The sequence below is a fragment of the Acomys russatus genome, chromosome 22 (genome assembly GCF_903995435.1).
Source record: "Acomys russatus chromosome 22, mAcoRus1.1, whole genome shotgun sequence".
NCBI lineage: Eukaryota > Metazoa > Chordata > Mammalia > Rodentia > Muridae > Acomys > Acomys russatus.
In genome coordinates this window covers 1799075-1943253 of record NC_067158.1, presented here as the reverse complement: position 1 = coordinate 1943253, position 144179 = coordinate 1799075, and the positions used below count along the sequence as shown (strand labels likewise).

The 144179-nt window shown below is 41.4% G+C and overlaps 1 protein-coding gene across 2 annotated transcripts; it reads left to right on the top strand.

Annotated features, from left to right (window-relative positions):
* Nucleotides 1–33294: 33294 nt before the first annotated feature.
* Efemp1 (EGF containing fibulin extracellular matrix protein 1) lies at nt 33295–94282 on the top strand. 2 transcript variants are annotated; one of them, XM_051164832.1, is made up of 11 exons: nt 33295–33454; nt 34617–34706; nt 42758–42806; nt 42945–43331; nt 78478–78600; nt 82619–82738; nt 83726–83845; nt 84889–85008; nt 89391–89514; nt 89601–89796; nt 93677–94282. In XM_051164832.1, exons 2-11 carry the CDS (start codon nt 34626–34628, stop codon nt 93836–93838), a joined length of 1482 nt encoding a protein of 493 aa, XP_051020789.1. In that variant the 5' UTR covers nt 33295–33454; nt 34617–34625; the 3' UTR covers nt 93839–94282. The 2 variants fall into 2 exon arrangements, with proteins under 2 accessions (XP_051020789.1, XP_051020791.1); XM_051164834.1 differs by having other exon boundaries at nt 33313–33454; nt 34577–34706.
* The last annotated feature ends 49897 nt before the right edge of the window (nt 94283–144179 follow it).

Genomic DNA, 144179 nt, shown 5'->3' with positions numbered 1-144179 from the left:
TTGAAAGAGCAACCATTAGCTTCATATGCAAAATAGAAGACATCAGATAGGTAATAGAATGCTGAACAATGAAAGAACTTCTGAAGGTACCACCATTCCTGATTTCAAGTTGTATTACAAAGCAATAATAATTTTAAAAACACATGGTATTCACATAGAAACTGACAGATTGATCAATGAAATCAAATTGAAGACCCAAAAGGACACCCACACACCTATGGACACCTGGCTTTTGACAATGAAACCAAAACCATACAATGGAAAAAAGACAGCATCTTCAACAAATGGTGCTGGTCTAATTGGATGTCTGCATGTAGAAGAATGCAAATAGATCCATATTTATTGCCCTGCACAAAAAATCCAAGTGGATCAAATACTTCAACATAAAACCTGATACACTAAGTCTATTAGAAGAGAAAGTAGGAAAGAGCCTTGAACTCATTGGCACAGGAGCCAACTTTCTTAACAGAACAACTCCAGCACTAAGATCAATTAATAAATAGGACCTCGTGAAACTGAAAAGCTTCCATAAGGCAAAGAACACTGTCAGTAAAACAAAATGGCAGCCTACAGATTGGGAAAATATCTTCCAACCCTATATTCGACAGAAGGCTAATATCCAAAATATACAAAGAATTCAAGAAATTAAGTACAAGTAAGCCAAATAGCTTAATTTAAAAATAGGGTACAGAGCTAAATAGAATTCTCAACAGTGGAATCTCAAATGGCTGAGAAGCACTTAAAGAAATGATCAATGTCCTTAGTCATCAGGGAAATACAAATCAAAATGACCCTGAGATTCCATCTTACACTCATCAGAATGGCTAAGACCAAAAATTCAAATGACAGCACATGTCAGAGAGTATGTGGGGAAAGGGGAATAATCCTCCATGCCTGATGGGAGTGAAAATTTGTATAACCACTTTGGAAATCATTGTCGTGCTTTCTCAGAACACTGGGAATAATTCTACCCCAAGAACCAGACATACAATCCTGGTAATATACCCAAAAGGTGCTCCAGCATACAACAAGGGCATTTTCTCAACTATGTTCATAGCAGGTTTATTCATAATATCCAGAAACTGCAAACAACCTGTGTGTTCCTCAACCAAAGAATGGATATAAAAAATGTGGTACATTTACATAGCGGAATTCTACTCACATAGTAAAAACAGGGACATCATGCAATTTGAAGGCAAATGGACAGAATTAGGACAGATCATCTTCAGTGGGATAACTGAGACCCAGAAAGACAGGCATGGTATGTACTCATTTATAAGTGGACATTAGTTATAATGGCCAGGATCACCATGCTACAAATCCACAGATCTGAAGAAGCTAAGGAAGGCCCAAGGGAGGATCCCAGAATCTTACTCAAAAGAGAAAATGAAATAGATATCTGAAGTAGATGAAGGAAAGGAGCTGTGAGGAAGAAGTGATAGGGAGGGTAAACATAGGTAGAGAAAGATGGGGTGGAGGGGGGAAGGGATGGGAGGACAGAAAGAGAAAGAGGGAGAGAGAGAGAGAGAGAGAGAGAGAGAGAGAGAGAGAGAGAGAGAGAGAGAGAGAGAGAGAAATAGGTAGAGGAGCATGTCTGGGACAGAAGAGACTCCTAACAGTGGGGTATATAGAGCCTAAAGTTGCCACCTCCTGAAACCAGGCAAGAGTTCCAGTGAAGGGATGGGGACACCAACCCACCCATAAAACCTTCGACCCAAACTTTGTCATGCCTACAAGAAATGTAGGGATAAAAAAATATAGGGATAAAGATGAGCGGACAGCAACCAATGACTGGCATAACTCGAGACCCTCCCCCCCCCCCCCCACAGGAGAGAGCCAACCACTTACTCTATTAATGACACTCTGCTCTGCTTGAAGACAGGAGCCTACTATAATTGTCCTCTGAGAGGCTTCATCCAGCAGCTGATAGAAATAGATGCAGAGTCCCACAGCCAAACAATTGGCTGAGCTTAAGGAGTTTTGTGGAAGAGCAGGAGGGAGGATTAAAGGATTCAGAGGGGTCAAGGTCACCACAAGAAGAGATACAGAGTAAACTAATCTGGGCCCATGGGGCCTCACAGAGACTGAACCACCAACCAAAGAGCTTGTGTAGACCCCCCTATACAGAAGTATCAGATATGCAGCATGATCATCTTGTTGGTCCCTTAATAATGGGAGTAGGGGCTGGCTCTGACTCTATTTCCTGAGTTTGGATCCCTTTCCCCTAGCTGGGCTGCCTAATCTGACCTCAGTGGGAGAGGATGCCTTAGTACTGCTGTGATTTGAGGTGCCAGGGTTGGTTGCTACCCCTTAGGAGGCCCCTTCTCTGAGAGGAATGAAAGAGGAGCGTGGAGGGAGGGTGGTGAAAGGAGGAGGGGGCTGATATCAGGCTGTAAAGTGATGAATTTTTTTAATGTAAAAAAAAAAAAAAAAGGAAATCTTGTGAGTTATCAATAAAGTGTCTTTTTAAGAGGGAAGGAGTCAAGCGTAAGTTTGTTTGTTTTTGTTTTGTTTCCTGACAAAATAAGAGAAAAGGGATGGATTTAAATTAACTGTGGCCACAGGGAAAAAAGAAACTCAAGATACTCTTTAGACCCCTTGAACAGTTTTTATTTAATGTGATCCAGAAACCTGAGGGCATATGCACATTTAAGATATACTTGGCCACTTAGCTCCCCAGTGTGGGTAAGGCTCATGGCTCATGTAGCTCAAGTAGAGAACTTTATTTCACTAGTCGCTGAATAATTCATTTTCTAACATCTTGATGGTGAAAGCATTTACCCGAAGAAACCATGTTATGCTGTAGAACGTACAGTGTCTTTAATCGAATCCTTCTGTGCTGACTTCTTTTTAGAAGCCTGCAGAGGGCTTAGTTGTTTATTATAGGCTTTTCCCCAGACTATTAATGACCCCCTCAGATCCCCCTGCAATATTTTATTTTTAAAGAGCACCTGGTACTCTATGCTTAGTTTATTTTCATATTTCAAGTCAGAACTCTGACTGAGAAAAAAGTAGGAACCCACAACCTGGGGTGAGGCATAGAAGGCCTCTTTCTGGGACATCTTTCCTTAGAGTGTTATTACTGCTTTTCTTCTTTTCTGGTCACACAGTGTTTTCTGAGGAGTTCAATTGGAAGAGAGTTGCAACAAGTGAAATTTCAAGGGCCCTTGTCACTCTGTGTTACTCCACTGATGCTTTTTTAGACTTCTGCATTTCATAAACCACACACACACACACAAATAATCCCTGCTAGAAATTTATCAAATCATCACTGAAAATTCTGCTTCTGGATGTAGCATTTACCCAAATGGCTGACAGATGTATCTTTCTAGTAACCACTCATCCTGCCCCTAGTCTCCTACATATTAATTTTGCCTTATTTGGTCAGGAATAAATACCGGTTAGTGATGGGCCTTGGGAGTGGAATTTACATATCTACAAGCAGTCTTCTCAGCTTATCAGGTTTTGGAACCCTCAACATGTACACTTAGCATTTATTCAGTCACCTTTCAAAGTGCTATCTCTAGGAAGAACAGGTCTTGTGACATAAATTTTGTCTTGGAATGAGCTGAAGCTCATTGGGTCTTCACCATGAAGAACTATAAGGAACTCTAGTGGGTGTTTGTTAGCAAATTGTATCATTATAGTCCGCCATCTTCTAATACAACCTTTAATGCAAGCAGGAAAATGCTTTGCTGTGAAGATATAAAATGTTATGAGAAGGCTGTGCTGACTGGGGGCTACTCTTGGGGGGCTAAGCTATTCTTTAGGCTGAATAGAATGCTTGGACTTTCTTCAGTAGTGCATCACATTTAAAACGGCGCTTGAGGCTGAACTACTCAAGTTTTCATTCTAATGATAGCATGGTTTGCTATATTTAATGAAAACACACGTGCACTCGTGTGAAAGCTTGGAGCTGAGTGACAGGGTGGATACCGGAATTCTGCATTCTCCCTCCTCTGTTTCTTCTTTTCGTACATGCACAGTTGCTTAGAGCATGGGAAAAGTGACGCTCGGCTTTCATTTCTGTGGTGCTGAGGGCTGTCGTACAAGTGCCACCTTAGCAGTCAGTTCTTTGGATTGAATGCTTTTCTCCAGGCAAAGGGATCTGGCAACTCGGGGAGTGAAGTGTAGGTTATGATTCTTAGTCATTGTTGATCTAGGCTAAGTTCCAAACAATGAAGGAGTGCTGAGCGCCCCTGGGTTCTATTACTAATTGCCCTGGCCTCTTGGGCTCCTTTCTTCTCATTACATTATTAACTGCATTGTCAGGGGATAGTTCAAATACCCACCGTGGAAGCACAGTGTATAAACAACTTATAGTTTCAAAGTTTCTCACAGAGGCAGGATGTTCATATTTAAGGATGCTGTCACTGAACTCTTAACAACCTTTTCTTAACTTGTTAGTTCGCCCGCCCTCCGATTTTCTCCTGTTATTAAGATTTTGTTTTTATTGCTTTGTGAGTCTTTTATATTAAATCTATGGCCACATTTAAATAAGGTGTTTTTTTTGGTTGGTTTTGGTTTTTTTTAAGGGGGGTTGTTTTTTCATTTTTCATTTTTTTTTTCAAGACAGAATTTTCTGCATAGTCTTGGCTGTCCTGGACTCACTTTGCGGACCAGCTTGGCCTCAAAATCAGTGATCTGCCTGCCTCAGCATCCCTGAGTGGTGGTTGTACAGGCTTGTACTGGCACATCTGGCTTCAGTAAGGTATTTTAAAACGGTTTCACTGGTGACCTTCCTTATCCGCTGTGACTTAAAGCTCTTGAGTTAGATTCCACACTCCACTGTCTTTGAGACTACAGGGCTTCTACAGGGCTTCCCATTCAAAAGTGCCAGGATTCCCACAAAAATAAAGTATAAGTTTTTTTAAAGCTATAGTATCTACTTTGGTTTTTATATAATGTTACTTTCTAAGTACTATATTTAAATATTTTTTCATTTAAAATTATTCATTATACACAATTAGTTTTAGAAAATGATGACAACCCAAAAGACAAAGTAAAATAGCTTCAAATCTATCTATCTCTAGATAACTAGTGCCAACATTTTGTTGTATATTCCTTATTATCTTTCTAGCTGTACATATGCTATAGTCACACTATGCATACTTGTATTCCAATTTATTTTCTTTTCCTTTTAACATTAACAACACATTTTCTTTACACAATTAGTTTCACATAGTGTGATACATAGTTCAATAACTTACTTTCCAGTCCTAAATTATTGATCATTTAAATGGCTTGTAACTTTATAGTGCTCTAGACTGTTTCTTTCTTTTTTTTAATTATTTTTTTATTAATTTATTCTTGTTACATTTCAATGGCTATCCCATCCCTTGTAGCCTCTCATTCTTCCCTCCCTCCCACTTTCCCCCTACTCCCCTCCCCTATGACTGTTCCTGAGGGGGTTACCTCCCCCTGTATATGCTCATAGGGTATCAAGTCTCTTCTTGGTAACCTGCTGTCCTTCCTCTGAGTGCCACCAGGCCTCCCCATCCAGGGAACGTGGTCAAGACCATTTCTTAAGTATAAGTATTTGTTTATTTTTATGTGTTTGGATATTTCGTCTGCATATAGTATGTGTACCATGTGCGTGCAGTGCCCATGTAGGCCAGAAGAGGGCATCAGAACTTGAGTTACAGACAGTTGGGAGATGCTGTCTGGGTGCTTTCAATAGAGCTGAGGTCCTTTGAAGAACAGCTAATGCTTTATGACCATCCCTTATAAACCACCTTCATATTAGTGTCTTCATACACAAACAAATTAGGATCAATGTCTATAAATGTAAATTCTAGGTACCAAAACTGACTAGGGCTTCAGATATCTGCTGCCAAATGGTTCAAGAGAAAAATCGCATTAACAAATAATTCTGATTGGCTATGTCACTTGGGTATATACCCAGAGAATTCAAAATATCACATAGATGTACACATCTATTTTTTTTACTGCATTGTTCACACTGCCAAAAAATGGAAACATCTTTCAATTTTGAGTACATATACTCAAAGGAATTTTATGCAACATTAAAAAAATTAAAATTATAATATTTGCAGGAAAATGGATAAAACTGGATAGAAATAAAACAGATATAAATCATTATATTAAGTGAAATATGCTATTCTCAGAAAGACAAATAGTACATGCGTTCTCTCATATATATATATATATATATATATATATATATATATATATATATATCTAGATTAAAATTATATATACATGAGTATATATGTAAACGCGTATATTTTTAAAAGATAACTCATCCTGCTGAGTATGAAAGATCTTTCTTTCGATAGGCATTTGAATTGTCAATATGCTTACAATTGAAATGGTGTCACATGGTGTTCTGATTTATACTATCTTCACAGCTAATGAGGTTGAAAGCCATTTCATATTTTCACTTCAACATCTATAATTTTAAATAAATTGTTGTATTTTTAGTTTTTGGCATACTTTTCTATTAAATCTATCTGTAGATTTTTTAAACATTAATTTCTTATCTAATAGATATAACATATTTTACTTTGAAATTACCCTTTTATGTTTGAAATATATTTTTAAAAGATTTATTTTATACATATACAGCGTTCTGTCTACATGCCAGAAAAGGGAACCAGATCTCATTATAGATGTTTATGATCCACCATGTGGTTGCTGGGAATTGAACTCAGGACCTCTGGGAGAGCAGTCAGTGCTCTTAACCTCTGAGCCATCTCTCCAGACCCAAATGTTTGTAATGTTTTAGATACACAGTTTAAGTGCTTAATGTTTACAGTCATGCATCTAGAACATTCTGATCAGGTTTAGTGAGAGACCGTCTAAAAAAAAAAAACAAGGTGGAGAACATTTGAAGAGGAAACCCAAGGACAACCTCTGGTTTCCATATCCCCACACCCTACTCCCTAGTGCCACTTAACCACAGGGCTATCTTCCTAAAAGTGTATGTTACCCAATCCTGCCATTGTACAGAATACATGTCCACAAACCTAGATGGCACAGCCTGTTTACTGCATCTGTATAGTGTGTTCCTGTTTGAAGACAACTGTAACACAGTGGCATTGTAGAAAAGGCACAGGAAAGATACTAAGTAACAGGAATATTCTAGTCCCATTAAAATATTTTGGCACTGCTTCTGTGGTCTATATTATCTGTTATTGATTTCTTCATTTCAGCTGCCATGGTTTCTCACAATGTCTGGCAGTGGATTTGCTTTTAATTATCATTCTTGACATTGTTACAATTAGAATCAGATGATTTATTGCCTTCTCTAAGTCTAGCAACTTTGTTTCATCTTTTCACTCCCTGTTTTTAGCTCAGTTCTTAGATGTATTTGTGTGCTCACACTCTCTACCTCTTGACCACTCTTGTACTTGCCAGTCTTTGGTCACTGCTGCTTCCATGAGAGCAGACCTACACTTGGTTGGTTTCACTGGTTCTAGCTTTAGTTCTGACTCTGTCCTTGATGTTGGCAAACGTGTTTCTAATCTTAACTGTGATAGTTTGTATTCTAAAAGTAATATTTTTTATCATTTTAAAGGAATGCCCAATTTTATAAATTTATTTCTTCATCATCTGCATCGTTTTTCTTTTAAAAGTAGTGAACTTACATGCTCTAGCTTAACATCTGATTATCCCAGCTACAGTAATTTCTGGGTCTATGTGAGTTGCTTGGTCATTTTTGTGACTCTTATTCACTACAATTTACTTCTTGTGAGAACACAGATATTGAAGCTCTGAGGTAAGAGTCTACAGGGCCTGAGGTAAAAGTGCCTTGTACAGAAAAGACCCCATTCGATTCCCAGGAAACGGATGCAGCCTTACAAAGTCAAGAGCAACTCTGAGAGTCTGGTTATGTGCTTTTTGGGCATATGGTAGTCACAGTTCTGTTATCAAACTCCAATGAATATCACTCTGTGATATTTTCTCTCCTTTATATAATCTAGTGTCTTTGTGGATTAGAGGCCTGTTTTTTTAAACTTACCTTGGTCAATCTCCTTTCAAGATTTCATCTTTATAGACATATATGTCAGCCTTAATATATGTTGATCTTTTCCACATAGAAACATCTGAAGTTCTAGAAAATAATGCATTAAAATATGTAGTGTTTTAGCAACTGGAGTCTAGCTTTTAAGTGAATTTCACTTCTGAAGGATCCCCTTATTTCCTTGCTATCTAGGCTATTTTCTAAAGTTTGTTTAAGAATTTATTGTGAATTTTTTTGGTATTATGAATGGAAAAAGTTTTTGAAATATGCCATATTACTAGGATTAAAAAACTAGAAACTTAAGTATTTGTTTTTAAGCATTTTCTCTTATGCACTTAATTTTGGTGTTAAGATCAGGACGTCCATTCCCCTCCTCATTAAGGACATCCAAATGTTTACACATATGTCCTTTTGCAATGTTATAGTCTCAAGTTTTAAATATGTAAGCATTTAGTTCAATTGGAATTTATTTTGATGAAACATAAGAAGTAGAAATCTAGTATTTTTTTTTTACAGTTAACTTATTGCTTCAGTAGCTGGGTAATTTTTTAAAAATAAAAAAACATGACCTGGAGATCCAAGATGGCGGCGAGCAGTGTGGACCATGTTTGGAAGCTCCAGTGAACAATTCAGGTAATTGCACTGATTTCTGAGCCAGGAACACCGAGGTCCCCACACCACGGCAGCAGGAGTGCTCCACAGTTCAGAAGGACCAGGGTGCGGAGGACCTGCGTGCCCCTGCACATGGAAGGAGAGCGGATTTCTCGGATAGGAGCAGCAGCAGCAGAGGCAGCAGCAGCAGCGGCAGCACCAGTGTCAGCAGCGGCGGTGGCTGAAGTTTGCAGCTCAGAGCCTTCTGGTGGAGGCAATTGGTGCGGTGGACGGTGGGAGTTCCTGCAGGAGAGGGGACTCTGGGCAGGATTTGGGTTGCATGGTGCCTTGAGACCCAAACTGGACTCAGTGGACAGTTCAGCCCCAGGGTCCCGGGTTCAGCTCAGTGCGCAGTGCCGTGGAGACACTGGCTCAGCTCAGCAAGCAAGCAATTCTACCCAAGGCACCAGCTCAGCTCAGCCCCAGCTCCCCTGCTGTGATGGAGGCTGGGCTGAGCACTCAGTTCCACCCGAGGCGCTAGCTCAGCTCAGTGTGCAGTTCTGGGGCACTGACACAGGCTGAGGTCAGCATGAAGATTCGGCCCAGAGTCCCTAGCCGGACTTGCCAGGAAGATTGGGTCCAGAGACTCTAGCTGAGCTTTGCGCACAGGATCGGCGACCCAAAGACTCTGGCTGGACTCTCCACACAGTTTAGGCCTGGAGTCCCGCGCTGAACTCAGCGCACAGTGTGGGTCCAGAGTTCTTGGCTGTGCTTGGTGCACAATTCCGCCCCAGAGACTCGGGTGGAGCTCAGTGTGCAGTTTGGGGTCAGAGTCCCTAACTGTGCTTGGCAGACAGATTGGGCCCAGAGACTCTAGCTGAGCTTTTGGCTCTAAGACTCTGGATGGACACAGCACACAGTTTGAATCCAGAATTCCTGGCTGAGCTTGGCGGAGAGTTTGGGCCCTGAGTCAATAACTGACCACAGAACACACTTTGGGCCAAAGCCCCTAGGTCAGCTTGGTGTGCAGTCCCAGCCCAAAAATTCTGGCTGGACCCTGTGTGTATTTTGGGCCCAGAATCCCTAGCTGAGCTCAGCAGACAGTTCAGGCCCTGAAAATCTAGCTGAGCTCCACATGTGGTTCTGGCCCAGTGTCCCTGGCTGGACTTGGCAGGGGACCCAGAAAGCTGTGGATCCCTTGGCCTGACCCAATGCTCATTCAGAGACCCAGAACTATTGCAAGACGCACAGCAGAGGGGAGCTGAGGATCACTGGCTTTGAGAGTCCAAAAAGACAGGACTAGCCTCTTGCCATCCACACCAGTGAGGCATCAGAGCTTCCAGCCTAGGGAAATCATGAGAAAACAAGTGAATCTATCATCAGACTCCCGCCATCCAATGCTGGAAGCTACCCAACAAAAACAGAGACGGCAAGATGTCGAAAGCACAGGGTAAAAGCATACGCAAAAAAAAACCCAAACAACATGGCTTCTCTAGTTCCAGCTATACCAAAGAAAACAACCCAGAGAACTCAAATATAATGGAAATACAATAAAATTACCTCAAATCCTTAGTAATGAGGATGATAATAAAGGAAACAAATAAAATTTGTAACCAAATGCAGGAAGACGCAGCCAAACAGGTGAGAGACAGAAAAGAAGCACATAGAGTGGAACTGGAAACATTTCAGGAAAATGCAAACAACCAGATGAAAGAAATAAATAAAACGGTTCAAGCTCTGAAGACCTATAAAGAGGCAATGGATGAAACTCAGGAATATACAATCAGATGAAAGAGATAAAAAAAATCAGCTCAAGATCTGAAAATGAAAATGGATTCAATGATAAACACACAGACAGAAGAAAAACGAAAATGTGAGTCCTCAGAGAAGAAGGCAAGCAACACAGAGGTGAGCTTTTCTAACAGAATCCAAGAGATGGAAGAACGAATCTCAGGTCTAGAAGATACAATCACAGATCTTGAAGCAACCATTAAAGAAAATGCCAAATCTGGAAAACTCCTGACACAAAACATCCAAGAAATCAAGGACACCACGAAAAGAAGAATTCTGAGGATAATAGGCACTGAAGAAAGAGAAGATATCAGATTCCAAGGCCCAGAAACTATTCTCAACAAAAATCATAGAAGAAAGAAGACAGTTCCCAATCAAAGAAAGAGAGGCCTATAAACATACAAGAGGCCTACAGAACACCAAATAGAATTGACCAGAAAAGAAAAACTGCCCGTCACATAATAATCAAAACACAAAACATACAGAACAGAGAAAAAATATTAAAAGCTGCAAGGGAAAAGGGCCAAATAACATTTAATGGCAAACCTATCAGAATTACACCCGACTTCTCAGCAGAGACCATAAAAGTAAGACGGGCATGGAAAGAGATCCTGGCAAACCTAAGGGACCACAGATGCCAGGCCATACTACTTTACTCAATGAACTATCAATAATCATTGATGGAGAAATACAAAAATATTCCATGACAAAAAAAAATTCAAAACCGTTACCTATCACAAATCCAGCTTTACAGAAGGTACTAGAAGGAAAACTTTATCCCAAAGGGTCAAGCTATAACAAAAACTACTCAGGAAATAGATAACTATACCATGGCAAAAACACAACTACACAAACACTCGACTGGAACCAACATCAAAATTAAGGCTCTTAACAGCCATTGGTCATTAATATCTCTCAACATCAATGGTCTCAATTCTCCAATAAAAAGACACAGACTAACTGAATGGGTGCATAAACAAGATCCAACATTCTTCTGCATTCAAGAAACACATCTCACCCATAACGATAGGCATTACCTCAGGGTAAAAGGTTGGAAAAAAATATTCCAAGCAAATGAAATGGTCACAAGAAGCAAGCAGACATAGCCATTTTAATATTGAACAAAATTGACTTTCAACCAAAATTAATCAAAAGGGATACAGAAGGACACTTCATACTCATCAAAGGTAAAGTCAACCAAGATGACATCACAATTCTGAACGTCTATGCTCCCAATGCAAGGGCACCCACATTTGTAAAAGATTTGCTAAAAAAAGCTTTAAACCACACATCGATCCCCACACAATAATAGTGGAAGACTTCAACCACCCCACTCTTACTGAAGGATACGTCATTGAAACTGAACTAAGCCGGGAAATAACATCATTAACCCAATGCCATGGGTCAAATGGATCTAACAGTATCCTATAGAATGTTTCACCCAAAACAAGAAAAGAATATACCTTCTTCTGTGCACCCCCATGGAACCTTCTCCAAAATTTGATCACATCGTAAGTCACCAAAGCAAGCCTCAACAGATAAAAGAGGATTGAAATAATACCTTGCATCCTGTCAGACTCACCATGCTCTTAGGCTGCCAATTCAACAACAAACAGAAGTATAACAAAAAGCTACACACATACGTGAAACTAAACAACTCTTGCTAAATGACCTGGGTCAGGGAAAGAAATAAAGAAAGAATCAAGGAGTTTATGAAATTCAATGAAAATGAGAGACAACATACCCAAATTTGTGGGATACATTGAAAGCAGTGCTAAGAGAAAAATTCATAGCACTAAGTGCCTTTAAAAAGAAATTGGAAACATCACACATAAGCATCTTAACGCCACAACTGGAAGCCCTAGAAAAAAAAAAGAAAATAGAAACACCCAAAAGCAGTAGACGTCTGGAAATTGTGAAACTCAGGGCTGAAATTAACAAATTAGAAACTAAGAAAACAGTCCAAAGAATCAACAAAACCAAGAGCTGGTTCTCTGAGAAAATCAACAAGATAGACAGACCGTTAGCCAAACTAACTAAAAGGCTGAGAGACAGTATTGAAATCAACAAAATCAGAAATGAAAAAGGAGACATAATAACAGACACTGAAGAAATACAAAGAATCATAAGATCGTACTTTGAAGGCATATATGCCACAAAATTTGAAAATCTAAGGGAAATGGATGATTTCTTGATCAATTTCAATTGCCAAAGTTGAGTGAAGAACAGATAAACAAGCTAAATAATTCCATTTCCACTACAGAAATAGAAGCAATCATTGATAGTCTCCCAACCAAAAAAAAAAAAAAAAAAAAAAAAAACCAGGGCCAGATGGTTTCAGTGCAGAATTCTACCAGACCTTCAAGGGTGAGCTAATACCGATATTCTTCAAGCTACTCCAAAAGATAGAAATGGATGGAAAGTTACCAAATTCATTCTATGAGGCCATAGTCTCATTGATACCTAAACCTCACAAAGACCCAACAAAGAAAGAGAATTTCAGACAAATTTCTCTTATGAACATCGATGCAAAAATACTAAATAAAATCCTTGCAAAACGAATACAAGAACACATCAAAGATATCATTCATCATGACCAAGTAGGCTCCATTCCAGGCATGCAGGGATGGTTTAATATACGGAAATCTATCAATGTAATCCACCATATAAACAAACTGAAAATAAAAAACCACATGATCTTCTCTTTAGATGCAGAGAAAGCATTTGATAAAATCCAACACCCATTCATGTTTAAAGTTTTTAGAGAGATCGGGGATACAAGGCACTTCCTCAACATAGTAAAGGCTATATACAGCAAGCCAATAGCCAAAATCAAAGTAAATGGTGAGATACTCAAGGAAATTCCTCTAAAATCGGGAACAAGGCAAGGCTGCCCACTCTCTCCATATCTCTTCAACATAGTGCTGGAAGTTCTAGCCAGAGCAATAAGACAACAAGAGAAAATCAAGGGTATCCAAATGGGAAAGGAGGAAGTCAAATTATCCCTATTTGCAGATGATATGATAGTGTATATAAGTGACCCTCAAAATTCCACCAGAGGACTCCTACAGCTGATAAACACCTTCAGCAAATTGGCTAGATTCAAAATTAACTCAAAAAAGTCTGTAGCCTTCCTATACACAAATGACAAGCTTGCAGAGGAAGAAATTAGGAAAACCACACCATTCACATTAGCCACAAGCAATATAAAATATTTAGGAGTTACTCTAACTAAGCACTGAAGGACTTGTTTGAAAAAAATTTCAACACTCTGAAGAAAGAGATTGAAGATGACCTGAGAAGATGGAATGATCTGCCTTGCTCATGGATAGCAAGAATTAACATAGTAAAAATGGCCATCCTACCAAAAGCAATCTACAGATTCAGTGCAATCCCTATCAAACACCTACATAATTTTTTAAAGACATTGAAAGTTCAATTCTGCACTTCATATGGAAAAACAAAATACCCAGAATAGCTAAAACAATCTTGTACAATAAAAGGTGCTCTGGAGGAATCTCCATACCTGATCTCAAACTGTACTATAAAGCAATAGTAATTAAAACAGCATGGTACTGGCACAGCAACAGGCTGGTTGATCAGTAGAATCTAATCGAAGACCCAGATATGAATCCACACACATATGGTCTCTTGATTTTTGACAAAGAAGCCAAATCCATTCAATGGAAAAAGGATAGCATCTTCAGCAAATGGTGCTGGTCTAACTGGAGGTCTATGTGTAAAAAAATGCAACTGAACCCATATTTGTCACCTTGCACAAAACTCAAATCCAAGTGGATTAAAGACCTCAACATAAAACCAGTGACACTAAGTCACTTAGAAGAAAAAGTGGGGAAGACCCTGGAACATATTGGCACAGGAAACAACTTCCTGAACAGACACCAACGCCGAGGCCTTAATGTCAACCACTTCTTGAACAGAACACCAACGCCCAGGCCTAATGTCAACCATTAATAAATGGACCTCATGAGGCTGAGAAGCTTCTGTAAGGCAGGAGACACTGTCAACAGAATAAAGCGACAGCCTACAGACTGGGAAAAGATCTTCACCAACCCTACATCTGACAAAGGTCTAATATCCAAAATATATAAAGAACTCAAGAAATTAAACACCACCATACCAAATAACCCAATTGAGAAATGGGGCTTGGAACCAAACAGAATTCTCAACAGAGGAATATCAAATGGCTGAGAAACACTTAAAGAAATGTTCAACCTCCTTAATCATCAGGGAAATGCAAATCAAAACAACTCAGAAATTCCATCTTATACTCATCAGAATTGCTAAGATCAAAAATTCAAGGGACACCACATGCTGGCGAGGATGTGGGGAGAGAGGAACACTCCTTCATTGCTGGTGGGAATGCAAACTAGTACAGCCACTTTGGAAATCTATCTGGTGCTATCTCAGAAAACTGGGAATAGGGCTTCCTCAAGACCCAGCTATTCCACTCCTTGGAATATACCCAGAAGATGCTCCAGCACACAACAAGAAAATTTGCTCAACCATGTTCATAGCAGCCTTATTCATAATACTCAGAACATGGAAACAGCCTAAGTGTCCTTCAGTAGAAGAACGGATAAAGAAACTGTGGCACATATACACTATGGAATACTACTCAGCTATTAAAAACAAGGAATTCCCAAAATTTGTGGACAAATGGATTGAGCTAGAAATGATCATAATGAGTAAGTTAACCCAGAAGCAGAAAGACTCAAATGGTATATATTCACTTATATCTGCATACTAGCCCAAGGGGCATGTCCCACGAAAGCCTTCACTTACCAGGAAACTGGGACAGAGGGGAGGACATCCTATTGGGACTCTAGATGAGAGAAGCATGGGAGAATAGCAAAGTAGAAGGATCCAGAGGGTCCTAGAAACATACAAGTGGAACATTATGATAGGCAGATTTGGGCCCAGGGGTCCCGCTCAAACTAAGACACCAGCCAAGGACAATACAGGCGGTTAACTTTAAACCCCTACCCAGATCTAGGCAATGGGCAGAACATTCTTCACAGTTGAGTGGAGAGTGGGATATGCCTTTCTCATGTACTCTGGTGCCTCACATTTGACCATGTCCCCTGGAGGGGGAGACCTGGTGGCACTCAGAGGAAGGACAGCAGGTTGCCAAGAAGAGACTTGATACCCCATGAGCATATACAGGGGGAGGTAATCCCCCTCCAGAACAATCATAGGGGAGGGGAATAAGGGGAAAAGGGGAGGGAGGGAAGAATGGGAGGGCACAAGGGATGGGATAACCATTGAGATGTAACAAGAATAAATTAATAATAAAAAAATTTTTAAAAAAAGAAGTCATCCTTAGCACATGCCAATATTTTCTTCCAAAAATAAAAATAAAACAAACAAACAGCATAGACTGACAGCTTTGGATAAACCATGACCTGTGATACTGCCCATGACCTGAGCCATTTAACTTTGTGCCTGTTTTTCTGTGGAGAGTTAAATTGGCTCAGGTATGCAAGAGGTTCTATCACAATCATTGCTGGCCATCTATCTGAACAGTGCACAACAAGTTAAAACCCTCCTCAGATAGGCAGGTTCAGATTCATCTCAGTTATAAAGGTCCAGGCTTCCTCATCAGTATGAACATAGACAGCACTGGGTCCGTTCTGCCACAGCACTTGGCCCTGATGAATGGCAGCCTAGCTTAGAGTTCACCTGAAAGGGTATGCAGGCTCTTGCCAAGTAAAACCACAACTGTGGCAAAACACCTTGTTTGTAGAGATATCTTGCTTTCTGGTTTCTAAGAATATTCTCTACTGATTGGCACCTGTTTAAAATTTTAGGATGTTCTTCATTCTGTAGTTAACTTTGGCTTCCTTAAAATTCCAAAGCACACAATTTTTAAAATAATCACACACTGAAATTCTTTAGCGATTATCTGCTATAGAGAAACTAAAGGTAACCTCACATTTTGTGAGTTTGAAATTTTGAAAAACCCTCTTTAAAAAGAAAAGAATATGTCTTTGTGAAGGTAAAATTAAGAATAGGATCTTAGAAATTCAAAATACAAAATGAGGTAGAAGTCAGCAAGTGCCTGAAGTTTAATTGACTTCACAATAACTCCATCCCTGACAGCAATTTTAACATCACAAATATGGTCAGTTTCGTTTTAACATTTATGAACTAAAACACAAATAATTTACAACAAAAAGTAGACAACACTATCTGTAGCCAATGTTTTGCTCAGTGTTATCCAAAACAACACTATGATATTTGCAGAACTCTGTTAACTTAATAATTTTCATGTATGAAAAAGCTAAAAGGAATCTTGTAGAGAATAGTGTTAAGTCAATAATTCTTGTGTGAATTTAGTAATTTATTTTTGAAAATTCTACACTGCTGTCTTGCTTTGGTTGTAACCATAACCATATTCTACTTTCCAAGTTCTTCCAATTAGTCATTATAAGACCAAAGTTCACAGGAACATACTGTATTTCACATGAACCGTGATTTTTGAGAAAAGAATTTACTATGAAGTTAATTAGATTTCAGGCCCTTACTGACTCTACCTCATTTTGTATCTTATCATAATAAGACCCTTCTTAATAGAGGAAACATTTCTATTTCCTAAATAGTCAGTGTGTTCACAATACTCCTGGAAAACAGCAGTAGCCTGTGTTGAGACAGGGATTTTCACCAGCTTCTGCAGCAGGTCATAAAACCCAAATATACTGACTCTAGGATGTTATCCTCCTTTGCATGTAATTATGAAAAAAAGTCAAAATTAGCACATAATAAAATTAACCAAAACCATGGCATATCATGGCAAACCTATCCTTTGCTATTGCAGTAAGTCTCTGATTCCACACTAACTCTGTATGATGACTGCATTTGAATTTGGAGACTTTTATAGACAAATACTTTCCTGCCAACAAGCACTGTCTCTAGCCCAATGATTCCCTTCTTAATTATGTCTTTCATTTAAATATTATAATACATCACTTACCTCTTCCCTTTCCTCTGGCCAAAATCCCATATACCTCTCCGTACTGTTTTAAATTCAGGGCTTCTTTTTATATTAATTGTTATCACATACATACACACACACACACACACACACACACACACACACACACACACACACCCTAAATATATAAATACAACTTGCTCAGCATGTATAATATTACTGGTATGTTTTCAGGGCTGACCATTTGGTACTGTATAACCAAATTGGTTTGCTCTTCCTAGAGGAAAACTATTTGTCTCAGTCATAGCATTTCTTAGTTGCCGATAATTCTTTGTATATGGCTGAGGCTTCTTGGGCTCCCCCACCCACCCATCCATATCCACATTGCCATGCTCAGCTCATGCTTAAGCAGTCACGTTGGTGAGAATTTATGGGTGTAGCTTCTGACATTATCTGGCTCTTGAAGTTTTTCCAACCCCTCTTCTGCAGTGGTCCTGAGGATTAGGTGAAGGGGTCTTTTGTAGATGTGCCTGTTGGGACTAGGGTCCACAGCTCTTCATTTTGATTGGTTGTGGTTTTCTGTAATGATTTCTATTTATTGCAAAATTTTCTTCTTTGACAGGAGGTGAGAATTACACTTCTCTGTGGGTATAAGCAAATATTTAGAGTGCAGTTAGAGTTGATGCTGGCCTAATAAAGTAGCTGTTGTAGATTCCTCTCCAAGATCCATTATTGCACTAGCCATGTGTTTCCAGTACCAGATATGAGTTCCCTCTTGCTGAGTAGGTCTTATGTCCAATTGGAGAGCTACTGTCAGGGTATTTGTGCCACTACCAGGTCCTTGTGGATACCGCACATGGTGTCGGTTTTGTGGTTCATACACACTGTGGCTGGGTAAGCTTTGTGGCTGCTTCCCTCCTTTGAAAGCTTTCGTGGCGCTTCCAGAAACCATAGCCAGAAGGTGGCTTGAAAGTTAATCTTCAAGGAGGAGGCTTTCAGATCAGTTGTCTAGGCCCTGCATCTGAAGCGCAGGCATCTTCATCAATAAGAGTCTCCTTACCTTCCACCTCTAGGGGGTAGGGGCAACCAAGGGAAAGGTCAGTGGCCTGTAGTGTTTTGGGAGTCTTTTGACCAATCACAAACAACAACTCAAAACAGGGCTTCTCATGCCTCATGCTGGGGTTTTTGTTGGATGGTCTTTTGGTCTTGGAGAGAGCATTGTCAGCCCAGTTGGGAAAACTTCATTTAAAGTATATATGTGTTTATAATTATATTGTAAGTATATAGGTATATTATATGTAATTGCGTATTGTGGTCTGTTTAGGTAGTTAATATTATGATTCTTTATGGCTCTTTCAAACATTCTTATTTTACCCTTCTGTCACCTTCTGTATTTATCTCCATTTCCCTCCCTAATTAGAGCCCTACAACCACCATCATTTTTTAGGGCTAGTCCATTGTTTTTTTATTAGCTTTTGACCTGTGCCTGTCAGATTTCCAAACCCACACACGAACATTTCTCTTCAAAGAGAAAAATTACCTTTATTTCTAATCCAAGTCTATATATTTCAATTAAAATGAGTCTATTTAATTCCTACAGGGCCCGTGTTGCCTAGTTTGATAAACAAAGATTTTCATAATCTATCTCTGGCTTATTTTTCCAGTCTTACTTCCTTTTTTTTTCTCCTAAATATCTTGATTCTCTTTGTAGTGAACTGTATGTGGCTGTCCTGAAGCTTCTCTGAGTCTGTGCCCAACCATTTCCTCCATTTCCATGGCTCTCTCTTCACAGCTGAAGCAGGTACCCACAATATCCCCGGGCTGAGTTGACTGCCTCTTCCTACATCTTTCTGATACATGACATCAAGTTAGAACTAAATGCTTAAATAGATATATGAGCCTCAGGGCTGCAATATTCTTAAAATGTTTAATCCAGTGCCATCTGTAGAAGAGATGAGGAGCCAGATGAAATGCTTTAAAAAAAATGAATAATTTGTAAATGTAAATAACATATTCATATGCTAGTAGAGAGGACTTCCTCTCTGATACAAAGAAATGACAATATTTGAGGTGATGGGTAGATATGCCCATTTCTGGATCTAGTCATCACACATTGAATGCCTATACTGAAACATCACACTGTATCCATAAGTGTATGCCACATTAACTAGAACTTTTCAACAATGGAATAAAAACACACCCACAAACGTAGGTCATTGATAACTTTGTATGGACACTTGTCTTATTTTCTATTAATGAAGTGCAATTGCAATATTCAAATGTACCTAGTATTTTCAAATAAAATGCATTAACAGTTACCCAGATCCTAATCACCATATTAAATCTAATTACTCAATTAAACACTGGTAAATCTGTACAATAGTAAAATCAGTAATTTAGTCTACATTACCACCCATAGATAATTTGGTTATTAGGTTTTATTTTTCGCAGAATTTACTGACTTAATGAACTATACAAAGACCAGACAGCAACAAAATTTGTAATGATTTTGTAATTTAGGAACACTCTAATAATCAGTTCAAATATATAACCAAGATGTTTCTCCTATAAATATTATTTTCACGAATTGAGTGCTAGTCCAATTTAGTACATTATTATAAACAAATAATATTCCAACACAAGTTCACTGTGATTTGTAAAGACCTTTAGAGTTTGACCATATCTTAAGCATTTTACGTGTTTGCAATTTTCACCATTTTCCAAATCAACTAGAGCCTCAAAATAATAAGACATATTTAAAATTGTTCAGTTTCAGAAGTGTACTTGGAAAGCAAAAACATAGGCAGAAGGGACTTACAAAAGGAAGTAGAAAAGCATTTGTTGCTAACTATTTTTGACAAGGGGCTAGGGAAGAGGGCAGTTTTCTTGACAGGACTCTCCGTAGTGTGTGCTCTGAGATTCTTCAGCCAGGCCACAGCTTCCAAGACAAACATAACTATCCAGTTATCCATCCAACACATGTTCGTCAAAATCACTTTCCATGGCAGTCACTGACACAGAAGCAAGCACCCCTTCTTGGGGGATAAGAGTCAGATGGAATGAATGTTTGACAATAGCTTATCATTACAAACAGACAGGCTGGATTTCCTGATTTGCCTCAATGATATGTCCCTTCACTTAATTTTATAAACTATTTTTCAGGCCTAGATAATTATGATATTTTATATTATGTGTCTCAAAAGATAAATAGCCAGTATTTTAGATCCAATTATATTTGAGGAAATTGATGTCATTAACACTTAAGAAACTTTATCAATGTCTTGCTCCCCTTCCATTCCCCACTCTCAGCCCTTACTCTTTTCCTCCTGTGTTTCCTCCAGTTCCTGTCAGCTAATTATACCAACATCCAGCTGGTCCCCCAAGGAAGAACTCTAAGAATTATCTGCGCTTTCTTCTGCCCACCATAGCCATGTCTTGAATACCCTCCCTTAAAACCTAACCTTAGCTCTGAAATGTTCACTCTTGTCACAACACAAAAACCTCCTGCTGCTTTCCAACTACCTGAAATGTCACACCTCTCTCAGTATTCACCCAGCATCCTTTTGAGGCAGCCAAGCATGGGGAATAATCTAGAAACCTAGGACTTAACTGCCAGGCATTCTTCCTAAGATGTTCTATTCTGACAAAACTACACTGCATAGCTGTGAGCAAAGAGAAGTCTTGCTCTGCTTGCTATTTTCCCTATTGTTACTGAAGGAAGTCTCCATCATGCCTGTACCTTTAACACTTATCTCTCTCTCCATCATGGCTGTGCCTTTAACACTGATCTCTCTCTCCATAATGCCTGTGCCTTTAACACTGATTTCTCTCTCCATAGTGCCTGTGCCTTTAACACTTATCTCTCTTCAGACTCAACCTAGGCCACCTGAAGTCTACCTCACTCTTCAGAACATCCTCCTTTGCACCTTCTATGAGTCCCACACCAAGAACAATACAAGCACACCTGGTACACACTAGTTGGCCATATATAAACCTGTTGGCTAACTTGACTTTTTCTACTGCCTTCGTGGGGCTTTCAAAAAAGAAAACTCACTGCCATATAATGCAACACTCTCTTTTATTCCTGCTGTTGTCCTTAACGAGTAAATTTGTCTTCATTCCAAACCTACTGCCCTCTATTTTTTTTCTTCTCATTGCTAATTTTTCTATTCATTGTTTAGATGGCTGTGGTCATAGTTGGCCCCTTTTACCAGCAAACAGGACTCCTTATTTTGTTCTACAGTTTTGGTCCTGCCTCATTCTATAACTACTCAGTTTTGCATTTCCAAAAATTAAATAGATTCAGCTTCAAACTGTCACAAAAATATATCAATGGGGATGTGGGTGGAGATGAGAACTCACTCAAAACCTGACTACATAGGCTAAAATAACTTCTACTAGGTGCCTTCCCATCTTCTTTTTTAAGCCCCTTTTGGAGGACTTATGCCCAACACGCTTCTCAATATTACAATATCCCGCAGTTCAGCGTTTGCCACCTGGTCATGTTTATTGCAGCAATGACCTCACTATCAATTTCTTATATTAGTTACTTTTCTCATCACTGTGACAATATACCTGACCAAACCAAATAAAGGAAAAAAACATTTATTTTGGTTCAAACTGTGGTTTGAGATTACAGTCCATCACAGCACAGAAAACAGCTGAAAGGGAGTGAAGGAGTCACTCACATTGTGCCTCCAGTCAGGAAGCCCCAAGCCAGGAGGCTGGCTGCTCTCCTTCCTAATGTTTACTCAGCTCAGGACTGAGGGGCAGCAAGTGTAAAGCCGGTCTTTGGGTTAAACCTTTCTGCAGACATTTTCAGACATTTCTCACTAAAGAAACACTTTAAGAGGCACATCATATCTGTGGTGATTCAAAGTCCTATCAGTTGATGACCACGGTTAAACACCTTTTAAATGACACTAAGAAGTAGAACTCTTGATGTGTTAGTATTTCTTGGGTTTACCCTTGCAGTTGGTACAGGCATTGACGGTTATCTTATCAAATCCATTTTCCTGTCCCAAGGACTGTCCTTAGTAACTACGATAGCCCAGGAACAATAATAATCCGGGCACAATTAAGTTCACTTACAGTGGCTGTGCTTCAAAACCACCGCCTCCTCTATTCACTGCTTACTGCTGAGTGCATTAGACTAAGGGAAGAATGCTGCTGTTGTGCAGAACAAAACTGGACAGGTTTTTAAAATGATCAAATGCATTGGCGATTCAGGGAGGCAAACAACAAAAGGGGATTTAGCTGATGGGATTTAAACAAATGTCTGATCATAGTTGTCCTGATTGCTTCCTTTCTGGAACCATTCATTGCCACCTGTTTGAGTTTTATATTTGGCCTCCATATTTTTAAACTATTTGCCATTTTGTAAGCTTATTTATTTATTTATTTCTTCACTTTACATCCTGGTCATAGCTCCGTCTGTCCTCAATACCCAGTCCTACCCTCCCCCATTCTCCCTCATCCTCTTCCCCTATTCCTCCGAAAAAGGGAGTCCCTCTTCTGATCCATCCCAGCGCATCAACTCATATCAGGACTGAGTGTGTCCTCTTCCTCTGTGGTCTGGCAAGGCAGTCCCACCAGGGAGAAGTAATTAAAAAGCTAGCAAGAGAATCCATGTCAGAGAGAGCTCTGACTCTCCTTACCTGAAGGGGAGCTGCCTTTACCCTTCAGGACTTACCTGAAGCCTGAGCCGCCCATTGGCTACTTCTGTGTAGGGGGTCTAGGTCTAGTGTATGAAAGGTCCTTGGTTGGTGCAACAATCTCAGCAGACCTATGTGGTCCCTGGTTAGTTGGCTCTGTTGGTCTCCTGTAAAGTGCCTGTCACTGCCAGGTGCTTTCCTCCTTCCTCCAACTATTGGTCAATTTCATTTATTCTAAAGGATTAATGGATGCCATCTCCAGATGATTCCTGTGTAAGGCTTTCAACCCTGTACTTACAAGCCCCATTTTCCTTAAGCCCCAGACCAGATAATGCAGACCTCCTATCCAAAGTGCCCTTAACTATGGTTCTCCTCCACCCATGGAGCTCCACAGAGCCCCCACCACCCTAAAAAAATTCAATTGGCAAGGCCCACCTATTGCTCCTGCTCAGTTCTAAGAAACATCTACTAACAAAGAGACTTGCACCAACTTCACAAGACAAGTTCTTGCTGTAAAGAATATGGCCCTGGCTTGAGAAACCAGAAAAAGCCAGGCCAAATTCCCTGCCCACCAACAGCCAACCAGGACTGTTACCATTTGTATGGTGAGAACTGCACTCTCGGAGCCCTGTCAAAAGGAGGGTGGGTCCCAAGTGCAAACTACCACAGCCCGTTGCTTTGAAAAGGACATTCTTTCTGTTACTGTCCTCTGTGGCTGCTACTTTCTTGTGCTTTATCCAATAATGTTTACCTTTCCACAAAGGATGAAAGAAAGGAAAGAGGAAGGGAAAGGTGGAGGAATGAGAGAGGAAGGAGGGCGAAAGAGAAGAGGTGAGGGAAGAGAAGAGGACAGGTCTACAGAGCATATTATTGTGTAAAATTAATGCAAAACGTGATCATGAGGGGTGGGGGATGTGGAAGACAAGCTGAGTGAATTGTTCATCCAAAGGGATTGAAGTTGAGATGAAGATCCCTAGTAAGAAGCAATGGGGCAGAAACCAAAGCAGATACCAGAATCTACAATAAAGAGAAAGAAAAATAATGCTGAGGCAAAAAACATTCTGCACAAAACTACGTGGTGAGAGTACATTTTCCACTTGAGCTGCTAGAAAGATGAAAACAGCCCTTGCTTCATGGAGACCCAATGAAGGAGATACTATCCATCTCATTCCTTCCACAGACAGGAGTTTCAGTGTCCCGCCCCCCAACATTTCTGTACAGGCCAGAAATACCTCAAATGCTTACTGTAAGTTTGAGTAGATAGATTAGCCAATGAATTCTAACTTTGTCAAAGAGATGGAAAAGGCTGGAAATGATGAGGAGGACAGGTTGAGCAGGGCAGCACACACCTGTGACACCTGAACTCAGAGGGTGGCAGGGTAGCACACATCTGCGACACCTGAACTCAGAGGCTGAGCAGGGCAGCACACACCTGCCACACCTGAACTCAGAGGCTGAGCAGGGCAGCACACACCTGTAACACCTGAACTCAGAGGCTGAGCAGGGAAGCACACAGCTTTGACACCTGAACTCAGAGGCTGAGCAGGGTAGCACACATCTGTGACACCTGAACTCAGAGGCTGAGCAGGGCAGCACACACCTGCCATACCTGAACTCAGAGGCTGAGCAGGGCAGCACACACCTGGGACACCTGAACTCAGAGGCTGAGCAGGGCAGCACACACCTGGGACACCTGAACTCAGAGGATGGCAGGGTAGCACACACCTGCAACACCTGAACTCAGAGGCTGAGCAGGGCAGCACACACCTGCCACACCTGAACTCAGAGGCTGAGCAGGGCAGCACACACCTGTAGCACCTGAACTCAGAGGCTGAGCAGGGTAGCACACATCTGTGACACCTGAACTCAGAGGCTGAGCAGGGCAGCACACACCTGGGACACCTGAACTCAGAGGCTGAGCAGGGCAGCACACACCTGTGACACCTGAACTCAGAGGCTGAGCAGGGCAGCACACACCTGTGACACCTGAACTCAGAGGTTGAGCAGGGTAGCACACACCTGTGACACCTGAACTCAGAGGCTGAGCAGGGCAGCACACACCTGTAACACCTGAACTCAGAGGGTGGTAGGGCAGCACACACCTGTAACACCTGAACTCAGAGGGTGGCAGGGCAGCACACACCTGTGATACCTGAACTCAGAGGCTGAGCAGGGTAGCACACACCTGTGACACCTGAACTCAGAGGGTGGCAGGGCAGCACACACCTGTCACACCTGAACTCAGAGGGTGGCATGGCAGTACACACCTGTGACACCTGAACTCAGAGGCTGAGCAGGGTAGCACACATGTGACACCTCAACACAGAGGGTGGCAGGGCAGCACACACCTGTGACACCTGAACTCAGAGGGTGGCATGGCAGCACACACCTGTGACACCTGAACTCAGAGGGTGACAGGGCAGCACACACCTGTGACACCTGAACTCAGAGGATGGCAGGGCAGTACACACCTGTGACACCTGAACTCCGAGGGTGCCAGTAAAGGCATCTGGAGTCCACAGCTGGCCTGGGTGCTACACAGCAAGACCCTCTTTCAAAATAAATAAGTGTGAAATGAGAGAAAAGGGGTGGGAAGGAAAGAGATGGGGGGGCAGGGGTAGACCATCTCTCCTAGTCTTTTGCTCTACCATTAACAGGTGTGAAGTTGAGCAAGACATCTACCCCATAAGCCTCATGAGGGAGTAGGGGCAAATGGACCCCTATTTCTTCTCACTCCTTTTTACCATAAAGTGAATTAGTTCATCTGTTCCTATGCCTTGAAAGTCCTTTCTGTGCCTGTCATTCTTCCAACTGAACTGCACAAATTCAATACTGTTTTATAATTCTTGACCCTTTTAAAAATTAAATATGATGGAAGCATCTGCTTGAACAGAGTTCTTAAAGAAAGAAAAAGACTGAAATCCAAGCAATATCCATGCAAAGTGTCTCTTGTGGATTTGTAAACTTTTAACCTCTTACCTCAAATGAATGAATTTCCTTACTTGCCCTGTTTAATCATCAGTAAAAGTCAGACATGTCATTCCTTAGATTTTTGTCTGTTAGAAGTATACTATCAACTCTAAATGGCAAGTATTTTCTTTGGTCTTTCCATGTTCTGCAATAAGAAAGAAGTTAATGCTAGTTTATAAAAATAACTTATACTTTAAATTTCTTAAAGAGGAAGGAGAAAATAGTAGTGCCCATTCCATTGTAGGCTTTTGTCTCAGGAGTTGCATTGATATAGGTTATGACATATTCCAGGGGGTGGGGGTCATAAATCATTCTTACTGATGTCATTTCACATTTTTTACAATAATGGATGTCAACACACATAAAGCCTCTCTGGTTTTCTTTGGACCATTATTTTCTGAAGAGTAGTTTAAGTATTTTCAAAGAGGTTTTAAGACCGGATTTAACTACGATCAAGATAAGATTGAGTAGTCACTGAAGGGCAGGTGAGAAACACGGCTGCTATAGTAGTAAAAGCCACAAAAATGAGGGATGGAATTCAGTCTTTAAAAAAGATGTCTTTAAAATTAAATTCAGTCTTTAAAAAAGATTGTTGTTGTGTGTGTGAGGGTGTGTATGGTATGGCCCTCATGTGGAAGTCAGAGGCAACTCTGTAAAGTTCTTTCTCCCACTTTTGTGTGACTTCTGGGAATGGAAGCCTGGCCGTCAGGCTTACCCACTGAGCATTTTACCAGTTCCCCCATAAATGATTTAGATGGCTTTATTTTAATGTTACAGGTAGAACATTGAAAGTTCTAAATCTTAACAAATTATTATGGAAAGGTTCCAAACTGACAAAGTGGAATAGCATTGATCCAATTTTTAAAATTGCATACTGAGGGGAAATTAGTCATTTAAGAGGGTTTTTATTTGCAATTTCATGCTCAGTAACAACAATCATCTCGAAACCTAGAGGAGCGTTCCAAAAACACTTAATCCTGAAAAGAGGGAGGGGGCACTTGTACCTGAAAACAGAAGAAAGTTTTCCACCTGTGTCCACCTCTGAGGTCGCCTCACATCTCAGCTGTGTCCACTCTGAGGCCGCTTCACAGGACCTGAGACCTTGCTAGAAAGCAAGCGTCCACAGGGCTTTGCATCATACGGTTTTATCTCTCCAAGGAAAGTCTAATTACTGCTTCCAATCATTTCTGATTGATTTGACTTTTATTTGTCCAAGAGATTCTTTGCTCTCTGATGAAATCAAGCCTCTAATAAAATTCCAAATATTTCAGAACAATTTACCAGGTCCAGATGACTGAAAGTTTTCTCATGTCCATCTGGCATTCGGGAAGAGAGCTTCATAGAACAGATTCCAAGGAATGCTACATCTGGCAGTCACTAAAACAAAGGAGTCACCAATGACATACTTGAAGTCAATTAAGCGTGCACAAATGCAAACTTGTCGATATTCTTTGAGACCCAAGCTTCAATACAAATCTTCTAACGCATGGGTTCATGTGTAAAGGATATTTTGGGAATCAATTTCATAACACACATTATCCTCAGTGGACACATTGATACACATGTATAGTGATGGGCAAGCCAGGCACAGTGGCATTACATTGGTAATTCCAGAGGTGAAGGCAGTAGAATCAAGAGCTCATGGCCATCCTTTGCTATACAGGAAGTTCAGGGCAAGCCTGAGGTGCATGAGACACGTGTCTCAAAAAATGCATGTTAGGTAAACAAAGTACATGTTTATGTTATGATATATATGGAGAGACAAAAATTCTGTGTGTGTGTGTGTGAGAGAGAGAGAGAGAGAGAGAGAGAGAGAGAGAGAGAGAGAGAGAGAGAGAGATCTATGTGGCTCAGCCTAGCCTACAAATCAGGACCCTCGCACCTCAGCCTTCTGAGTGCTAGCATTGAAGGAGTGTGCTACCACTTTGCTGTGTTCCATTTTTAGTCTATGGGAGCTTAGGCTATTTTTTTCCCTTAAGAAACTAATTAGATCTGCTAGATGTTCACTTAAATTATTCCTTTCATTTGGCTCTACACAGACTCCAATTCCATGGTAAAAGGTAGCGCAAAATGGGAGAATTTTAGCACTGAAAATGCTCACCATCACATTCAAGGGCTTGTTTGAATCATAGCAAATATATATAAAAAAAATGTGTGCTTATCAAGAGAATATTGTCCTGAACAATAATGTTCAATTTAGCTAATTCAAAAATACTCAATTTTTAAGCACCAATATGAAGAGCAACCAAGGAAAATAAATAATTTGATCAGCATTATCCTTGTATGTGATCAATTTTTATGAATCCACTAAGAATACTACTATATAACAATAAAGTCTTTCTATAACATAAATCAGATATATTAATTTGTCCAAATTCTGGCTACAATTGTTACTTCTCCTTCTGCACCCATGTAAAAGAACATACTCTTACCAATGAGAGGACAGCAACACTACCTGGTTTGGCTACATGGCCATAGCTGTCAGATGCTTTGATGACTCATGTCTTGGTGTATAAGAACCCAGAGAAAACCACTGTGGTTCCTTGTTGAACTCAATTAGCTTTCACCTCTAGGAACCTCTCTTAGAAATAAGCCATACAGACAGATCTGATCCAGACACATGCTTCAAAACTTAGTGTCACGGGCACACTGGAAGTACATGGTCCTCAACCCTCTATAAATCTCCTCTGAAACTGAGAGGTCTTCCCACCTAACAGAGCTTGAAGCCTTAAAGAAAATCTCCGCTTCCCCTAAACTCAGCAATTTATCAAGTCAGTTTTATTGCATTGTTCTTCCAGCTTTGAATCCCCGTAGCCATACAGCTGCATTCTCTGTAGTTGGCTCTCCTTTGTGCCCCTGTAGTTGGCGAGAAGCATGACAGTGACACTGCTGACACCAGACAGCCTCACAGTTGACCTGGGGCAAGGCACTTAGTCGTTACCTGCCTCAGCTTCCTTTATGCATAAGGAGGAATAATAATGCTAAGAAGCCATAAATCATAGTCTGATCATTAGCTCCTGGGACAATAGGCATGCTATATAATATTAGTTATTTCTACCTATTAATAGTAAGAGTTTAGTCTGTCATATGTTTAACTTTTGAAATTCAAAAAAAAAATTTTTTAATATTTCAGAGCCTCACAGTTTTAGAAAAGATTTACAGATGCTGCAAACTCTATTTCAAATATAGCTTCATCTTAAGATACTGCCTATTAGGAATCCACACATTCCCATGGCCTAGGTACCCACATTCTGCTGCTTCTAAACTATCCCAGAAAAGAAAGGGGGATACAAACAAAACATGAAAAATAGACACTAATTTATTCTGTCTACAGTGAATACGATTTCCTAAGCTCAAGGCGCAGATCATTAAGTGACAGGCCACCACGACTGACAACAATGATAGAAACAGTGACATAAAAGTCCTAAAGGCATTTTCTTTATGTGCACCTTTAATACTTGTAAAACAACTGCAATGCAAATAATATCACTTCCCTCCCCCTGAGGCTGCCCAGCTTTCAGCTTGCCTGTAGCTTCAGAGAAAGACCTGGAGACTAGAGGTCTTGGCATCACAGCAAGAATGGACTGTCCTCTAGATCAAAAAGGAAAAGGTGATCTGTGTCACTAGCACACACTAGTGCACCTAGCACGCAGAAGAAAGTGACTACCCAAGGCAGTGAGTAAGTCATGCCAACAAACACGACAGCTGATTTTTTATGTTTGTTGTGCTGGTACCAACCCATTTCCCCTTAACTACAGTGCTGAGCTTAGGGGCTTTGCTTTTGTGTGCATTCAAGGACAATGAACAGACCTCATCAAAGCCTCACCATGTACCTTGGTTGCCAAAGGAAAGCCAAGATGCTATTCACAGAAGACAGCTGAGGAGCAGGCAAACACAGTATGGTTAACAAGTACTGTGATGGCGACAGCAGAGCTTAGCACATGCAATACAGTGAATACAGACTGGCCTTCCATATGACTCTGGGCTATCAGTAGGTGGCAGAGTGATTGCCAAGCACTCATAAGGCCCTGGGGTCATTCCCAGCACCACAGGAAAAGAAGAAGAAGAAGAAGGAAAAAAACCAGGCCTTCCTTGCAATCCTTACTAGTCCTACATGGGATAATGGTCTACCATGAAACACACACATCAAACATCGTCACTGCTCACATCACCTCCACCACTCGTCAGCACACTGTTAGAACAGGAAGTAATACCTGAATAATATCCTGTTAGGGTGGAGCACCAGATGTTCTGATATCTAAAAACAATTATTCTAGTGTGTTTGATATTCTCCATGGGTTTCTTGTTCTAGCTGCAAAACAACCCCAAGGGGCCAGTAAGATGACTCAGCTGAGTCAGGGCCCTCGCTGCCAAGCTGACAATCTGAGTTCAGTCCCTTGGGCCGACGTGGTGAAAGAAGAGAAGTAACTCCCACAAGCTGTCCTCTGACCTCTGCACATGTGGCATGCGTGCATGTGTGTGCCTGCGTGAGCTAGAACTCTTAGAATTGCTAGAAATCTTAGGAAGTAGAAATTCTTATCCTTCCATCTGACAAAAACAGTAACTTTTTTTTAAATGGTTAAAAAAAAAACAAATAAATAAGTTTTCTCAAAACAGATTTTTAAGTGGAAAGTGGACAACATATTTAAAAGTCAGAAACTTCATCAAAACTGAAAACACTGGCTCTCAAAAGATAGAGGAAACACATTGAAAGGACAAAGAGAAAAATGTTAGGCTTGTGTCTGACAAAGGACTGGAAAAAAAGATGACTGAAAAGCACTTCCACAGCTAAGCAGGCAAAATCAATAAAGAAATTGTTAAAAATGGATAACATATTTAAAAGAAAGTTTTATCAACAGACAAATGAAAACTGCTGTGTTATAGACATGAAAGAAATGTAATATGAAATTTCACAGACACAATTTAGTCACCAGAAGAGAGAGTGTTACAAATGTCAAGTAACAAGTGTCAGTAAAGTTACAGAGCAAAGCAGGACTGGAAAATAAAATACATTGTATCCTTTGCTTATAACGGTAAACATACAATTCTACTCCTCAAGCATTTACCTAAAAGAAAATGTATATACCTACTCAAAAATTCTAAATGAATAGCCAAAACAGGTTTATTCATAAACAATCCTAATATTCATCAAAAAGCCAACAGAAAACTTAAGGTATAGCCACACAATGGAATGGCATGCTGTAATGAAAAAACAAACAAAAATCAAACAATGAGCTTCTGGGTCCTTAACAAGGGCCCGTCTCAAAAACTTGCTGAGTGAAGGAAACCAGACCCAAAGCAATTGTACACTGTAAGATTCTCTTCCCAGGGACTTCTGACAGGACAGCTGCAGGAGAACAAAGGTGCACACAGAGAGATCAGTCAGGGGGCTGTTGCAGTAATCCAGATGGAAAATTCTAAGTCAGGATGGCTGCAAAGATGATGAGAAATGGTCTAGTTCTGGATCTGCCTCAAAGGGGGCGTCAGCATAGTTTCCTGAAGAACTGAATGCACTATGGGTGAAGAAAAGGAATGGACCTGGCTAGATGTGAGGGCAAAGAGCGATGAAATTCCTGTTGATTGAGATGGGGGAGCTGATGGGTGGAGCAGGCTGGGGAAGATGATGAGGATGGACTGTGTTCAGTCTGAAATGCCCATCAGACGTCTAAATAAAGGCAGCAAACCAGCAACTGGGCGTACAGGATGATCTCTGGACTGCAGGTACATGATTGGGAGCATTTTACCTGATTGCTCCAAAGAAACAGCTGAAGAGAGTTTAAATAAGCAAACACATAGAGAGGTGTTTTTATTGTACAGAAACAAAGATTAAAATAAAGAAAGGCTATTTGGGGTCATTGATGACTAGTGGGGACAGGGGACTTCCTAGAAACTTAGTAGAAAACATCTATGCTACAATGACCAAAGCCTTCTGGCCATCTGTCCCTGTCCAGTATTGGGTAGCTTGTTATCACACTGGCAATGTCTCCTTAACCTACCCACCCCAAAGACAAAGAATTGGCAACCACCTGACAGCTGCCATCCTATAGTCTCTACCACCTTCCCACTTCCTCCAGGTCTGCGATCTGCCTCTGGACAGTTAAGTCCTTCCGGCCACCAAGTTAGCAGGTTCTACTGCTGCTGAAATTGCATGTGGTAATTTGGTTCTTAAAAGGCGCACCTTCTTGGTAGCCTGCTATCATTCTTCTGAGTGCCACCAGGCCTCCTCATCCAGGGGATGTGGTCAAATATGGGGCACCAGAGTTCATGTGAAAGTCAGTCTCCACTCTCCACTCAACTGTGGAGAATGTCTTGTCCATTGGCTAGATCTGGGTAGGTGTTCGAAGTTTACTGCACGTATTGTCCTTGGCTGGTGCCATAGTTTGAGCAGGACCCCTGGGCCCAAGAAGAGACTTGATACCCTATGAGCATATACAGGGGGAAGAGGACCCCTCAGTCACAGTCATAGGGGAGGGGAGTAAGGGGAAATCAGGAGGGAGGGAGGAATAAGAGGATACAAAGGATGGGATAGCAATTGAGATGTAATATGAATAAGTTAATAAAAAGATTTTTTTTAAAAGCCACACCTGCAGCCAAAGGAACTGCCTGACCTAGGATTGGAGACACTCTCAGAGATAGCTGCGATCTGTGCGGTATGACTTGATGAAGTAGAGAAAAAACTCTCTCTTCAGATTCCTGAAATTCCACCACTATTATGAAAGACGCAACCAAAATGCCTGACTTAACTTTGGATGAGCAGTATTCAGGAGAAATGAGAGACAGTATATGAGAAAGGAGAGGAGTTGAAAGACCAGCAACACTACACTACACCACACACATACACACACATACACACACACACAGACACACACACACACACACACACACACACACACACACCCAGGCAGGTTGGGCATGAACTCAAGCAGGCATGTGTTCCATTTGGCCCACTTCTACACCTAATAGGCCCAGAAATGAACACATTAATTCTCACCTTTCACCATTTGAGGAATCAGAATACACCCACCCCCTCAAAAACAAAAGCTAAAATGAAAAGTAAAGGACAAGCTCTGTGAATAGCCTTAATTTACTCTCTCAGGAATCACTTGCTGAGATTTAAAAAAAAAAAAAAAAAAGCCATTTTTGTAGAGCCTAAAAAAACTCCTTGAGAGTGATATTTAGACACTGTGTCTCAAATCCCTGTAAATCAAGGGACCAAGGGGCCTATTGCTGAGGACAACTACCCCCACTCCTACTCCCACCCCTACCTCACCCCACCCCCTACCCCAACGCCTAGAGGCGCGCTTTCCCGCGGGCTCGCAGCTTGGGCTGGGCTCTTGCCCCTCCCTCTCTCTCTCCTCCGCCCCCCTTCACCCAACTTCTCCTCCCTTTCTCCTCCTCCTGTGGCTGCTGCTGCTGCCAGACCTCGCCAGTTCAGACCCACCGGGCTACCCTCCCCTGAGCACTCCTTCGCTGCCGGGGCAGGAGAACTGAGCGGCGCCCCCGCAGGTAGGAGCCCCAAACCGAGGTCGCGGGTTGCTCACTGCAACCGCGGGGGCTGCACCGAGGAGAGTGGTGGGGTGACCCAAGACCTGTCCCCGACTATGCAGCCCGACACAGGAGAGGGAGATGGAGGTTCGGGTCTGGGAACACAATCTGTCAGCCCATGCCAGTACTTGGGTGACGTCTGTCTCTTGGGATGGGCAGAGTTTGCGCGCTGACTACCCACCCTGAGTGCTTTGCTGGTGGCCACGGTCTCTACGTTCAGTAACTGGTGTGAGAGATTTGAGAGGCACCTGGATTGCCCAGTGGCAGCGACTCCGCTGACTGGCGCCTTGTTGCTTACACCTAAGAAAGCAGAGCTCACTTCCCTGCAGGCACCAGTCCAGACACCCCCAAAACTAGTACCCAGTCCTGCAGTACGGTCTGATGTGCAGCCCTAAGAGACTAGACCCTGTGCACGGCACATTCTGAGACCTGAGAACGAAGGAACAAGGGATCAGTGACTTTGAGCTGCTGTTCTCCGAAGCCCTGAGCTTGGAAAACAAAGTTGGGCACCAAGAGAAGGGAAGGAAAAAGAGCTTTAAGAGTGGGGATCAGAGAAGTCGTCCTGAGGAGAGTGAAAAGCTCTACAGGGTCTTGTATCAGGAACTAAGAGATCATTCCTCAGGTTGTGTTTGGGTGTTTTGGACTTTTTTTTTTTTTTTAAGGGGAAAAAAAGTCTGAGGTCACATGATTGGTTCGCAGGTATTTTTGCAAAGCTGGGCAGGGAACTTCACCTTGGGGTGGATACTTTAAGATTCCTGAGAACAGACAGATGCTGGCCCATTTCTACCTCCTCAGGGCCAGGAGGGTGCATAGTGGTCCTTGGAACTGATAATATTCTACACCCTCTTTTTGATTCCCCCTTTCTGAGGCCTAATGCATGGGAGTGGTATAAATACACACTGAGCAACCTTGGTGCAGGATGGATGGAATGCAGGAAATATAATCTGCTGTAGCTCTCCTCTTGTCCTGTGTGTTTGGTGGCTGGAGTAGGGCTGAGAAATCGGATTGGAAATTGGGTATCTCTGGGCTCCCCATCCTCCCTTTCTTGCCAGTGTCCTCACTGATAAAGTTGTGGTTTTCCAGGCAGTGGACACTGAACATCTCTTTGTCCTGTCCTCCTTAGAGAATCAGGATGTTGCAAACGCTTTTCCTAACTATGCTGACTCTGGTGCTGGTCAAGTCACAGGACATGGAGGAAACCATCACATACACGGTAAGGGGAGATGGAATGTGAGATAAGTGTACTGAGTGCCAGTCTACAATACAAGCCTTTCCCTCTCTCTGCAAGTGAAAGCAGGCAGTACTCTGTGAAGCCAAGTGTATTAAACAACACTTTACTATGATTCCAATTTAGGATTTCTGATAGCCTGCCCTGGGTCCTTTCAAAGGTGCACTTAGATCTCCAGATGAGATGGGGCCAAAATAGAATGATTTATGCAAGGCCAAAAATGAACTTTTAAAATTCAAATCTGTGTAAGCTACATGTTTCTAAACCAGTCAATGAATTGATGGATCTGAGTGAGGACTCTGGGAGCTTGGGTACGTGAGATGAAAGCACTGCACACAGAGTGACACTCAAGTCATACGAGAGTGTATCACATAAGCACACATCTCATCTGTGCCTGTCTTGGGGGTGGTCTTTATTGGATTCATGGAGGCTGTCTGTCTGTAAGAACCCTGCAGATAGTGTAACTGCTACCAGGATACAGCATTTGCTAACGTGGATTTAAAATACCCTGGGTTCATCCTGGTCTTGCAACTTCTATTTGCATCTCTGGCATTTCTGAGTCATAGCTGATCTATTAGTTCCCTCAGGATAAACAGTTTTGATAAAATATTTAAAATACCATCTGGCCCCTCCCACTGCCCAAGAGAGACGCATGAGGAGAGAGGAGAACAGGGTGCACCTTGCTGTGATGAGGCCTTTGTTCCTTCCTCTGTGTTGTTTTCTAACTCTCAGCCAGTGTTGTGAGGTGAATGACATGCGTCCTGGGTGAGTGTATGAAAAACATATTTTTCTACTTCTTTCCAATTTTTAAAATTAAGTAATCCTACTCAAAAGAATGCAAATGCTTTTAGAATAAAACTCAGAAGTGAGCTAATATCAATTACTAATAATAAACATTATCTCACTTTTGCATCATGTTATCCCTGGAATATTATAACCCACTCAGCAGATGTTCCCTTCTGCTGTCCAGAGCAACTGTAAATAGAATCATTTAGTGAAAATAGTGTGTAAATTTGCATTAAAATAAATAAAGTGAAAGTGTGTGCTGTTTATCTTCACGTGAAAGTGTTTTGTTATTCAGGCTAAACTAATTACCTTCTCAGTGAGCCAGGATTAAACTATCTACATTTGTATTCATCTAATAAAAGAGTTAACTCCTTTTTTTTTTTTCAGAGACTCTGTCCTGGAACTCACTATGCAGCCCAGGCAAGCCTTGAATGCATGATCTTTCTGTCTCAGTCTTCTAGGAGGATATTATTGCTTTTAGAATTGCTTATCTCATACTGCCTCCTTTTTCCAATCACCTAAATCTTATTTGTTTTGAGTAGCATGTGTCCATGTGGGTTAAGCCCTACAGTTTCAGGATTGTTGCTATGAAGACCTTTTTTTTGTGTGTGCTAAGAGAGAATAGATTAAGTCTATTCTTTTTAAAAGCTGTGTATGCACATTAACTGTATTCTTAACCATCTCGGTGTGAACATACATATGTTTGCATCCTTGCAGCCAAGTGAGAGCTGAGTGACACTACCTTGGTAATGGTGGAATGGGAGAATAGAAAGGTTATCCACTTGACTTAAAGCTGTACAGCCTGCAAGTAGGGGAACTAACTTCAGTCTGGGCTTAATAGTAAAGCCAAATTAAAATGCAATAATGCAACAGGCTTAATATCTACAACAAACTGCAAGTCTTCCTTGCTTATCATGCAATTATTGAAATGAGCTGCCATCTTGGCACATTTTGAAAGACTGGTAGCTACAAAATAGACGATCTTATGTTGCCCTTTCATATTAGAGATAGGGTTCACTAGCCTAGTGGACAGATATCTACGTAAGCAACTCTTTCACTATCAAAAGACATTTGGGTTATTTGTTCACTGAGACAATTCAGCCTTCTATATCAGGGAAGATACTATTGAAAACTACAAAGCTTTTAAAAAACATTATCACAGAGTATACAAATCACTAAAGAAATAGAATAGGCAGAGGTGGTTAATGTTGGTGCTAGTATAAAGGAGAATAACAACGCTGGCTCTTGATAGAGGTTCTGAGCTCAGGTTGTTCTAGGAAGGCCTGGCATAGCCACCAAGACAATCCCGGGAGGTGATCAGGTGAGACAAGTAGAGTGAATGGGGAAGGGGGCTGTACATGTCTGAAGTCACTGTGACTCGTAGGTAGGGAAGCAAACCTGACTAGTGTGCCTGCTCTTCACAGAATGTGAGCATAAGGCATCTGGCCTCTTCCTGAGGCCAAGAAGGTTTGTGTCAATATGGTAACTATGCAAATGGAAGAGCGGTCAGAGTTTGAAAGAAAACAAGTGGAGACATCAAAGCTGATTCCACTGGCTCTTGCATAAGGCAATGGTGGCAGCTTAAATAGTGCTGGGAAAACCAAGACAAATTAGTGTAAGGGATAATATGAGTTGAGTTTTCAGCATGGTAGGTTTGGGGTGTCACTAAAACAGCTGACTTGACTTCAGTGCCTGCATCAGCCAGGTACTCCCCACGCATCTACTTGGATAATTAGTTGTCATTTGTAGTAAATGAATTTGCCTACTTTGCTTCTTCAATCTGTCTTGGAGCATCTTCTTCACTGTGACTTTCTCAGATGTCACTTGATCAAACTGTTTCCTGAGCTTAAACCTTCTGCAGCGTCTTCTCTCGGATGTTTCTCAGTATGTACTCTATAGGAAGCCGCATGTACATTGTGTTCCTATCTAGGATGGCAAAGTCAGATCCATGAGAGCTGAAGAGTCCCGTTCAGGCAGCAGCCCAGGTGATTCGCAGGCCCAATGAAACCTGGGGATCCTGACCTTCAGGATAGATTCTAGTTCCTTACTCTCAAGGGCGCAGTGAAAGTAGCTAGTATGGGTTCAGGGTATGAAGAAGATCCTGAGGCAGAAGGCCTTTCTGTGTAAGAAATGTAGACAGAAGAATAGCAGCATGGCAGAGGCTCTGAGAAAGTTTCAGGTACTGATGCCATAGACAGACAGATAGACAGACAGACAGACAAACAGACAGACAGACAGACAGACAACATGGTGGAAGCTCTGAGGAGTACTCAAGCTCATGTGGCAGAGCGGGCAAGGTCCTTTATATGGCAGGTCTCAGCAGGGAGGGGCTGCCATGCCATGTGGTTGATGAGTACTCCACAGTCCATACACAGTACATTGTAATGTAGTCAGCCTGACTCGGATTCATTTTACAGAAGGCATGCGAAATTGAGGGTAGACTCTTGAGAATGGGGCTAGATACACATTAAGTTTATGTGTACCCATCATACAGGGTGTGTTTCTTGTAACCCCTGTTTGCTTAGAATATTTTAGTCTAGGGCCTGTATACAAAATGAACTGTGAGGGTACAAGGATACACAGTTACAGAGGCAGCAGCTGCTCTGAGTTCTAATATCCCCAGCCTTTTTATTTATATAAAAGGAAATAGTGTAACTTTCTAAAGAGGGCTTTGAGATACTAGGCATCATGTCCAACCTGGCTATCTTATGATGATCAGTGAGGTGCCATGCATTAGAGAAGCTAAGATAGCCGAGGACATAGCTTTTGCCTTTGGTTTGTCCACACTCACTGTTGATGTGCTTGACAACACAAGTATTACTTGTTGAAGTTGTAGTGACACAGGTATAGCTTTTGAGAGAGATGAAAAATATTGTTCCTTGTGTCACATTGCCAGGAAGTTCATTCATAAAATCTGACGGAATCCAGGCAGGATAGTCAGGAACATGAGCCTTCAGGAGACAGAGGCAGTTACCAAAGCTAGGAAGGAAGAAATTCCTGGATCATGTTAACCAATTGGCCATCGTGATCTGTTCTGGTTTTTGTCCTGTCCTCAATACCTAAGGTAACAGAAGTACTGTGTCTCATATTAAAGTAATCAAAAACATAGTACATCGTGAAGTCCAGATACTAAATGAAGGAAACAGTTGCTCTAATGTATCCTAGAAAAGGTAATTTTAAATCTTCATTTATTCCCAACTGTAGTAAATTGAATCAAGACAGAAGAACAGTAATCTAAGTGGTCAGGCACAGTTAATATTTTTCTTCTTCTTTTTTAATTAGAAAAAAGGGTTTTTTAAGTTTTTTATTGTTTGTTTGTTTGTTTCTTTGTTTTGAGATAGGGTTTCTCTGTGTTATCCTAGGCTGTCCTGGACTCACTTTGCAGACCAGGCTGGCCTTGAGCTCACAATGATCCACCTGCTTCTGCTTCCCGAGTGCTGGGATTAAAGGCTTGCAGTACTATGCCCAGCTTAAAAAATTAGGACTTGGCTCTAAGACTCTGGATTAAATTATAGGTATCCCACAAACAGAGTTTCTTTAGGAAGATTTAAAATAAATTTTGGCCAACTTCAAATTACATGTCTTTTATCCTTCTCTCTCTCTCTCTCTCTCTCTCTCTCTCTCTCTCTCTCTCTCTCTCCTTTGTTTATTCACTTTACATCCTGGTTGTAGTCCCATCCCTCCTCTCCTCCCAGCACCACCCTCTCTCTCCCCCCTCCCCCTCCCTATTCCTCAGAAAAGGGGAGCTCCCCCTTTCCATCCACCACAGCTCATTAAGTTGCATCATGTCTGAACATGTCTTCTTCCCCTGTGGCCTGGCAAGACAATCCCGCCAGGGGGGGAGTGACAAAAATCTGGGAACAAAGTCCATGTCAGAGATAACACCTGCTCCCCTTACTAGGGGACCCACATCAGGCCTGAGCTGTCCATCAGCTACATCTGTGTAGGGGGCCTAGGTCCAGTCCATGCATGGTCCTTGGTTGATGCTTCAGTTTCAGCTGGGTCCTGGTTAGCTGGCTTTCTTAGTCGTCTTGTGGAGCTCCTGTCTCCTCCAGGTTGTTTTTTCCTCACCACCACTCTTCTGCAAGACTCCCTATGCATTACCTAATGTTTAGCCATGAGTCTGAGCATCTGTATCAAAGCACTGCTGGGTGGAGCAAAGGACAACTCTGCTAGGCTCCTGTCTGCAAGCAGAGCAGAGCATCATTAATAGTGTCAGGGGTTGGCTCTCCCCCATGGGGTGGGTGTTGGGTTGGGCCAGGTATTGGTTGGAGACTAAGTCAGGGTAGGCTCCTGGGAGAATATGGGGGGGTGACTCTAGCAGAGACTCCTAGTAGCAGGGGCCATAGACACTGATGAGGACTCCCTCTAACTAGACAAGACTCCTAGAAGAGGGAGGACAACACCAAACCACCCACAGAAACATGGACCCAAAATTTACGCTGCCTGCAAGATGTACAGGGAGAAAGATAGAGCAGACATTGAGAGAATATCCAACCAATATCTTTTCTCCTTTTCAAAGACAAGGATAACATTTAGGATTTTTAAAAGCTGTAAACTTGGTCCAAGTAAGGCAAGGGATCTGAGTAAGTAAACAGTTATATCAAAAACATGATTAAATTGAGGACACACTATGATTTTAATCTATAGCCTTAGTGTTCGGACTATACCAAGCTAAATTTTAAATATCTCCTACATAAAACAGTACTAAAAAGTATGGAAGTGAGAGTCTTTTCTCTAGGCTGTGGCTGCAGTGGAGGTGTGGGGTCCTTCTTGTGACTAACGAGATTGATTGTCCTTGCTTCCAATGCTTCCTGTGGGCTTACTGTGAAAACTCACATTTGCCGATGGTAGTGGTTGCTTACATTATGCATCTAGAGGACTGAGGGTCATATTTATAGTGAAATTTGTATAAGGGGCTCAACTTGTAAATAAATTTAACTATCTGTCTGCCAGAATAAGTCTTATAATACGTTTGTAACTTAGGAATATCTCAGTACAAATAACAGAATCTTTCCTAATGTTAAGATGGTAAGTATCCAGACAGTGAAGGCTTCACTCAATAAGAAAACAGGCTTAGTATCTGGAGAAATCTAAAAATCCTTTAGTGAGATGATAAAATAAAATCCTTGGGCAGTGAGGTTGCTCAGCGGATACAGGCACTTGCTACCATGCCTGACAACCTTAGTTCAGTCCCAGGCTCCACATGGTAGAAAGGGAAAACTGAGTCCCAAAGGCTGTCCTTCAGCCACGGCACACATGAGCCAAACACATACACATAACAGAATTAACTAAATAAATCCCTAACCTAGCTTTCATAAATATTATTAAGAAAAAAAATCAACACTTAAGGCAGTTGGAGGCTGGGGAGATGGCTCAGCACGTGCTATGCAAGTGTAAAGGCAAAAGTTTGCATCCCCAAAACCCACATAAGTGCTTGGCGAACATGGCAATCTCTCCGTAATTCCAGCCTTGGAAGGAGATGATGAGGGATTTCCCAGAGCAAGCTGGCTGGCGAGTGCGACTACCCATCTCAGGGAACTCTGCATTTGCCTCATTAAATAAGGTAGAAAATAACTGAGATAATCCCTGGCATCAGCCAGTGCACGCACACACACACACACACACACACACACACACACACACATACTGGCACATGTACAAACTTAAGACACATACATGCATACCACACACACGTGAAAAATAGCAAATGCCTAAGGAAAACTTGTGGCTATAATTAGAGAGAGAAAACTAGGCGTTAATTTTATTTCCATGCTTTGAATTTTGGGCATAGTACTTATAACTAAGTTTTAACTACATTATAACATTTTTTCAGAAATTTTCCATATAAAATCTATTTTATCTAAAGACATTTCCCATTTTTAGACTTCATTATCAACTACACATTTTATATACATAACTTTTGTGTATTTTAAATTATATATTATATATACATTTATATACATAATTTTATATTTAATGGCTTTTTATATTTAATTTTTAATAAAATCTTGCAAACAACTATCTCTCAAATGAAAACTTAACAAATAATGTTTGAGATACAAAAAACATGCACACTGTGGCCTGAATATCTAATGCACCTAAGTACAGACAACATGGTGACCACCCTCAGCATACTGTGAAGGAGAAGTCACATTTACCATGTGACCATGCATAGGGGTCATTGTAAATGTCCCTGTATGTCTTTGAGCAAAAGCCTTCTGGGTGCAGCAGATAGATGCCATAAAAGGTAAAAACAAAGTGGGCAATAAGGCTTTTTAAGCTTAGCTAGTTTAGGGCAGTAGAGTCCAGACTCAGGTCAGGGAATGTCTGGCCTAGAACCAGAGTTTTAGAAAAAAGTCAACAGACAGGGGGAGCTCCTGGAGAACCCCAAATCCTCACCAGAGGAGAACAGTGTTGGGATGGAGAAGTCCCCAAAGGACGATCTGTTTCAATGGTAACACCTTCTGAGTCACTGTAATGAATGTTCTAAGATGGGGGTTCAAGGAGAGATACTGAGACAATTAATAGAACAGCTATTATCAGGCATGGCTAAGGCTCTAAGATTCCAGGCCACAGTACCATAAGCAACACAGTGAGGGCTCTCAGGAGAGCTCAGGCCCACATGGAAGAGTAAGAGAAAGTTTCCAGGCCAAGCAGTTGATGAGTGGTCTACAGTACAGTCAAGCTGTCTCTGATTCCCACAGGGCAGTGGGAGTGAGAGGGGTTTCACATAGGCTTGGGGGAAAATGTGTGACCTAGAGTATACCGAGGGCATTTAGTTCATTTGTATCAAACTTATGGGGTGTGTCCTAGAAAGCCCTGATAGCTTGGACTCCTTTAGCCTGAGGATGGAGAGAAAGCTACAGGTGGGCAGAACCAGAGCTGGGCTGGGTTCCAAAACTCAAACACTCAGGAAGATTTAGAGATGCAAATACTTGAGATGGGAGAAAATGGGGAGCCCAGTTGGTCTTTTTTCAGTCTTTGTTTCATGAAAAATTTAAAATACAAAAGGGGCAAATTAAAAAAAAAAAAAGATCAATCAGAAATTTCAGGGAAAAGAACTACAAGAAGATGATGACGGACAACTGGTTTGAACACACTGAGGACTCAGGCCAGCTGATAAAAGAGATGGGAGGGTATAGAACTGAGCACTCCTCTCAATTCCCTAGGATTCCAACCACCACAATAAAGCTCTTAGGGAAGCCATGTTTTGTCATCTGGCTCCATATTTGATGTTTTCTTTTCAGCAATGCACGGATGGATATGAGTGGGACCCTGTAAGACAGCAGTGCAAAGGTAAGCTCACTTCTAAGACTTCTTACCCTTGACCAGCCCTCTGTCTCCGTCTCGTGTGTTGCTCTTCTTATCCCATGTGTGCTACCCAACACTCTACCCTCTGAGAAGACTGCTGACTTATTTTATCACTGACCACAGATATTGATGAATGTGACATTGTCCCAGACGCTTGCAAAGGTGGAATGAAATGTGTCAACCACTATGGAGGATACCTCTGCCTTCCTAAAACAGCCCAAATTATTGTCAATAATGAACATCCTCAGCAAGAAACACCAGCTGCGGAAGCATCGTCAGGTGCCTCCACCGGAAGTGTAGCTGCCAGGAGCATGGCAGCTAGTGGTGTGGTCCCTGGGGGTGGCGTCGTGGCCAGTGCCACTGCAGTAGCTGGCCCTGAAGTTCAGACTGGCCGAAATAACTTTGTCATCCGGAGGAACCCAGCTGACCCTCAGCGCATCCCTACCAACCCTTCCCACCGGATCCAGTGTGAAGCAGGCTACGAGCAGAGTGAGCATAATGTGTGCCAAGGTGAGCATGACTTATACTGACAAGAAATTTCTTGCCCAAGGGCACCTCCCAGCAAGAATGCAATAGCTTCCGACATGGGGCACAGTGCTAAGTGCTTTGTCTGCAGTAGCATAGCTCACCATTACAGTAATTCTAAAAGTACTTGCTCTCAAAGTCATTGCTGTTTTACACATGAGGAAGCTTATGCCTCAAAAACTTCATCAGTGGTTCCCAGCCTCAGCTGCTCTATTTATAGTCACCCAGGAGCCTTTTAAAGCTTCTCGGTGTCCAAGCCACACCCTTGCACAATTAAATAACATTCCCTGAGGATGAATTCCAGGCATCAATACTTTTTAAAGCTCCCAGTGTGGTTCCAGTATGCAGCCAAGTTTGAAAACTGGAGGTCACACAGGTGTTAAGCACAGAGCTGGCTTTTAAACCCAAGCCAGAGGTGCCAAAGTCACAGCTGTCAGTAGAGGGGTGGGGTCGTTTGTTTGGGACTTGAAATTGTGCTGTGGGCCCACTCCATAAGTGCCCCCTCTGGTCTCTCAAGATTCTTTGTTGTTGGGGTTGCCACTAACTTAATTTCCTCACTCGACAGTAAAGAAAAAAGAGGGGGTCCCACTTCTCTCCACCTTGAAGGATGGCTCCGTGTTCACATGGTTGTTTCTTTTAAAGATCTCCCTTCAGCACTTTTTGCTTCTATCTCTTGCACCAGGGCACTATCTGCCTGGGCTTTTCTGTTTCATTTTCACAGAGTACACATAACTGTGTATTCTAAAAACAGCTGCCAACTCCTGAGAGCAAAGTGATAAGAATCTTGGCCTCTGAAGGCATGTCAGGTATTAGCTAACTGGACTGTGCTAAAAGGGATTGTTTGTCTTTTCCTTCCTGGCAAATCCCCTCAGATCTGCTGGTGTGGAGATTCTTGAACTGAGAAAGGATCCTAGATTTCTCTCATATTGCAAGGGGCTGAGTAGGTAGCTCCATGGGATGGGCAGCCTGGCAAATACCAGACACACTGGGCAGTGGGCGGGGCCTAGAGCTCATGACTCCCTCAAGGGTTAGTGCCATCAGGCATTAGTAGGCCACACTCTCTCTCTAGTGCTTTGTCCTATTCTCACTATAAAGATCGGAACTTTTAAATGGCTTATAAGTGAAGTGAGGAAGCCAGCCATGTTCTGGTTTTTATTATTGATAGTCTGTGGGCAGATCTGAAGTCACCCCACATTAAGAGCTAACTCATGCGGTGACGGTGTCACCTTTCAGGGGATCATCAGCAGAGCATCTGTTTTGTGTTACTGTCATGAGTCAGGGTTCCAGGGCTGGTGATGAATGCTCCGTCATCGGCTTGATATTCTAGTATCTAATAAACTGATTAGGTTACATGAGAATATATGTATTTGAATGGATACTGGTGAAAGCTCCCTTCAGTTTATTTCAGATATACCATTTTTAGTTGCGTTATTTAAATAAATTAACTTAGAAGGTTTGGTTTTTTTTTTTTTCTGAAATAAAAAAATCTTTAACGAAGTAATTTAGATTTTTACATTGTGTTATTTTTAGCTCTTTAGATATTGGCTACTTTAATGTTACTTGAAAGAAAAAGAAAGAGATAAAGTATGGTTACTTAGCAAAGCAGTTCCTCATTGGCACATCTGGCTGAATTCAGGAACAATGCCTAAAACTGAATGTTCTCGAATAAAACATATTTAAGACACATATTGGGTATATTGGAAATACACCATGCATAGTGAAAATGAGATCCTATTTAATTTTCTTTTAAAATATTTAGACTAGTTGCCTAGACAGTGTCTAGGGATGGGACCCCATGGAATTTTCGCCCTTCCATATTAACATGCCCATTGGGATCACCATGGTTCCAGTCTTATTTATGCAGCCATTTCTTGGAGAGACTGTTTCCACAGCAGACAGCCTGGTGTTCTGGCTCTAACAATCTTTTTGCTGCGTCTTCTGCCATAGCTGTAGGAGCTGTGTTGTAGATGTGTGCTTTGGGCTGGGCTCACCACAATCGGTTGATCTCTGCACTTCGTTCATTTGTGGTTTTCTGTTATTGTCTCCATTTGCTGTAGAGAGGCTTTTTTAGTGAGAGGAGGAAGCCACACTCACCTCTGGGTGTAAGGATGATTTAGGATGTAGGAAGGACTCGTGCTGGCCTAACAGAGTGGTGCTAGTTGATTCTTCTCGAATACCCATGATCCCACTAGCTCTGGAAGGTCGGCTAGGCTTACAGTATTGCTGTGACTTTCCTCCTGTCCAATGGGCCTTAAGTCCAATTAGACAGCTGTTGCTTAGCACCAGGGTGTGTGCACCACATTCTGTGGCTGTATGGATATCTTCCTGAGCTAATCATTGTCATGGTTCGCAGGTGTTGTATCTGGTAGGACTGTTTAATTGCTTCCTTCTCTTGGCAGCTTGCACGATATTTTCTGGAACCATAGGCGCTAGACCAAGGAAAAAGGTTTTCAGGTCAGCTCCAGCTCAAATCATCCAGGTCATGTATCTTAAGTATGTGGAGTCTTCAGTGATAGGGGCCATCCTCAACCTCTGAGAGGCCACCAATGGCTACGTAAATCATCTACATGTTTGGGGAATCACTTGGACTACCCTGACCACCATTCAAAAGGAGGCTTTCCATGCCCTGTACTGAGAGGGTTTTTTAGCCTGTGATTCTTGTAAGAACAGAGAGAGAGGGGAGGGGAGGAGAGGGACGGAGGGAGGGAGGAAGGGAGGGAAGGAGGGAGGGAGAGAGGGAGCGCGCACCTATGGTCTCTGCAGCTACTCCAGGTCACGTACTCACATCTGAGGACTTGGAGCTAGGAATCCCAGATGAGAGAGAACATGCTACAGCATCTTTCTGGGTCAGGACTACCTTACTCAACATAAGTTTATGTGTGTAATACTCAATGTAATCTTTCCTAGGTCCATTCACCTGCCTGAAAACGTTATGACTTCGTTTTTCTTTACAGGTGAATAGTATTCCAGTGTGTTCAAGGAACCGCACTTTTATTATCTGTTCGTCTATTGAATGGCATTTAGGTTGTTTTCCTGCATACTAGTGATAAGCCTCCTTATTCATTGTCCAATTTGGACTTGGCAACTGTCAAATCATACATACACACCATCAACAAAAACAGACTGGGCAGGCTGTATTTATATATGTATATATACACATTACATATACATTCCCTACATATGTGATGATAATAATGAGAGAAAAATAAGCTTTCAGCTTGGAAGCAGCGGTTACATCCTGGAAGGGGTTAAATGGAGTGTGCCTGGCAGGGTGTGTGGGGGAAGAAAGGGGCACACAAGGGAGAGGGTGAAACGCTACTATTTCAATTTAAAATCTTTTTGTTAACCCACAGGAACGGACATAGCTAATTAAGAAAAAAAGGAAAAGGTTTAAAAGTCATTAGCCACATAGGTAGGACACAATCCCAGAGTAGTGTAACAAATATGCTGCACACTCTAATTGAAAGTCGTATCTTTAAGTAGTCATTTAACTGTTTTTCCAGGTCACTGCATGGAATCTTATGTTTATGAAAATTAATTCTAATACCAAGGCTACCTTACAAAGTTAGTTTTCACATATTAAAATATCATAATTCTCAATTTTCTATGGACTTCTCAAAATTACAAATTAGAGTTTTTTAGGCACCTTGCTTGTAGAAATTATGAATACATAGCTATTTAGTATGTATACATAGAATATTTTATATAAAAAGTTCTGAATAATTCAGCAGAACCTAAAGTTTGCTCTTGGTGTCTGAAGTATGGAAAACAGGGTTAAAAGATTTTTAAAGCTTAAGTTGGATTCCTTCCCAATTTTGCAAAGTGCCCATAAATGTGGATTTATTTAATGGTTGATAATATGGGTTATTTTGTATGATAACAGGAGAATAATCTGTCTAGGGATCTGTCAAATCACACTTGTGCCCGTTTATTACTGAGCTAATCAAGGGTACAGCTCCATACCTTCTAATTGCCTGCACATGGGTGACACTCTCCTGGCCAGCAGCACAAAGTAATGTTTTACAACCAGTGTGGAAGTGTGGGGACCTCCGCTTAAAGCAATTACATGCTCCAAGGACCTATATTCCTGACATCACTGTGCTGCTTGAGGAGCCCTCTGTTTTAATAAACTTCTCTACTCCTGTTTAAGTGTGTCCAGTAAGCCAAGCACATTAACCATGGCCGCTGCATTAAGATAAATGAAAGCTTACACATGAGTCATAGCTGTGCAAAATTATTTTCCTCATATATTTTTCAACAGGTATATTTCATCATTACATAATCCAAAACTGAGACCATTTGTACAAGTGCCGTGATTTCTACTTTACTTCTGTCTCAGCAATGCTTTCACCCACACCACGCCAGGAACAGACACTTTCTAACCACTTCAGAACCACTGAATTTTCTTTTTCGAAGTAGATTTTACTCCTTTCTATGTGTCTTTCCAGGGCTTTCAGTTTTGTTGGAAAACAAAAGTTTTCCAACTTGGAAATTTGGAAATTGTGATACAACATCCAAAGATCAAGCTTTGCACATTGATTTTTTTTAAAGCAGTTCTTGATAAAGGAGAGTTCACTAGGGGAGACATGCTGAGAGTTGTATGTGGCTGGCATCATCCTTAGCAGATGTACAATTACATGGCCATTGCAGTGGTCAGTGTCCAGAAGACCATGTGGTATTATCTACCTCGGAGACAACAAAAATTCATCTAGAAAAGCAAATTGGATGCATAAGAGGTGCATGAGAACCTATCAGTGGCTCATCTCTAGTTTTCTACATTGTTATACAGTTTCTGTGTGATCTTCCTCAAAGAAAATGGAATTACGAAACACTAGCTGGCCACGAATGAATTTTTCTACCATATAGAATTTTCTAAATTTCAGCTTTGTAGAGGAAACATCATTCTGAAACTGCAGAAAGAGAAAATATAAATTGCCCATTTTAAAGGAATTTGTTTATTTCAACTTTTTTAAAAAATGAAACATTTCACATGGTTTTTAATTAAGATATCATTAACTTGGCCACCTTTCACAGGGACAACTACTAATTGGTGAAAAGAAAAATGTCATCAAGAATGAAGGTTCAGTAGATAAAGGCACTTGTCACCAACTCAAACAATCTGAATTTGACCTCCCAGGTCCCTCATGGTGAAAGGAAAAAGAACTGGCTTCTGAAAGTTGTCCTCTGACCTCAACATGCAGGCCATGTCATGCACACACACAATCAAAAAATCATTGTGATAAAAAAAATTTTAAAGATGAAATAATGAACTTAGTAAAGTTAGCCAGTGAAGGTGATTATAGCATCAAGTCCAGAGGGCAGAACCTGGCTTGTATTATGGATAATATATGTACATACATATGTATGTATGCATAATATAAGGCACCAGAGAAAATGTAAAAATACTTTAGGGTCTTCAAGTGTCTTTGTCTGCCAAAGCTGTCCTGATGTTAAGACTGAAGATCTTGTTTCACTAGAATCACCTAATGCCAAAGCAAATAGGATGTGTGGCCATGCTAGCACAACTCTAGAGCCCGTGTGTCTCGCAGTAAGAGGCTGTCTAACATTAGAGCTAGTTGTTCAGGCAAAGGCAGTGTCAAACTAGTGACACTATTTGTTGTCTGTGGGGGGGGCGGTTGTATTCTTTTTCTTTAGTCAACTTCCAACTGTCTTCTTGGTGATTTCATTCTGCTTCTTTTATTATCTGACACAGAAGCAACTAAAACACTGAAGAAAACCTGTCCTCTTTACACACTCCAGCCTGTCACCCACTTAAGCTTACCAACCAGACTTCCACCATTTGGTGGACCTTGTGCTATGCCATGCACACTCACAGCTAAAATACTGTGTTGAAAAGGGAACAATTATGCATATACCTCTTTAAAACCTGTGAATTAACATGTTCAGCTTTGTACATGCTAGGGAAATACTCCTTTTATTTCTTTCATTTTAAATGGATGTGATGTCATATCTGAAAGAATATTTACAAATTACAGTGTAATCAAGTGGCTCAGCATACCTGGCATTGTTCTTAACAGGCAGCTTTTAAGTACTATCCTTTGTTGATGTGACTGATGTCTTTAGGGTCTCTGGATGCTTGGGTTAGTTTTGTGAGGAAATGCCTAGCTTTTGTTGCATATAATTACATAGCCCAGTAAAGAGCTTTGATATAAGAAAACAGATATTTTAAGAAAGGAAGACTATAATTGTGTAAATTATTATATTAACCTAAAAATGCTTTAAGCAGAAAGAAAAATGGGCATTTAAGCCTTTGAACATCTGAAATTTCTCTAAAGCCATCTTAATAGGTAGGACTGAAATGAAAACTTGACTAATTTTTAAATAAATGGATGTATTGTATAGAGATGATTGGTTTCCTAAAAATATAATACATTTTAAAACACTATAGACATTGAATTTCTAGTCACTGTCAGTGAATTTGTGAAAAATATATGTACATATCAGATTCACGTAAAGAAATGCCACTAAAATGTCTTCATAACAGCTGGAGTGAAAGGATGGAAGGGACCAATGTGATTATTCTCCTGCCTGAGAAAACTGTGCTATCAAACTCTGGACTCCACTGTTTTCAAAACCATGACCAGAAGCATAAAGCACACTTGGTCACCTCCCCAAAATGCAGATTTCTGGGTCCCACACCTATAGGATCAGAAAACTCTGGAAATAGGTCCCAAACCCAGGCTGTAATAGTCCTGTGTTTCTGAAAGCTGCCCAAACCTGAGAACTTATGCCCTAACTTAATCTTAGCTTTAGGACGCTTCACGGGCCATATAAACCAGAAGCCAGTGTCAGGATTCCCAATAGGCAGGAGTAAAGAGAAAGCATAAAAACCACATGCCTCTGTAGGTAGGATACCGCACTTCCCTTCTTTTTCTACTGCTGTCACTAGCACACAATTACACAGCCATAGCCCCTACACAGATTGTATCTCTAGACCAAGGAAATAATAAAGTACAAGCCCAAAGAAAGGGAGTGCACAGGAGAGCCTTGCATCTCTCCAGAAAACCTGAGGAGATGAAATCTCTTAGTTGCCAAAGTGAAACTGTAGTTATGCTTTCTGTGATGACTGGCCTTGCGTCTTCAGTATGGATCTCCCTTAAGCTCGTGACAAAGACTTGTGGTAGGTTCAGTTCACAGTGGGCAACAGAAGGGATAGAAGCTGGCTCTGGTGGTGGCCCCAAAGCATCTTTCAGCTACCAAAGCATTAGGGAATCTTCCCAGTACCAGATGTGCAGGTGGCCAGCACACACTGTTCATACTCTGTAAGTCATTAGATATTTGAAAAGTACATTTGTGTCTTCTTTTCAATATAAAGTATTCAAAGGTGTGCTTCCCACCACGGGAGGAGAGTCTTGTTAGGACTAGTTAACACTTAATCTGTGGAATGAATTTCCCTCTCCCCACAGAAGTACAAAGTAGCAGATTACAGTAGAATTGCAAGCCTCGGTAACTTCCGGAATGTACAAGAGTGCTGGCTCATGGTTCTTAGTCCAGCGGACAGCCCCCAGCTCTATCCTCTGAACTCAGTCAGTCCCCTTCTGTAGGACTCGCCTTTGCACTTGTTGAATTACTGGCATGGCTTTATTCTTTGAAGCCAAAGAGTAAACAAAATCTGTCCCAAATGTGTTTGATTTTGCACGAATGTACAAATAAGTTAGTCACAGCACATCTGAAATCCATTAGCACACTGCTTTTTCCAGGAGGCAACTGCAAATTGTACACTCAAAAGCAAAACTGACCAAGAAAACTGCATGCAAACATTTACAGAAGAAAACCCTGCCGTTACAAGAAGTTAAAACAATTGCAGGTTTGTAGTTCAGCCCTAATTGAGATGTAAACATGGAGTGAAAGCAGACTGAAACACACAGGAAAGCGAGGCCGAGTACCAAGAGATTTGCAACAGCGTGGAACTCTTCTTTCATCTGAATGGAGATGAAAGGATGAAAGGACAGTGGATCCATGTTGCATAACTGAGTGCTAAATAAAGGAGAGTGAGAGAGAGAGACAGAGAGACACAGAGACACAGAGACACAGAGAGAGAGAGAGAGAGGTCACTTAAATTCTAAAACTTTAGCTGCTCTTCAAGTAGTTGTACACCCATGCTAGTCTGGGCTAAGCAGACAGCACTCAATTATATATAATACAAAGCTATTTACCAATGTGTCCAACAAACTCAAGCCTGAGGGCTACCTTCTGTTGTTATTTGATAAAGCCAACATGATGAAAGGCATTTTGATAGAGTCAAAAGGGAAAAAGAATCATCATAGCAAAGTACTTAGAGAACTCAGCACAATGGAGCCACGATCTGCAAATAGCAATAAAGCAGGCAACAGTTTAGCTAAGTAATGCATGGGCAATCATAAGTACCTGATAAACTGTTAAAAGTCAAAATAAAGCTAATTTGTGACACAGGTAGTCTCACAGATTGCTACAACACGTATTCAGACAAAAAGAAAAAGAAAATATGCCCCAAAAAGCATGGTCAAAGAAAAAAGTTCCTCCTCAGAAAGGAACGTTTGAGAGAGAAGGTTGGAGGAAAGTTGGGAGATAACTTGGAAATTAAGATTGAAGCCACCAAGGAAATGATTATCCTATAACCAAGCATTGTGTCTGGGTACATTTTGCCTCAGAACACCCTCACAGGCAGTTAGTTGCTTCTGGTAGGAATGGGAGCAGTATTATGAGGGACAAGAGCCAGACCACAGGAGTCTGTGATAGCCCCATGCCTCTTCCTAACTTACTGAACACTGATAAACACCTTCCTGGGCCATTTTATTTAATATCAGAAGAACACCAAAATTCTTTGTTTACATAACTTGACAGGTTTTTTTTTTAATCACAGAATCTAAGACCACAACTGTCCTTGAGGATGAGCCATTGAGTATTTCATGTGTCAGGCATATGCCCCAGCAGGAAGTACTACAAACTCTCAGAGTAGCCCCAAAGTAGTTACTGAAAGATACCAGTCCATCTTTAGGGAAGGGGATCTTGGATACTCTGTTCTATCTAAGCTTTTTTACTGGAAAGAAGGGTCCATAAACCCTATTCTTTCCAGCCCTGAATTATTATGTTTTAGTAAACACTGGTAACTAAACAGGTTGGTTTTAGTCCTAAGGGAAAGGAAAATTGGAAATATTGAAGTTATTTGCTGACAAGCCTTTTGGGTGGTGACGTCAGAGAAAGCCTTGCTCAGAAATCTGGTGATAATGAAAACTTGAGTTGGTGAAACTTGAATGTTCAAGATATTTGAAATAAAATAATCATAAGGCTGGAATTTTTATTTACATTTTATTGCATCTACTTAATTAGTGTGTGGGCCCATGTGTACATCATAGCACGTGTGTGGAGATCCAAGACAACTTCCAAGACTCCGTTTTCCCCCCACTACCATGTGGGTCTTAGAGACTGAACTCAGGTTGTCAGGCTTGGAGGCAAGAGCCTTTACTCGCCGAATCATCTCTTTACACCTTCATTTGATTTTTTTAATTTTAAAAACATGTAGAGCTGAAGATGATGCACAGGGCCTTGCGTATGCTAGACAGGTGTGCTTCTACTGAGGTATACCCCAGAAGTGCTTTCATGGTTTTATTTTATTCATTTATTCCACGTGTATGAGTATTTTGACTGCATGTATATCTGTGTACCACATGCCTGCCTGGTGCTCTTGGAGGCCAGAGGAGAGGATTGGATCCTGTGGGACTGTATTAAAAGATACCTGTGAGCCATGATGTGGTGCTGAGAACTGAACCCAGGTCCTTTAGAAACGCATCAAGTGCTCTTCATGGCCAAGCCATCTCTCCAGCCCCTGTGTTTTAATGTTTTTATTGGAAAACAACAAATTATATATTTCGAGGGCACCGTATGTTTTTTGATAGATGTGTTCATTATAGAATGATCATATTAAGCTAAGTATTGTATCTACTACTTCACATACTTTTTTCCTATAAGTAGTTAAAATTCACTTTATTATACATTTTAAAATATACAATAAATTGTTAACTATAGTTATCAACATGTGAAACACATATCAAGAACAGTATCTTCCAGTCTAGCTGAAACTGTACCTTTTCCCTGGCATTTCCTCACTCTGCCCCCTCCCCATCTCCTGCTTCTGGTAATCACACTCTTTTTAAAGTTTGGATTTCTTCAGGCTCTACAATTGTGAGATTTTGTAGTCTTTCTGTGAGGCTCACAGATATTGCTAAGTTCTTCGATATTCTGAAGGAAAAAAAAAACCCTCAAATGATGAAGGATGAAGGGTGCTGAAATATAGTAAGAGAAGTAAGGCAGGCTGAACACAGGGCAAGCATGGTGAGCCGTATAGCTTGCCTGTGGAGGAATAGCAGGGTGGAGAGGAAAGAGAAGGAAGCAACTTGACTGTGGCTATCTTCATGCACAGATATGGTTTACCCAGTGTGGGCCTATTATGTAATCCATGAGGGCCAGTGCAAGAATACATAGAGCCCCTTGCTCAGAAAATCAGGGGGATGTCCATCCCATTTGGGAAGGTGGTGTAAAGCACACAGCTGTGTCCTTCTGCACCACCCCCCCAACTTGTCATGTTTTGCATTTGCTTATGGAAGGACAGTCTAAATAAAGAAAATTTTTATTCTAAAAAAAAAAAGTGGTGAAATAAAAGAAAGGAAGAAAGGATAGAGCAATTTATCTCATGTTGGACTTTCCTCTTACTACAGGCCAGAGGTTGTCCTCTACACTTAGCATCCAGGAAAATCACTCACTACGTGTAGCTACGTTAAGGAAGATCACTTCTGATCTAGTAGCAGGGACTAGGGAGGACTCAAATGCTGGGGAGACAAGAAAGAATGCCAGGGTCTCAGGATCCCCAGAAGAACCACACCTTTTGAGAGTTGAGACCTGGCTTATTGTTAAAAAGTTAGCAAAGTAAAAGTGACTAAGGAGTGGAATTGCAGGCTCCTATAATTTGTGCCACTTGCTTCATGCTTACAGAAGAATTGCAACACAAGTTGTATACAATTGAGTCTAAAAGGGCTCTGAGGGCTATAATGAGGTAAGTTCTCACTCTCTGCAGCTGAGCGTGCTGTTGGTAATCTAACCCAGCTCCCTGGAGGATAGCCATGAAACACAGCCCAAAATGAGAAATCTCTCCAGGAATCCTACTCAGTGTCCTCCTTGGAAACCAGGTCCTTTGCATCCTTGATTCAAGACCATTTTTCATAATCAGAGATCTAAAGAGATACTGGTGCCTAAAAATGGGTTTCTGTTCCATTTTCTATTTATTCCTGGTAACCTTGTGATAATAGAATAATCCAGAAGTTGTTGAAAGATGGCTAAGAAACTTCCTTCTGTGGGACAGATGTCCTCTTTCTTGTTTGGAGCTAGTATATTCCAGCAATCTGTGCCTACACACATGTACACATACACAGGCACCTACTCTGGCATGTCTGCATACATGTACTTGGCATTATTTGTTGTAGGGAAGTGCCCAGATGAACCTGATCAGAGACAGACTGCAATCCCATACCCACCATTCCTGTCAGGGAAACTTGAAGACTGTCTCTCACAAGAGAACATGGCACCTTGGACAGCTACTGTTCTATTTGTTCAACAAAGACTCTTTAAAACAGTTTATCTAGACAGGGTCAAACAAAGTAGAAATGAGGCTGATAAGCCATAACCCCTGGCTTTGTCATCACACATTTCTAAACCACTGGGATTGCTTCTTTAGTAGTGTCAGGAAAACTTTTCACAAAGAAAAAAAATGTTTGAGAAACCATGAAGCAGACTAGAAAACAATATCTTAACTGGGCATAGTATTAAGTCTCCAAACCCTGACATTCCTCAGACTTTGGTACATTACATAGTTGGAGGAACGTGCTCAGTGAAGCCCCACTCAACAAGCAAGGCCAGAAATGCCAGTCATTCATGATGAATTAAATTTCACAGAAAATCTCTGGGCCCTTTTTGTTAGAACAGTTCATGACCTGTTGGAGCACACCACGCCTAGTCCAGCAGGGAAGCCTCCTGAGAAAGAGTCCTCTATGGGCTCCTAACCGTGCAACCTTTGTGTTGCGTTCCAGTTATCCAATGCCTTACCTGCACATCCAGCCCGAGTTTTTTTTGGGAGGTGGGGGGAGCTAATGAGAAAAAGAAGCTAAATGAAACCTGGGAAATTAATTGTGGTGCAATTTAAGATGCTACTGGTAGTCCTGGAAGAAAAGAAAAGAAAAGAAAGATTATTTGGTGAATAGCTCATCCAGAAAAAAAAAGAGCTAAATAGAAAATCTTTGTAAAATAAAACTCAACTCTAAGTAAACTGAAAAATCTTCCCATTGGTTTTTCAGTTAAAGCATGCTAAAGAACTGTGTGAGCGTAGCAAGGCAGTCATTTCTGATAACCCAGCCTATCACAGGTGTCTAATATTTTAAAATGGTGACCAGAATGCTGCTCTATTAGAAAAACCCAGACTGTTTAGTTTACTACTACTATCATTTACAACCAACAGTAGAGTTCTAATAAATGGTTTGAAAAAATTATTGGAAAATCTGTTTGTGTATAAAACTGGAGATAGGCAGACACGCAGGCTACGAAAAGCATTGTGAATCCAGTACAAAATCACTGTAGTTATATATTGTCCTTAGCAAACTATAGTTTCTTCTCTTGGGCTTGTAGTATCCAGGTGTAGTTTACAGTGAGTAGAAATAAGGGGCATCTCCACAAAAGGAAACCTGAATGATGTGTGACCTTTTTTTTGCAAAGCTAAAACAAAAACCAGGTAACAATTATGAAAAAAAATGGGTAAAAGTAAGTCAAGCAATAGGCCTGCCTCCTCCTTAGTGCAAGCCTGGAGTTTGGGTTTCTTTTGCAATAAAACTGGGGAATCTAATTTTTTTTTAAATCTGAATAAATGATATATCACAGTTCTGTCAAAGCTATTATATTCAGCAGGAAGAAATTGCAACTCTCCTCCCTTAGAAGCCATGGCTTTTTTTCTGTGTGTTAGAGACTGAGTCAGAGCAGAGGAGAGAGACAGAGTTTTAGCCTGGGAATGCTCACATCATTAACAAAGGCAGAGAAGGACACAGGACACAGTCTACAAACTAAAGAACCATAAACCTTAGTGGTGTAAACTGCTTGTACCTGAAGACCTGAGAAACTGAGGTCCACTATATAAGTCACAAAGGTCAAAGGTCTGAGATCCATGAGCTCTGATGCCTAAAAGCAAGATAATGTTTCTAATCAAGGAAGTGAGAAGCTAGGTGCCTTTAATCCCAGCACTCAGAGAGGCAGAGGCAGGCAGATCGATGTGAGTTTGAGGCCAGCCTGAACTACAGAGTGAATCCAGAACAGTCAAGAATACACAGAGAAACCGTCTGAAAAATCAAAAAAGGATGGGGCAGGGGGGGGGGGGACAGGAGTGAGGCATGATTTACCCATCCTCCACCCTTTTGTGACCAGTGCACTATATTATCCACATTGGTAAGGATGCATCTGCCTAATGTAGGCTACCAATTCAAAGCCTCTCTCTTTTGGAAACACCCTTAAGAACACACACGAAAAATAACATTTCACCAGTAATCTGGGCAACTGTTCGACCAGTCAAACTAACATATAAATATAACCATCACACCCCGTAACTATAACCATTGCCCTTGGGAAAGTGTAGCTGTTGAGAATATACAAGTGACTAAAACAATTACCAGGTAGTATTTGGACGAGATGATAAAGCCAATCATGAGACTTCTTGGCTTTCTCTGCTGTGTGACTCAGATACCTAAGTAAATCAGTTGTGAAATTTTTATTAAAGATTACTTTTAAATTGTATCTAAAAAACATTTGCATTCCAAATTCAGTTTAATGTACTTTTTAAAAGTTCTATATGCTCTACCTGCAGGACCAAAGACTCTCAAATTTTAATGAAATTTACAAATTACCTGAGGACCCTATTAAAATAAAGAGTCTGACTACATCCCATCCTGACACCTGGCATTGCACATCTGTAACAAAACATCTCTATCTTGATTGTGGTAAAGAGCTTGTCTCCCACGGCTTGCCGTGTGCTCCCCACCAGGAAGCCGATATGGCGATTTACTCTTCCCAGTCTAATACAGCATCATCAGATCTGCCCTGTGCTGCTTTTTCTTCGGTCAGATGCTCTGTTTCTTCATTAGAAGTCAGCATGCAACAACTACAGCTGTGCTGCACAGGTATTTCCCTTGCGTGCTACTGAAGAGGACTTTCCTCTCTGGCGGAATGCTTGCATGCTTGCCCACTCAGGAGGAGTCCAGAGGGCAGCCTCTGGCAGCAATGAGTGCTAGAAACTCCCTGAAACTAAGCAAGACACAAAGAGTTCTATTCGGGTCCTCCCCTGAGAGATTCGATGACCTATTAATCTGGTCTCTCCGAGCTTCAGTTTTCTTAGCTCCTAAACTGAATTGTCATATCCCATTGTTATTGCAAACAGTACAGAGAAGAGAGACAGAGGCTTCATCTAAGTGACATGGTGGCAGCACCATGACTCTTAACTGATACCTATGCAGCTAACAGTTTAAACTGTTTGTATTTATGGGAGTTCTTCTTTGCCTCAGATAGTATTTTTATCAGGGGGGGAAAAAAGCAGCATACCAGGGCAAGTTAAAATCTGCCCTGAGAGGAATGCAGGTGCATCCTGTGATTATAAAAGTATTAATGACTCAGAAAGAGAAAACGAGACATTTCTAATGACCTGGAGGTTTATTGACAAAACAGTTCACACCTAGAACTGGCTGTCTACTGGATGTCTGGACCAAATCAGCGAAGCGTTAAAGTCAGATCACTGCTCTCTTGTCGGCAGGTCCCGGCATGGGGAATTACTGTGCTTTGTGGCACAGCCCAGGACACCATTTCCATACTGGCTCAGAAGAAAAAAATGTTTTAATTTTGATGCACATTAAATAACTGTTTGCATGTGTTAGCAGGAACTTCTTTATAAAGTGGAAGTACCCAAGTTAAGGATGACAAACCTCTGTTGCCCACATGATTCCAAGCTGAGATTTCTTACCTTCCTGGCCTAAGAGTGCTTCTCAGTAAGGAGCATTCACTTAAAGTCTAAAATTCTTTATATTGTGGGCTTTTTTCAGCTTTGCACAAAAATCAGGTTCACAACCAAATCGATATATCCTGCTTTGCTTCGTGTGTTATTTATGGCCCCATAAGGAGGGCCATATTTGAGTTATCTGTTGTAATACGTAGAAGCGGTAATCAGCAAACATGTATTACCATAGGGCATGAGACTTAGCAGCGTCGCTAGTGTGGGTTTCTCCACGTAGCAGCGGTTATCTCTAGGCTTGACTAGGAAAGACCCACCTCCTCCTTCACTTGTTTTGCTCCTGCCTCTGCCTGTCATGAGTTCTTCCTCTACAATTCCTTGCTACATAACATTTCCCCATGCAGCATTCTCCAGTGTGCAGCATCTTTCGTTAGAGGGCATAGAGACGGGAGCGAGGGAGAATGGTGGCTAAGCTAAACTCACAGCCCTTTGTAACATAATCAAAGTGGCAGCCTGGCTCTTCCTTCAGAATAAGTTGCTGGGTCCAGCCACACTCAGAGGAGGGAATGCTGAGAGATCGGCATCACAGGGACCCAGGTCAGAGGTGCCCACAACAGTCCAATTAAAACTCTTAAACTGGCTGGGCAGTGGTGGCACATGCCTTTAATCCCAGCACTTGGGAGGCAGAAGCAGGCAGATCACTGTGAGTTTGAGACCAGCGTGGTCTACAAAGTGAGGCGAGGACAGCCAAGGCTACACAGAGGAACCCTGTCTTGAAAAACCAAAATAAAATAAAATAAAAAGCAAGCAAACAAACAAAACAAAACCCTCCAGAACTGCACTGACCAAACTTTATGCTTAAATCTACATTTAAATGGTTTCATAAAACAAATATGAATTAAAACCAAAATGCATGCCCCTTCTCAGGCAATGTGACAAACGGGGCCCTTCTCTCAAACTCCCAATCCAAGGGCAGGCAGCGTAGGTGAGGAGGTCCTGCTTGTTTCTCTCAGTTCCTTTTGTGGGAGTCATTCTTTCTCCTTCACTGACTTAAACTGCACAAATACTATCCACTCCTGCAAATATTTCCTAAATAATTCTGTCTTCGTGGATTCTAAAATTTTCACTCCACTGTGCACATAAACAGTACCCATGTAAAAAAAAATGGGAAAGTACAACAATCCCCGTTAGTGTGTACTTGGTGCTTGTTATATAAAATAAATACAATACACACGATTTCTACTTTATCACAATTTTGTTTCCGGACACCGTGTTAGTTGTGTGTTTCTTTGAGACTCATAGATAATTGTCCTTCTCACCCATTGAAATAAATCTCTGTTCTGTTTTGGTCACAGTTTTCTTCTCACAGATTATTTAATAGCCTGCACCTAGAGTCATCATCTTAATGTTTAAATGCATTCACAGGCTTTTGTTTTGTTTGCAACAAAAGTTTGCTAGGAGACCTGTCCCAAATACAACCTAATCTTGAATAGATGTGTAAGTTACAAATTCAGAAGCAACAAAATACTACATGGAGTTTTTTGGGGTCCTGAGAATCAAGTTTCTTGATGAGAAACAGGATGGTGACTTAGTTATTAACAAGAGACAATGGATAAAACTGAATCACATCCTACAGAAAGGAAAAGATACATGACCCAAACCGGAAGTCATCGAAGAAACTGGACAATGTATGGAGACCTACAAATCAGGTGATGATGTGAAGGGAGGGCCACCAGCCATGCTGTCTCCCCAGTAGAATAGAGCCAGCTTATGAGTTAGCCAGAGCAAAAGAAAAAACAAGAGTTAATTCAGCTTTATTAACAATAACAAAAGTCCAAAGGAAGTTGATTTTAAAGAAGGTGAGGATAGCATCCCAGGGAGGCTAATGTGCCCTATGGGGCAGGCAGGATGAGCTGGCTTGGCTATCAGCTGGGATCCCATTGGACCTGGTTCCCCAGGAGCACTGTGCTCCTGTGGGTTCCTGCTTTCTGCTCTCCACTTGCTAGTAGGCCCTCCTGACAGAGGCAGCCTTACTGTGTTCCCTCTTCATTGCTAACTCTAAAATGACAGGCTAAGAATTATCTTTTCTGCTACTTACCATGAAACACAGCTCCAAACCAGTTTATTGTAGGTTTCTGAGCTTAACCACATAGCTCACAGCTGAGTGGATAATCAATCATTCTATGACTAAACCCATCTGGAACAAATTTGAAGAAGTGGCCATGTAGGTTTCTTTTTTGGGGGGAAAGAAAAAAAGAAAGAAAAGAAAGCTAAACTGAAACCAGAGTTGATCTTTTCAAAGTTTTAGAAGGAAAAAAAATTATAAAACACAGCAACAACTTTCCCCCAATAACTCATGCACACACTGCAACGTGTGTGTAGACTTGTCCCCACTTCACAGTGCATTTAATCATTGAAATACCCTCTGTATATTTCCAGAGAGTCCACTCCCCAGAGAATGAGATGTCAGTCTCTCCTAGGCCAAAAAAAAAAAAAAAGAAAAGGGGGTGGTGGTGGTGTCTCCATACCATCATAACCTCATGCTGCTCTTTAATCCCCCACATGCAGGCTTTACTGTGGAGTTATAAACCCAAAATAGCCTGTTTTCAGGCCTTTCTCCTCTCTCTCTCTCTCTCTCTCTGTCTCTGTCTCTGTCTCTGTCTCTGTCTCTGTCTGTCTCTGTCTCTGTCTCTGTCTCTGTCTCTGTCTCTCTCTCTCTCTCTCTCTGTCTCTCTGTCTTCTCTCTCTCTCCTCCTCTCTCTCTCTCTCTCTCATCTCTCTCTCTCTCCTCTCTCTCTCTCTCTCTCTCTCTCTCTCTCTCTCTCTCTCTCTTTCTCTTTCTCTCTCTCTCTCTCTCTCCACTGTAGGCACTAAAGGATAACTTAATATTATAAGGGCCTTAATTTGAAAATATCCTATTGGTTTTTGAGAATTTTGTATAATACGTTTCAATTATATTCAGCATTCCTGCCTCTTCCCAGATCCATTCCACTTTCCCTTCCCATCTAACTTTGTATCCTTTAAAAAAACCCATCAGAGGCCAAACAGCTCTAGCTGTGTGGCTTTGCACTGGAGTGTGGGTGACTTACCAGGACCTACAATCGTAGGGAGCTCCGACTCCCTCTTCCAGCAGCTAGCGATTGCCCCCATCTCCACGCTGAGATTCTTCCCGCTTGGGTTTGCACAGGTCTTGTGCTGCCACAAATACTGTGAGTTCATACATGCAACTGTCCTGATGTGTCCAGAAGCCAGGGTTTCCTTATAGGACAACATTATTCATTGTGTCATCCACTATCTGAGGCTCTTACTCTTTCCACCCTGTCTTCTGCAATGACTTCAGAGCCTTGGGCAGAAGAGAGTACAGTATATCTGTTCTGTGGAAGGCGAAGCAGTCTGGAGTCTCTTATTCAGTTGTATCTCGTCATTAGTCATCATCTACTGCAAATAGGAACTCCTCTAACGTGGGATGAGAGATTCATAATCTATGGGCATGACAATAAATCGTTAGGAATTGGTTTAATTCCATAGGACCCTGATTATTAAGAACTCTATCTTTCTCTGCTACAGTACAAACTGGGAGTAAAGTTTTAAAATATATTTCTTATGTGTGCCCCTAAGTCAGTACTATTCATGTGTTCATTTAGTCAGTGTATTCTTGTATTGATAGACTCACACTGAAGCATTCAGTTAATATGTGTTCAAGCAGTACCAACTTCATAGGCACATTGCCTTCCTTGAAAAGACTTTCCAGTCTAGCGGGAAAAGTATGAAATTGTCAAGTCATCATTTCTATTTTATTTCTTTATTACTTTGTTTTGTTTCAATTTTTTCAATTGGGTTTGCTGTGTAGTCCTGGCTGTCCTGGCTGTCCTAGAGCTCTGTAGACTAGGCTAGCCTCAAACTCAGAGACCTGTCTGCCTCTGCCTCCCAGGTGCTGAAATTAAAGGCATGCTCCACCATCACCCTGGCAAATTTGTAGATGTTAAGTGTTCCAAATGACTCACCTCAATAAGCCAAGTCAATAAGCCTTGCTGAGAAGCTCTTCCCAGGTCAGAGCAGCCCTGAGGGAGTCATAAAGGGCCGCTGCAATCAGGTGGCTAATGGCATTCTTAGACAATGGGTGTCATGAATGATGAACTTGATTAAACAATCTGAGTGAGTGGAGGGGGGTAAAACCAGGCAGGTTTTGCCAGGACAACGCTTGAGCTGCCTGCCACATGGTATGAGCCCTGTTACCACTGTCTGGGGTCAGAGAGAAGGCAACCTTTGTGAGCAGAGCAGGGGACGAGAATGGAAATGTTCCTGCGTGATAGTTTAGGTGGGACCCTGAATTTTTGGTTAAGCCATTTAGATACGGCCGTAACAAAAATTTTGATCAAAGAGTGACATAATGAAAATACTAGCTCCAGATAACTATATAATAAATGTGTTAAATTGTTCTAGTTTTCACTGTGGGATAGAGAATGTGTCAGTCTGGTTGATAGGCAAGTGGATTGCTCCAGAAAGAATGGCAGGGCATTCAAGTACTACCTATGAGGAGGTAGCAATGCTAGGAGGTGTAATATGGACAGGTTGTTTTCAGGATCATAGTGACTAGCTCAAAACTATTTTTAATACGTACCATTTGCTATTTTGCATATGAGTGCTTCTCTTGATCCAATGATTCCAAACAAGGTAACTGCAAGGAGGGTCAATGATTTATAATATACCTAAGCAATATCTGTATCCATATGTATTATAAAGATAAATAGCAATTGCACATCCATGCATGGTGTGATTTCTGTTTCCAAGCCTCATGAAATAATAAATTAAGAGGTAACTAATTCTTAAATGATCTTTTGGGCACCCAGCCTTTCTGCCTCATGCTCACATCATTAAACTATAAGGTGTTCATTAGTTGTAAAGTCTGACTAGAGGGCTACAGAGCAAGTTTCCAGCTATAAACTCTAAGCATAGGCTGCTCACAGCCATACTGTTATTTTAACATTAAGGCTGACCTCGTCTAAACCCAATGAACTCTAGGCTAGCGTGAGTGTAAGGCTCTTGTGATTATATGAAATTTTAGAAGAAGTCAATTGAGTCTCCATGTCCTTGGCCCTCCACCATTCCCTACCATTCTTCAGATAGGAACAGGGAAAGAATAACCATATTTTAAAAAGAGGAAAGCAGTAAGTTTCCATAGTGTCTAAGGGAAGTACATCTTTCAGTTAAACATTGTCATTATTAACAATAATAACTTTTAAATTATACAGGAAAAGAAGTATAGTTTAGGAGTCGGGGCAGGGCGGATACACTAAGCTAATAAAACATAATTTTGAGTTCATAAGTATCTATGGTTTGTGGAATAGTCAAAGAAACTAGCTGAATTTAGATCTCATTTCACTAAGTTGTTACTCCTTTGTCTCTGAAGACTAGTACAAACTTGTTTGCAAAGGTGGCAGCACTTGGTATGTCTGCTGACTGGCCTGTGTGAGCCAAGGTCATGAATGTGCTTTCACTCTGAGGGTGAGATCCTTCTGAGCTCCGGTCATGGTGGTCTGAGTTGCTTTTATGTTTCATATTGGATTTGGGAATGAAAAGAATGAGATGGATTCAGGCTTGCTTTGTCACAGTTGAGGAAATGTCACCAACCACAAATAAGGTATCCCTACACAGGTCTTTAAAATACAAGGTTATTCACCAAGCCTATTGAGCATGGACAAAGCATAATAGGTACTGAGAAAACAAAGATAAGAGCTTAGGGAGCCTGCCTACATAGAGCTCACACATGGGAAGAGGCAGAAATTTAGTATGGCACCACAGCTACTAAGTCCCATTTTAGGAACTTCCTGGGGAAAGTGACTCCTGGCCTTCATCTAAGGAAGTTGTAGGAGTCTGATTTCAGAGACTTGAGGTAATGAGAGAAGAGGAAAAAAGTGCCCCAGGCCTAGTGAGAAATGTTTGCCAAGGCTGTAAGTCTGGTGTGATTTCAGAGTATAGAGAAGACACAGGCATCAAATCGAAGTGCCTCACATGGCAAGTTAACAGTTTGGGTTTTATCCTGAAGCAAATATGTCATAATGAGTTTCCTTAGTAAACTGAGAGACACCCTCTATCCTCTTGGCTTGCATGAGTAAATGCCCCAACATAGTGTTAACTTTAAAGTAGTTGCTGAATTATAATTTACTAACAAGATCATATACTTTAAATAGTTAGAAATGATCTTATTTTCCATTTATAGTCATGCTATGTGGAAAATTCAGTATGGAGTTTCTTCCCCAAATAGCAGAAGTCTGTAAGTCTAACTTTTCATCAAACAATGCAGCAGAAACAAGGGCTCAGGAACACTTACAAAAGAGAAGGCAGAGTTCTACCCCCTTGGTAACGGGGAGTCATTTCCATCACTGCTAGTTTTTCTCCACACAGACCCTAGATGTAGTTCTTCATTGTTTGGTTGGTTGGTTTGGTTTGGTTTTGGTTTCTTCTATAAAGGATTTCTCTGTGTAACCCTGAGTGTCCTGGACTCACTTGATAGAACAGTCTTGCCCCAGACTCACAGAGCTCTGCCTGCCTCTACCTCCCCAGTGCTGGGATTACAGACATGTGCCACCACACCCGGCTCCAGCCATAGTTCTTGAAGGAGTTTTTACTATTTGAAGTATGTGCTATTTCACAGCTTGTATTAAAACTGAAACACTGATTTGAAAACAAAACTGAAATTTTTTGCAGGAAGAGAGTCCATATAACCACCTTACTTGGCACATTCTCTATAGTTTTGCAAAAAAAAAAAAAAAAGTATCATAGAAATGAGTTAACTGTAAAGTATGATGAAAATGTTAAGCATTGTTTGCCTTGAGTGCCTTGTTTGCTTATATTATAGAGTATTAGGGCATCACTAGGGATGTCTTATTGGTCAAAGGAATCTGGGAAAAGAAGCATAAAGAAGGTTGAGATGAGCTGGCCCTGAAGGGGAATCTATACTGATGAGGTAGAGAGCTGGAGGAAGGCACATTCAGAGGCAGTCAAGTGACAAGAGTGTGTTGCACGTGGATGTACCACGGTGGGATGGAGAGTTGTATAAGATACAGTGTTGACCAGAAGCCAAACTAAGGCCATTTTGTGTATGGAACCACCTAGAATGTCTCAGGGAAGGTTCAGAGAGATTGTCTAAATCTTATTACCATCGAAATACATAGTCAGAGCCAGGTGTTGGGATCCCTGAGAGCCTGGCAGCCTTAGCCTCTCTAGGAAGGTGAAGATGTCAGGAGCAGTGCCCTGGGCCAGAGGAAATGCAGCTCCTAACAGCTGTCCAGGAAGAGGACTCAAGGCCTGTGGCCCTCACTGAGGAAGCAGCTGTCAGAGCTTTCTAAGTAGAGCAATGGCCTCAAAAGTAATACAAAATTAAATATTAAGATAACAAAGGAAGTCCCTGTCAGTCCTCTTCCTTACACCTTTACTACAGGAACAAGAGATAAGTGACATGAATGTATATGACTCTTCTCACGTTTGGTATCCAAAAGCAAATGAAAGTTAACTTTCAACAAAGTACTTCTTAGTATGCCATGGTTTGTTACCTGTAAACATCTCAAAACCTGAAGGCAGCTGTCAATCAAAACACCCTCTGTGCTGTGGCCAAAGGGATGCATCATTGACACACAGGCCGGCATTGTGTTTTGAACTTCCGCATTGGAGAAAGCAGATAGCCTGTGACTCTAGCCCACTTGTTTTACTTTAACTCTGAGCCTTTTCCTTAGAAAAAAATGCAAAACCCTTGCCCTGCCCTTATAGAGATATTTTGGTGTTATTGGAATATATTCTCCATTTCTTCTCCAGTTCTGAGTTATAATTTCATGACTGCCTTGAAAGACAGTGACTATAACACCCTTAATGTAATTTAAATAAATCAAAGTTGTCACTTAAATTTGTATATTTATACCCGTTCAATAGCTAGAACTTACTTATGTAATATCACTGTCTTGGATTCATATTTCAGTCCCAACTGGAGCTCTGGTTAGTACTGTCTGCTAAGCCCTCTTTATAAACACCAATACTTCATTGCCATGAAGGGACACTATAGCTACGAGCAGTCCTTTCCTATCACAATACATTATAAAATACAAAAGATGCTAGATGCCTTTTTTGTTTGAAGGTTCCCAATCTCTTCAATGAGAAATAAGTATAAGCAAGTCTGACTTTTTTCATTCTCGTATCCAGTCACCTGGAACATGTCAAAAGGAGAGATGGCCGTACAGTGGTTGGTGACCCTCCTGATCTGGCTTCAGCTATAGCAGGCCATATCCAAAACATGAATAAGCAAATAAATGAAAATAGGATGTCTAAAATGAAAATTATGCTGACACCATGATGTGTGCAGCTTCCTTATTTCCTTCGATCCCACAGCAATATTAACATGGCCTTTTCATGCTGAGCACTCGCTATGGCCCAGGACCAGTTAGTTAACCATCACAATAACATTAAGAAATCGGTAATGTCTCCACCTGATAGATTGTGGCAGCAAGACTTGGAGAGGTCAAATAAGTTTCCTAGGACACAAAATACAACTGTAATTCTGTTTAGATTTGAGACCTATGTGGTTAGAAAATGTGTGATCTTGGTCTGGGGAGATGACACGATGACAAAAGTGCTTGCTACGTGAGTGTGAGCATCTGAGTTTGGACCCCAAGCACTCAGACGAAAACCAGGAGCAACAAGTCTGTGCCCCAGCACTCTGAAAAAAAGGAGACAGACCCTAAGGGGCCTTCCTGGCCAGCCAGTCTAGATGAAAGAGGGGAAGTCCAGGTTCAGTGAGAGACCATGTTTCAAAAAGTAAAGTGGAGACAGACAGAAATGTGGGGGCACGTAGCACACTGACCACCCTCCTCTTTAGGTACAGGCATAGGCAAGCACACCCACACACACACAGGTGTGTACACCTATATGAACACGTGTACACACATACAAGGCATGCATATACACCACACATACACACAGAGAACAGAAAGCCACAATCCCACTCATTCTTCTGGCTCAATCCTATTTCTGACAATGAGCTACGTGGGGGGGGGGGAACATATTCTGAAATTCTAAGCCTTTTTAGACAGATCAGTTGCTCCTTCAAACTTGTTTCATGGTATAAGCTATACATAAGCATTTTTGTTATAAGCAAATGTAATAAAAATGCCATCTCAAATAAAAGAGTTTAGAGCTTAAAATACTAGCAGTGAGAGACTAGCTTGCTTCCTCTACTTCGAACGATAAGGAGACCAGTGATGGGCAGCCACTGACAGGGACCTCCACATACCTTTTTGGCAGCCTCATCATCGTCTACATTAACCACATGTGGGCCTGAAGCCAACAGCCTTCATTTAAAGGTTTCCATAAATAAAATATTACATTCCTATGGAAAAATAATCCTAAGGTAATTTTTAAATTAACAATATGAGTTGCTCACATTTTCCATTTTCTTCCATATTTGTGTAATATGATATGTTCCATACATGTGCCACATACAGCAATCATTAAAGTAAATGTGAGAGAGCTAAAAAAAAAAAAAAAAAAACCGCACAGGCTCTTTTTCATCTGTGTTTACTCACGCCAAGAAATTCCCTTGAAGACTGGCTTATTTAGCATCCACCTTTAACACATCCACCATGCGGCTGGCACGGCGCCATCTGTCTTTGGAATTTTCCAACTGAGGAGCCCTGTATAGTGCATGTCTCCCCAGGAGGTTTTACAGTTTACTTTGCCAAACATGCATTAAGCTATTCTAAAGTCCTGGCAAGCAGGTAACCTCTCAGGTGACCTCTCAGGTACACAGAGGTGCATTTAAACACCAAGTGCTCCCTGTCTAACAATCCTTCCCTCCTTCCCAGAAAGACAAATCCACTTTCAGATTCTCCTTTGATCCAACTCATTAGAGAGAGAGAAGGAAAGTTTGATGAAAAATAAAAAGGGAGGGAAGAAGAAAAACAGACCAGAGACCCTGAGCTCAAGAAAACAAGGACAAATTTTTCAGATTTTTCCAGGATTCAACATTTGACTTTGGAGAGGGGAGATGAGATTGGAGCTGGGAACCAGACACTTTTGAAAACAGTACCCAAGAACTCACCAAAGAAACCCTCATTTCAGATTGGGAAGAGATCTCAGAGAATAATACATAGCTTTTAAAAAAAACTTATCTCTCTCAACAAGGAAATATAAGATAAAGGGCCCCAGGTTTATTTAAAACTTCAAAGACCATTCCATCTGTTGGTATGCAGAAATCTCTAGACTCAGAACTCCCACGGAGCCAGCAGCTATATGGAGCAGGATTTTCTTTTGTCCCATGTCATCTTTACACTCTTCCAACTGATACTTATGAGTTGCTCAAACTTTCACAACACAGAGAGAGGAGAGATCCCACCATCTACGTCAACACAATTTACTGGAAAATTAAATTTAACTTTGTAGGATGGTATCTTGGGGGAAAATGGCAATGGTTGAATGTTTCTTCGTGAAATATTAGTTAGTAGTTGCTCACATTTAATATTTTGATCACTGAGAAAGCTCATGCCTTGGCATAATAAAAAGGAAAGTGTCTTCATTCTAAGAAAGCCTGGTTACTGGGCAGACAGCAAGAACTCAAAGACACATGAACTGCTTTTTCTGCTCCAGGAAAAGGGAGAAAATAACAGGCCCTTGAGAAAAGAATGTCTCTCGGGATATTTTATCAGGTTTGTCGGATGTTGCAGGGTAAATGGCAAAGGGTAACTTCCCAACTGTACAAAGACACACATATGTGTGCACACGATGTACCAAATAAACAAATGTGCAGATGCATAGTCCTCCTGAGCCCTTATGCATTGCTATTAGAATAAATGTGGTGTTTATTTTCCCAATTGTTTTTAGTATTATAATTAAAGGAAAAGTTAATTCTATGACACAAAGACATCCACCAACAAGATTAAAAAGTCATTTTCAGTGCCACTTTTGCATGTAGCACCTTATTGCTGTTTTCAAACACAGACAAGAAGACAGGTCCTTTCCACCTGCTGAGATCCCTGGTGCAATGGTGGGCATTACTTCCACACACAGCAAAGCCTCTAATACCATCTTTTCTTGGCTGCTAAAGAAAACTCTAGCTACCTTGAATTTCTTCTCATTTCTTCTAGATCAGCCTTCTGGAAGTGGTATAGTTGAACGTTTCTTCTCTTCTATAAAAAGCCTTTCAAAAATGCTAAAAAGTGTTCTCTGAGCCAACTGTGATTCTTATGGGTTGAGCACAGGAGAAAAATCAAGACCGCCGTCATTGGGCAAAGGTGTGGAGGTTTGCACGTCATTCGGAAATGCAGTCTTCTCCATTTTCACTTTTACTACCTCTCTAAGCCATGGGCTTCCAAAACAAGAGCTTTTCTAGGTTTATTGCTGCCAGCATTGTCCTTCTGTTTCTCCTTCATCTCCATTGTAGTTTGAGGCCATAAGGTACAGTCGGTGCTCTACCACTTATCTCTACCCCTGGGAAACATGATCTCTTTCCCTCAACGTTCCTCTTTAGATAGATAGATAGATAGATAGATAGATAGATAGAATCTATATCTTTGGCTTGTCCTATGGCCAGCACATACTACTTCCTGTTAATGTCCTTCCATACACCAAAAGCTTCTGTAGTTAAAAGGTTTTACTCATGTTTTTATTTTCTCTTCATTTCTGAATAATTTATGTTGATTCTCTCAGTTCCTGGGAGAAATGCATTAAAATCTTACCATGATTGTGTTTTGTTCTTTTTACCTTTCTCTTTTACTTTATTTATGATTATATGCATTTAAATTAGAGTTTATATATCTCTCTAAAACTTCTGTTGTTAGTACTATTCTTGATTTATTCCTTATAATTTCCCCTTTGAAGTCAATTTTATTCAATATTAAAATTACAAAGCTCAACTTGTTCTGGTTAAAAAAATCTGTCTTTTTCTTTAATATCCATACACTTATAGTTATATTGTATTGCTTGAAATAGAATGTTCATGCCCTTTAATTAACTGACAACTTTTAAATTATTGTTAGTTATTACCACTACTATTATATGTGAACGATGGGAGCACTATGATGAACAGTGTAAGACCAATCCTCCTTTTTCACTCTCACATGGGTACCAGAAACTGAGCTCGTGTCATCAGCTTTCACAGGAAGCAGTTGTGATGGCTGAGCCTTCCATCTGTCCAATCATCTTTCTAGAGACAGCATGTAGTCCACTTCCGTTCACTGTACTTACCGATAGGTATAAAACCCAAGCAACCATTCTACTATCTGCCTCTCTTGCATATTTTAACTTATTTTTTTTTCTCCTTTCTGTCTTCAGTTTAAATTGACAAGGTAATTTTGTGATTCTGTTTTTGCTCAGTCAGATTTCTAGTTTTGTGTTATTACTATTCCTTACTGTTTTCCCCCATGGATAGCTCAAATGTGCATCCTGACTTATCAAAATCCAAAGTATGTTGGAATTTTAACCTTTCCTGAACACTATTTAAGCTCCACTTATCCTGCCAATCCACACACATTTTAAAAGTAGTTTTAATATATCTGGGATGTGTGTTGGTGTGCATTTATGTTCATATGTGTCTGTGCTCATATGTGTTAGTGTTCACATGTGTGAGTTTTCATATCTGAAAATGTAGGAGCCTCTGCAACCCAAGCCTGAAAGGCCTCAGGTGTCAGTTCTTGTCTTCCATTTTGTTTTGAGGGTTTCTTGTTGCTTACCACTGTGATTTTCAGGCTAGCTGGCCCTTGATCTTTCAGGAATTCTTCTGTCTCTGCACCCCAACTTGTCATAATCACCTTGAGAGAACAGATATAGATCCCAGATCATGGGTTCTGAGGATCCAAACTGGTGCTCACCCCTTCCTAGCAAGAGCTTTTCTCCCCTGAGCCACCTTCCAGTAATCCCCATGCACCTATTTTAAATATTTCATAAATCACGTGCATTCCTATATATTTTAATTTTATATATCTTGTGCCTCTGAAAAACTAATTGTTGTGTTTTCTACAGCCATTGTTCACTTCAATTTACCCACATATCTATCCTCTGCCACTCTTTATTCTGAAAAATTCTGAATCTAAAGCAGAAATACAAAGAAGCAATTGCATTAGTTTTGAGGCTAGCATCCCTAACCCTTCATCTGACCTCTTTGTTACATTTGGAAGTCAGAGAAAATATATAAGGAATGTTGTGTGTAAATATCACAGGATGTAATAAAGTGGGAAGGAAAATATAGTTAATAAGGTATAATGTTCCATCAACAAGAATCACAAACATATACTTTGAAAAAGATGAAGGCCCTTAATGAGTTGGAGAAATAATGCCAAGCTACATTCACCATTTGTTAGTGTGCTTAGATTTAGTGGGAACAAAATCTACCTAATGTCAAATGAACAGGAATGCAACTGGTGTCATATAATTAGGAGGTCACCAAGCCAAGCTTATTATAATTCGCATTGCCATATCCAGAGGCTGTGTGACTCCAGTGATGATTTGCCTGAAGGAATATGTGTGCCCTGGGTTTGGGGGAGACAGAGGAATCCAGCTGTAAGGCCTCCAGGAAGGAGACCAAACTCAGGTCACATTGTTCATGGCAGATCCGATAGGCTCGGGAAGTGGAGTTCATCTCCATTCAGCTTGTCACTCTCCAGAGGAAATGGCCAGTGGGAGGGAGACACCACAAAACACAACTAGATGCAAACACATCACGCCATAGGTAGGATCATAATTACTCCCAGGGTCATCTATTTGTAAACAGATAACCAGCCTGCATAGAGTAAATGAGTTGTCACACAGAAGGGCTTTCATTCCTACTACTGAGCCACCCAGAAGCAAAGACTGACAGTGTTGCTTCTTTCGAAATAGTCATACTCCCCAGGGCTGCAGCTGGATCATTGGCCATAGCAACCCCTATTCTAGGACATCTTCCCCCCAAACAGATTTGGTAAGTAGTTGTGTCTGAGAAAGAAAAAGAGTTCATCTGGGTATGATACATTCACACAGATGCCTGCAAATAGTTTGTCTGTAGAACATTGCTGTAGTGCTCCGAGTGCAATCAGCTGCATTTTGCCAGTACAGGAAGAGCTCGGCAGAAAGAGCACCTGAGCCTTTCTCTCCTTGCTGTTCTGCTTTGGCCTATGGCTTATGGGTACATTTCCTTTGTGAGTGGTACACGCATTCATGGGAACCATTTGGCTTCCCTCCCACATTTATGAGCGATATGTCAAACCACGTCTAGCCAGCTTGTACATGAAGTCGACTATTCCATCGTAGGAAGCTAGGTGAGCGACGGACCATCTTCAGTGCAACTCCATCTTTGCTGATACATGTGCCATGGCTTTTTTTCCCCATGTGGGAACAACATATGACAAAATTCTACTAGAACACGGGGCACAGTGCCAAGGATCTTCAGGTCACCTTCTTTTTTTTCTTAACACATTTTTATTGAAAAATAAAATAATTCATATTACATCTCATTTTCTATCCCATCCCATGCATCCTCCCATTCCTCCCTCCCTCTCACTTTCACCCCAATTCCCCTTCCCTATGACTGTGACTGAGGGGGACCTCCTCCCCATGAATATAGTGCTAGGGTATCAAGTCTCTTCTTGGTAGTCTGCTATCCTTCTAAAGCGAGGACTGAACGATCAAGAGGTGGAAAAGCTGAGTTTGGTGATGCTTTTGTTTACCACTGAAGGCACACCAAATCGTTATCGATGTTTTGCCAGAATTGATAAGAATCTAGCACTATAAATCTACTCTGGCCGTGACGATGACAGCTCTCTCCTGTTAGTAAATATCTCTTTTCTCCACCAGAACTGCTTAGCTTGGGTGAGCTCGAGCTGAGATTTCCAGAAGGGTGGAAAGCTAACTGGAACTGGGCATTTCGCCCAGATAAATCTGATCCCAGCTCTATAAAGGAAGCAAAAGGGAACTAGGAAATCTTTGACCAAAAAAAAAATGCTGATAATTGGCTAAAGACAGGGGAGGGAAACAGAAACACAGAAAGCTAGAAATCTAACTCTAAGCAAAAGGAAGACACAGGGCAGAATCCAGGTATGACACAGTCAACAATTCTCTCTAATGCTGAGAGAAAAATTAAAATAGCCACAAGTACAGCACACCCTGTGCTGTCCACAGCTCCGGGGAGAGAAGTCTCTGTGATGAACTAAATTACAGAAGGAGCAGAAGGGAACCCTTGGGTCTGAACCCCAGGTTCTAGTGCCTCCAGGCAGTGGCTCCATGGACTCACACTTAAGGATTGTCCCACCCACTTCTCTCCTGGAACTGCAGTCCATGGCATCTCTATTTCCTGAGGCTCCTTGGAGAAAGTCGGAGCTTCAGAAAGCCAACTTCTTAATTACTCTCTTTCCATGTAGCAAAGCGTGTCTCTACTTTACTTACCTATGCATTTCACACGTTTAAGACATGTCTACAGAAGGCTATCTTACTACTTTCTTCTATGTAGACTTCCATCAACAACCTTAATGGAATACCAAGATTGTAATTCCCAGTAGCTATGGCTAGATATGACAGAGACAGGACAACAACGTCCTCAGCTCTTATTAAGATGTTCCTACCTTCTAGGATAATTTGGGAAATAAAACCAATTCTTCACATTCCTAAGGCCCTTGTCCAGTTAACCTCTTCATTGGTGCCACAGCTCTAGATCACATAAGCCGTGGCTGACATAGCAGAAAGCCAATGAGCCCCAGTGGCAGTAAGAAGCACACACACTGCAGCTTACACTTGCCCGTAAGGCATATTGAAGTGACTCCATGCCGTGGTAAGTTATCACATTATGGGAAGAACATTGCAGAGATTAAAATGTTGCATAAGAGAGGGAACAGCATGAGTCAGGGATTTGGAAACTATGAGTCAGAACACAGGGAAGGAGCCAAAACCAGAGAACAAAGGCCCAAGCAGGAGACTAAGGGACACCAGGGGATGGACCATCCCTATATTAGCTGTGAGACATGTCATCTTCAGTGCCACTGGCTGGAGCCAGCCTGATAGAGAGCTCACCAAAGATTATTATACTGGATTATTTAAAGAAGCTGAGGATGCCAGCATCAATAAGAGGGAGACCTACAATTTTACAAATCACAGGGAAGGAAATGTGAACCTTTTATTTTTCTTTCTTTCTTTCTTTCTTTTTTTTTTTTTTTTTTTGTAATTAAGGAAATCACTAATTAATGCCCTTAAGCTATTCTCAGGATATTAGAGTGATTAAAAATATTGTGGGATTTTAGGAAGCATATTCTATATTTTTTTATTTTGGTAATATTAACATTAGTCCCTAGTTGCTTTATTAAGAGCCATTTGCTATCATATTCAATAAAAAAAAACCCTAATCTTACATTGACGTCTCTGAATTTCACTAGTGACTTGAGCAAGCATTTTATGGACACATTCTGCCAGTCACAGCACCTGGTTTCTCACACGCAGTCCCTCCAGCCATGCTGACTTCAGCACTCTGTCTTTCTCTGCGGTCACTTCTTCTGGTGGGACCTGCCTTCTAAGAGACAGCTTCCTCCCCCACCAGCTCCTATAGCTCATCACCTTCAAGTTGCAGCTCAGAACCCGCCTCTCCTGCAAAGCTTCTGTTCACACCGGGTGATGCAGTCTGTGAGACTCCTTGACTCAACTATCTTTGCTCTATCTTGTTCCCAGGGACAGGCAAATGCTGTTCATTCTGAGCAATGTAGTCTTGGCATCTCTCCTTCGCGCCACAGTTCTACCCTCTGCCCAGAGGGAAACTGTTGATTCCGCTGTGCTCCTCCAGCCTTGCCTATCACTCTGCCTTGTGAATTTTCCTTCCGTAATCTAAAGCACTGGTCTTGCTTTCTGTGAACTTTGAACACCAATTCCCAGGAAACAGTAATGATTCATTCATCCATTAATCGGGTAAACATTTACTGAAAACCCATCACATTTCTTGCTCTACAGTAAGCAGGAAAAAATGAGCTTAACTGTCAAGGACAAATGATAGATAATTAAAAATAAAAACAGAAAACATGCTTTCCCCAGAGTACTTGTTCCTAGATTCTCAGGAAAACATGGCTGACCTGAGTCATTTTCGGGTTAAATAAAGCAGGCCTTTGCCCATGCAGTTGGTCTCACAAACAGATGTAGGAAGTGAATTTTGCTTACAAACAACAGAGGTTCTTGCAAAAGGTGGTGACTGTGCTGTACTAGCTGAGTAAGCAGAGACTCGGACAGGGCTTTCTGATAGTAGAAGTGGGAGCCTACATACGGAGGAACGGAGCACAAAAACGCTCCAGATGTGTGATGGCTTAACGTGACTTTGTGTGGGTGTTTAAACAAGCAACAATGGGATCTTCAAAATAATAGCACTATGGTATTTAAGTAGATACTGTACTTAAAGGCAGTCCATAGAAGTTCAGTCTGCTGATCTTCTTCAGCATTAAATAACCTGCTAAATGTGGGGGCTTAGGAGAACAAACACTCTACACTGTGGTCAGAGCAGCTACAAACAGAAAAGCAGATGACTGGCTGCCTCCTGGCTGTAGAGGCTATGCTCCTGGCATTTATAATCCAGGAAAGTGCCATTTGCCAGTTAGTGGTCACTCACTTGTGGTAGAGGGAAGTCCTATCACAGAAGCTTTCCTCTGTTTTGGGTAAAGAACAGGAAACAATGCAGTTGAAGTGACAGTGGCAATATTTCAGGCTTTGCTTTTTTAAATTACTGTAACTCACCAAATGTTTTTATTAAATGATTCTTTTCAGATGCTAAATAGAACAGACTCTTAGAAAGGAGACATACAGGTTTGTATGTTTTAAACCTCTTTAATGATACATTGATCCCAGTGGAAGTGGGATTTATCAAAGACACTCCAAACAAGTGATGGGAAAATAAGGGAATTGCTGCATACCTGGAACATGGTTGGGTGGAGGCAGTTTGCACAGAGTGGTTGCAAAAAGAAAAGCCTCTGTCACTGGCAAGGCCTCCCTTAGCAGTGCTGAGCGGCCCAAGTCCTTGATCTCCAGCCAGCATGGACAGGGAGAACTCACAGCAGTGGAATTTAACAGGGCTCTCTCTCTCTCTCTCTCTCTCTCTCTCTCTCTCTCTCTCTCTCTCTCTCTCTCTCTCTCTCTCTCCTCTCTCTTTCTCAGGGCTGTTATCACCACAAATGTTGGCAAATGTTCCTGACATAAAACAATAGGAATTCTGCTGTCATTTCTGCATTAGCGAGTCATAAAGCTCCAAAGAATCCCCAGTAGAAAGGTTTTCATCAAGTGCATTTGAGAAAATAATGAGGCATGAAGAAAGCAGTCACTGCACACAGCAGGGGCCCTGGTGCTGCCTTGCACCTAGAAAGGGCACTTTGTGGTGGATTGCAAAATAGCATACAGTAATACTGTTAATACATTTCACAACAACAACAAAGGTTTAAAATCAGTTCCAAATGACGATGTGTCAAAGGGAGTCCTACTAGACTATTGTCTAATAAGCAGCCATACTCACTGGAGCATCCTCATTCTCTTCCCCTCTGTTTCCGGAAAGAATCTCTCTTCTTCTCACTTCCACACCCAGGAGTGGAGTGGTTACCTTAGAATGACCCTCCTATAAAATCAGCTGCTTACCTTAACGGCATCAACTTAGTGTGCGTGCGACAATCCGATTCTTGAAACCACAGCAAAACAAAAAGGAAAATAACATATAAAGCCACTCTCTGACTCAGATGGGAACAGAGAGCACAGTTACTTCTCATTGCTTGAGGCTCTTCTCCTAATTGGTCCCTGGCCCTTTTAGGCTCTCCCCTGGGTCTCCCAGAGTGACAACATCAGATGGTGCCTCTCCCTCCCCAGTAAGGTCACGCAGAATCGGTCATCTAGAAATTACATATTTCATAATAGTTTTAATAATTCTTAGTCTTCCGTTACTTGTTAGAGAATGCCAAAACAGTGTACCCTCCTCCTTTCTAATCTAACTCCCTCGTGGATATGTGAGTTTTGAATGACTTTGAAGGATATAGATAAGGCTAAATGAATTCCACCTACCAGGGGCTGTAAGTGGTCACACACATTCCCATCACACTTTGGCCAGGAACAACCTCTCCAAGTTGGCTTTCTTTGGAAACCTTCCACCCTTTTCGAGAACTGTGACTTGCCTCCTACTGAAGACACATGTAGCAACTATTCCCAGAAGTAATATGTGTTAGGAAAGTATATATTTTAACCTACACTAAGATACCTCTTCTAGAAAAATATAATCAACTCGATGCTTTTCATTTTGAGTTTCATAATAAAAATTTTATGCATATATATTATTACTTCCATTTTACTTCTAGTTTTGAGATAAGGTCTACGTTGCCACAACTACACTTGAACTTCCTATGTAGACCAAGCAAGACTTAAATTGGAGATCCTCTTGCCTCAGCCTCCCAAGGAGTTGTTTATTCTCATATGTATAGCTCTGCCTAATGAAAGTATAAAACTATCTTGTGGAAGAAGCCATACCTGCTCAGGAAGTCGTGGGTGAAAAATAGAAGGAAGAAGATAGAGTCAAGCATTTGCTGTAGCTGAAAGCAACTAAAGTGCTAAGATAGGCATGAGGATTGTACGTATATCTCAAACCTCAGGTGCACACACTGGAACATCTGAAATTATTTTATAAGCATTTGAAATAATTTTTCATGTTCAGTTTCTCCAACATAACATGTCATAATGCTTTTTTTAATTTTGTATTAATTTATTCTTGTTACATCTCAATGGTTATCCCATCCCTTGTATCCCCCCATTCTTCCCTCCCTCCCATTTTCCCCTTATTCCCCTCCCCTATGACTGTTCCTGAGGGGGATTTCCTCCTCCTGTATATGCTCATAGGGTATCAAGTCTCTTCTTGGCAACCTGCTATCCTTCCTCTGAGTGCCACCAGGTCTCCCCCCCCAGGGGGGCATGGTCAAATGTGAGGCACCAGAGCTCATGTGAAAGTCATACCCCACTCTCCACTCAACTGTGGAGAATGTTCTGTCCATTGGCTAGATCTTTTTAAGAATAAAGTAAAATTCGGTTTAAGAAAAACAAAGTGCAAATGAAGAGAACCACCTCTTCTGGAACTCTTTCTGTGTTGTATGTCTTTCCCAGACATCGATGAGTGCGCCTCGGGAACCCACAATTGCAGAACAGACCAAGTATGCTTCAATATACGTGGCTCTTTCACATGCCAGTGTCCTCCGGGGTATCAGAAGCGAGGCGAACAGTGTGTAGGTAAGTCCCTCGGTGCAGTATTAAGACAAGGTGCATCTGTTTAACTGTTTAACATATGAGTGATACCAAGCAACTGCTTCCTCTCCGAATAATTGTCAATATAGTTTCCTCCGAGCCAGAGGAACTTTAAGGCTGGACCTGTCCTGAACACTAAAGTGCTATAGATTAAGTGAAAGCAAAACTCTGGTCTGAATGGAGCCTTACGGGCCATTAAGAGCTACATTTTGAACTAGGGGCTGTGTCGCTACCACACTGATGTTAGGGCTTCCTTCGCCACCACATAGCAGAGCATGGTACGTGTGTTGAATGCTGAGGTCACATGACTCCTCTACTGCCAAGTTATCTGAGTCCATAGCTACTGAAATGCTCAGGGTATCAGCCTGTTCGTTTGTCCTGTGGAGACAGCACTAGTCCCAGGTCAGGAGCTAGCTCTTGGATGGCATTGCTGAGCACACCTGTGGTCTTGTGCCATGCAGCTGTCTGGGATCAGCAGGCAGGAAGTTAACAGTCTCTACAGCAATGGTTCTCAGCTGCCCTAATGCTGTGACCCTTTAATACACTTCTCCATGCTATAATGACCCCCAACCACAAAATCATTTTGTTTCTACTTCATAACTGTAATTTCACTACCGTTGTGGATTGTAAATATCTGATATGTAACCCCACACACAATGGTCACAACCCACAGGTTGAGAACCACTGATCTAAAGCCCCCTTACACTGCAAGTCTTTGCTGGTGTTTAAAGTGCACAATGAAGCACTGAGCCTGAGAGGAGTCCTCCCGGAGGTCTGTGGCCATGTCAGCTTGTGTCACTCCTGATACCACAGTCCCCACAGTGTGTCCAGTGCATGTGGTCTGATGCCACAGTGTCCACAGTGCATGTGGTGGGTGATCTGCATCTATTCTGAATGAATGGAAGAACACAGTTTGAGGAGCCCAGTTGGCACGCGCTGATGCAAAACAGCACTCTGGCTTAATCAACAGGCCCAGCAGAAGGCATGACACTCTGTGATTGGCTCCCTCTGCCCATCTGTTTACATACCTAACCTCTTACCACAGACCAGTGGAAAGGCCAGTTTTTCTCTTAGGAACAGAGAGTGAGGGTACAGGCAGCCAGCATCAACTTCCACCTAGAATGGGAGCTGTTGACATGAGTATTGTCAGCACTCAGATCCTTGTGAATGCTGGCTGGCTCTGCTTGCCACAGGTTGTGTCTAGGTGCTGGGAGTGGTTCCCAGACCAAAGGAAGAGCCAGGGTTTGTAATGCTGGAAGCTATGATGCAGAGCAAGAGTGCTGGAAAACTCCACAGATGCCAAGGCTACACTCTTTGGGTTAGTCAGGAAAATAAACACTGAGGGCCTGAAAGTACAGTAGTCACACACCCCACTGCGGGGTGAACTGAAGACAAAGGAACACAGAATGACAGGCTCTGTGGGAAAGTGGAAAGATGGATTTGTATCTGATCAGGTGTGTGCTGACATTGCCCGCACCCCCAAAAGGCAATTCTGCATTCCTCAGTAGAACATAAAGGGGCTTTCTCATCAATTCTATTACACCAGTGCCCTCCTTCCCAAAAACAGTTGCAGCCCAGCTTCTTCTCAAATGTGATTCTGGGCACATATCTATAAGTATTCTGTCTAGAACATGGAGACACTGCCCTATACACTTCTATTCCACTATCAGATCCCAGTTCAGAGTCACCTCCTGTAGAAGCCATGATCTATCCAAATATGATTAGTCACTCCTTCCTTACCCAGTTAAGAAGAAGCAGACCTTTTTTGGAAGTTTGCAACCTGTTGCAGTCTGATACATCTATAAAATATAATAAAAAGCTTGTGTTGGTTTCAGTTGCCATGGTTACACATGCAGCCGAGTTTTCATATTAGTTATGAACTGATCCAATACTCTATGGACCACCACAGTCAGCAGGCCACTTTGAGCAGACCAATGTTCTCTCCATCTCCTGTGCATGCTTCTATTATTGATCTTCTCACCCTGTAGAGTAATATGATTATGTCCGTACCCCATGCCAGGCAAATACACTTTCAGTTATGATCATACAACCTCAGTCCCAAGTACACTGCTATAAAATGAATGTCTGCTGGTTGAAGTGACAGGTGCCACTGAGTCATCATATATTCTTTGGGAGCTGACTGTGTGCCAGGTGCTGAGTCATCATATATTCGTTGAGAGCTGACTGTGTGCCAGGTGCTGAGTCATCATATATTCACTGAGAGCTTACTGTGTGCCAGGTGCCATTCTAGATGCTGAGATCCTAGACTGGGCAAACAAATTTCATAGAACGATTGCTCTGGAGGAGAATTAGAAAACACCATTCATACATATTGACTGACAATAATAGTACATGGCCATCATATACAGTGCCAGAAAGCACTGCAAACAATAGCTCTTAATTGATGTGCAGTTTCCATGTATCAAATAAAGCCATTGAGCAGCTACTATGCTAGCCCCTGTTCTGAGCATTAAGCCTAAGACAGTTAGTAGACAAATATCCTTCATCTCCACCTCAAAGGGAAGAGGCAGCTCTTATTCACCGCAGATAACAGTGAGAGAGCCAGATAAGCAAATAAGCGTGTGTCTCAATATTGAGCAATATCAGGGGCTATAAGGAAGTCTAAAGCAGGATAGGATATAGATGAGGCAGACTGATCTATAAGCATAAGAGGTGTCCTCCTTGAGGAAGTGCCATGGAGCAGATACAGAAGGTTATGTGGCTGTCTCTCGCTAGTTATTTAGGTGTGCTGACTAAATCGAAAGCGTTTTTTGCACCTTTCTAGTGATACCTCCCACTCTATTGCCTGGTATGCTCCAAGCACATTGCCTACTCTGTACCATGTAAATTTTCTAACTATTCTACCATATGGAGAATAAATGGAAGTTCCAGAAGCTAAGACAGTGAGGGGCCAGACCTGAGATTCAAATTCAGGTTAGCGCCAGGCCATTTGAGCACACTTTGCTAACACCAGCACAGTTTAGTTGTTCAGTTCAGTTGTTTAGGTTAGTTTTGTTTTGTTTTACCATGAGGTAGTTTCACTCTATAGTGATGTATTCTGTGTACAAAATTGTCCTATTAAAATACACTTGTTATGCTGGAGATGTCACAAAGTGTAGTCGTGATGAGAATCGCGTTTTATTATGCTTCTAAGAAGGCCTGTTCCTGCAAGTTCTCAGCTGAGCATTTTATGGGGAAATACTTATCAAAGGGCGCAGGATGGAACACTTCATCCGAATGTCAGGACATTTTCAAGAGGTCGCTTGTGTAGCGTCCCTTCCTTTCACAATGTTCTTTCATGTGATGCTCACAAATTTTCCTAAGCTACACATGGCAAGCCTTCCTACCAAACTCTGAACACCAAGATACAAATGTTTCAGGGCGAAGCCTCAGACACCAGCCGAGGACGGCCCACATCACTTCTCTCTTAGCCATGCGCTGTATATCTCCATTCTTTGTCACTTCTCTCCTCACTTTAACTGCTGTTTTGGTGCAGCAAGCTGACATCTTCACGTGTATGTGTGGAAAGGTCTTAATTATGTTTCTTCTTTACATCTCAACTCAACTTTATTTACTGCTGACAGGAGTGTTATATTGTTCCTTGTTCTTAGTGTATTACTTAACTGATGACCAAAATGTCTTTAAAAACACATATATCCTAATTTTAAGAGAGAGGATGAACAGGCAAGACTGAGGAAGGGAGGGAAGAAGAATATTTTCAACCCAAAATCTTCCCAAGATATGTTTTCTACATTATTTCCACTGAGAATTCAGTAAGTCAACAACTTGCTTCTGGTTTTAGGAGTTGGGAATTTTTGCTTGTTTAGTTTGGCTTGGTTCGTGGTTTTTTTTTTTCCAAGACAGAGTTTCACTATGTAGCTCTGGCTGTCATAGAACTGTAGACCAGGTTAGCCTCAAATTTATACCCTTACCAGTCACCAGTGCAGGGGTTAAAAGCATGCCCAGCTAACAACTTGGTTCTGTGTCTGTGCCATCTGCTTAGATATAGATGAATGCACCGTGCCTCCATATTGCCACCAAAGATGTGTGAACACCCCAGGGTCCTTTTACTGCCAGTGCAGTCCCGGGTTTCAGTTGGCTGCAAACAACTACACCTGTGTGGGTAAGTCCCGCGAGAGCTGCTTTTCTGACTTCTTCTGCCTCCAGGAAAAGAAAGCCTTTCGGTTTGGTGCACTGTTTCTGGTCCTGTGCTCCTTGGTGAACTGGTTTCCTCCATCCACTTCACACAGGGTCAGAAAGCTGAGGAGACAATAGCTAAGCTGTTTCTTAAAACACATCAGGATGGGAATGGAAAACATTTTTTTAACCTTAGTTCTAGTTCTCCTCTGTGGGTGTATAAAAAAAAAAAGTAACTATGATCAACAGATACACATCCCTCAATTAGTCGACAGTGCGTGATAGAATGCTAAAGAGGCCAAAGGGTTACTGCAACTTCAGACACCCAAACTTTCCACGAATGGTGCGTGTGACCCTCACATGCCTCTCCCTCCAACTCTCAGAGTGCAGTGTCATGCATGGCATAAGTTCCTAAGACTGGCAAAGCCTGGAAGAAAGCCAGTACAGGAAAGGGAAAATGCCTTTTCATGATATTTTCTGTGTGTTGGAACACAGCAAAACTCTGCATGGGTCTCAAAGGCTTATACTGTAATTGTCAAGGAATGCAACAGAAACCATTTAGAAAGTAATAAATAGCCCAGATAACTCTTTACACCGCATGCTGAAAGGCCATATCAGTTCAAACGTCTTTTAGCAATGATTTATGGGCGTGGCCTTTTGAATGTAAATAATATAAGAAAATGGATGCTGGAAAGTATGTGCATTGAGAGTACTGAATTCTATGGGGGTTGGTTTATCACACATCAAACTGTCATTCCTAGAAAAAAATATATTGTGATACTTCTAATTGTGTGACAAACCTTTAAAGTTGTTCCAACAGCTGTGAAACTGGGCGTATGTTCTCTGGTGAGAGTGTACACGAAGGGAACTACTTACCATCAGATGATCTCGGCACAAAAAAAGCAAGGCCGAGCTTAAGCTGTCCTGCTGCAGATGTGCAGAGGCACGTGCACATTAAAACCTTTCTTTGCAGACATAAATGAATGTGATGCCAGCAACCAGTGTGCTCAGCAATGCTACAACATTCTCGGCTCATTCATCTGCCAGTGTAACCAGGGATACGAGCTGAGCAGTGACAGGATCAACTGTGAAGGTAACGTCACAGCAGGGCAGCTTCTGCTGGGAGCTCATGAGAAACTGAGAATTGCAGACCCCAGCCAAAATTTCTCAAGATAGAATCTGCACAGTTAGGTTTACAAAGAGCTGGGGCTGTGATTAAAAAAAAAAAAATAGAGAGACCTGGCCCTTAGCTTTGCTTTCTCCATGGACTGTGTGGCTTGAACACATTTGTAAAGGAGTCTAGGTTGCAATTTCCAATGAGTAAAAAGACACTCGCTCAATGGAATGGGTAGCCTTCACAGCCCAGTGTATATGCTCATCCTGAATAATTCTAGGCATCCTGAAGGAGATGCCATCCACATTTAATCCCTCATGATTCTGTCCATGATTATTGGGCACCACATAAGTCATAATCCATCCAAAGAAACCTCAAACCATGCAACTGTGCTTAAAACCATAAGGGACCAGCTCAGGACTGCTGCCTCTGCCCCACTTAGCCAACTACAGGATGGTCCCTAACTCTGAAATGCAAGAGATTCTTCTCCAGGAGGCCACATCATGTAAAGATGTCACCTGTACAAAACTGCAAAGGGTTGGACTTGAAGTTCAAAGTGGAGGACAGTTGAGCTGCAGAGTCACACCACTATGAACAGGCGAACACAAATCTGCTACCTGAGTAGTTCTGCAAAAACAAAGTAAAGTGTGTCAGTCACGGGGCCACTCCCTTGTCTGCTTAGCTTCCGTGAAAACTTCTATTAGAAAATGTGCAGGCTGGGAGGCACAGAGGAGCAAGTCAGATAGAGCCTTGCTTTTATTATTATTATTATTATTATTATTATTATCATTATTATTATTATCATTATTTTATTTTTATTATTATTATTATTATTATCATTATCATTATCATTATTATCATTATCATTATTTTTATTTTTATTATTATTATTATTATTATTATTATTATTATTATTATTATTATTATTATTATTACAGAGTTTGTACTGCTTTGATGCTCTTTAGCTTATCTGGCAGGAAAGTTTCTCAGCTCTATGCCCGTGCTTTTGTCTGGTTCTACAGATATCGATGAGTGCAGAACCTCAAGCTACCTGTGTCAGTATCAATGTGTCAACGAACCTGGGAAGTTCTCGTGCATGTGCCCACAGGGATACCAAGTGGTGCGAAGCAGGACCTGTCAGGGTAAGCCCATCGCTCCTACACAGGTGAAGTGTTTGAAGTTAGCGGGGAAGGCTGTGAAGAAGGTTGCCGCATTCAGACTTTCATTTTCCTGCCTTGGTTGTACAATTTGAGCTCCTGATTCATAAGAGAATACCGTCCATTCTATGAAAGGGACATTTGTTGAAAACTCTGACTTTCTTCAAACTTTAAAGTAACTTCCTTCTAAAAGTGTGATTTTTTAAAAAAGAAAATTTTATATTGCTTACTATCTTACTATATATGGAATTATACCTTCCAATAATCTACCAAAAAAAGCAAAAAAGATTCAGTCACTAAAACATTTTACTCTGAGTTTTGAGCTCAGAGCTCAATCTTAGACATACCTTCAGCAAGCCTCCAAGTCTCTGAAAGAGCAACATTCTGATTTGTGCAACGTGGAGAGTGACAGAAAGAGGGTCTTGCTATATAACCCAGGCTGGCTTCACATTTGTAGCTGTTCAGCCTCTGCCTCCTAAGTGCCGGGATTACAGGCATCTGTTACCACTCTGAGACAAATAATGTAGGATTTTAGGTGTTGAGAAAAACAAAACTCCCCATGATAGATATTAATATGTGTTTCAACAACGTGAACAACTCCAGAAAAGCAAGTATTAATCCTAGCCCCAATTTCAAAATAAATGCTCAAATGTTCCTTGTGTCTTCACACAAAAAGACGAGACAGCTCTCAGCTAACACAAGATTCAGAGTCTGCCAGGAAGATGGGAAAATTCACCCTTCTCCCCTAACCTTCAATGCTGTTTAGTTTGAAATTTCATTAATGGGAGAAAAAGTGGCAAAGACAAAAGAATATAGACAATCTAGAAAATCTAATATAAAGACACTTACACAAAACAGTGGAAAACAAAAAAATCTAACTGAACCTAGTGACAACCTACTTGAATCTAACTCTATTGCACTCTATCTGTAAAACCAAAACAAATAAGCAGACCTCTCTAAACTTTGGCTTTCTCCTTTGAAAAGGGCAAGTGTGGGAATGAAAGAAGATAACACTTGAAATGATTTACACTACTCATGGTGTTTTGATGAAATTTACTTAACAATGTAAACGAGCAATACTAAATCTGTAGAGCCCTTTTTTCATGGCGTTAGAAAGACTACTAGAAGACAGGAAAGATCTTATTTTTAAAAGAACAAGACCAGTGGACTCTTAGACTAATACCACAATTGCAGACGGAACAGAGGGCATCCAAGACCTGAGAATTTGTAGTCTATAAGCAGACCCCAACCAGTAGCTGTGTGATGAGAATGACATATTTTTATTAATTTATTCATATTACATCTCAGTGGTTATCCCATCCCTTGTATCCTTCCATTCCTTCCTCCCTCCCATTTTCCCTTACTCCCCTCCCCTATGACTGTGACTGAGGGGGACCTCCTCCCCCTGTATATGCTCATAGGGTATCAAGTCTCTTCTTGGTAGCCTGCTATCCTTCCTCTGAGTGCCAACAGGTCTCCCCATCCAGGGGACGTGGTCAAATATTGGGTACCAGCGTTCCTGTGAAAGTCAGACCTCACTCTCCAGAGGGTCCTAGAAACCTACAAGAAGAACATTACAATGGGCAGATCTGGGCCCAGGGGTCCTGCTCAAACTATGGCATCAGCCAAGGACAATACGTGCAGTAAACTTCAAACCCCTACGCAGATCTAGCCAATGGACAGGACATTCTCCACAGTTGAATGAAGAGTGAGAATGACATCTTACAATGAACATCTTTATAGCCCTTCCCAGGTTACTGGAAACTCTGCAAATGTTAACTGTGGGAAAATATTGCATTGCAATGATTACACTGAACCCTAGTTGAGATAGGAATAGTACGTGTAGGAAAATATTGGCCATTTAAATATTTTGATCAATTCCCCTAGACTCATCCAAGCAACTATCTGTGTGTTTCTAATCACAAATGGGTTTGATATTCCGCAAAAATAGATTTATATTAATGCATAATAGGATCTTATTTGCCTGAGCTACATCTTCAGAAATATTTCCTATTCTAGTTAAGGGTTAAAATGTATTGAAATTGCAAGTGGGAGTTCATGAGTGTGGTCATGTTGAGGATACATAGCACCAAGATGCTTGGTTTTGCAAAATATCTTTTTGTCAGATTTACACTCTTCTATCATTTAAAGCAATTGCCTCCTTCCGAAACCTTGCTCTAGCATCACTTGTAAGAATAAAGTATAATCTAACATATTGGGATTCTTAACTTCTTTCAAAAAGTTCATAGAGTCTGATAAGAGTTCTCATGACTATAAGCTCACAAAAGTCAGCACACCATGCATGTGTGTGTCTAGAGAGGGTCAAAACAGAATGCAGCTGCTCACATATTGAATATTTTAATATTGTTTCTTCCTGAAGAAATTTCCAGAATGATATAGCTGTTGTAGATGCTGGGTTACTGGAAGTAATAAGTAAAGTTGTAGCCTCAAGTTTCATTTTGCCACTCTGTCTCCACGTTTCAAACCAATCTTAGTGTTCCTTCTAACTGAGCACCACCTTCATTTTACAAAATAAAAGATGAAAATATTTAAAGGATATGTCGATAGTGACTTCCTTTTTTTTTTTTTTTTTTTTTTTTTTTTCTTTAACTATAGTCAGGCCAAGAAGATACTTCCTGTAACTTACTCTTGGAAACTGTGTAGCTTTTCCAGTTTCCTCCTGGATTCCAGAAAAGTTTAGCCAACAAGGAATTAATTACTTTTCTCCAAAGTCAAGGCATAAAGTTATTCTCACAATAGACCTATCCCTGCCATTTTGTGAACTTGAGTTTATCCTCTGCTTTTCCTCCATTCCAACCAAGATCTCCTCCACCCCTACCTGCACACAGCTTGTAGAAGTCATAACTGAACTAACATAACATTCATCAAAGCCAAGTGATCGTGCCTTGCCACTAGCTCATGGAAAGATTTGGAAGTAGCAAGGAGTTCATACACTAGGAGGAGTCCAAACCACCACCACAGCAACAAAAAACAGACTTTCAAAAAGTGAAATAGAAAGCAACAAAGACCCTAAAAGGAGAATATCATGTATAAAAATTCACAAGAGTTCACATCCCAGCACCCAGCCCATAGCTGACCCGAAGCAGGATTAGGTAAGTCACTCAAGGAAGGATAAATTAAGGAATGAAAACACTCCCTTGTAGGGAGGGCATGATTCAGAAAGGGCTTCTGTGAGACAAAATATAAGCTACTATTCATATGAAAAGGAAGTGGGAATTACATAAGAATGTGGACATGAAGCATGTCTGTTAGCGTGCAATAATGCTTGCTAGTTAAAAAAAAAAAAAAAAAAAAAAAAAACTTTTCTTCAAATGTCCTCTGAGGATCCAACCAGCCAAATCTAAAATCAGTCCCCAAGGAGCCAAGAGCACTCTCATTCCCCAGACACCCTCCTCATCTCGCTGCACTGTATGCGCTGCCTTTTCCTTATCTGCCTCCCACCACAGAGCCGTAAAATACCTGTGCTCTATGAGTGGAGTACCTCATATCTCACTGTTTCTGTGCATCCTAAGGGGACTGCAACCCCCGCCCAGAGCACCGCCTGTCCCTCCTGTGCTGTTACTAACTCTCTTGCCTGCCTTCCCTCCTTTCTTCCCTTCTGCTCACTCTCTCTCTCCCTCCTTACCTCTTTCACAGACTCCTGGAACAGCTGCCCTCTCCTGGGCAGCTTTCCCCTCTTCACGTATGAGACTCATCTAAGCACCACCCTCGAAGGCCCACTTGTGATGTCCCTTTTTGATTCTGGCCCCTAATCCTCCACATGATCAGCTGTGTTCTTACCTGCGTCTTAGTTACATTTTACTCTGGAAGTAACTGTTGCCTTATCTATATTCTCAGCTAGGTTATCAGCTCCTCGGGACAGGAGATGAAATTTTTTTGTTGGTGTTTTGTTTACTCTCATATAAGCAAAGTCAGTAACCAGCAGCATTTGAGGTCAACAGATGGACAACTGGTGAAAGAGAAAATACCATGAAATGCCATGTACGATTTAACTCACAAGTGGCTCAGCTGTGTGTCTCCTGCTGTCAACGCAGTAAACTCAGGTCGCGCCCAGTCTTGTATCGAAGAGCAACTGAACTAGCCAGGCGTGGTGGTATATACACGTAACCTTAGATATTCGGAGGCTAAGGCAGAATTTTGAGCACAAGGCCAGCTTGCTTATACCCTGAGTTCCACACCAGCCTTCACTACATGGCAAAACCCTAACACCTGCCCCCAAACAAGTATAAATAAATGAAAGTAAACTGAACACAGTCCAGATTTCCTCCCTTGCGTTTCCTTACAAACCAGAGTCTGCCACTCCTACAATTTTCTTGTCAGTAAGCCCTTTAACCCTGTGACTGCAGACATAAATGAATGTGAGACCACCAATGAATGCCGAGAAGATGAAATGTGCTGGAATTATCACGGCGGCTTTCGTTGTTACCCACGAAACCCATGTCAAGATCCCTACGTTCTAACATCAGAAAAGTAAGAGGCCTTAGCATCTTTGAACATAATAGTTTTCTGGTCCTCCCAAGACAAAATGGTGACTGCTTCTGTGTCTGTCTCTGCAGCCGATGTGTTTGTCCGGTCTCCAACGCTATGTGCCGAGAACTGCCCCAGTCCATAGTCTACAAGTACATGAGCATCCGATCCGACAGGTCTGTGCCATCAGACATCTTCCAGATACAAGCCACAACTATTTATGCGAACACCATTAATACTTTTCGGATTAAATCTGGAAATGAAAACGGAGAGTTCTACCTGCGGGTAAGTAGGCTTAGGTAGCAGGGCTGCTGCCACAGTTGTGGTTCAGTATGCTTAGGTGGCACGGCTGCTGCCGAGGTTGCTGTGTGCATTCACATGGAAGTTAAGCTAAGGAGTTTGTGTGTATGCGTCGCGTCCAGCCCTCTGGGGTATATGTGCTAATTCTATCAGATATTAAAATATAGTTTTTATAAATGAGTGAGATTCTGGAAGGTTAAGATTTGAGAGGCCAAAAGCCACCCAAAACACAAACATACCCCAAACACATACTGCAAATGCATGCTGCTTAACTGTGCAGAGAAAACCACTCTGAAAGCTTTTCTTGTACTAAAGTTCATAAATTGCTTTGATGTTTACACATTTATCCTGTCCCTTAATATATTAACTTCCTTCTTGCTCCACAGTAACAGGATTCCATTTATTTGCCAGAAAATTAGAAGGGATTAATTTCTCAGGGCCAATTTCTGAAGAGAAAAACTCAACTCCAAATCTATTGCTTTTCTTTTTCCTAATAGAAAAGAATGTGTTTCATTAGCACAGGATGTTTTAAACTTGAGCTGCACTAGGTATTTATGGAAGTTGCCTCAATGTGAGTTTTACACAATTTAGACGCCTAATAATAGTCAGTAACTGCATGGTAGCACAGCAGGCTCATCTCAAAGCTTCTTTAAAAGTAACTTTCTATTTTAATCTTTTATCCACAACTTAAGAAGATTAAACTTCCCAGCCTAGCCATCATGCAGTTAGATGAAGTCCCAGCGTGTTTTTTCCTCTACAGTAAACACGGCATTTTGATATTCATTTTTATTTGTATCTGATTTTATTGACTTGATTTTTTTTCTTTTTTGAGACAGGCTTTCTCTGTGTACAATTGGCTGTCCTAGACTCACTTTGGGGAACACGCTAGCCTCAAACTCACAGTAATCCGCCTGCCTCTGCCTCCCTAGTGCTGGGATTAAAGGCCTGCACCACTACACCTGGCGTTGACTTGATTTTTAAAGCATAAATACTACTTTCTCCAGAAGTCATGTTCTCATGAATGATACAAAACATTACCAATTTGGTATGGTCTTAGGGAGTTTTAAATTATTTGCAATTAAGAAAAACATTTAAAGCTAGATGTGGATGCACGTGCCTGAGATCCCAGCATTTTGGCCACAGAGTCAGAAGGATTGCAAGATTAAGGCTAGCCTGGGCTATCCAGTACATCTGAGGCTAGTCTGAAATTCTGAAAAAGACCTCACCTCAAATTAAGAATATGAAAAATAATTTAAAATAATAAAAGTAAGCACTCTTAAGAGTATTGATTACACAATCAAAATGAAGTCCTACAAGATTTCTACACTGAAATCCCACCTATAGATAGCTTTCAGAGCATAAGGATCAGCCAGGGGCATGGGCTGAGTGCCTATGGTGTTCCCAGGCTTTTGCTGGCTGCTTTGAGGAACTAAGAAGACATTCAGCACACAGTTCCTTCTTTCAAAGACCTTTTTACTGTGTAATTTAGGCCAATTTACTGTTGACTTCTCTGGCCTAAACAGAGGCCAATGCTATGGATAAGATCCCTCAGAAAGAGTGTAGAAAAGTGTTAATGGCTCAGATTGCTCCGAAGAGGACCTAAAATAAAGAAGGGCTAAATCCAGAAGACTCCTCACCTGTAACCTGAGCTGAGACCAATGTCTCATCCACCAAGACCTCCCCTCCTACCCCCGGCATCTGCTGCCCCGCCTCAATTCCCCAAGCCCAGCCACGCCCTGCAATTTGTTGTCTTTGAGAACAGTGTCACATGAGAACCTTGGTCTTCAGTGACATATTCAATAACTTCTTTCTTCATGTACTCACTCCCACTCTTTAACCTATCATCAGCACCCCACTTCCCCAGCCAGCAACCCCAAGCAAATGCTATAACCCACATGTATTTCATATCAAGCTTGTAAGTACAGATTGGTAACACTATAAAAGTTTATCTCCACTTTCAGATAGGTCCTTAGTATTCTCGACGATGCTATTGATTTCCTTGTGTCTTTTTATAGTATTCTCTTCAGCCCTTGTTCTCAAATGTCCCTATATCTAATAAGTCTTTTTACCCTATGTTTTTAGTAGATGAGTCACTTTCTACTTTGAAATCACTGACACCAGGATTGACACGAACAGACACAAATTTCCTATTCTAAAGCCTGAAAGTGCACATCTGTGCTCTCCATCTGGTTCTCAAGACCAGCCAGCACCATACACTCCCCATACCATCTCCTCTGGAACCCTAGTCGATTATTTTCCCTCCGCCTCCTACGCTTGGGTCATGCTTTTCCCTCTAGATGTCACACCGTCTCTCTTCCTCCTTGGAAGTCTAGACTAGTTTGTGCTTCCTTGCTTCTTGGCCATTTCTTTGTCCTTTAGTCCAAATACTTTATTGAGGTTGCTGTAGGGGAAAAGCCACCAATGACGTGGATAATGTTAAGTCTGAGGACACATTCTCTTTTGCTCTGCTTGACACTGCTGTCCACTTACATGTTCTCCAATTAAGCATCTATTTCTTCTCTGCTTGGTTCTTTACCTAGTTTTAAAATCATTTATGTGTATCTGTGTGTTTTTATGAGTATATGGACACATGTGTGTCTAGGTGCCTGCAGAGGCCAGATGAAGGTATCTGGTCCCTTGGAGTTGGAGGTACAGGCAGCTGTAAGCTACCTAATGCAGTTCTGGGATCTGACCTCCATTCCTCACATTAGAGCAGAACCAAGCTTAACCACCAAGCCATCTCTCTAGCTTTTGCCTCATTCTTTGATTTCTCTCCTCTGTCTATTCCTTCAACGCCATCCTCTCCCAGCTCTTGTAGTGATCGCTAAGTCTCGATCCATGCTTCTATAATTTGTGTCTGGGCTCATTCGTTCACTCACTGATCCCTCCAGTGCATCTCTTCCCCCACCCGCCATGCCCACTCCATGTGCAGTGCTGAACATGTTACTCTACAGAACTTCTCTTACTCCCCAATGATGCAAAGGCAGAGATTCTTGGACCCTCTAATGCTGCCACTCATCCTTCATGTTGTGGTGACCCACCCCCAATTATAAAATTATTCCCATTACTACTTCATAACTGCAATTTTGCTACTGTTATGAGTCACGATGTAAATATATATGTTTTCCAATGCTCATAGGTAGGTAAGGCTTATGAAACGGTACCTCGGCCCACAGGTTGAGAATCTCTGCTCTAAGGCCTTCAAAGCCTTGCCTCAATATTTCAAGAGTATCTATGTATGTACATATTCCTTTGTGGTCATCCTATGTATATACAGATAACCTAAAATTTGTCATGTTCTATTTAAGTTGAATACTTACCTGACTTTGTTTGTTTGTTTGTTTGTTTGACACAGGGTCCCTCTATGTAGCCCTGAATGTCCTGGAACTTGTTTAGGTAGACCAGGCTGGTCTTGAACTCTGTCTGCCTCTGCCTCTGGGACTCAAGGCATATGCCACTGTGCCTGGCTATTTACCTAACTCCTTCTTCACTAGAATGTAAAAAAATGCACAATGTTAAGAAAATAACAAATGGCAGCTTTTCTTACCAGCTCCAGATTCTCACATGAGCGCTTTAGAAAGGCTGGAACTATTCAGTTCATGGGTAGAGAAATGTTAATAACAAAGAGAAATCGAAATGTTAACAGATGTTAAAAGAAATATTTGAAAATAAGATAATTTTAAGAGCAAGTCCTTGCGGTGAAGCTAGTGCAGCTGGGCAGGCTAGAGTTACGAATGAGGGTGCAAAGCAATGCTTCCTCGCCCTATTATTTCCTCTAATTATCACAGAAAGAATGCTAACAAAAAACGCCAACGCTAGCCCAAGAGAACTCACTCTCCTCACCTCTCTTCTCTTGTTATTTTAGCAAACGAGCCCCGTGAGTGCAATGCTTGTGCTTGTGAAGTCGCTGTCGGGACCCAGAGAGTATATCGTGGACCTGGAGATGCTGACCGTCAGCAGCATAGGGTCCTTCCGCACGAGCTCCGTGCTAAGGTTGACAATAATCGTGGGGCCATTTTCATTCTAGCCTTTTATAAGAGCCTATCACAGGCAATTAAACTAGCCAAAGAGTATTGTTGCCTTACAGCACTATTTTATTTATAGCTGTATCTAGTACACCTATACTCAGACAGCTATACACTATGGTAGGAAGTGGGCATTTAATCTGTAAGATTCCAAGGTTATCGTCATCACTGTGTAAATTAGACATTAGTCCAACATTCTTCATGAAGGGAGCTAAGCATATATTACCTGGTGAAGCTTGGCTTCTTTCCTATAAAAATGCGACCAAGCAATGACACTGTTCTGTGGTGTATAGAGAAGTGTGCACCTCCACAGACCATCTCGTGAGGATTGGCCATCTTAACATCAAGTGCAAGGAGGATGGGTATTTTAACTGCTTTGTAAGAAAATGGAAAAAGCCAATAAAGATATATTTCTTTAGAAAATGAGAATCTACCATGTTTGTGTTGGTCTATATTTTAATGATCAGTTTATTGCTTAGTGGCAAATTATTATTGTGCTACATGCTAATCTCTATAGGACATCTTAAACTTTGTCAGAAATTTCTCCCACAATTCCAAATAAATCAAATATCTCCTCAAAAATTATTCTATTGAGAAGCCTATGGGGAATTGAAAAAAAAATAGCTTTTATCAAAACCACTTTAGAAGTCTCCAAAGAAGCAAGTTAAGTGCATGTAATAGAAGCCCTGAAGCAAGGAATGCACTCACGGTTCAGAGTGAAATGGAGAAAGGGGTTTCCCCTGGAGACCTCCTGCCTCTAAGCCTAACTTCTAACAAGCCTCGAGTTTGCCAGCAAGAGTTTGACCCTAGTACCCGCACTCATAGAAGAAGAAGCACTGGCTCTTTACTCTTAGAATTCACATTATCCTTCCTGCCGATTCTCAGAAAAGGTCACGTCTTGTTTAAAAATAATTTTCTTCTTTGTATCATATTTCTTATTATTTGGTTTGATATATTCACTTTGCATCCCAATTGTAGCCCCCTCCCAGTCCCATCCTCCCTCTCTCTTTCTCCCAACACCTCTCCCTCAGAAAGTTCTCAGAAAGAGGAAGCCCTCCTCCCCTACCATCTGACCCCAGCCTATCGAGTCTCATCAGGACTGCCTGCATCCACTTCCTCTGTGGCCTGGCAAGGCTGACCCATCAGAGAGAAGTGATCAACAAGCAGGCAACAGAGTCTGTGTCAGAGAAAGCCCCTGCTCCCCATATTCAGGGACCCACATGGAGACTGAGCTGCCTATCGACTGCATCTGAGCAAAGGGTCTAGGTCCCCTCCATGCAGGGTTCTTGGTTGTGCATCAGTCTCTGCAGCCCCCTTGGGTTCAGATTTGTTGTCTAAGGAGCTCATGTCTCCCCCCAGGTTCTTCTATCCCCCTACTCTTCCATAGACACCCTGCACTCTGCCAATGTTTACCTAAAAATAAATATTCTAAATATTCTTTTATTTAGAAGATCATCCATTTTTCTGAAGTTTTTAATGTGACCAATAACAGCCAGTATATATTTTTATATATTGATAAAAATTACTTATAGCTGTCAGAACAAGAACAACTATATATATATATATATATATATAGAGAGAGAGAGAGAGAGAGAGAGAGAGAGAGAGAGATAAAGGCACACAAAGGCTATTAAAATAATGCCACAACCAATGTTTTTCTTAAACCTCACTTCAAAGCACAAATGAATTACCTTGTCACAAGTGACCTTGATGCTGATAACAATTGTCTTTTGGAGTTAACCAAATGAGTAATAATTGTTGAAAAGAAAGTGCACTAGGGAACAAAATACAAACTCGTTGAGCACAGAGTTGGGATGAGCTTTTTGAGCTTCAGGACAAACACAGAGGAGAGATATCCTGCTGAGCAGCCATGGGATGCTGACTGTGAACACACCCCTCTCACCTGCTCCCACAGAGCCTACAGTCCACAGGAATTAAAATTGACTTCACCTTCTCATTTAGTCAATCTCGAGATCACTGCCTGTACACAACACTTGAGAAAATTGGGACCGACCATATTCATGTTGGCCTTTAGTGTAATGATCAGTCTTAAGGCAAATATTTATGGAAAGCATTAAATCACTGTTGTACAACATGCTGGTTTTTACAGGCATTTTAAGCTTGTCAGAAAGTTTTGTTTCACCCAAATCCTAAGACATTTTCCAAGATTTCTCCATGATAAAAAGATAGTCATGTCTCTAGATCGCCAGAGCACTGCAGAAGTAACAGGACTCTATTGACTATCCATGCCTGAACACTGGCCCTCTAGTCTCACCTTCAAACTCCAAAAGCCATTAGCAGACAAAAAAAAAGAGAGATGATTTTCTTTTTAGTCCAAGCCTCAAATCACAGACATTGAAAGGCTGACATACTGCAATCCTGTGGGGTGACCCCTTTCATTACTTTGCGGTAAATGCACATGACGCACAATACACTGTGTTGGTGTGGGCAGCTCTGAGGTGCACACAGCACACTCACCACACTGTGCAAAGATTACCAGCTCTAGATCTGTAGCATTTTATTCCCTTACACAGTGAGCTTGTGGTCATTGTTCCCTGTCCCACTTGTCACAGGCCTTTGAGGAGATCCCACTGAGCCATCTCTACTTTGACTTATCGATTCTGGTATTTCCTCTGAATAAAAGCATGTATGTAGCATTTTGTGCCTGGCTTCATTCACTCAGAGTGTTTCAGAACTCGCAGCCAACCATGTATCTGTAATTCTCACAACACAGTTTATACCTGTAATTCATTCCTTTTTTGTCCATCTCATAGACAGACATTTTTCTCGTCCACTCACCAGCTCTTCGACATCGCCTTATATTTTGTTTCTGCCTATAATTCTTGTCATATGTTCTAACAAAAAAAAAACTGATTATTATACAACTGTTTCAGAGCCAAAGTTAGCCCATTTTCAGTTAAGTTTTGTCAAGAAAAGAATAGCAAGTAAATACATTTTTTTTAATTCACAGAATTAATGGCTTGCAAAGAACTTGGGCAGGTAACACATGAGTTCCTTATGGGCACAACAGTCTTCACTACACATAAAAATTGTATGCTCTCTTTGACTGTAGCTTGAACCTCAAAATCAGTGATGACCCAAAATAAGCCAGAACAGGAAGACAAAGGCCTGCTCTGTTCTCCAGATGTCCAGTTCCCTCCTCCTGTCCTTGAAAAGCGTTGATCTGAAGCAGTTCCCATGGCTGGACACAGCAGCACTGACTCACTGTCAAAGCTACAGTTAGGCTCTTTCTATTGGCAACATTCATTGAGGATTTCTGCTGTAACCTATGCAACAATGGTCAGTGGGATGCAGGAGAACCAGGAGTCCAGTCTCAATTAATTCTAATTGTACGCAGCTTAAGCAATCTGCATAGCTTTTTGGTGCCTCTGTTACTTTAACCATAAAATGTGAAGGTTGAAACAAGATGTTTTCTTAATTTAAAAAAATTTTTTCATGCCCATCCCCTGGGCTCATTGAGAGCACCTTCAAAGCAGCCAGTTGTTCTGTGAATGTGGCCAGTGGTGAGAAGTTCTGTATACCTGCGGGAGAAAATTGCTCCTATCCAAATATAGACCCTCATAGCAAGGGTTCATCCTCTGAGAAGAGGGAAATAAGCCAGTTCAGCTACAAACTGTCTTAAACTACATTTTAAAATCAATTTGTATATATTAAATAATGTTTTTTTAAAATATGGGGGTGGGTAAACCTCACAAAGACTCAACAAAGAAAGAGAATCTCAGACCAATTTCTCTTATGAACATAGATGCAAAAATACTAAATAAAATACTTGCAAAACGAATACAGGAACACATCAAAAATATCATCCATCATGACCAAGTAGGCTTCATTCCAGGCATGCAGGGATGGTTTAATATACGGAAATCCATCAATGTAATCCACCATATAAACAAACTGAAAATAAAAAACCACATGATCATCTCCTTGGATGCAGAGAAAGCATTTGATAAAATTCAACACCCATTCATGTTTAAAGTTTTAGACAGATCGGGGATACAAGGCACTTTCCTCAACATAATAAAGGCTATATACAGCAAGCCAATAGCCAAAATCAAAGTAAATGATGAGATACTCAAGGAAATTCCTCTAAAATCGGGAACAAGGCAAGGCTGCCCACTCTCTCCATATCTCTTCAATATAGTACTCGAAGTTCTAGCCACAGCAATAAGACAACAAAAGGAGATCAAGGGTATCCAAATGGGAAAGGAGGAAGTCAAATTATCCTTATTTGCAGATGATATGATAGTGTACATAAGTGACCCTCAAAATTCCACCAGAGAACTCCTAAAGCTGATAAACACCTTCAGCAAATTGGCTGGATACAAAATTAACTCAAAAAAGTCTGTAGCCTTCCTATACACAAATGACAAGCTTGCAGAGGAAGAAATTAGGAAAACCACACCCTTCACATTAGCCACAAGCAATATAAAATATTTAGGAGTTACTCTAACTAAGCAAGTGAAGGACTTGTTTGAAAAAAATTTCAACACTCTGAAGAAAGAGATTGAAGATGACCTGAGAAGATGGAATGATCTTCCTTGCTCATGGATCGGGAGAATTAATATAGTAAAAATGGCCATCCTACCAAAAGCAATCTACAGATTCAATGCAATCCCTATCAAAATACCTACACAATGTTTTAAAGACATTGAAAGTTCAATTCTGAACTTCATATGGAAGAACAAAAAACCCAGAATAGCTAAAACAATCTTGTACAATAAAAGGTGCTCTGGAGGAATCTCCATACCTGATCTCAAACTGTACTATAAAGCAATAGTAATTAAAACATCATGGTACTGGCACAGCAACAGGATGGTTGATCAGTGGAATCGAATCGAAGACCCAGATATGAATCCACACACATATGGTCACTTGATTTTTGACAAAGAAGCCAAATCCATTCAATGGAAAAAGGATAGCATCTTCAACAAATGGTGCTGGTCTAACTGGAGGTCTCTGTGTAAAAATATGCAACTGGACCCTTATTTGTCACCTTGCACAAAACTCAAATCCAAGTGGATTAAAGACCTCAACATAAAACCAGAGACACTAAGTCACTTAGAAGAAATAGTGAGGAAGAGCCTGGAACATATTGGCACAGGAGACAACTTCCTGAACAGAACACCAACGGCCCCGGCCTTAATGTCAACCATTAATAATTGGGACCTCATGAGGCTGAGAAGCTTTTCTGTAAGGCAGAAGACACTGTCAAGAGAACAAAGCAACAGCCTACAGACTAGGAAAAGATCTTCACCAAGCCTACTTCTGACAAAGGTCTATTATCCAAAATATATAAAGACCTCAAGAAATTAAACACCACCAAACCGAATAACCCAATTGAGAAATGGGGCTTGGAACTAAACAGAGAATTCTCAACAGAGGAGTATCAAATGGTTGAGAAACACTTAAAGAAATGCTCAACCTCCTTAGTCATCAGGGAAATGCAAATCAAAACAACTGTGAGATTCCATCTTCACCCATCAGAATGGCTAAGATCAAAAATTCAAGTGACACCACATGCTGGCGAGGATGTGGGGAGAGAGGAACACTCCTTCATTGCTGGTGGGAATGCAAACTAGTACAGCCACTTTGGAAATCTATCTGATGCTATCTCAGAAAAATGGGAATAGGGTTTCCTCAACACCCAGCTATTCCACTCCTTGGAATATACCCAGAAGATGCTCCAGCACACAACAAGAAAATTTGCTCAACCATGTTCATAGCAGCCTTATTCATAATAGCCAGAACATGGAAACAGCCTAAGTGTCCCTCAGTAGAAGAGTGGATAAAGAAAGTGTGGCACATATACACTATGGAATACTACTCAGCTATTAAAAACAAGGAATTCCCGAAATTTGTGGATAAACGGATTGAGCTGATACCCTATGAGCATATACAGTGGGAGGTAATCCCTCTCAGGAACAGTCATAGGGGAGTAGAATGAGGGGCAAATGGGAGGGAGGGAAGAATAGGAGAATACAAGGAATGGGATATCCGTTGAGATGTAACAAGAATAAATTAAAAAAAAAAAAGGACCAAACTTCCAATGTAGGAATCTTTAGCAGATGCTGAAACCATATTTGAACCACAGCAGCAGCTCATATTGTATTCTACTGGCTGCTTACTGTCTTGTATCCCATTAGACCAACCTTTTTAAAGTTCCTTACCTTGTTAAGACAACCAATAAGATTGTCTTTTTTTGTGATGAAATGAGTGGTGGGTTATGATGTGACCTTAAGGAATCATAGGCCACCCAGTTTGACTAGAACATAGACTATGTGAAAAATAAAAATGAATTCCATGAGATGTAGGATGTGAGAGAGTGCCTTATGTTGTAGCTCCTCAACACAAGTTCCGAGAGGAAGAGTTCAGTGTAGGACTTTTATTGAGAAATTCCCTTGGGAATAATAACTTTGAAAACATGAATGAAACAGGACAGGGTAGAGGAAAAAGTTTATCTAAAGTGTGGTTGCGGGGCGTGGGGGGCTTCAGCTGTTCCTGTGAGAAGCCAGTAGAGCACTACTCACTGGCCTTAGATTGAGGCAAGGGAGTTTAGCCTTTGTACCCTCACAGCCAGCATTGCATGTGGGCTGCCTCCTGGGAGAAGACAGAACTTGAGACAAACAACTCCTGTTGCCAAAGGAAATTTCTGGAAAGGGATTCAACTGTGACCCATCAGTAGCCAGAATCGCTGACATCTAGGGGAATCAATATCCTGGTGTGAGAGAGAGGAGGATGGGCCACATACCACAGCATTCACTACCTTGGGCCGAGTCTGCAAGAATGAGCAATTTATTCTTTGATAGGATATGGGATGTCATGGAGGGTGTTTACTTTGAGAAGTAAATGTGAGTCAGAGTTGTAGTCGGAAGACTAATCTAGCTGGGGTGTTTGGATTGGATTGGAGGTGGGGAAACCAGAGTCAGAAGGGCCAGTGGGAGGCTTTTGAAACAGTCCAGGCAAGGAAATAAAGCCCTAAACAAGGATGCTGGCAGTGGACATGGAAAAGGCAGTGGTTGTAAGATAACGCTAGAATCCACAAGCTCTGGTGATGCGATGTGGAAGGATGGGCCATAGCTTTAGCCTAGCAGACTATAAGCATGACAGGTCTGACATTAGAAACCGAGGGACCACACGTGCAGGTGGATAGGTCTGTTTAATTTGGAGTATGGTAGCCACTGAAACAGAAGTGGTTAACTGGTGCTTGCCGGATTCTGAGTGTAAGAAGACACACGTAAAAGAAGTTGGGTGGTGATTTAGAAGTAGTTACGTACTATCGTAAGCATCATGTGATGTTAAGTACGGTGAATCCTAGGAACTCAGAGAAAGGAAACATGACTGTAGTCCAGAGTTGTTCCCGGAGGGGAGGTATTTAAGTGGGCATTAGTCCGGGTTTATGATGGGGAAGGAGAGACAGAGGACAGAACTGAAGACACTTCTGGGCTGTGGTTTGAGCAAATGCAGAGGGGTAGGGCTACGTGTTACAAGACCATGAGAAGAGGCCAGTTAGCTGGATTAGAGGCTTGTTTAAGGAAACAGTGCTTTAAAAAGCTGACATACTGATTGTAGCTGACCCTGAATGACAGGCTAAGTGATGAGGAGGGTACAGGAATTTAGGTAGCTTTCTGTACAATTTTGCCTCTGTTAATAAAAGATGTCTCCATAAACCCACACAGCGGAACTCCCCACTTAGAGACAGACACTCAGTGCTTTTCCATGTAAGTGTGTGGGATGAAGTAGACTACTGGGCGTTGGCAGTCTTTCATGGGGATTATATGAAGGCACATGAGAGGAAATTCCAGCTTCGATGTGCTCTGAGTCTTTTACATCCAGTCTTTGCTTAGCTTTCCCAAGACCCAAAGAATCTGTGGCCTAATTGGTCAGATGGTTTACTGGCTCCCTCTGAAAAGTAAATATCATGTATCTGCAAGTGGAAAGTCAGTCTGTATAATCTAGCTGCTAGTCATGCCTGCCCCAAACACTGCTGAAAAGCTTGACCGCGGTCTATAAAGCTGTCAAGAGCCGAGACCTGAACTACTTCCACACCAAACAACTCATTACTGAAGTTACTGGGGCAATAACAGGCCTCGTGTCTGATTTCCTGGAATTCCTTTGCTACAGAAGCATCTGGCAAAGCCAGCTTTGTGTCACATTGTTTTTTTGTTTCTTACTTTTGTGTATCATCTACTTTAATTAATTTGCTATTTAAACTTGTGCCACATGCCTTTGACCATTCATCCTGAGTAAGATGAATGTCTGCATGTGACTTCATTGACTGGCGCTCAGACCATTGAAAGACAAAACCAACCACACTGTTTTGCTGGTGTCTTGGAGCAGATGCCTAATTTTACCCTCCTTCAGAGTGGCTATGGACCACTTTGAGACTTCCCACTGCTGTCATATGCCATGACTGCAGCATCTCTTGTTTTGTGCCCGTTCTCTAATTTTATCATAGAGTTTTTGAAATATCTCTTTGAGGAAAAAATATGAACTACTGCTTAAGAGCCTAACATTTCCAGTTTCGTTTTCTTTATTGCTTAGTTTCTACTAACATGAAGTGAATGATATATCTCTGTCTATCTATCTATCTATCTATCTATCTATCTATCTATCTATCTATCTATCATCTGTCTATAATCACCCCTATGGTTGTTTTACAGTGCCTATATTTAGGACTATGGAAAATAAGCAACTGGTGACATGTGGACAGTTATTTCTGGTGAGGTAATGGCCCTAGCATGTCTGTAGCTGTCCTTACCATTAATTGGATAAATTATCACTCTGCAAAATAAAATGTGCCAAACCTTGAACAATTAAAACATACACACATACATGCACACACACACACACACACTCACATATATTCTCTCACACACACAAATTCAAAAATATTAAGTGGCAACTACATTTAACAATCATAATCTCCAAACAAACAAATATTTACTATTTGATTCATTGCTAATTTTTGGCCAGTAAAAGATACTCTATTTCAATTTTTGTTTGATTATGAGATGTCTATGTAGCCCAGGCTAGCCTGAAACTTATGATCTTCCTGTTCTTGTCACCTCAGTCCTGGGCTTACAAGAGTCTGGCTGTTTAGGAATTCTCAAAGGTTACATTTATGTTTAATAGCATTTTTACTGGTCTGAAGAGTGCATTAGTAGTCTAAGGAAACAACAGACCATTGCTGTGCTTTTCAATTATTTAGAATCATAATTGTTCATAATATTCAATTATTTTTAGAAATTATACTACTAGTAATACTTGTGTATAAGTATTTTTAAATAAGAAACTCATTTTTATTTTATTTACTTATTTACTTATTTATTTTGAAACTCATTTTTTTAATTTATTTTTTCCTACTTATTTTTTTATTAATTTATTCTTGTTACATCTCAATGGTTATCCCATCCCTTGTATCCTCCCGTTCTTCCCTCCCTCCCATTTTCCCCTTGTTCCCCTCCCCTATGACTGTTCCTAAGGGGGATTACCTCCCCCTGTATATGCTCATAGGGTATCAGGTCTCTTCTTGGTAACCTGCTGTTCTTCCTCTGAGTGCCACCAGGTCTCCCCCTCAAGGGAACATGGTCAAATGTGAGGCACCAGAGTATGTGAGAAATTCATATCCCACTCTCCACTCAACTGTGGAGAATGTCCTGCCCATTGGATAGATATGGGTAGAAGTTTAAAGTTTACCGCCTGTATTGTCCTTGGCTGGTGCTTTAGTTTGAGCGGGACCCCTAGGCCCAAATCTGCCTATCATAATGTTCTACTTGTAGGCTTCTACGGCCCTCTGGATCCATCTACTTTGCTATTCTCCCATGCTTCTCTCATCTAGAGTCCCAATAGGATGTCCTCCCCTCTGTCCCAGTTTCCTGGTAAGTGAAGGCTTTCATGGGACATGCCCCTTGGGATAGTATGCAGATATAAGTGAGTATATACCATTTGAGTCTTTCTGCTTCCGGGTTAACTCACTCATTATCATCATTTCTAGCTCAATCCATTTGTCTACAAATTTCGGGAATTCCTTGTTTTTAATAGCTGAGTAGTATTCCATAGTGTATATGTGCCACAGTTTCTTTATCCATTCTTCTACTGATGGACACTTAGGCTGTTTCCATGTTCTGGCTATTATGAATAAGGCTGCTATGAACATGGTTGAGCAAATTTTCTTGTTGTGTGCTGGAGCATCTTCTGGGTATATTCCAAGGAGTGGAATAGCTGGGTGTTGAGGAAGCCCTATTCCCATTTTTCTGAGATAGCACCAGATAGATTTCCAAAGTGACTGTACTAGTTTGCATTCCCACCAGCAATGAAGGAGTGTTCCTCTCTCCCCACATCCTCGCCAGCATGTGGTGTCACTTGAATTTTTGATCTTAGCCATTCTGATGGGTATAAGATGGAGTCTCAGAGTTGTTTTGATTTGTATTTCCCTGATGACTAAGGAGGTTGAGCATTTTTTTAAGTGAAGAAACTCATTTTAAATATCCCCTTTTAAGAATAAAATATAACATTACAAAAGCACACAGGCTGGTCTTAAGTGCTGTAGGCCAGTCAGGTGTGCAGCCAGCGACTCTCTTACCTTAGCTTTGTGAGTACTGACACTACAGGCCTGGCTAGGCAACCATTAATATGTATGATCTTTATATTTTTACCTATTAGTTAAAATGAATTTAATAAACATTAGAAATATGACACTGTTTGCTTCTTTCCTCCCTGTGTATTGTATTTATAAGGAATCTGTGACAATAGTAGACACTGGGAAGTCTATTGAATGAGACAGTGTTGAGATAGTGATTTGCTCATCCTGTGCAGGGCTGGGCCTGTTGTTAGTCACGGGTTTCGGAGGGGTTCACAGAGCCCTTCTATTCTTGCTGAACTGGTGGGATTGGGGAGGAGAAAGCATTATCTTCAGTTGCATTTTCACGAATTCAGAAGGCTCCAACAAACAGTCCCAAACACGTGGTCACATAGATGCCCTTCCTGCATCTTGGCTTGTAAGCAGTGGTCTGCCTGTTCTGTTCTCAGAGCCAGAAACCCATGCTATTCCTGACATGCCCATCTCCCCACACTCTATCGCTGATCTGTTATCATGTCCTTCATTTTGTCTCATGAATGTGTGGGACCTGTTCCCTTCTCTCCAATGCTCTCACTCCATGGGCCATGGCAACACACTCCCCACCTGCAGCCACCCCCATCTCTCTGCAGCTTTGTCAAGTAAAGCCTTGAGAGCATCACTTAGCTCCTTGAAATGTTTGGATACTTTGTTCTTTGAGAACAAAACTTGAGTGGGTTCTACCTATCTCTTAAACTTTACCCCAAAGGCCCAGTTAATTCAGGGTTCCAGTTTCTTTTATTTTGTTCCAGAAAATATTCTTTCCTTCCAAAAGCTTTTGTATATTTAGTCCCTGCTCAGAATATTAGCCTTAAAAGTGTGGCTAACTCTCATTGCTAGTTAAGAACAGAGACACTTTGCCAGGGAGGTCTGACTCGATTGTTAGACATTTTCCTATTATGGGCTTGTGTGATATTTTGTGCCATTCCCCGCCCCCAGAACTTGCTACAGCTGCAACTTACAAGTTATATTCACTTTTTGAGATTATTTGATAAGTATGTTTCTGCCACCCACACAAGTGATATGTTTTTGAAAAAAAAAATAGGAATGATGTCTGCTTATGCAATCAATGAAATAGAAGAAAACAATAAGAAAATAATGAGAAAAGGGGGAATAAGCAGATGTTTGGAGTGGTATTTGTCACGAGTCAGCAGTAGGAGTCAGGACCTTGGTTGAGAGTTATGAACTACAAGGTTTATGAGGCTTCTTACCCCGTGTTTGTGTTCTGCTGTCTTGTGTAAGCCTCCTTGTGCTAAAAACACCTTTTCCTGAAGAAACCAGTTTCTACCATCTTCAAGAGCACTGAGACTTTCTCTGAGCCTCATATTAGCTGCCCTTGGCTGTGCTGCCTTGGCTAATATTTAGGTTCCAGAGATAGATGGTGCTTGTTTCCAATTTTGGTTCTAACATGCCTGATATTTGGCCCTAACACTGAAGCTGCTTTTACATTAGTAAAATTGACCCTACCATCTCCCTTCCCATGAAATAACAAGTTGAAAGCTGCTATCAGTCATGGGTGTGCCGAAAATGATGGCCACTTTAAAAAGTTGGACTCAGAATATTATCTCCAATTATATAGTTTAAGCTTATTGTGTCCAGTGCTCATATGTAATTTTTAATCTGCTTCCTTCATACTAGCCCAGTTCTAGATGCAAGGTGTTTGCCCAGTGAAAGATGCTAGCACCATAAGTCAAAGTGGAATATAATCAGAGTATAGGTAACCTTGAAGTATTTTCTTTCTCATTAACAGCTGGTTAATAAATATAAAGAAGAAACAAAGGCAGATAATCACTGGAAAAAGACAAGTGAACAGAATGTTGACATTCTAAGAAAACCACCTACACACACACACACACACACACATGTTCCTCACACACTCATGTCTGCCTGCATGTATATATGTCTATATACAATATTCATGCCTAGTGCCTCAGGAGACCAGAAGTGAGCATCATATCCCCAAGACTGGAGTTCCAAACAGTTGTGAGCTGCCATGTGGGTGCTGAGAATCAAACCTGGGTCCTTTGGAAGAGCAGCCAGTGCTCTCAACTGTTGAACCATCTCTCAGGCCCCTGAAATACATATTTTTTACATTTTCAATAAAATTTATTAAAATGAAAGCATCTCTAAACATGAGAAATCAAGGTAGCAGCAAGGTCACACTCTCTATGAATGCGTGCAGGATCCTTCCTTGTATCTCCATAAGCTGGTAGCCTCAAGCGGTCCCTGACTTATCACAGGACAACTCCAGTTTTTGCATGGCATTCTTCCATGTGTCTGCTTCCAATTTTTCCAATTTTGTAAGAATGCCCCTCATATTCGATTAGGGGCCCACCTTACCTCAATATATAGATATTATTAATCAACCATATCTCCAATTGCTCTATTCCATTAAGATTCTACTCTGAGACAATGGGAGTTTGAACCCAAGCACACAAATTTGGCAATGGAGAAGGCTTAAATCCACCTACATAAGTCCCCATGTGATCACAATGGCATTTAAAAAAATTTATTTCTGTACACATACATTTATATTATTATACTATATACAATAGATTACCTATGGCAAGAAGAACTGTGACACAATCAGGAATTATATGAATGTTACATTCTTAGTGTTTTGACTACCTGAAATCTACTTTAAACTTCTGAATTTGAGTTAAAACAAATAGATTTAAATCTACAGTTGTTACCAAGAAGAATAAATAGTACTGATAGGTGGAGTTGGCATAGCTAAAATACGTCTTATCCTGTACCCCTTCTGCTTATTTAAGTGTTCTAAGGCCCAGATTAAGTGTCTTCTGTGTTTTAGAAGCAGTTTATCTTCTCCAAAACTCACATGGAAACTTGGTTCTCAAAACAATAATATTGAAAGGTCTTCACAACAATGTTGCCAAAAGGAACAGTGGGTATTGAATGGTTCTGAGACACTAAGAAGTGAAGTCCAGGGGGAACTTATGGGGTCAAAACCATCCTCATAAAGAGATTAATTTCACCTCATGGAATCTTGAAGAAGTCAGTCAGTTCTTGAGAGAGGGCTTATTGTACGAAAGTAAAGCACCACCCTGCCATGATCCCACAGATCTCTGACTGTATGGTCTTTTCCACATTACACTTGTATTCATTTATGCCATATGGTGCATGAGCCACGCTAGGACATAGCCAAAACGCCATCAACAGATGCTGAAAAGACGAGTCTACCTAATCTTAGAACGCTAGCTTCCAAATTATGTGTTTAAGACAGCGGTTCTCAACCTGTGGGTCTCGACCCTTTTTGAGGGTAGTGTAATGAAACTTTCACAGAGGTTGCCTAAGAGAATCAGAAAACAGAGATAATTACATTATGATTCATAACAGCAGCAAAATTATGGTTATGAAATATCAACAAGAATAATTTTAAGGTAGGAGGGGTCATCACAACATGAGGAACTATATTAAAGGCTTGCAGCAGCATTAAGAAGGCTGAGAAGCACTGAAACAGAAAAAAAAAAATAAACGAAAATAATCTCTTTTGATGGTGAAGTGTCCAGCCTTAGGTATCTTGTTTCAGCAACAAGAAAATGTACCAAGAAAGTATCATTTTATAGTTCCCAGAGAAAAAACTCCTGTATAACAGGAGGATAGATTTGTGTTCTCATTACCAGGGGTGCAGTCAAGGTTTGAGCCCAATGTGCACATATTTAGGCCTCGTTATGAGAGAATGTAAACAGAGTACAAAATTAGAAGTGAGTAAATATTTATTTAAGATGATAAAAAAAATCATAAGTAATCACAAATTTTAAAAAAAACCTGACAAATAGAGCACAAATCACAAGGCCTGCAAAAATACCCCTACTCCCTAGATAGCTGCTGAGCATGCCTTGTAGCATGTTTCCCGCAGTCTTATCTGCACAGGGTTTGGTGTCATTTTGTATAGAGGAATAGCAAGATACTCAAGTCTTGCCTCTCATATGGTTAAAGTGTCTTTGTTTTTTGAGACAGGGTTTCCCTGTGTAGCCTTGACTGTCCTGGACTTGCCCTGTGGACCAGGCTGGCATCGAACTCACAGAGATCCCCCTGCCTCTGCCTCCCCAAGTGCCAGGATTAAAGGTGTGTGCTACTGTGCCTGGCTTGGTTGAGATTTCCTTAAACTGATATTTATAGAAGTTTCTTTATCTTCATTAATACTTATTATCATGTCATGCAATTTTTTCCTACTGCCCAAGTTGAAGTGCCTCTGTCAAATTTCTGTCTTGTAAGATCTGTGAGTTTGGATCACAACACGTTTCCTTGCACAGGAATTCATGTGAGCAAGGCTGTTAGTGGTGAGTGCTGCCGGTTCTTAGAGCATGCCACTGTTCAGCTTTGCTGGTGTCTGTGCTGAGGCAGCACTTGATTCCTAACACACAGTCATGATACAAGTTTGCATGATACCCAGGAAATATTTTAAAAATTGTTCACAGTCTTGTTTACATGACTCATTCCTCTCTATTAGTTGTGTGTCCTCTCTATTGTGTATCCGTGTGTGTGTGTGTGTGTGTGTGTGTGTGTGTGTGTGTGTGTGTGTGTGCGCGTGCCTGTATCTAGAGACCAAGAGTCAACCTCGGTGTAAGTCCTCAAGAGCCATATACCTTGCTTTCTGAGGTAGGGTCTTTTGTGACAACTTGGGGCTCACCAATTTGACTAGGCTGGCTATCCAGAAAATCCCAGATAGTCTCCTGTCTCTGTTTCCCCTGGGGTGGAATTACAAGCACACACCTCCATTCCTGGCTTTTTTTTTTTTTTACATAGGTGCTAGGAATTGAACTGAGTTATTTGGTACTATCTGTAGATTTATTTTATTTTATTTTATTTTATTTTATTTTAGCTGCAGCTCATTCTTCATTGTCGTAATAGTTTCTGGGAGTCTTGTAGAAATATGAAAAACATTTTTTCATGGTGGTGCATTTCTAATTGTGTATACAACATAAAGTATATCTTGAGTATGCATTAAGAATCAAATCTTCTGCTTACTACTATGTATCTCTAGTGATTGGGTGAATTTTCCATTGATTAGCTTTTGGCTCTGGCAAGTTCTTCTCCCTCTCTTCTCTTCCCCCTCCCCTTCTGTCTTCCCATGTCCTTCCCTCTTTCACCCCCTCTTCCTCCACAGAGGGTGCTATACATTTTCTAGAAACTATTTGTACCCAGATAGGAGCCCAGATTAGTGTATATTATAGTGACTGTTGTAAATGCTTCTTGCTAAAACCAAACTGAACATTCCTTCCTGCCTCAAGTGTGCCCCAGGGTGCTTGTGAACTACCTCAGTGCCATGTCACATGAGAGAGATGTGACAGGGAACTCGAAAAGAAGGCACTATCCCACAGATCAGCTGAGGTGTTACTTCTGCAGGTTTTCCATGAGTGTGTGACCAGGTGGACATAGAGATGGGGTCATGTCCAGGGTCTTGGGAAGGGCTGGCATGTGGATGGACTCTTAGCTGCCTTGAATCTGACATCTAAGAGCATCTCATTTTGTAGACCATGCATAGTGTGGCTAAGGATGATGTCAAGATGAAGTCAAGGTAAGACAGGTGCATGTTACTCATATGACATTGCACTTTCTGCTTAGGTATCTTTGTGCCAAATTCAGTGCACCATCTTGAACATGATGGTGCCTAACTTGCTAGTTAATATTTGGAGGAGAAGAAAATGTAGTAGAAGAAGAGAAAGAATGGGGGAAGACCTGAAAAGAAGATGGAAGAATGAAAAGTAAAGAAGAGGGGGTTTATGTGACAGGAATACACCATGTCAGGGAGTGACACAGATTCTAGTTGCCAGAGTCATCTGGGCTCACATTGACCTTCAACAGATGTCAAGGCCCCTCCCACATTCTATACCATGCACATTTACTGGAGTATGGTAGAAGTTTGCAGCCTTCTGATAGCATTCCATATAAAGAAGTCTTTCATCTCTGCCAGAAGGGTGTTTTCAGTGCCACAGTGCTTACTCACTCACAAACAGGTGTTTGTATGTATGCACTGGTGTGTGATGCCCCAGTTTGCCTCTCATGGAACACTTTGGACGTGATTTTTCCAGCATGTCTGTGGATTCTAGAACTGAACTCTAGTTGTCCACATGGTGCTCCTTCGTTGGCTCAACATTTCTCACTTCTTGGCTCATTTCCTGCCTGCCACATTGTGCTCTCTGAGGCAGCCTCTCAAACCATGTCAGTGCAGTGTAGTGCTTGTGTCAGGGCATGCTTATGGACAGTACGAACAACTGGCTGGAGCCACATGCAAGTAATTTACAACATGAAACACAGAATAAATATTAAAACACAGAGCCATAAAATATGGTTTCAGGGGAAATAAGCAATCTGGGGACAGCTACGTATGCATATATTTAAGGATAATGCTGATCCTTCAGAAACTGAGTTTCTATGGGAAGATTTTTAAAAGGATTGAGTCTTGGGTTTGGTCTTTAAGGTCCTCTTGCATTTATATTCTGATTCTGGCTTGTTAACAGAGTCTGTGTTTCATTGACATACACATGTGCTCACAATATAAACATCTTCACTAGTCCTCTGTGCTGGCTGCATGTAAGGGGCAGCTTACCTTTCAGCTTGTTTCTGTTCAGCCATCTTGCTGTGTTAGTCCGCAGGCAAGATGAAACAAGATTGGCTTTTTGAGAGCAGATATGTCACAGTTTGGGTTTGTAGTTTGCATGTGCGCCCCTGGCTGGCAACGTGGACACTTGCCATGGTTCAGGGATGATGATTTGGGATGGATGTATGTGCGTTAAAAGTAATTGAACAAGTTAATGGAGGGCTTTGCCTCTTGTGGGCTGCCTATGCATAACACTTGAGCAGCTACTCTCTGTTTTCAAAAGAACATTAGATTAGACACTCACAGAGCCCTTCAGATTGTGTACGTGACCATCTGAACTCATGGAGACATGTATCAACAGTAAGCTTATTTGCGAGGCACAGCGTAGAATAGTAACCTCACTCATGATGCTCAGTGTCTTAGATAGTTCAGCAGTCTTTCTAGGTCACCATTTAGACTCCTTAAGTCATCCCTCTGATAAAGAGGGGGAACATATGAGGGTGTTTCTAGTGCTGTCGTGCCACTTAGTATGTATATTTTAAAAGAGTCATTTTAAGAATTTTCTTTAAATAAAAAAATCACATCTATTTATTTGTGGTGTGTGTGTGTGTGTGTGTGTGTGTGTGTGTGTGTGTGTGTACAACTTGCTGCAGTCAATTCTTTTTTTGTTTTTTTTTTAATTTTTTTTATTAATTTATTCTTGTTACATCTCAATGTTTATCCCATCCCTGTATCCTCCCATTCCTCCCCCCTCCCCCATTTTCCCATTGCTGCAGTCAATTCTTTCGTTTCTTTTCTTTTTTTATTAACTTGTTCTTGTTACATTTCAATGGTTATCCCATCACTTGTATCCTCCCGTTCTTCCCTCTCTCCCATTTTCCCCTTAATCCCCTCCCCTATGACTGTTCCTGATGGGGATTACCTCCCCCTGTATATGCTCATAGGGTATCAAGTCTCTTCAGGCAACCTGCTGTCCTTCCTCTGAGTGCCACCAGGTCTCCGCCTCCAGGGGACATGGTCAAATATGCGGCACCAGAGTACGTGAGAAAGTCATATCCCACTCTCCACTCAACTGTGGAGAATGTCCTGCCCATTGGATAGATATGGGTAGAAGTTTAAAGTTTACCTTCTGTATTGTCCTTGGCTGGTGCTTTAGTTTGAGCGGGACCCCTAGGCCCAAATCTGCCTATCATAATGTTCTACTTGTAGGCTTCTACGGCCCTCTGGATCCTTCTACTTTGCTATTCTCCCATGCTTCTCTCATCTAGAGTCCCAATAGAATGTCCTCCCCTCTGTCCCAGTTTCCTGGTAAGTGAAGGCTTTCTTGGGACATGCCCCTTGGGCTAGTATGCAGATATAAGTAAGTATATACCATTTGAGTCTTTCTGCTTCTGGGTTAACTCACTCATTATGATCATTTCTAGCTCAATCCATTTGTCCACAAATTTTGGGAATTCCTTGTTTTTAATAGCTGAGTAGTATTCCATAGTGTATATGTGCCACAGTTTCTTTATCCATTCTTCTACTGATGGACACTTAGGCTGTTTCCATGTTCTGGCTATTATGAATAAGGCTGCTATGAACATGGTTGAGCAAATTTTCTTGTTGTGTGCTGGAGCATCTTCTGGGTATATTCCAAGGAGTGGAATAGCTGGGTCTTGAGGAAGCCCTATTCCCATTTTTCTGAGATAGCATAGATAGATTTCCAAAGTGGCTGTACTAGTTTGCATTCCCACCAGCAATGAAGGAGTGTCCCTCTCTCCCCACATCCTCGCCAGCATGTGGTGTCACTTGAATTTTTGATCATAGCCATCCTGATGGGTGTAAGATGGAATCTCTGAGTCGTTTTTATTTGCATTTCTCTGATGACTGAGGAGGTTGAGCATTTCTTTAAGTGTTTCTCAACCATTTGATATTCCTCTGTTGAGAATTCTCTGTTTAGTTCCAACCCCATTTCTCAATTGGGTTATTCGGTTTGGTGGTGTTTAATTTCTTGAGGTCTTTATATATTTTGGATAATAGACCTTTGTCAGAAGTAGGCTTGGTGAAGATCTTTTCCTAGTCTGTAGGCTGTCGCTTTGTTCTCTTGACAGTGTCTCCTGCCTTACAGAAGCTTCTCAGCCTCATGAGGTCCCAATTATTAATGGTTGACATTAAGGCCTGGGCCGTTGGTGTTCTGTTCAGGAAGTTGTCTCCTGTGCCAATATGTTCCAGGCACTTCCCCACTATTTCTTCTAAGTGACTTAGTGTCTCTGGTTTTATGTTGAGGTCTTTAATCCACTTGGATTTGAGTTTTGTGCAAGATGACAAATATGGGTCCAGTTTCATTTTTTTACACATAGACCTCCAGTTAGACCAGCACCATTTGTTGAAGATGCTATCCTTTTTCCATTGAATGGATTTGGCTTCTTTGTCAAAAATCAAGTGATCATATGTGTGTGGATTCATATCTGGGTCTTCGATTCGATTCCACTGATCAACCAGCCTGTTGCTTTGCCAGTACCATGATGTTTTAATTACTATAGTACAGTTTGAGATCAGGTATGGAGATTCCTCCGGAGCACCTTTTATTGTACAAGATTGTTTTAGCTATTCTGGGTTTTTTGTTCTTCCATATGAAGTTCAGAATTGAACGTTCAATGTCTTTAAAACATTGTGTAGGTATTTTGATAGGGATTGCATTGAATCTGTAGATTGCTTTTGGTAGGATGGCCATTTTTACTATGTTAATTCTCCCGATCCATGAGCAAGGAAGATCATTCCATCTTCTCAGGTCATCTTCAATCTCTTTCTTTAGAGTGTTGAAATTTTTTTCAAACAAGTCCTTCACATGCTTAGTTATAGTAACTTCTAAGTATTTTATATTGCTTGTGGCTAATGTGAAGGATGTGGTTTTCCTAATATCTTCCTCTGCAAGCTTGTCATTTGTGTATAGGAAGGCTACAGACTTCTTTGAGTTAATTTTGTATCTAGCTAATTTGCTGAAGGTGTTTATCAGCTTTAGGAATTCTCTGGTGGAATTTTGATGGTCACTTATGTACACTATCATATCATCTGCAAATAGGGATAATTTGACTTCCTCCTTTCCCATTTGGATACCCTTGATCTCCTTTTGTTGTCTTATATCTGTGGCTAGAACTTCGAGTACTATATTGAAGAGATATGGAGAGAGTGGGCAGCCTTGCCTTGTTCCCAATTTTAGAGGAATTTTCTTGAGTATCTCACCATTTACTTTGATTTTGGCTATTGGCTTGCAGTATATAGCCTTTATTATGTTGAGGAAAGTGCCTTGTATCCCTGATCTCCCTAAAACTTTAAACATGAATGGGTGTTGGATTTTATCAAATGCTTTCTTTGCATCTAAAGAGATGATCATGTGGATTTTTATTTTCTGTTTGTTTATATGGTAGATTACATTAATGGATTTCCATTTATTAAACCATCCCCGCATGCCTGGAATGAAGCCTATTTGGTCATAATGAATGATATCTTTGATGTGTTCTTGTATTCGTTTTACAAGTAATTCATATAATATTTCTGCATTGATGTTCATAAGAGAAATCGGTCTGAAATTCTCTTTCTTTGTTGGGTCTTTCTGAGGTTTAGGGATCAATGAGATTATGGCCTGATAGAATGAATTTGGTAATGTTCCATCCATTTCTATCTTTTGGAGTAGCTTGAAGAGTATCGGTATTAGCTTGCCCTTGAAGTTCTGGTAGAATTCTGCACTGAAACCATCTGGCCCTGGGCTCCTTTTGGTTGGGAGACTATCAATGATTGCTTCTATTTCTGTAGGGGAAATGGGACTATTTAGCTTGTTTATCTGTTCTTCACTCAACTTTGGCAAGTGGAATTGATCAAGAAAATTGTCCATTTCCCTTAGATTTTCAAATTTTGTGGCATATATACCTTCAAAGTAGGATCCTATGATTCTTTGTATTTCTTCAGTGTCTGTTGTTATGTCTCTCTTTTCATTTCTGATTTTGTTGATTTCAATACTGTCTCTCTGCCTTTTAGTTAGTTTGGCTAACGGTCAGTCTATCTTGTTGAATTTCTCAAAGAACCAGCTCTTGGTTTTGTTGATTCTTTGGACTGTTTTCTTAGTTTCTAATTTGTTAATTTCAACCCTGAGTTTCATTATTTCCAGATGTCTACTCCTTTTGGTGTTTCTGCTTCTTTTTTTTTTCTAGGGCTTCCAGCTGTGTCGTTAAGATGCTTATGTGCTATGTTTCCAATTTCTTTTTAAAGGCACTTACTGCTATGAATTTTCCTCTTAGCACTGCTTTCAATGCATCCCACAAATTTGGGTATGTTGTTCCTTCATTTTCATTGAATTTCATAAACTCCTTGTTTTCTTTCTTTATTTCTTCCCTGACCCAGGTGTCATTTAGCAGAGAGTTGTTTAGTTTCCACGTATGTGCAGGCATTTTGTTATTTCTGTTGTTGTTGAATTGCAGCCTAAGAGCATGGTGATCTGATATGATACAAGATATTATTTCAATCCTCTTGTATCTATTGAGGCTTGCTTTGTGACTTACAATGTGAGGTTCCATGGGGTGCAGAGAAGAAGGTGTATTCTTTCTTGTTTGGGTGAAAGGTTCTATAGATATCTGTTAGATCCATTTGACCCATGGCATTGGTTAATGATGTTATTTCTCGGCTTAGTTTCTGTTTCAACGACTTATCCTCCAGTGAGAGTGGGGTGTTGAAGTCTCCCACTATTATTGTGTGGGGATCGATGTGTGGTTTAAGCTTTTTTAGCAGATCTTTTACAAGTGTGGGTGCCCTTGTATTGGGAGCATAGATGTTCAGATTTGTGATGTCATCTTGGTTGAATTTACCTTTGATGAGTATGAAGTGTCTTTCCTCATCCCTTTTGATTAATTTTGGTTGAAAGTCCATTTTGTTCAATATTAAAATGGCTATGCCTGCTTGCTTCTTGTGACCATTTCATTTTCTTGGAATATTTTTTTCCAACCTTTTACCCTGAGGTAATGCCTATCGTTATGGGTGAGATGTATTTCTTGAATGCAGAAGAATGTTGGATCTTGTTTATGCACCCATTCAGTTAGTCTGCCTTTTTTTTTTTTTTTTTTTTTTTGGAGAATTGAGACCATTGATGTTGAGAGATATTAATGACCAGTGACTGTTAAGAGTCTTAATTTTGATGTTGGTTCCAGTCGAGCGTTTGTGTAGTTGTCTTTTTGCCATGATCTAGTTATCTATTTCCTGAGTAGTTTTTGTTGTAGCTTGACCTTTGGGATGGAGTTTTCCTTCTAGTACCTTCTGTAAAGCTGGATTTGTGGATAGGTACTGTTTGAATTTGTTTTTGTCATGGGATATATTCTTTTCTCCATCAATAGTTATTGAAAGTTTTGCTGGGTAAAGTAGTCTGGCCTGGCATCTGTGGTCTCTTAGGGTTTGCAGGATCTCTGTCCAGGCCCTTCTGGCTTTTATGGTCTCTACTGAGAAGTCGGGTGTAATTCTGATAGGTTTGCCATTAAATGTTATTTGGCCCTTTCCCTTGCAGCTTTTAATATTTTGTCTTTGTTCTGTATGTTTTGTGTTTTGATTATTATGTGACGGGCAGTTTGTCTTTTCTGGTCAATTCTATTTGGTGTTCTGTAGGCCTCTTGTATGTTTATAGGCATCTCTTTCTTTAGATTGGGGAAATTTCCTTCTATGATTTTGTTGAGAATAGTTTCTGGGCCTTGGAGTCTGATATCTTTTCTTTTCTCAATGCCTATTATCCTCAGATTTCTTCTTTTCATCGTGTCCTTGATTTCTTGGATGTTTTGTGTCCACAGTTGTCCAGAGTTGGCATTTTCTTTAATGGTTGCTTCAAGATCTGTGATTGTATCTTCTAGACCTGAGATTCGTTCTTCCATCTCTTGGATTCTGTTAGAAAAGCTCACCTCTGTGTTGCTTGCCTTCTTCTCTGAGGACTCACATTTTCGTTTTTCTTTTGTCTGTGTGTTTATCATTGAATCCATTTTCATTTTCAGATCTTGAACTGATTTTTTTATTTCTTTCATCTGATTGTTTGTATATTCCTGAGTTTCTTCCATTGCACTTTTTAGGTCTTCAGAGCTTGAACCGTTTTATTTATTTCTTTCATCTGGTTGTTTGCATTTTCCTGTAAAATTTCCAGTTCCACTCTATGTGCTTCTTTTATGTCTCTCACCTGTTTGGCTGCGTCTTCCTGCATTTGATTATGAATTTTATTTTTTTCCTCCATTACCATCCTCATTACTAAGGATTTGAGGTCATTTTATTGTATTTCCGTTGTATTTGAGATGTCTGGGTTGTTTTCTTTGGGATAGCTGGAAACTGGAGACTCCATGTTGTTTTGGGTTTTGTTTTGTGTGTGTGTGTGTGTGTGTATGCTTTTACACTGTCCTTTAGACATCTTGCTCTCTCTGTTTTTGTTGGGTAGCTTCCAGAGTTGGGTGGAGGGAGTCTGATGATAGATTCACTTGTTTTCTCATGATTTCCGTAGGCTGGAAGCTCTGATGCTCCACTGGTGTGGATGGCAGGAGGCTAGCCCTGTCGTTTTGGACTCTCACAGCCAGTGATCCTTAGCTCCCCTGTACTGTGGGTCCTGCAATCGTTCTGGTCTCTGAATGAGCGTTGTGTCAGGCCAAGGTATCCACAGCCTCCTGGATCCCCTGCCATGTCCAGCCATCTGTCAAGCTCCGATAGGGACTGGACCCAATCTGCACACTGAGCTCCCTTTGGGACTCTGGCCCCAAAATGCATGCAGAGTCCAGCCAAAATTTTGGGCTGGGGCTGCGCCCCAAGCTCAGCTAGGGGCTCTTGGCCCAAAGTGAGTGCTGTGGTCAGTTATAGATTCAGGGCCCAAACCGTCCGCCAAGCTCAGCCAGGAATTCTGGATTCAAATTGCACACTGTGTCCAACCAGGAGTCTTAGAGCCGGGACTGTGCCAAAAACTCAGCTAGAGTCTCTGGGCCCAATCTGTCTGCCAAGTACAGGTATGGACTGTGGCCCCAAACTGCATGCCGAGCTCCACCCGAGTCTCCGGGGCGGAATTGTGCACCGAGCTCAGCCAGGGACTCTGGACCCACACTGCGTGCTGAATTCAGCCCGGGACTCTGGGCCTAAACTGTGTGGAGAGTCCAGCCAGAGTCTTAGGGCCGACAAGCCTGTATGCAAAGCTCAGCTAGAGTCTCTGGACTCAATCTGCCCTGCAAGTCCAGCTAGGGACTCTGGGCCGAATCTGCGTGCTGACCTCGGCCTACATCAGTGCCCCATAACTGCACACTGAGCTGAGCTAGTGTCTTGGGCAGAACTGCTCGCTGAGCTGAGCTAGCACCTCAGGTGGAACTGAGCGCTCCGCCCAGCCTGTGTCACAGCAAGAGAACTGCGGCTGAGCTGAGCTGGTGCCTTGGGCAGAATTGCTTGCTATGCTGAGCCAGCAACTCCACAGCACTGCGCACTGAGCTGAACCCAGGACTCTGGGGCTGAATTGTCCATTGCGTCCAGTGTGGGTCTCAAGCACCATGCGACCCAAATCCTGCCCAGACTCCCCTCTCCCGCAGCAATTCCCAATGGCCACCACACCAATTGCCTCCACCGGAAGGCTCTGAACTGCAAACCTCAGCCACCACCGCTGCTGATGCTGGTGCCACTGCTGCTGCTGTTGCCTCTGCCACTGCTGCTCCGATCCGAGAAAATCCGCGATCCTCCCATGTGCAGGGGCACACAGGTCCTCCACAACCTGGTCCCTCCGAACCGTGGAGCACTCCTGCTGCCATGGTGTGGGGACTTCGGTGTTCCTGGCTCTGAAATCTGTGCAATTCTCTGAATTGTTCACTGGAGCTTCCAAACACGGTCCACACTGCTCACTGCCATCTTGGATCTCCGGAAGTTTGGTTCTTAATGTGGCAGCATAAACTCATGGAACTTGTAGGGTGTGGCGCTTGGGGCAGGCTGAAGAGATCACTAGAAACAGGAATGAATAAGCTTCTTATGGGAACCCAGTCAGTGCACACTGAGCGGGTCACTATTCTTTTTAATGGACTGTCCCCTTCTTAATTTCTGTACTATTGTATTTCTGTATGCTATGTCCCTCTCAGTCTCACTCTCACCACAGAACATCAAAGAAGAGGGCCTTAACCTAAGTTGACATGACAGAGCCACATGGTCTTAAATTTTCAGCCTCCAAAACTGTGTTAAATAAGATAAATAAATTCAGTTTTTATTAATATCTAACTATAGGTGTTTTGTTAGAGCCACAAAAAAAGAACTAACATGGCAGTAAGTTCCCAGCCCAGATCATAGGAAGAAGAGGGTGCTGGACAAGGAAGAACATGGCCAGAGCTCTGGAAATATGAAAATGTATCGCAAGAAAATTCTTGAATGACTGAAGCTCTAGGGTCTGAAGAAGCAGTAGCTGGAGAAGAGACAAGAGAAATCTTCAGGCCCAGAACAAGAAAGGCAAGCCTTGAGTAGGGATCTAGCCACTATCCTTAGAGCAAGGGAAATGTCACATGGCTGGAAGGGGGGAAAAACAACACAAAAATTGTATTTGCACTTTTGAGAAACTCTTCTCGGTGCTGTGCAGAGAAAGAGTAGCTGAAGTTTGAAAGAAGGTGACTCCTGCTGTCACCCAAGCAAAATGTATGTGAACCAAACTCAAAAACAGCAACCTCTGTGAAGGCCGGTAAAAAGGCAGGAGTCAAATTCACTCCATGTGGCTGATGTCTTTCTGGAAAAATTAGCGGGATATTATTCACAGAGGTAGAAAACTGAGCAAGATAGACTCTAGAAAGAAAGATAATGCATTCAATTGTAGTCGGGTATGCTAAACTGGGCAAGAGTTGGATACGGGGGAACGTATGGAAAACAGGCATGGAGGGCCGAACGTAAAAAGAGCAGCCTAGCAGGAGATGCAGGTCTGAAGCATCATCAGTGTATACATGGCCATAGGGAACTAGAGATGCGATTGCAAAGCACCATCAAGAAAGCAAAAAGAATGAATCCCAGATGAAAGCAGGGGGCCCAGGAGCCAAGAGAGCACTTCAAGATGAAGGAAGAAGTCAACAGCCCTGCCTCAACTATTCCTCAGGCCAAATTAAGTAAGACCCAAAAATGTACCCACAGGTTAGAAAGAGCCTTGTACTACTGTTCCAACTACCCCCTCGCCCCACCCAATCTGGGATGCTCTTTCCCACAACCAGAAACAAGCCCATCTCTCCAGGCTGAGCTCTAATTACCTCACATCACCTGCTGATTTACCAAACATCATCAAGGGTTACCTCACTTACCAACTGAGAGGTTGAGAACTAGAGCTGTCTATATATCTTGGCACCTCTTTAGCTCATTAAAAAGTAGAAACTGTAGGTTCAGAAAAGAAACCGAATGTGTGTTTGGTTGGGGAGCAGGGAGGGGTGTCAAGAAAGAAGACAGCCAAAGAGTGGGAAGCATGTAGGAAAGCGATCTTCAGGGCAGACACTGCTGGCTTTCTCAGCCCAAGCAGAGACAAGCCTGAGAGAAGTTTTTTTTCCTTACATGTAAATATGATGCATGAAATGACAGGGATGGGGCTTCTCTGGCTTTTCACTGTATTATTAATTTAGTGGCCCAGTTTAATTTAGCACCAGAGCAAAACATCTCCATCTTCCATAGCCTGGTTGACCTCACTGACTCCACCAGCGAGGGCCCTGCACAGCCAGCGATAAGCAGAGATACTCATCTTCTGCTTTTTATTTCCTTGGAGTGTAAACATCTGAAGAAGAGAGCCTATTTGAATAAGCACAACTGTCAGGCTCACTTACCCTCTCCTACTTAATGAGCCTGTTTTGTTTTATGGGCACTTCAAACAAGCTGACAGAGCAGAGGCGGCTACCCACCGCCAACAGGAAACAACTTGCTGAGACCTCAGTGTGAGGTCGTCGGAGGCTCTGCTTCACCCCCTCAGACCTAATTCTCCAGGATGCCTTTTTCAAATGCAGATCAAAACCCAAACCAGTAGAGAATTCTTGCCCTTCCAAACTGTTTACAGAGAAGAGTGTTTCAAGGCAGCTCGAAGGAAACACAGTCGCCAACACGAAAACAGTGGACGTGATGCTCACATGGTAGTTTTTGAAGACACTCAACTCAGAGCTCAAAAATCTGGCTTCGGCTAGGTCTTGGTAGGGGTTCGAAGCTTTTTGCCTATATTCTGCTTGGCTGGTGCCTTAGTTTGAGGAGGACCCTAGGATCCAGATCTGCCTGTCATAAAGTTCTTCTTGTAGGTTTCCAGGACCCTGTGGGTCCTACTATTTCCCCAGTCTTCCATGCTACCAAGACCTAGCCGACGAACAGGATATTCTCCACCGTTGAGTGGAGAGTGAGATCTGACTCTCACACAGACTCTGGTGCCCCTTTTCTGACCACGTCCCCTGGATGGGGAGACCTGGTGGCACTCAGAGGAAGGATAGCAAGTTACCAAGAAGAGACTTGATATTCTAAGAGCATATATAGGGGGAGGAGGTCTCCCTCAATCACAGACATAGGGGAGGGGATAAGGGGAGAAGTGGGAGGGAGGGAAGAATAGGAGGAAACAGGGGAAGGGCTAACAATCGAGATGTAATATGAATAAATTAATAAAAAAAAATCTGGCTTCACAGCGTGTGAACAGGAGTTCCTCTGCCCTTTTCCGACTCTTGCCTAAGCAACATTCCTCTTAAGGCTTCAAGACTTCTTGGCATTTCAAAAACTGGCAAATATTTACTCAGTGCCCAGCAGAGCAGTTTGAATATGTGTCCTTAACGGTGGTAACATGGGTAACAAACATGCCTTTAAGCCATAGCTTTTTCTCACTCAGAAGGGATGGGATGGTGAAAATCAGTATTAAGCTGGAAAGGAAGTCCCAGTAGCCTGAATCTGGAAAACGTTGCCTGTAGAACCCTTAGGTCAGTAAGAAGGCCCGTTAGCATTAAGCCTTTCTCTGGCAGCTTGTTCTGCCACTTCAACACCGCTCTGATGTTAACCCTGCTTATACCACCACACATTTCTCTCCTGGATGCCTTTACACTTGAACTGTGGTTCCCAACGACAGCTCCGAGTGGGCAAAAGTAAGCAATTGCCTTCATGCTGGCCTGTCAGACAAGAGTCCCAGGTGATACGGCACCATAGAAGTAGAGCCAGCTGTTAAAGGGAAACCGCACACAGGACAAAGAGTCACAAACATCTGGAGCTCTGGAAGGAAACTGGGGACTTACTCAACACCAGCATTTTACAAGGCTGAAATAAATGGAGGCCCGGGGAAGCTTTACCAAGGTGGCATTCTTGCAAGCACCTTCTCAGAAGGTTTCTCTCCTGTATGTTGTATCAACTTTTAATGCCCACCTGCTATAACTTGTCACAATATAATAGCCTGTCATAATTAATTATCTCATCCTCCCAAACTGTAGTGCTCACAGCTGGAGAGCCTTGGAGGAAGAGATGGGTACAAGTTTAACTATTGACATAGAAGAGAGTATTTGCCAAACACGAACTATACATACAAATTAAGAAAGTATTTTTGATTTGAGCCAAAAATTCCTCTCCTATACCTAGTCATGCTGATGGTAGGTGGGATTTTTCAGGAAGTTAAGCAACTTCCCCCAAGGTTCCCAAAGTCCTACAATTAGTAAGTGGGAGCAAAGACTTGAGTCCAAGTTCCAGCCTCATGGCCTCCAATTACCCTGATAGGGCACTGCCTGTGTATAGGCTTAACATATACAGATTAAACAATACACAAAAGATTCCTTTGCAAAGCTGACTTCCCAGAGATGCTTAAAACAAAAGGATTTCCTATATACAAAATTTGGGGCATTTCTTTTATCATAATTTGTTGTGGAGCTGCTAGCTTAAACCAGAATCAACCAGTCGTTTAGTTTTCAAGAAGCTTCTTCAACTAATATATTGCATTTTAACTCACTAGCTAATACTTTTCTATTTAACCTCATAGCTTCCAGCTTAAGAACTCTAGCTATAAAATCATAATATTTTTCAAGAATTTGGGGTTTTTTTTTTCCTTCCAGATGACTGTTCCATTTTAAAGATTTATTTTTAACAGGAATACATGTGTATGAGTATTGTCTGCACAGAGGCTGGAAGAGGGAGCCAAGCTGGAGCTGGTGCTGTAGGTGACTGAGAACTGCTCTACACAGGTGGGGGGCAAACAAACCTAGGCCCTCTGGAGGAGCAAGCGGGTCCTTTAGCCACTGCGCTGTTTCTCCAGATGGTTTCATTTTCAGATACTAACCTGAGCATCTGAGGCTAAATAGGAGCAACTGCTCCTAATTTATTTTATTTCTAAACATTTGTTAATGGAAATTATGCTTAATTGGAATAAGCCAAATAGATAGGAGATAAAAATCACTTTCCAGTTGTGACCACTTAATTAACCAGTGGGAAAGAGACAAGTGTCAGAGGAGCCCTTCTGTAATGGAATCCATTTTTTTTAATTGGCCAAATTGAGATGGCTTCTTTTTCAAATATTTGTCCTTTTAAGATGCTTCCAAAGAAGCCTCCTTGCAATCCAGTGAAGAAAGTCAAAGTTATAAAAGTGAGGTGGCTTTGAGGAGAGGAAAAGCAGAAGAACCATGAAGGAAGTTAAAAGTTAAGTGGAAGAGTGAAGAGAGAGACAGCACAAAGAGAGGTCAGCCAGAGAGAGTGGTGGCAGTTCCACAGTGGAAACTTTTCCCAAAAGTAGTTTGTTTTCTTCTCACTGAATTGCTCTTGGATTCAGCCAAGAATGGGTTTCTCAAGCAGAAAGATCCTCCCGCTCTTCAAGAAAACAAAGATATCTCAACCGACAGATACACAAATAGTACCATAGACACACACAACATGAGAAACACATGACATGGAAGCCAAGGCAACATGACTCCCCTAAGAGAAAGGAACTCCTTAGAGATCTCAAACACATTGAAATATGTGTAATGCCAGATGAAGGGTTCGAGGGATTTCAGTTACCAATAATAAACGACATAAAAGAAAACACAAATAAGCAGGGGAATTCAGGGAAGAAATGTCCGAAAGGTCAGCAAACTTTGGGGGGAAAGAAGGATTTACAGATGAACAGGTCAGCAACATGGGAAAAGCTCAGCAAGGAAATGGAGATTTGGGAGAAAAAGACAAAGACATTAGAAATGAAAAACCCAAAGAATTATATAAAAACAAACAAAGGAAAGCACTGCTCATAGACTTAGCCATGCAGAAGAAAGGCTATCAAGGATGGAAGGCAGGGTTAAAAATACTACACTCAGATGCCAATAAGGGAAATGGTCACAAGTGCATGTAACTAAATCATGCAGAGACTCAGGTGTGGCTCAGAAATCAGATCTAAGACCCCGTGGGACAGAAGTATCTGTAGTAAATACCAAACGTGTAGTGAATCTATTTAACAAATCACAGAATAGATTTTTTTTACAAACCTAGAGAAAGAAACAGACATTCAAATAGAAAAGACTTTAAAACCCCAAATACAAATGACCAGAGAAAACCTCTTTATGAGATACTATAGTTTTTTTAAGTAAATAATATTAAAATGCTGTAATGAAAAAACCACCAGCTCACCTACAAAGGTAGAAAAAGGTACTAGGCAACAGAAATTATGTTGTAGAAGAGTTTATTAAATGAGTGGGGGGAGAAGGAGGGGAGAAAGGTACCTGAGAGAGAGAGAGACAGAGAGAGAGAGAGAGAGAGAGAGAAGTAGAAAGATGGGTAGAGAGTGTAGCGAGAGGGATAGAGAGAGCCAAATGAATTTTTGTCCTTTTACATGGCCCTGGACAGGGCCACGCCCCCATGGCAGGTAGGCAATGACATCACAGATAGGTAGACTGAAGCAGAATACCAACGTTCCTACCTTTTCCTATACTTAAAAAACGAGGAACGTTAAATTGTTTTTATATAAGGTAAGTTAAAGTATATAAATGCAGGCTCATTGGAAGCAGCTTTTGGCTGCCATGTAAGGGGAAAAGAGAGTGAGAAAAAGGAAGGAATAGCAACAAAATGTCCAAATTATACAGTGAAAAGGAAGGAAAAGTTCTGCCCTGAAAGTTTAAGGTGGAGGGCACGGTGTGTCAGCCATGTCTTTCAGCAGATAGGGACCGAGGAGTGCTGGAGGAACCTGGAGCTGTTTGTCCTGGGCCTGGAGCACACCATTTCAGCCTTTTACAGATGGATAAGGGGTGAAGTAATCATCTTAACTAGTTCCTGCTGGCAGTAGGGCGGTGATAGGGGGTTTAAATGGCTAAAATGTTGGCCAGGTTCTGTTGTATTTGTTGTCCAGGGTCTGAGAACTTCTGCACCTGGGAAGGCCAATGCAGGTCCAGCTGGCACTTGTGGGTAGCTACTCTGACGATGCCCCAGATGTAGGCAGTCTGGCAGGATAATGGAATATATATGCAGAAGACAAAGTTAGTAGGTTAGGGGGAAAAATCCCTTTAGGAGTACATTTGAAACTCTTGGGAGAGCGATGAGAAAAGGCTTGAGACAATGATGACAATTCGTGAAAAATTTGGGAGAGCAAAGACAAAAGTGTGGATATAGGGAGCTTCTTTCCATTTTACTCTAGGAAAGGCTTGAGCATGGGAGAGCAAAGAAAAGGTCTGGATATGGGAACTTCCTTCCATTTACCCAATTGCTGTCAATAATTAAAAGACTTTAGTTTTAGATCTGTGTAGGCTTGGTTGCAGAGGCATGCAAGTTTAGAAGCCCGTAATGTGGGTATAGGGATTTGAGATACTCTAAAAGACACCCCAAAGGCATGTTAGGAGGAACAGACAACTGGACATTTCCCATGGGGAGGTGAAGTCAGTAAGCCATTAGGGCATCCCCAAAAAATGCATAGTGACCCAACAGACAGGTACAGACTGGTTAGTAGCTCGTTAGCACTAACCAGTGACCAACAGCATAGCTCAACAGATGAGCTGGCCTCAAGTATGCAGCTGCCTGGTGCACCCGGATTTCAGATCAGACAGCGGCTACCGCAAAGCAGTGAAGAAAGCTACATCAGAAAACTCACCTGATTGGAAGAAGTCTAGTGAGGTCAACAAAGAGGTTGGGTACCTTCGCCTCCAGTGAACCAGAGAGGTGCTGCAGTCTTTTGGACAAAGGGAAGCGCTTATGTGACTAGGAAGGAGAATTTAGCTGGTGCTGGGTGCAGAAAGGTGGCAATCAGGTAGTTAGAGAAAGGGGAGTCCCAAAACCAGTGAAAAGGGAGAGAAATCCCACCCTCAGAGATACACAGTAGGTGAGAAACTGAGCCTTTGGATTGACAATACTTACCTGGATTTTATTTGACTTGAGAGATGGATTTTCTGCAACTTACAAGAATCCCTTAAGTTCATAAGGGGAGATAAACTTTAGCATCATCATTGTTTGTAATCTGCAGTGAAATACACATTGTTAGACATGTACACAGTATAGGAAAAGGGCAGTAGACATATAGCAATAGTACAGGCTTGGGCAAAGAACCTTGTGTTAAGATACGTTCTTAAAACACCTTTTGGGGATGTAAGACGCGGGCATTCCAAGATGGTGGCACCCACCACGCACTGTATCTGATTTACCTCTTTACCTCACGGAGACCAGGGACCGGCCTGGGAGCCACAGACTGCAAGAACTGGAGAACACTAGGTGAGTGGGATCCCACACAGTGCAGACCACAGGCGGGTCTCACCCCGGGTCAACCAACAGCCCACAGAGGTTCTGAACCCACTCCCCAGACTCTGGACCAGAACCCACCTGCGGGCTGCAGCCAGCCTCTATAATCCGAACTCGGTGTGTGGTATGGTGGAACACCGGAGCTCCTGGCCTGGGGAAGCCTTGGAGAAATGGGTGAGTCTGTCCTCGGACACCCCCACCCACACCATGCCAGTCTACGGAGAGCCCCTGGGGCCGCGGGGAAGCCCAGGTGGCTGTGAACACCTTGCCCAGCAACAGCGTGTGGTCTGAATGGGACCAGACCGGATGCCAATAATGGAAATAGTCACAAGTGCATGTAGCTAAATCACGCAGAGACTCAGGTGTGACTCAGAAATCAGATCTAAGACCTCTACACTAAACGTGTAGAGAATCTATTTAACAAATCACAGCATAGATTTTTTACAAACCTAGAGAAAGAAACAGACATTCAAAACAGAGAAGACTTTAAAATCCCAAACACAAATGACCAGAGAAAAACCTCTTTATGAAATACTATAGTTTTTTTTTAAGTATATAATATTTAAATGCTGTAATGGAATACCACCAGCTCATCTACAAAGGTAGAAGCATCAGAGATAGATAAATAGATGATAGATAGATAGATAGATAGATAGATAGATAGATAGATAGATATAGATTAATAGATAGATAGATAGATAGATAGATAGATAGATAGATAGATAGATAGATAGATATTAGATAGAAAGTAGATACAAGGTACCAGGCAGCAGATATTATGTTGTAGAGAAGTTTATTAAATGAGCATGGGGGGAGTAGGAAAGGGGGAAAGGGTACCCTAGAGAGAAACACAGAGACAGAGACAGAGAGACAGAGAGAGAAAGAGAGAGAGGGAGAGAGAGAAGCAGCGAGAGGGAGAGAGAGAGAGAGAATAGAGAGAGAAGTAGCGAGATGGGTAGAGAGTGCAGAGGGAGGGGTAGAGAGAGCCACACCCCCATGGCAAGTAGGCAATGACATCACAAGTAGGCAGACTGAAGCAGAATACTTACAGTCAAAATAACATATAATCTCTTATCTGCAAATATAAAGATCAAGGAAGCATGGAATGATATATTAATTATATTTCTCAAGTCCTGAAAGTAAATAGCTAGAAACCAAGATTCTTACATGCAGCAAAGCTGTCTTTTAAAATTGACAGAGAATTAAAAATTTCAAGTCAAATATAAACTAAGTTGGTTATTTACTGTGAAACTAGCACTGTGAACAATGTTTAAAGAACACTGTATACCCAGAATAAAGAAAGACAGTATCAAACACACAGACATAGTGAAAAAATAAATTTCCATCAGAGGAACAGTTTAACTGAGGAGAACTTAGGAGTCCTCCGTATACAACACAGCTGATGGAAACAGATATAGAGACCCACAGCCAAATAATAGGCCGAGCTCAGGAAGTTCTGTGGAAAAGTGGGAGGACGAATCGGGGGGATCAAGGACACCACAAGAAGACCTACTGAGTCAACTAACTAGATAACCAGGGCTCACAGAGACTGAACCACCAACCAAAGAGGGTACGTGGACTAGACCTAGGCCCCCTATACATATGTAACATGTGCAACATGGTCAACATGTAGGTGAGTAGAGGCTGTCTTTAACTCTGTTACCTGCCTCTGGATCCATTTCTCCCAGCTGGGCTGCCTTGTCAGGTGCCAGTGGGTCAGTAGGAGAGGACATGTTTAGTGGTGTGATTTGAGATGCAATGAGGGGGGGCAGGGGACAGGGTACACCTTTGGCACTTCCCTTCTCTTTGAAGAAGTAGAGGGGGAAATGGGGGAGGGAGCATGAGAGTAGGACTAAGAGGAGATGAGAGAGAGGGCTAGGATCAGGCTGCAAAATGATTAAATTTTTTAAAAAGAAGTTAGTGGTACACAGTGGAAGCACTCACAAAGAGGAGCATTTGCAGCCTTGTGTGCCTAAATCAAAAAGTGGAGAGATCTTCAAAACTGGAGAGGCCTTCAAAAACAAGAACAATCACCACCCAAAATGAGTAAATGGGAAGAAATAATCAAAATCAGGATGAAATGAATGAAATAGAACAAAAAAATTTAATTAATGGAACAGTTGGTGTTATTAACATGACTGACAAACTTTTAGCAAAACTAAGCAAAGATGATCCAAATTCATATCAGGGAAGAAAGGGAAGGTGGTACAACAGACACTGAGGAAACTGAAAGAATCAAAAATCTACACTAGGTGGGACAGGGTGGCACATGCCTTTAACTATAGCACTCAAAAGGCAGAGGCAGGTGGATTTCTCTGAGATGGTCAGCCCCATCTATGCACCCAAGGCTGAATAGTGAGATCCTGTCTCAAAACAAACAAACAAACAAAAATAAAAAAAACCTTATACTCCACAAAATCTGAAAGAAAAAGATTAATTATTTTTAGATATGTACAACCTAACTAAGTTATAGCAAGGTAGAACAGGTAATTAAATAGTCTCATGGCACCCAGTGAGAAAAGCAGTAATTAGTTTTAAAAACTCTCCCAACCAATGCCAGATATGATGGCTCACATCTTTAGTCCTAGCACTCAGAGGCAAAGACAAACACGTCTCTAAGATCAAGGCCAGCCTGTTTCCAGGCTGACTCCCAGGGCAGCCAGGAATAGATAGAGAAGCCCTGTCACGCACACACACACACACACACACACACACACACACACACACACACACACACACACACTATAAAAGGCCATGGCCTATGGAAGAGGATGCACCGCAGTCCTGGTGTGACTTGATGTTCCGGAGTGGGTCGGTAGGGTGGGGCAGGGAAGGGAGTGGGAGGGAGAAGGCATTCCCTTTATGTCCTTGCTTTCAAGTGCATTCACTTACCAGAGTTCATGCAATTCTTTCTAGAAGGCTACCTTGAGTCATTCTGCACTCTGCCTAATCCACAGTTCAGAGTAATTTCACAGCTTTTTTAATATGGGTTGTCACAACATAAGGAGTTATACAATAGAATGTTAGATGTTATGGAAAATAAAAATTGCAAATAAATGAATGGGGTGAGAAACATCATTCCGAATGAGGTAACCCAGACCCAGAAAGACAAATTTCACAAGTTTTCTCTAATCTGTGAATGTTAGTACTTGAACTTTCAGATATGTGTGTTTCATTTGGAATATCCATTAGGACCAAGAAATTACTAATGGGCCATGGGAGGGGTGCTCAAGGGAAGAGAAATAGAATGCACTGGTATAAAGGGTTAAAAGGAAATAATGGAACCAAAAGGGTTATATTGGCATGGGGGTGGAGGGCAGGATGAGACAGAGATGAGAGTATAGAGAGGGACATTTTGAAAGAGATGTATGGAAACCTACTACTGTAGAGCTTCACCCACCACCACCACCACCACAAGAGAGAGTTAAAATTGAATGACTCTACAGTGGGGCAACAATTCCTCTACCAGACACCAGAGACTAAAAAATAAAAAAACCCAGTGCTGGGTTAGTTCTCATTAGCCAGTGAATTCCCATAGACTTGTAGCAGTGCATGCTATTGCTATTTGCTCGTGGTTACCCTCCACAACTTCACGGTAAGACCCTATTGCTGAAGATATCACATTCTTAATCATAGAACATTGTGAAATCAAGCTGGCAAAGACCTGGAAGGCTTATTTCTATGATCAGCTTGCGTAGTGCTAGAAGGTGCTATGCAAGCTACTATGGGAGAAAAATAATCATCAAACATACCTAAAAATGAGCCTTTCAAGCTACAATAATGAATGGCCTGGAAAAAAAACCATGCCCATTGGTGCAATAGTGGCACAAATACCACAGGAGTAATCTATAGAGATAATATCTTGTGTATTGTATGGATGTATTGCCTGTCAATTTTTTTAAAATGGAAAAAAATACATGAATAGAAGGTGGGACATCCAGAAGGATTCTGGGATAGAGCCAGGTGTGGTAGAGTCACTTGGGGAAGAAATGGCAGAGGAAAGATGCATGGTACCTGAGCAGAAGTAACCAACCACATGACAGAATGTAGATTAGAATAAATGAGTTATTTTAAGTTACAGCTTGTCAAAGAAGAGCCCAGCTATATGGCCTAGACATTTGTAAATGTGTTTTGAGTCTCATGAGTCATTATTCTGAAATCTTGGGACTGGGAGAAAAAATCCCCACAACAGTAATCAATCACCTTCTGATTTGATCTAAAGACTAGAACAAGGAATGAAATTCATGCCCAGTATTACAAGACTAAGAACCTATGGTCATATAGGTCTTAGGGCAGAATCTACTATTATTTGTGCCACTAAATTGGCATAGTATTAGACTGACTCCTAATAATTTGCCACCATGCCTACATACATCAAGGCAATTTTCATCCACCATCTGAGAAGCAGATGCAGCAGATGGTGAGCATCACAATGAGATTTAAAAACTGCGGAATGTTGAGGTCCACATGGAGCACACATAACATAACCTCCATCCCAGTGCTCAGAAGTCTCCTCTGCAGAGGAGGTGAATTACTACACCAAATTATCTTTAGGATACATCCAAGTAGCTGTACAATGAACTCACAACACAGCACGTGCAAAACTGGTGCAAGCCCAAGCCGGACCAGATCCCAGCGAGAGAGAAGCATACAATCCCACCGCAAGCTGTGTAACTACTCGTATCTGTTAGCTACTGGGAAGGGTACGACAGCTAATATATGAGTGTTAGCCCCTGGAAGGTCAACCACTCTCCAGTAGAAGACTATAAATCCAAGAATATTTGAGCAGCACAAATTGGTCTTGGAGGACTTTTTAAGACACAAAACTGGGTAGGTAGTAAAAGCAGGGGTGATTGAGGAAGAGTTGGAGGAGGGGAGGGAAATGTGATCAAAACATGTTGCATGAAACCCAAAAGAACTAATAAAAAATTACATTTAAAAAGCCAGTACTTTCTCCCTCATGCTTCCGCCCACTAAATCCCTCCTGTTTTCCTGTTTTCATCCCTACCAGCACCTAGTCCACCCTGGAAATCTATTCCATTCCCCTTCCCCAGGAAATCCATGCATCCCACTTAAGCCCTCCTTCTTACTTGGCCTCTCTGGGTCTGTGGATTGTAGCTAATATCAACTTAAATGTGAGTACATACCATGGGTGTCTTTCTAGGTCTGGGTTACCTTACACAAGATGATTTTTTTCTAGTTCTATCCATTTGCCTCCAAATTTCATGATATTGTTCTTAACAACTGAGTAATAATCCATTGTATAAATGTACCACATTTTCTTTATCCATTCTGAGGTTGTTTCCAGTTTCTGACTATTACAAATAAAGCTGCTATGAACAGGGTTGAGCAAGTATCCTTGTGGTATAGTGGAGTGTTCATTGGGTATAAGCTCAGGAGTGGTATAGGTGGATCTTCAGGTAGACTAATTCCCAATTTTCTGAGGAGTCACCATATTGGTTTCTATAATACCTATACACGTTTGTATTCTCACCAGCAGTGGAGAAGTGTTCCCTTTGTTCCACAACCTCCCCTGCATGTGTTCTCATGAGTGGTTTTTACCTTAGCTTTTCAGACAGGTTTAAGATGAAATCTCAAGGGACTTTTGATTTCCATTTCCCTGAGAGCTAAGGATATCGAACATTTCTTTTAAGTATTTCTTAACCATTTGAGATTCCTATGTTGAAAATTTCTGTTTAGAATTTTACCCTATTTTTTAACTATTTGTTGATGTCTCATTTCTTGAGTTCTTTGTATATTTTGAAAGTTAAATTTGTCAGATGTGGAGTTGATTAAACTTTTTTCCCATTCTGTAGGCTGCTGATTTGCCCTTTTGATAATATCCTTTGCCTTAAAGAAACTTTTCAGTTTCATGATGTCCCATTTATTAATTGTTGATCTTAATGCCTGTGTTATCAGCATTCTATTCAGGAAGATGTTTCCTCTGCCTAATCATTCAAAGCTATTCCCCCATTTTCTCTTTAATCATGTTCATTGTACTTGTTTTTATGTTGAGGTCTTAAATCTTCTTGGACTTGAGTTTTTCAGGGTGATAGAAATGGATCTTTTAGCCTTCTTCTACATGCAGACACAAAGTTAGACCAGAACCATTTTTCCACTGTATATTTATGGCTTCTTTATCAAAAATCAGGTGTCCATAAGTTTGTGGATTTATATCTGGATTTTTTTTATTTCGTTCCATTGATCAACCTTTCTGCTTTGATGCCAGTACCATGTGGTTTTTATTACTGTAGCTCTGTGGTACAGCTTGAAATCAGGGATTCTGATACCTCCAGAAGTTCTTTTATTGTGCAGGGTTGTTTTAGCTACCCTAAGTTTTTTGTTTTCCATATGAAGTTGAGTATTGTTCTTTTAAGGTCTGTAAAGAATTGTGGTAGAATTCTGATGGTAATTGTAGTGAATCTTTAGATTGCTTTTGATAAAATGGCCATTTTTATTATGTTAATCCCACTTATCTATGAACATGGGAGAGCTTTTCTCAGGTAACAATGGTACAGAAATTTTGGGAGTGGCGAACCAATAACTAGTCAAATTTGAGGTCCATGCCATAACAAGGAACCCATGCTTGACACTGGATGGCCTGGAACTAGAGACGAGTATAGAACCAATCACAACTAGAAAAAAAAGTTAGCAGAATGATCCCTAATGATATTCTGCTAAACTTATAGACCAGAGCATAGCCCAATCATCATCAGAGAGGCTTCATCCAGCAACTTACAGGAACAGATGCATAGACCCATAGCCAAACATTAGGCAGAGCTCAGGAAACCCTGCAGCAGTGGGAAAGGAAAGATTATAGGAGCCAGAGAGGTCAAGGACACCAGGAGAACAAACTCACAGAATAAGCTGACAGAGCTATCAAGGACCCTGTATGGGTTTGATCTCAGTCTTCTGCATATATATTATGGTTGTGTAGCTTAGGGTTCTTGTGGAACTCCTAACAGTGGTAGTGGGGGGTTTCTCTGACTCCTTTTTCTGCTCTTGGGACCCTTTTCTTCCTACTGGGTTGCCTCATCCATTCTTGATTTGAGGAGATGTGGATAGTCTCATTGTAACTTGGTATGCATGTCTGGTTGACATCCCTGGGAGGACTGCTCTTTTTCAAAGGGAAGTGCAGGAGGAGTGGATCTGTGAAAGAAGGGAGATGGGAGAAATGAACTTGTAAGAGTGGAGAGAGGGGAAACTGCTATTGGCATGTAGTATATGAGAGAAATTTTTTAAGGACAAAAGGCAGAATCAAAATTTTCTGTTTAAAGTCTGGAATGTATCTCAGTAGTTGAGTTGTTACTTAGCATTAGCAAGGCTCCAGGTTTTATCTCCAGTGCTGCCAATAAAAAGTTTATAAAACTCCTGCTTAATTCTACATAATATGTCACCCACACATTTCTTTTGCTGAAATAAAGACATTTCATGGCTATATCTTCTCTCATGGTTTAGCAATCATTTGCTGGCCTTAAGAATAACTCTAGATTCTTGAAGAGTTCCAAGACAGCAGCACCTATCACACACTGTATTTGATTTACTGCACAGAGGCCAGGGGCTGGACTGGGAGCCACAGACTTCAAGAACTGGAGAACATTAGGTGAGTGGGATCCTGCACAGTGCAGACCACAGGCAGATCAGAACCCAGGTAAACCAACAGCCCACAGAGATCCTGAACCCATTCTCTAGACTTAGGAATGTAACCAACCTGCAGACTGCAGTCAGCTTCAATAGCCCAGGCACACTCTGTGGGACAGTGGAACATTGGAGCTCTTGACCTGGGGAAGTCTCAGGGAAACAGGTGAATCTGTCCTCGGACACCCACCCACCCTACTCCAGTCCACAGAGAGCCCCAGAGGCCAGGGAAGCTGGGCGGCAGTGAACACGGTGCCCAGCAACCGTGTGCGTGGTCTGGACAGGTCCAGACCAGAGCCAGGCAGCCAGCCTCAGCAGACTGAGTCTGTAAATTTGGGCTGATAGAACCTGGCCTGGACAGTCCCCACAGCTCTGCAGGAACTCCCACACTCCTGGGAGAAGCTGGATTTCCTGAGGGACATAGGAGGGGGTCTGAACTTCGGCCACAACTCAGTGGGACTGAACCACCACAGTCCTGCTGTCTGCACATGTCCAGGTAGGAACATATCTACCCACCACAGCAGTGTTGCCTGCACAATGGGGCAGTTAAAACCTGGCCTGGCCAGTCCCCACAGCCCGGCAGGGTACCCAATACACTTGGGAGAAGCTGGACTGCCCCAAGGGGTAAGGACAGAAAATGAAACAGAAACTCCCAACATAGCTGGTCTGAATCCCCTCAGTAGTGTGAATGGACTCAGGCAGAAGTCTACCTCTGCTGACCCAGTCAGGAGCTTAAGGTGTAGAGCAATGTCTCCCGGAGCACAAAGCAGGTCATCTGCTGGTTCCAAGAAAGAACTCCCTGATCCCCGCAGGCAAGGGCACATGACATAATCACTCACCAACTGTCCACTCTCAATAACCAGTGAAGGACACCAGAAGCTACCACCCAACATCAGAGATAGCAAGATGACTAATGGACAGCGTAAGAACACAAACAAGAAAAAAAAAAAAAAAATTCGGCTTCTCCAGATCCCAGCTATCCCAAAGAAAGCAACCCTGAGAAGTCAAACACAATCGAAATACAAGAAAATAAACTCAAATCCTTAGTAATGAAGATTATAATGGAGGAAATTAATAAATTCCATAATCAAATGCAGGAAGATGCAGCCAAAGAGGTGGAAGACAAAAAAGAGGCCTATAGAAAGGCACTGGAAAATATTCAGGAAAATACAAAGAAATAAATGAAGGAAATCAATAAAACACTTCAAGATCTGAAGATGAAAATGGAAACAGTGATAAACCCACAGACAGAAGAAAAATGAGAATGAGAGACCTTAGAGAAGAAAGTAAGCAACACAGAGGTCAGCTTAACAGAAACCAAGAGATGGAAGAACAAATCTCAGGACTAAAAGACACAATCGTAGAACTCAAAGCAACCATCAAAGAAAATGCTAAATGTGAAAAATTCCTTACACAAAATATCCAAGATCAAGAACACCATGAAAAGATGAAACCTGAGAATAATAGGCATCAAAGAAAGAGAAGACAACCAACTCCAAGGCCCAGAAAATATCTTCAACAAACTCATAGAAGAAAATTTCCCTAATTTAAAGAAAGAGATGCATAAAAACATACAAGTGGCCTACAGAACACCAAATAGAAAAGAAAATCTTACACACACACGCACACACACACACACACACACACACACACACACACACACACACACACACATCTCAGAGAAAAAACTTTAAAAGTGATAAAAGAAAAAACCTAAGTAACATATAATGGCAAACCTATCAGAATTACACCTGACTTAATAGCAGAGAACATAATAGTCAGAAGGGATCCTCTGCAGATGGCAATGAGGAGTGTGGACCATGTTTGGAGGCTCCAGTGAACAATTCAGGGACTTGCACAGATTTCAGAGCCAGCAACACTGAGGTCCCCACACCATGGCAGCGGGAGTGCTCCACGGTTCGGAGGGACCAGGGTGCGAAGGACCTGCATGCCCCGGCACACATAAGGAGCATGGATTTTCTTGGATCAGAGCAGCAGCAGCAGAGGCAGCGGCGGCGGCGGCGGCAGCGGCACCAGCATCAGCAGCGGCAGTGGCTGAGGTTTGCAGCTCATAGACTTCCAGTGGAGGCGATTGGTGTGGTGGCCCGTGGGAGTTGCTGCAGGAGAGGGGACTCTGGTCAGGATTTTGGTTGCGGGGTGCCTTGGGACCCAGACTGGACTTGGCGGACAGTTCAGCCCCAGAGTTCCGGTTCTGGCACGGCCCAGCAAGCAATTCTGCCCGAGACAGTAACTCAACGCAGCCACAGCTCCCCTGCTGTGGCACACGCTGGGTGGAGCATTCAGTTTCACCCTAGGCACCACCTCAGCTCAGTGACAGCTCTCCTGCTGTGACACAGGCTGGGCGGAGCACTCAGTTCCACCACCAGCACTAAATCAGAGCAGCCGCAGATCTCCTGCTGTGATGCAGGCTGGGCAGAGTGCTCAGTTCCCCCACTGGCGCTAACTCAGCGCAGCCGCAGTTCTCCTGCTATGATGCAGGCTGGGTGGAGTGCTCAGTTCCACCACCGGTGCTAATTCAGCGCAGCCACAGTTCTCCTGCCATGACGCAGGCTGGCCAGTGCGCTCAGCTCCACCGGAGGGCCTAGTTCGGCGCAGCCGTAGTTCTCTTGCTGTGACACAGGCTGGGCAGAGCACTCAGTTCCACGGGCTCTAAGACTCTGTTTGGACACAGTGTGCAGTTTGAATCCAGAATTCCTGGCTGAGCTTGGCAGACAGTTGGGACCCTACGTCAATAACTGACCACAGCACGCACTTTGGGCCAAAAGCCTCTAGCTGAGCTTGTTGCATAGTCCCAGCCCAAAAATTCTGGCAGGACCCTGTGTGCATTTTGGGACCAGAATCCCTAGCTGAGCTCGGCAGACGGTTCAGGCCCTGAGAATTTAGCTGAGTTCGGCCCGTAGTTTGGGCCCAGTGGTCCTGGCTGGACTTGACATGGGGCACAGAAGGCTGTGGATACCTTGGCCTGACACAACGCTCATTCAGAGACCCAGAACGTTTGCAGGACACACACACAGGGGAGTTGAAGATCACTGGCTATGAGAGTCCAAAACAACAGAGCTAACCACCTAACATCCACACCAGTGAAGCATTAGAGCACCCAGCCTAGGGAAATCGTGAGAAAACAAGTGAATCTATAATCAGACTCCCTCCATCCAACTCTGGAAGCTACCCAACAAAAACAAAGATAGCAAAATGTCTAAAGGACAGCGAAAAAGCATGCGCAAAAAACCCCAAAACACATGGCGTCTACGGTTTCCAGCTATCCCAAAGAAAACAACCCAGAGAACTCAAATACAACAAAAATGAAATAAAATGACCTAAAATCCTTAGTAATGAGGATGGTAATGGAGGAAAAAAATAAAATTGGTAATCAAATGCAGGAAGGGGCAGCCAAACAGGTAAGAGACATAAAAGAAGCACATAGAGTGGAATTAGAAAAATTTCAGGAAAATGCAAACAACCAGATGAAAGAAATAAATAAAACTGTTCAAGCTCTGAAGACCTATAAAGAGGTAATGGAAGAAACTCAGGAATATACAAACAATGAGATGAAAGAAATCAAAAAATCAGTTCAAGATCTGAAAATGAAAATGGATTCAATGATAAACACACAAACAGAAGAAAAGTGAGAATGTGAGACCTCAGAGAAGAAGGCTAGCAACACAGAGGTGAGCTTTTCTAACAGAATCCAAGAGATGGAAGAACGAATCTCAGGTCTAGAAGATACAAACACAGATCTTGAAGCAACCATTAAAGAAAATGCCAAATCTGATAAACTCCTGACACAAAACAGACAAGAGATTGAGGACACCATGAAAAGAAGAATTCTAGGATAATAGGCATTGAAGAAAGAGAAGATATCAGACTCCAAGGCCCAGAAACTATTCTCAACAAAATCATAGAAGAAAATTTCCCCAATCTAAAGAAAGAGATGCCTATAAACATACAAGAGGCCTACAGAACGCCAAATGAGACCAGAACACCAGAAGAAATTAGGAAAACCACACCCTTCACATTAGCCACAAACAATATAAAATATCTAGGAGTTACTCTAACTATGCAAGTGAAGGATTTGTTTGAAAAAAATTTCAACACTCTGAAGAAAGAGATTGAAGATGACATAAGAATATGGAATGATCTTCCTTGCTCATGGATCGGGAGAATTAACATAGCAAAAATGCCCATCCTACCAAAAGCAATCTACAGATTCAATGCAATCCCTATCAAAATACCTATACAATGTTTTAAAGACATTGAAAGTTCAATTCTGAACTTCATATGGAAAAACAAAAAGCCCAGAATAGCTAAAACAATCTTGTACAATAAAAGGTGCTCAGAAGGAATCTCCATACCTGATCTCAAACTATACTATAAAGCAATAGTAATTAAAACAGCATGGTACTGGCACAGCAGCAGGCTGGTTGATCAGTGGAATCAAATCGAAGACCCAGATATGAATCCACACACATATGGTCACTTGATTTTTGACAAAGAAGCCAAATCCATTCAATGGAAAAAGGATAGCATCTTCAACAAATGGTGCTGGTCTAACTGGAGGTCTTTGTGTAAAAAAATGCAACCAGACCCATATTTGTCATCTTGCACAAAACTCAAATCCAAGTGGATTAAAGACCTCAACATAAAACCAGAGACACTAAGTCACTTAGAAGAAATAGTGAGGAAGAGCCTGGAACATATTGGCACAGGAGACAACTTCCTGAACAGAACACCAACAGCCCAGGCTTTAATGTCAACCATTAATAAATGGGACCTCATGAGGCTGAGAAGCTTCTGTAAGGCAGAAGACACTGTCAAGAGAACAAAGCGACAGCCTACAGACTAGGAAAAGATCTTCACCAAGCCTACATCTGACAAAGGTCTAATATCCAAAATATATAAAGACCTCAAGAAATTAAACACCACCAAACCAAATAACCCAATTGAGAAATGGGGTTGGAACTAAACAGAGAATTCTCAACAGAGGAATATCAAATGGCTGAGAAACACTTAAAGAAATGCTCAACCTCCTTAGTCATCAGGGAAATGAAAATCAAAACAACTCTTGAGATTCCATCTTACACCCATCAGGATGGCTAAGATCAAAAATTCAAGTGACACCACATGCTGGCGAGGATGTGGGGAGAAAGGAACACTCCTTCATTCCTGGTGGGAATGCAAACTAATACAGCCACTTTGGAAATCTATCTGATGCTATCTCAGAAAAATGGGAATAGGGCTTCCTCAAGACCCAGCTATTCCACTCCTTGGAATATACCCAGAAGATGCTCCAGCACACAACAAGAAAATTTGCTCAACCATGTTCATAGCAGCCTTATTCATAATAGCCAGAACATGGAAACAGCCTAAGTGTCCATCAGTAGAAGAATGGATAAAGAAACTGTGGCACATATACACTATGGAATACTACTCAGCTATTAATAACAAGAAATTCCCAAAATGTGGACAAATGGATTGAGCTAGAAATTATCATAATGAGTGAGTTAACCCAGAAGCAGAAAGACTTAAATGGTATATACTCACTTATATCTGCATACTAGCCCAAGGGGCATGTCCCATGAAAGCCTTCACTTACCAGGAAACTGGGACAGAGGGGAGGACATCCTATTGGGACTCTAGATGAGAGAAGCATGGGAGAATAGCAAAGTAGAAGGATCCAGAGGGTCCTAGAAACCTACAAGTAGAACATTATGATAGGCAGATTTGGGCCCAGGGGTCCCTCTCAAACTAAGGCACCAGCCAAGGACAATACAGGCGGTAAACTTTAAACTCCTACCCAGATCTAGGCAATGGGCAGAACATTCTCCACAGTTGAGTGAAGAGTGGGATATGTCTTTCTCACGTACTCTGGTGCCTCACATTTGACCATGTCCCCTGGAAGGGGAGACCTGGTGGCACTCAGAGGAAGGACAGCAGGTTACCAAGAAGAGCCTTGATGCCCTATGAGCATATACAGGGGGAGGTAATGCCCCTCAGGAACAGTCATAGGGGAGGGGAATAATGGGAAAATGGGAGGGAGGGAAGAATGGGAGGATACAAGGGATTGGATAAACATTGAGATGTAACAAGAATAATTTAATAAAAAATATTGAAATATTAAAAAAATAAATAAATAAAAGGCAGAAGGGTCTGGACAAAAGCCCTGTAAGCTCTAAGAGACCACAGACTACTATACCCAGTGAAACTATCAATAACCATTGACAGAAAAAACAAAATATTCCATGACAAAACAAATTCAAAAAGTCTCTTTCCACAAAACTGGCTTTACAGAAGTTACTAGAAGGAACACTCCACCCCAAAGGGGCAAGCCACAACCAGAACTAGACAGGAAATAGATAACCACAACATGGCAAAAACACAACAACACAAACTCTCTACTGTAACCAGCATCAAAAATTAAGGGACTTAACAGTCACTGGTCATTAATATCTCTCAACATCAATGGGCTCAATTCTCCAATAAAAAGACATAGACTAACTGAATGGATGCAAAATCAAGATCCAACATTCTTCTGCATTCAAGAAACACATCTCTCCCATAATGATAGGCATTATCTCAGGGTAAAAAGCTGGAAAAAATATTCCAAGCAAATGGTCACAAGAAGCAATCTAGTGTAGCCATTGTAATATCTAATAAAATCGACTTTCAACCAAAAGTAATCAAAAGAGATGAGGAAGGACACTTTATACTCATCAAAGGTAAAATCAACCAAGATGACATCACAATTCTGAACTTCTATGATTCAAATATAAGGGCACCCACATTTGTAAAAGATCTGCTAAAAAAAAGCTTAAACCACACATTGACCACCACACATTGATAGTGGGAGACTTCAACACCCCACTTTCACTGAAGGGTAGGTCATTGAAAAAGAAAATAAGCCGAGAAATAACATTATCAACCAATGTCATGAATCAAATGAATCTAACAGTTATTGACAGAACTTTTCACCCAAACACAAAGCTTCTTCTCAGAACCCCATGGAACCTTCTCCAAAACTGATCACATAGTAGGTCACAAACCAAGCCTCAACAGATACAAGAAGATTGAAATAGTACCTTGTATCCCATCAGATCACCATGGTCTAAGGCTGGACATCAACAACAACAGAAATTTTAAAAAGCATTCACACCCATGGAAACTAAATAACTCTCTACTTAATGACACCTGGGTCAGGGAAGAAATTAAGAAAGAAATTAAGGACTTCCTGAAATTCAATGAAAATGAAGGAACAATATACCCAATTTTGTGGGACACATTGAAAGCAGTGATAAGAGGAAAATTCATAGCACTAAGTTCGTTAAAAAAGAAATCGGAAACATCCCCATAAGCAACTTAAAGACACATCTGGAAGCCCTAGAAAAAAAGCAGAAACACCCAAGAGGAGTAGACATCTGGAAATAATCAAACTCAGTGCTGAAATCAATAAATTAGAAACAAAGAGAACAATTCAAAGAATCAACAAAACCAGGAGCTGCTTCTTTGAGAAAATTAACAAGATAGACAAACCATTAGCCAAAATAAGTAAAACACAGAGAAATACTATCCAAATCAACAAAATCAGAAATGAAAAGGGAGACATAACAACAGACACTGAAGAAATACAAAGAACCATAAGATCCTACTTCGAAGGCATATATGCCACAGAATTTGAAAAATCTAAGGGAAATGGACAATTTTCTTGATCGATTCCACTTGCCAACTTGAATCAAGAGCAGATAAACAAATTAAATAGTCCTATTTCTCCTATAGAAATAGAAGCAATCATTGATGGTCTCCCAACCAAAACAAGCCCAGAGCCAGATGGTTTCAGTGCAGAATTCTACCAGACCTTCAAAGAAAAGCTAATACCAATACTCTTCAAGCTACTCCAAAAGATAGAAATGGATGGAACATTACCAAATTCATTCTATGGGGCCACAGTCATGTTGATACCTAAATCCCACAAGGATCCAACAAAAAAAGAATTTCAGACCAATTTCTCTTATGAACATTGACGCAAAAATACTCAATAAAATACTCACAAAATTATTATAAGAACACATCAAAGATATTATTCACCATGACCAGGTAGGCTTCATTACAGGCATGCAGGAATGGTTTAATATATGTAAATCCATCAATCTAATCTACCATATAAACAAACTGAAAGAAAAAAACTACATGGTCATCTCCTTAGATGTAAAAAAGCATTTGACAAAATCCAAAACCCATTCATGTTTAAAGTTTTTGAGACATCTGCAATACAAGGAACATACCTAAACATAATAAAGGCAATATACAGCAAGCCAATAGCCAACATCAAATTAAATTAAATTAAATTCTTCTAAAATCAGGGGCCAGACAAGGCTGTCCACTCTCTCCATATCTCTTCAACGTAGTTCTTAAAGTTCTAGCAAGAGCAATAAGACAACAAAAAGAGATAAAGGGGATCCAAATGGGAAAGGAGGAAGTCAAATTATCCCTATTTGCAGATGATACAATAGTGTATATAAGTGAACCCCAAAATTCCACCGGAGAACTCCTATAGCTGATAAACACCTTCGGCAAATTGGCTGGATAAAAAATTAACTCAAAAAACTCAGTAACCTTCCTATATAAAAATGGCAATCATGCAGAGGAAGAAATTAGGAAAACCATACCCTTCATGATAGGTACAAGCAATATAAAATATCTAGGGGTAAATCTAACCAAGCAAGTGAAGGACTTGTTTGAAAAGAAACTTCAAATCTCTGAAGAAAGAAATTAAAGATGACATCAGAAGATGTAAGGATCTCCCTTGTTCGTGGATCAGGAGAATTAACATAGTAAAAATGGCCATCTTACCAAAAGCAATTTAGAGATTCAATGCAATCCCATCAAAATACCTACAGTTTTTTAAAGACATTGAAAGATCAATTCTTAACTTCATATGGAAAAACAAAAAACACAGAATAGCTAAAACAATCCTATACAAGTAGAACAATATGATAGGCAGATTTGGGCCCAGGGGTCCCGCTCAAACTAAGGCACCAGCCAAGGACAATACAGGAGGTAAACTTTAAAACCCCTTCCCAGATCTAGCCAATGGTCAGAATATTCTCCACAGTTGAGTGGAGAGTGTGATACGACTTTCTCACGTACTCTGGTGCCTCACATTTGACCATGTCCCCTGGAGGGGGAGACCTGGTGGCACTCAGAGGAAGGACAGCAAGTAGCCAAGAAGAGACTTGATACCCTATGAGAATATATAGGGGGACGTAATCCCCCTCAAGAACAGTCATAGGGGAGGTGAATAATGGGAAAATGGGGGGGGGAGGAATGGGAGGATACAAGGGATGGGATAAACATTGAGATGTAACAAGAATAAATTAATAAAAAAAAAAGAAAAAAAAAAACAATCCTATACAATAAAATATCCTCTGGAGGAATCTCCATACCCAACCTCAAGCTGTACTATTGAGAAACAGTAATTAAAACAGCATGGTACTGGCACAGCAATGGGCTGGTTGATCAATGGAATCGAATCGAAAACCCAGAAATGAATACAAACACATATGGTCACTTGATTTTTGACAAAGAAGCCAAATCTATTCTATGGAAAAAGGATAGCATCTTCAACAAATGATGTTGGTCTAACTGGATGCCTACATGTGGAAAATTGCAATTAGACCCATATTTGTCACCATGCACAAAACTCAAATCCAAGTGGATTAAAGACCTCAACACAAAACCAGAGACACTAAATTGGTTAGAAGAAAAATTGGGGAAGAGCCTGGAACACATTGGCACAGGAGACAACTTCCTGAATACCAACAGGCCAGGC

Coding starts and splice junctions, on each gene's coding strand:
- Efemp1 (XM_051164832.1), top strand. CDS start 34,626: ATGTTGCAAACGCTTTTCCTAACTATGCTGACTCTGGTGCTGGTCAAG. Junction 34,707..42,757: donor AGGAAACCATCACATACACG/GTAAGGGGAGAT, acceptor TTTTCTTTTCAG/CAATGCACGGATGGATATGA. Junction 82,739..83,725: donor AAACAACTACACCTGTGTGG/GTAAGTCCCGCG, acceptor CTTTCTTTGCAG/ACATAAATGAATGTGATGCC.